This window comes from Ictidomys tridecemlineatus, chromosome 2 (assembly GCF_052094955.1).
Source record: "Ictidomys tridecemlineatus isolate mIctTri1 chromosome 2, mIctTri1.hap1, whole genome shotgun sequence".
Lineage (NCBI taxonomy): Eukaryota > Metazoa > Chordata > Mammalia > Rodentia > Sciuridae > Ictidomys > Ictidomys tridecemlineatus.
This window is the reverse complement of record NC_135478.1, coordinates 11602031-11718308: the sequence shown is the minus strand read 5'-3', so window position 1 is coordinate 11718308 and position 116278 is coordinate 11602031. Positions and strand designations below refer to the sequence as shown.

Here is a 116278-nt window from a genome sequence, read left to right as displayed (position 1 = left end):
TACACACATACTAATTGTCTCAATTAATGGGATTCACTGTGATATTTCCACCCATGAAAACATTGTCCACTGATCATGTCCATCCATTCCTCTACCTGCCCCACCCTTCCCAGGTGCCTAGTAATCCCTCTTCTACTTGCCAGTCATCTTCGTTTTTCTTGTTTCTACCTTTGAAAGGGCAGATGCATTACCTGTGAAAGAACGAACAAGGCTCCTCGATGGAGAAAATGCCCGTTTATTGAGGAACAGTCCTTCATAATTATAGAGCGGGGGTCGTTTGACAGTTATGACAGTTTAATGGTTGAAGGATTTGACAGTTGGCATCGGGTGCTTTCTGAATGGTGGGTAAGGATCATGTGAACCAGCAGGGCTAGTCTGATTGGTGGGTAAGGATCATGTGAGCCAGCAGGGCTAGTCTGATTGGTGGGTAAGGATCATGTGAGCCAGCAGGGCTAGTCTGATTGGTGGGTAAGGATCATGTGAGCCAGCAGGGCTCAACATTGGACAGCTCTTCTTGGGGGATGGGGAAGATTGTATTTGGAGCTGGGGCAACTCCCAACAAAGATGAGCTCATCAGCGTGAGACTCAGAAAACACTTTCAGTCAAAGCAGTGATGAAGTGCCAGGAGGCAGACCTCTAGAAGGCAGGTGGGTCCATGGAGGAGCAATAAAAACTAGGTTCCCTGGGTTATAACTGGGTCTCCTGGGAACAGAGAATCAGCAGGAAGAATATCCTGTCTTTCAAGGCCAGTGTCCCTCGGGGGAATAAGAGGGAAATGAGCTAATGAGCAGATATAGGGAGCTGTGGCTCTCTGCTCTGATGTGGTCCCTCAGTGCACAGCCTTGTGCTGGACAGGTCGTGGAGGTGTCTTTGAGGTCTTCAGTCTGCCCAGGAGCCCAGCACTTGGCTCCTTCCTGCTGTGTTTTCTGGGGACAGAGCTTCAGTCACCATCAAGCCCACCCAAGCAGGACCTTGAACTTCCACAGAGACCTTCCTACCAGAGCTGGTCTCCAGGTGGGTTTGAGAGCTCAGTGGACACTGCAGGAGAGCAGCAGAGGGAACCAAACCCAAGACTCTTTAGCTGAGGTCAGGGAGAGCCAGGCTGAGCTAGCCTAGAGCAGGGATGCTGTGGCTGCTTGCTGTCCTGATGGATGGTTTATTCACAGGCTGCATTGATTCATAACATTCCAGAGAAGTGAATGTTGCACTAACAGGGTTCTCTGCTGACCATTAAGTAGTGCTAATAGAGGTTGAAGAGAAGATGGGAGGGAGGTGTCCAGAGCTTCCAGAGAAAGAACAGAGACCCAAGAATCTTTGCAATGAAGGGGGTAAAGGAATAGGCTTCAACTGTGGAGGGTCAATAAGTTAGATTAGGGATTTTTAAAAATGTGTTTGCTTCCAATAAGAAATATTTGATTATGTTTGTGTATTGTTGGCAAGGATCCATATTAAGGATCTTACAAGCATTATCTTGCAACAGAAGTTCATGGACACACTTCTGATAGTATTGTCTCTCCCTTTGATATTCACATGGAAAAGCATTATGTCACACCTGAACACAGACATGCCTAGGAGCCTTACTTTGCAATATCTGTGAGGCTGCACATTTGTGTGGGTTGGTAGCCAGTTACCTCTGTATTGCAAAATGTCTCCCTGGAGACACAGGTGCATTTTTCCAATTTTCTTAGCATTCTTATAAAGTATTGGAGTGTCCCCACCCCAAACTCCCTGTTTACCTTTTAGTTTATTTGTTTCAGGTGTGTATAGAGATATTTGTGGGGAATGTGTGAAAATTTATGAACTTTGTGTAGTCCAATATGTCAATTGGAGTATGTTCTCACTTTATTTCTGAAAGAGCCCAGCAATTGGTATTCTTGTGAGTTCTTGCTTCACAGTTCTTGTGCATCTCTGGTGCTGGTGGGTCATGTTTTATGAGTATTTCTAACTTGTTTTCACATATCTGTGTTGCTTATTGTGACCTTTAGCTTTTTGTGATCAGGTACATTTCTCAGTGAGGCATTGACTTCAGCCCTACCTGGGAAGGCATTCGAGCTTCCTTCCCATTTGATGAAAGCTCCTCCTATCTATATTGTGTGTATAAAACAAATTCAGACTTTCAACATTGTTACCAGTGTGCATTGTAGAGAATTTTGTTCATATTTTAATATTTATGAGTTTTTGGCAATTTATTCCTAAGTTAGGAACCCGGTTGGATATTATTAAATCATTAATATTTCATAACTTTTCTTTTAGATTTTCACTCAATTTTGTTTCAATCAGTGTGAGCTTTTTGCTCGTATTGGAAAATAACATGAATCCCATTAATATGCACAATGAGTATATACAAATAAAAATGATAAAATCAACAAATTAAATAGTAAAAAATAGAATGTGTGCTCAGTAGAGCAGAGGAAGTGTGGAGGAGAGTCAGGAGGAGGTTGTTGGTGGGCATCAACACACACTTATACAAGAGCCATAAATCCTGATGTTCACAGGATAATGACTGCAGACATCTTATTCTGTATTTTTATAGCCATAATTTTATATTTATTGGCAAAACATAAAATTACTTCAAAACAGTAGACCATCTTTGAATTATATATTCTTATAAAGAATTAGAAGAGAGAAATTAGAAGTTTCCCAACACTGAAAATTGAAAAATATTGAAGGAGAAGGAAATGCTGATTATTCTGCTTTGAACATTTCATTTTGAATACGTATACTGATTTCTCACACTGCACCCTGTTAACATGTACAGGTTTTGTGTATCAATTGGGGCTAAGGTTGTAGTTCAACTGTAGAGAGCTTGCCTAGCATACACAAGGCCTTGTGCTTGAGACCCAGCCCTGCCAAAGAAAACAAAAACCAAAATATAATGAATAAATTGATGTCTGGGTATTAAATAAACTTTTAAGATAGAAATAAAACCCATAATCTCATGCCTTAAAGAAAAAAGCACTATACTTGTACTAATTCAATCTATGCTGCCATTCTCTGTTCTATAAAATCTCAGGCTATTTTAAAGCTTTTCTTTCTATATTATGCATACACACATGCTCTTACACTTTTATGCAAACACATGAGTAGAATCCTATGCACATCATAAATGTTCTCTGCATTGGCGCAGTATTCTTTTCTAGTTTTTCCCTGCTTACTTTCTCACTCCCTAATTCCTGTGGACTTCCTGCAGACAACTAACTCCATGCAGTTTAAGTATTTCAAAGGATGCACAGTATTTCATGATGGTATTGTGCTACTCATACTTTCTAGGCCTTTCATATTTGTTCTCATCAATTCACTATCATATCAATGTTGCGAGAATACGTTGCTATTGTTATGTTCAAACAAGAGCTTCTCAGCCAGTGTTGACTTGATCTATGTTCTATGACCATCACCCTGGCCTATCTGAGTCCCAGTGCCCTGCCTTGAGGTTGGCACACATGCACACTCATCACACTGTCACCCCTGTGGCCTCTGACCTTCACACCACACTGTTAGACTCCTATTGTATACAATGCAAGCTGGCCATATCAAATTATCTTTCTCCTAATGTAGAAATAGCAGCCAGAATGTTCATTTTGTAAGCCTCCCTGGACAAATAAACACAGGGAAAATACTGTTAAATTTTGCTAGATTACACCCTGCATTCAAAGAAACACACATATGGAGAAAGATGTCAATAGACAGGAAAGTAGTGGGATGAAATGGACACGGGGTGGGAGGGGTGAGGTCCCTGAGAGACCAACAGGAGGAAACCGCTCCCTTGGTTCCAGCAGCATTCCAGCCCGATCTGTCTCCTGGGTGCCCAGCAAAATAAGAAAGGAGCAGAAATAAATATATCCAAAGGCAGAAACAGAGATGTTTTTATGGTTTCAAAGTGATATAGAAATGATACAAAGATAAAAGGATAAAGGGGAATAAATTCACAATTCAGAAATTGTTCCATTAAAGTACAACAGAATCTTGTCATGGTTTTATATGGTAGAGGACCTCTTGGTTTTCCTGTGCCTCTTCCAGGTCTCCTTGACCAGTTGGTTTTGACCTGGTGGCTGAGGGGTCCTCTTCCTCATTCTCTCATGTGGCATCTTTTCTTTGTTATTCTTCAGGTTTGGATGTTAATCTTTTTTAACAAAGCCCACAGGTGCCCTCTGGCCCTGGTTCTGGCCTTCAGCCAACCAGCAGAGGTCTCCCCAGCTGTTCTCCACAAACCCATGCACATGTCATGACCCTCCTGTCCCTTTGCTCCCTTCCCATGGCTGGGGGCATTGTGTTAGAACACATTTTTCTCTCTGTTCTCAGTCTATCACCTGATAAACCCAGATACATGTGAGCAGAGACTTCATCTGCTCTGTTCACCTTTGTATTTTCCCAAAGGTAAAGAAGTCTATCTGCAATTAGTAGAGAAAAATATGAGAAAGTGGTAAGTTAGGAAATTCAAATAATGCAAGGAGAATACATCCACGGTCCATAGAATTTCCTCCAAGCAACGGGCTTCAACAAATTGAAAGAGGTCTGGGAGATCCAGAGGCAGACAGACCAGCTAGGACGTCCTCATGATGCTCCTGTGGCCTCCACGTGGAGGTCAATATTTGTCTTCTGCTTTGTATCTCCATGATTAAAAGCTTCCAGGATTCTCAAATATGTCTCTGAGCCTAGCCCTGGTTTTGGGACCAGGGATCCCCCTGTCCTTTATGTCCCACTGAAGAGGCTATGATTTTGTTCATTAGTGAAAGACCTTAGCTGTGTCCCTCAGGATTCAGGTATGAATTTCTAGAACCTCAAGGATGTTTGGGATGTCAGTCTACATCTGGGTCACAGCAGGGCATGGTCATCCCTTACTGGGCATCTTCTTTCCCACAAGCAGGAGATGAACTAGGCAAACCCAGTACGTTATCCCCCTGGGAGCAAAGAGAGGAGCTGTGGAGCCCTGAGAGAGGAGTCTTCCCAGAGACCTGTTTAGGTGAGTTCAGGCAGACCTGGTGAGCACCAGCTCTAGGAGGCAAAAGGGGCGTAAGAGTTGGAAATTGTCAACAGGGGACATTCTCAGTGCCTTGAATGAGAGGGATGTTAGGTTGAGCTCCTTTAGAAAATCAACCTTTTCTTTTTATATTTAATACTTTCCTCTGATTTGACAGAAATATTTGTCCTTCCTCCTCTTCATATTTACTGTTTTTATGCATGTATTTTATCCATACCTCCCCACTGTACATTCTTGCTAATATTTCCCTTCAATGTCAGTCTGAGTCTTCATGGAATCTTTTCTCAGCAAATTGTCTATGATTCTTATCCCTTGTTCTGTGATTACATAACTATGCACATAGTCAAATGACTTCAGTAATTTTTCTTGGCTCTCTGATACATTCTTCCTCTTTGCAATAGTCTTCCTATGTTTGGGATAAGTATTGAAAACATTCACACTAGCCTAGTTATGCTTTTTGGTCATCTTGATCCCAGAGTTTCTTTCTCTGTGCCTTTAATTCTTTTACTCCCTAATTCATTTCAGAACCTTCACTTCAACCCCAAGAATCAATTCCTAGCCAAGATATTTCTGTGGGGATTTTTCCATTGCCATAAAACAGATAAGATTCACAAGGTGTTACTCTTGGATCTCTATAGTAGGACTAGTCTGTGGTTGCCATAGGGTAGAAAAGCTGCCTAAGAGCTGAGAGAGATATTCGTGGCAAAGGGTGCTTTCCCAGGAGGAAGCAGTTTTATTTTTAAGTCAGTGAATGTCATACGTTGGAGAAAACTTTAAATGTAGATTAAGACTTGTGTCTTGGTGCCAGGGTGAAGATGATACTACATGGACTTAGCATTTGAGAGACCCTGGGTTCCATCCCCAGCACTGGAAAGAAACCCTTGAATCCTCAGAGTGTCCTTCAGTAATCATTTTCACAGATTGCATGCAGGTGTTGTTTGTTCAAAACTTAATTTTGCTTAAACAATTCAAAAAACCTCTGATCTAAGAAGCCCCAGGAAAGTAATGAAAAGAGCTCTGGTGGAGAGTGTCCACCTTGTGCCTCTCGAGGGAACTCTGAGTAGATGTAGGACTACTTTCTCCTGAATTCAGCTTCCATGGGGAACACAATCTCTGAGTGTGATAAAGCTTTGTCTTCACGTTTTCCTTAACAGACAGGAGCAACCACAGCCTGGAGAAGATCTCTATGAATATAGTAAGTCAGGGAAACCCTTTAATACTATTGAAACAATATTTCAGGCAATTTCTGCTCGAGAGGCCCCCCATGAATGTCAAGAGAGCAGGAAGTCCTTCTTCCAGAACACTCACCTAATCACACCTGAAAAACTCCGCAGCATGGATAAGACTTATGCATGTGACCAATGTGAAAAGTCCTTCTGCTAGAGCTCTGACCTTCTCAGGCACAAGAAGTTCATACTGCAGAGAAATTCTTCCAGTGCCAAGAATGTGGACAGGCCTTCAAGTATTCGTCGAATCTGCGAAGACACCTGAGAACTCACACTGGAGAGAAGCCCTTTGAATGCAGTCAGTGTGGGAAAACCTTCACCAGGAACTTCAACCTGATTCTCCCAAAAAACCACACAGGAGAGAAGCCCTGTGCATGCAAGGACTGTGGGAAAGCCTTCAACCAGCCCTCATCTCTCTGGAGCCACATATTAACTCACACTGATAAATATTGATTTCTGGTCGGTCATTTACTGAGAGAGGTGTGTTATACTCCCCACCATGGTGATGGAGAACTGAATAATTCCATCAGTTTTTAAGTGTATGTGTATATTTTGAAGCAATGGAATTAAAGAAAGCCTTTCACATTTTGTGCATTTCCAGTGAACCCTTACTTTTATAAACTGGCCATTTTCCCCTAAGGGTGGCCATTCAGTCCTGCACCCTGCGATAGCCACTCGCCCTCAGAGCTTGCTGTTAATAGACTGCAGCCTCTGCCTGAGGCGCTGCAGCTCTTAAGTCTCCTCAGCGATGCCTTGAGGTGGGTCCTGTGTTCACCCCCACCAAACACGGAAGCTGGGGCTCAGCAAGTTGAGGGGAGTACTCGAGGCCACCGGGTAATGGACAGTGAGTGACTTTCTCATGGTGCTCTGACTCAGCATGGTGTCCATTTGTGTGTCCTCTCACTGTGTTCTTTTATGTTTTATAATACTGTTATTTGAGGGATGATTTACACCAAAGTCCATAAGTCTTAGTGTGAACCTTGATGAGTTTCATGTGTGTCTACACTGACTACTACCCCATCAAAACGTAAATACTTCATCACTGCAGAAGTCTCCCTTGCACTGCATAGACACTGCAGTCTGTAAACCCTGTCCCCAGAGGTCACTGCTCTGACTTCTACCACCATAAGTTTTCACTTCCTGTTCATGGAAATTGAACCATACAGAGCCCTCTTCAGTTGTTTTTTCCACTGTATGTATCCTATATTCACGTGGCACCCCTCAATACCATGTCACTGAGGTTGGTCCACGTTGCCTGGTAACAGTGACTGGTGCTGCCATTTAGGGGCTTGAGCTCTTCTGTCAACAGCGCTTCTCCTGGGCCTGTGCAGCTGTGATCTGCCTCAGCGTCTCTGCCTCCACATCGCATCCACCCCATTTGCTGCCCCGACCACTGATGAGACTGTTTCTGCTCCTCTCTGCATGTAGGTGAGTCCATCTTTTGAGGAATGTCTCCCCCAAACTAGCAGCACAAATCTGATTTATGTGAACCCTCCCTAATCTCTCTCTTCCCCCTTCAAGGCTGATGATACCAAGATAAGCATAACTAAAACATTCTCAGGATTTACAGGAGCTCCATGATCATCAGGTGGCCAGCATGGGGCCATTGGAGAGATGTCTAGACGTCTGGTCACCTGTCATTTCCTAACCTAACTCCCCTTCTTTCCCCCTTGCCTGAAGATTGACAGGAGCTCAAGCATCTGCTGAGTTGAGGCAGTCTTTCAGGCTGCTAGCCCACCATCAGCTCAGTTTTGTTAGCAAATAAATGATTTTTCCTCACCCCCCAAACTGCCCTTGATTCATTGGGCCCTTTTCAAGCAGGGGAGTAAACAGACTTGGGTTTGGCAGGAGATGTAAGATTTCCATGTTTTATGTCCTTTTCACTGATTTCTGTAGCAGTATAATTAAAGAGTTCCAAAGAAACAACTCTATCATTGTATTTATGCCTAACCTGCCTGTGTAATTCCTAACCTCTTTCTTACCCAGTGCTTTGTGATGTTGTGGTCAACAGAGGCATGATGATCCTTGAGACAGCATTGGATATTTCCTATTGCAAAAGTGATCTATCCCATTAAAAATGTCAAAAAGAGAACTTCTTTCTAAAACTCATGACCCAGAGATAAACATTCTACATACGGAAAAATGTGTCTGCATTTTATTTAGAAAATAAAACGAAAATATTTAATGGCTTTTATTTAAGGCAAAACTTCTGATTTAAATTACTTTTGGAATGAAAACAAGATTATTACTAATGTAGCACAGAGCATGGGGTTGGGTTCTTTCTCTCATAAATTTAAAGAATAAACTTCTATGGATACAAGGGTGAGAGCAAAGTAACAGGATTTATTATAGTAATAGAAAGCAGAACTCCCCAAGGGGGGGGTCCCAGAGAGGGACACTGAAGTGTGGCTATTGTCTAGGGTTTATATAGATCTAGAGGTTTAAGGAAGTCAACCCCTGCCCACTCCTGGGCATGGCACGCAGTGTCCATGCAGCCTTCAGTCCAGTCAAAATGTCCATCAGGCATTTTTTCTTTTGTGGAGAAGCAAGGACCAGGGTCACATAGGTTCTGACTTAAAATTAGTCTTTTTGTGATTTCTTAGCAAATATCTGCAGGTGCTATTTGTACTCACTGCCCAGGAAGTGACCCAGGCCCATCTCCCTGTCTGCTCAGTCTTATCTCCTCCTCCTGATTTCACTAACACATCTGTCATGACATTATTTGGGGATCTATTTTCTTGGCAATTTGTCCATGACTTCACCGTTATGAAAGGTTTAAGTGGAATACGGCATTCTTGGGAGCCTTCCACATCCTGAAAAGTCCAAATCCCACATAGGGCATGCCATCTTCCTTGCAGACACCACAATATTTCCATATAAACCTTTTATGTTTTCTTTTCTTTTTTATTTTTTGTTAAAAATTTTAACGCACAAAAATCCAAGTCCTTTTAAATATTGCTGATGTGAGCATCCTGGGAGTCTAGTTTTCTTGCTTCTACAATTTGTTCATGTGGAAGAGGCCTCATAGGAAGGGGGCAGTAGAAGAACGTTTAAAAATAAACTGAGGAATTGGGCTGCAGATGGCATCTGGATGTTGAGTTTGCTCAGCACCATGTCGGGCATGGACAGACTTCAGGTTCTGCAGGAGTTGAATGTCAATCATGTCCTCCATGAATCCCTTCATATGGCCAACACCATGGATTTCTTGAAACACACAGCACAGAGTCTTTGTCCTGATGGCTAAAAAGTGACCTAGTGGCGGTTCAGATTGTCCATGGGGAAGGAGGCTGTAGCTCAGATGGTCTTTCTAATCAGTCTGGAATGATAATTATTTAAAAATGACATATAAGATTGTAGAAAAATAACTTACAAGTTACATTTAAAAAAAGGAAAGAAGAAATTTGTTATATAAATAGATTTTAGCTGCTTGGTTTAAAAAAAGGAATATGAGATGGTGGATAAGTTAATTTGCCTTATTACAGTAACCATTTTATTTTCTGTATGTATCCTGTATTCACGTGGAACACCTCAAATATACACAGGAAATTTTTAAATTATATTTTTAAAATCTGTTGTGCCTGGGGGATGACCACTGGCAGATCTTATCCACCATCCTGCTCCCTAGTTTTTGAAATGTTTAGTCAGCAAATAATAATCATATATGTTTATGGGTTTTAATCTCTCTCTCTCTCTCTCTCTCTCTCTCTCTCTCTCTCTCTCTCTCTCTCTCTCTCACACACACACACACACACACACATTTCAAAGGAAGATTTCAATCCCAAAATTGTCTTGCCTGATGGATTTCTTAGGGCTTGACCAACAGGCTACATTGGATTTAATTTTTCTGATTTTGGTCTTTCTCAGAAGTCTCATCTTCCTTATCTCCTAACCCTTAAGTTACAGAAGACAAGAGCAGGTAAATGTGCTGCAAAAACACACAAAAAATGTATCTTTCAAAAGATGGATCTGAACCAGGTATGGTGGTCCCTTCCTGTAATCCCAGCAGCTTAAGAGGCTGAGGCAGGAGGATCATGAGCTCAAAGTCATTCTCAGCAACAGAGAGGTGCTAAGGAACTCAGTGAGACCCTGTCTCTAAATAAAATACAGTGTGGGGTGGGATGTGGGTCAGTGGTGGAATCCCCTGATTTCAATCCCTGGTACCTCTCTTCCAAAAAAAAAAAAAAGATGTATCTGAACTCCACTTCAGGGTATGTGTTTTTCTGAGAACAGGAAGAACATTAAGGAAAGGCTGCCATTGTTATCTATTGCCCATCATGTACTATTAAAGGAAGGAGTGTTGAATTCTCTTTCCATATCTTCCCCGTTCCCAGGGACTTATTTATTCCTGCGTCTGTGGAAGCTCAGCACACTTCTAGTGTTTTCCATGGGCAACCTCTCTCGAGCCTTATGAATGCTGTGCTTCAGAAAATTATTCAGAACTGATTACAAGAGAAATGTTTTGTTTTTATTAAATGAGCCAAGGGAGGGATTCCAAAATGAGAGGAAGATACTCCAACAACTCAAACCCTGGAGATGCCCAGTTTAAGGAGACACTGGAAGATAAAATGACATCAGGGAACCAACACAGCGGTCTAGTGCCCAAGATGGTAGAAACACCTGAATTTCCCCATCTGATGGCTTCCTATTTTCTAGACAAAAAGTCGTGTTTCTTTTCCTCAATGTGTACAGCATTCCTAGGGGCTGTGGTGGAGGGAGGGGGTGGTGAATCCATTCAATCATCTACAACATGAGGCAGAGTTTGACTGCTCCATGAGAGAAACCCAACCTATTGTAATTGATGTGGTAGATAAAATAATGACCCCCAAGATGTCCACACCCTAACCCCATAGCCTGTGAGTGTCACCGTGCCTGGAAAAGGAACTTCTCAAGAAGGAGTATGTTAAAGATTAAAAAATCTAATTTTACATTAAATCTACTTAGATGGCACATATTACGGGTATAATGTGATGTTTTCCTGCCTGTCTACAGTGTGAGTGTTTACATCAGGTTAAACATAACTATCTCCTCCAACATGCATTTGTTATTTGTGGTAAAATCTCAAAATCTTCTGGCTTTTAAGGAGATGTGGTGTTGGGATGGAGCCTGGGGCCTTGCACATGCCAGGCAAGGGCCCTCCCACAGAGCGGCCCCCAGCCCCTCAGAGCTGTTGGAAAGGCACAGCGCACTTTGTGGTCTAGTGGCCCTACTGTGCGCCACACCACAGAGCTTCTTTCTCCTGACTGTAACTTAGTACCCACTGATCAAGCTTTTCCCACCCCCTCCTCCCAGCCTCTGGGAACCACTGTTCTGCTCTTTGTTTCTATGAGATCAATGTTGCATTTCACATATCAGTGGGATCATGCATGTTAAGCATCTTGGGATGAGAAAATCGTCCTGGATTGTCCAGGTGAGCCTAAGGTCATCACCAGGATCTTTAGGAGACTCAGATAAGGGTGGGGACACAGGATAATAAGTGGGAAGGAGGCGAGTGGGAGGGAGAGAGAATAATGTAAGGTCAGCACACAGGCAGGCATTGTGGTGGAGTCCATGAGGCAGGGGAAGCATGGTCTGTGGACAGGAGGAGAGAAATCCTGCCAATACCAGGGAACATGAGCTCTGGGAGGAGGGAGTGACCCTACCGTGCTGGGTCTGGAGGCATCGGACACAGCCTTGCTAGACAGAGTGTAGGACTCAGATTCAGTTGTCCATTTCCTGATCCTCTTGATCCATTTCCTGTACTGCTCCTGGACCTGCAGAGGCAATCCACACTCTGGGTCAGCTCACAGAGAGGGATGTGGGTGGGGAGGCATGGGTGGGAGCTGGGTAGGGGTACCTGTTGGCTGAGGAGGCAGTACACCAGGAAGAGGAAGACGCCCTGCAGGCTGTTGACGATGGTGAAGAGGTAGGCCATGACGGGGGCCAGGGAGCCCACCTGCAGGACACCCAGACACCAGGTGCAGCCCAAGATGAAGAGATGAGCCATTGCTTTAAATGTCAGCACCCTAGGTTGGGGGAGAATGGAGGATTATAATGCACCCACAGCAAAATCAGGGTGTTCTCCTCTCCATCCATGGATGCACCTACTCTTCCCTGTGAGCTATTTATTGGACTGAACTCTGATCTTTACTCTCAGTGATAACCCACAATAGAAATGCCATTTTGGGTCCAGGATAGCTTTTTGACTTGGACCCAGGACAGTGATAATTCATAAGCTTACTTCAAAGAGTTTTACGATGTTCAATGAAGATCCCTAATTTCATTAATCCAGCATTACTGAGGATGCCCCATGCTCGGGCTTGGACATAAAAAATTACAAAGAGAAGCTGGGGGCAGGGGTGCACACCTGTTGCCCCAGCTACTCAGGAGGCTGAGGCAAGAGGATTGGTTGAGCCCAGGAATTGGAGGCCAGCCTGGGAAACATAGTGAGACTGTATCTCAGAAAATAAACACATGGCAAAATTTCTGATTTCACTAATCGTATGCTCTGTTCAAGTATCTAATACAACTAAATGATGATATGCAAAAATTTGAAAGGTTAATCAGAGGAACCCAGAAGAAAGAGTGTCACGACCCCCTTGCCCGCAAGGAAGACGCAACTCAGGAATCTTCTTTCAGCAGTTTATTCAGGCCCTTGATATTCTTCTAATAATTCTTCTAATCCCCAGAATCATAATTGGATGCCCCTCCCAGCCTTAATAAAGCACCTCGAACCCCAATGCGAAGCTGCCACGTGGACCCTTCTCACAGGGTGCTAGAGAACGACACGCCAACTTTCTCTGATAAGGAGTTGACAATACGCCAACTCTCTCTGATATGGAGTTGTCCTTCACAGACCACAGCGGAGCCAGCGCCATCATGTAATGGCGACCACAGTCCACAGGAACGGCTCACCACAAAAGAGCATGAATTTTCCACAAGATGCTGAGTGAAGGAACAACCCCGCCCCTTGGAGGACTGAACTGGAGTAAGCAGCAGAGCCCTGAGTCTGAGATGGCAGCCATAGAAGCACAGCCACATTTGTTAATTGTGGGCCACTCAGAAGCCCCAGAGAAGGGACATGGCTCTGCTCTTGGGCATCATTGTCATCTATGTCCCCTGGTGCATCTCACTTTGTGTTCTGGAGGGTGGACACATCTCTGTTGATGGAGGACAGCTTGCTCTTCACAATACAGAGGGTCATCAGGAAGAAAACCATATTGACCTTCAAGAAACCACAAAGGAAAGACAGCTGCATGAACCTGACATAATTTTCCTGTGTACATATATGACAACATCACCGTGAATCCCACCATCATGTACATTCACGAGAATGGGCTCCTAACTAGATAAGGTATATTCCATGCTTGTGTAATTGTATCAGAATGGATTCTACCATCACGTATAACTAAAAAGAAACCCCCCAAAAGAAACTGCAGAATGTTTATTAATATTTTCTTTTCTATTTTGCAGTTCTGGGGAGGGAACCCAGACCCTAGTGCATGCCAGTCAAGCTCTCTCCCCTTGAGCTACAGCCCCATCCCCCATGGCAAAGTTTTATTGAATAAAAATTTAAATCTGTTGTCTCTCCATTCTAGCCCTTGCAGCATCAATTCTACACCTGAGTGACTTTTAGTGGTTGGCAATAGGGTTAGAATTTGTAGATGTAGAAGTCTTGGAGAACCCAACACAACCCATAACAATCCAGGGATAATCCTGTTCTATCACCATCCTTAATATCCTGCTCTTCTACTGACCCTCATGTGGACAGCAAGGAACTCTGATGACATTACTCACACAAGAGATGGCACAGGCAGGAACAAGGAAGCCCCCCCACAAACCCCTGTTGTGGGTTGAGCCAGCAGCTGAGCAAGAGAGAGAACAACATCACGTTGCTGTGTTCATGTAGGAGTCCACGACCAGAGTCACTCCACACATGCACAACCAGAAGGACGGGAAGCCAGATTCCTGTATGTGTGATATGTCACAGTACACTCTACTGCTTAAGCTCTGAAATACTCAAAATGCTACTTTGGTTCAAGTGATGTCTATGGACATGCTCGAGAGGAGAAGGACAATGGGGTCCGCATTTACCGAGCAGGGGTGCCATACAGGTGAGGTCTGGCTGCTGCAGACACGGCCACGATGGCAGCCGGGACCCCGTAGCCCACAGGGAACATGAGCCTCCTCATGAGCCTGTTTCTGCTGGAGTAACTGAGTACGGTCAGGTTCCGTGCTGTGAGGAAGAGGAACAGCCCCTCCAGCAGCATCCAGGTGAAGGAGGCCAGGTAGAGGTAGTGCAGGGCACCCGTGGTGACTGCACACAGCACCTGGGGAGGAGAGAGACCCCAGGGCAGCAGTCAGGGTCTGGGCGTGGCCCTGGATACCCCCTGTGCCCTGTGGCGGGGGAATCTCTGTGCACCAGGCACTGCACTGTGGTGCTTCAGCCATGGGCTGTGTGTGTGCTCCCATAGATCACAGCAGAGCTGGAGAGGTCCTGCTGCCCAGTGACGTCACAGCCTCCCAGCGCTGCCCTGCGGAGTTCCTCATGCAGTAGTGTTGATGTCACAGCCTCCCAGCGCTGCCCTGGGACATTCCTCATGCAGTAGTGGGGATGTTCTTGTGAACACACCCACTGTGCTGCCGGTTACAGAAAAGCAGGGCCACACAATGACCCACAGGACCTAATATTACAAATGGCAACCAATGATCATGTGACGGCTTGTGCACTTACTACACTATGCTTTTCACATTATTTTAGAAGTGACTGTAGTTCACAGGGTTTAGAATCTTCTCTCCAAATGGTGCTGATTCTGGGAACAGCTGAGGACGCACATTGAATGACAGAATCAGTAGCTGGATATTCACCCATCCCTGGGCTCTTAAGAGACAGAAGCTCATTAAGTAATTCCTTGAAACAAAGCAGAGAAGATAATCAACCCAGAAGGTGGGCAGACCTACAAGCAGCAGGAAAGAGCAAGGGAGCAAACCACACAGCTCACAGCACTCCAACAACTGACTCTGTAGGCACGACAGCAGAGGAAATGTTGGAGAAGAATTTAGAAAGCTCCTAGTTAAAATGTTGAAAGAGCTAAAAGAATATGTAAGGAATGAATTTGGAGAAGATACAGGAAGTGGAAGAACATTTCACTAAAGCCAGATTCTAAAAATGAACCAAATAGAAATTCTGAAAACTATGGACTTGATAAACAAAATTAGAAATTCAGTATAACCTCCTTTTTCTCCTGGTAAAAAAATGTCTAGTGTAAAACGGGGTGCAGCAAGACAACAGCCCAGTGGCCTCCTTCGTGTCTCCTGATTGAATCAGGAGGCCACATCTGGTGATTGACAGATGCCATCTAGAGTTTGGGTCAGTTCTCCCTATCCTGTCCCCTAATGAAGGAACTTCCCCAGCATGCAAGCTCTGTTGCTAAGCAACAAGAGATGTAGATGATGGAGTTATCAAGAGGGTTCGTTTTCTCATTGAATCCGTCAATGTGAAATGGGCATTGACCTCCTAAGGACTTTCCCGGGGTGCAGGCTGTTTGATTAGGAGCTGGGCAGCCTGGCTCCTGAGTTCAGCACCCCTGGGTGGGCGGGGCAGGGACGCCTGTGTACCTTGGGCTGGGTTCTGTCGATGGCTGTGAGGAAGAGCAGGTGGGCCAGCAGGAGGCAGAGCGAGAGCTGCAGGTGCATGGAGGTGCTGGTGTTCTGGATGGCTCTGCACAAGAGGAAGTTGAGGGCCGCCAGGACCAGGCACAGCAGCAACACGCCCAGCCCCACGCAGGTGATGAATTTCAGCACCTCCTGGGACAGAAAGAGAAGCCTTCACAGCCACGTGCCCTGCTCTGGGGTAGAAACTCTCCACTATCTATGACATTTGGTGCAGCAGATTCAGGAATGGAGGCACTGGGTCCCTGTGTGAAGCTGATGGGGGAAGGGCTCCAGGTTTAGAAGGTTGGACTGTAAGGTTTTCTGAATGGAGCAGGTAAGTGGCTAGAAGGGCCCGGTAGAATTCTTACTGAAGGAGGAGACTGGGTTTCCTGACTTTGGGGCACAGTAAGGTGGTATGTTGATATGTGAGTGAGTTTGTGTGAAGCCCATGCTGAGGGTCCCTCTGTCCCTGTCCCACGAGGCCACAGGGCAGAACCTGAACCTCAGTGTCCAGGTGTTAACCTCCCATCCCAGACACACTGGCCTCAGTCCAGCTCTGCCTGTTCCTTACTGGCCACAAGTCCCTGTGTAGTTAGAATTAGATACTTGGTTAAATATTAAAATTAATAACAGTAACTTAAAGTTCACCATTCCCCCACTTCTTTCTGAAAGTCATCTTAAAGCCATAACGACATTTAAAAGCCCACCATCAATTCTATTTCAGTGTAATTGAGGGGAAGAGGGGAGAAGAGGAAAGAGGGAGGGGAAATGTTCAAATGGTAAATAATGAAGGCAAAATTTCAAAGCAGGTGCATCTGGATCAAGTGCACACAGATGTTGTTTGTGTGGATTTTGTCTTTGCAACATATCTGTAAATTTGAAATGGTTTTCCAAGAAAATGTTCAAAAACAAAGTACAAACCCTGCAGGTCAAATTTGTGCATGCTACATTAGAGACCCTGGTGTAAAGACAAAATTGGGAAATTAGGAGGCAGGCAGGGGAGGAGCAGAGGGAAAGAATGACACCTGATAAATGAAACTGAGGCAAAACTTTCAAAATAGATGCCTCTGGGTAAAGAGTAATGGGGTGGTGTGTTCTCTTTTCATTTCCTCATGGTTTTAAGAGGACTTGGAGAAATAGGTGGGAAAGTGTAAATTTTAAATTGCCACCATCATTAATTTTCTTCCTTTAACCAAGTATTTGATCTATTTCTTCTATTTTTTGCTCTTGAAATGTATCAAAACAATTGAAATTGTTTCCTAAGAAAGCACTTAAAAATAAACAGTCCTCCAAGTGATGTTAACATGTGCTGCATTCTGAGAACTTGTGATGTAAAGACAAAATCTAATTTCCATAATATATAAAAAGCTCTTGGCTGAGATCCTTGTCATGCTCATAGTCACAGGTGCTCACAGTGAATGCCCATAAGTGGGCTCACCTGAGAGTCTGAACCTGGGGAAGCAGAAGTGCCCACTCCCCTGGCTAGAGGAGGAGGTAAACAGCCCCCAGTCCAGCCATCCTCCCTGACTCCCCTGACCCCCTCTGGCCTCCACCTTCTCCAGACCTTCCTTTTTTGTAAACCTGAAACCTGACCATGGTTGACTTACAGACCCTGGTGGTAAGCAGAATTCTAACTTGGTCTTTATATGTCCACCCCCTGCTGTTACACTAACCTTCTTCTAATTCTTCAATTCTCTGATAAACTAGGTGCTGCTGTAGAGGGATTTTGCAGGTGAAATTTAGGACTCGATCTGTTGACTTTTAGATTAGGGAGTTTATTTTGCTAATCTGGTGTAATCAAGCAATTTCTTTAAAGATCTGGACTCTTCCTGGGAAAACAGATTCAAAACTTGAGAGGGATTCTATATAAGGGACATTTTCATGCCGGTTTTCAGATAGGAACATTTTGTGAGAAGGCCAACCAAGGGTCATAGGAGAGGAAATGTGGGTGGCTCTTAGGAACTGAGTGTGGTCCCCCCTGACAGCTGCTAAGAGAAGGGAACTGGACTCTGCCTGCAACCAGGGAGCTGGAGGAGGGCTGCAAGACCCAGAAGAGACTGCGGCCCTGGCTGATGTGATCTTGTCAGTCTTTTAGAGCCTGAACAAGGAACTCATCCCCCTGTGCTGGGTTGCTGACCCACAGAAACCGCGAGGGAACAAATTTGTTTTACTTCAGCAGCGACATTTGCATAAGTGTCTTTTGCAGCAATCAGTGCTGAAGGCAGCCTCTCACCTGCACATCATAGTGGACCATGAGGATGGCAAAGCTGCTGAGGTGGGTACAGTGGCAGGTGGTGCTACCACTTCCGGTGCTCACTGTCCTGCAGCCTGCAGTGGTCCAGTGACTCCCATTCTGGCTGTGGTCCCAGAAGACACAGAGCAGCTCATGCCTTGGTGCAGGTGTCACCAGCTGTAGTAACAGGACAGGGGTGTGAGCTGGTCTTCCTGTGCTCAGACATGCTGACCCAGGAAGGGCTGGCTTTCCTGTGTGGGGTGCAACTGTGGGGAGTCCCCCTGAACCTCAAGGTTAAGAGGACAACAAGGGTGTTCCTGGGCCTGGGGCTCTTCCCACACCATGGTCTCCCACCCCCCACTCACAGGATGGGAGAAGGTGAAGGTAACTGGCGAACTGAGGTTCTGGGTGTCGTTGCTGCTCAAAAAGGCTGAGACGACATCTGAGAGCAGGACAGACGAGACTCTTGGCAGCAAGTCCTTGTGTGTCCCATGGGGAGCCACCTGTTTCTCAGGCTCCAGGCCAGGGGAGCCTCGTCCAGCAGCTTGTCCATCCCTGGGGTGGAGACCAAGCCCACCACAGAAGGGCCTGCAGGATGAGCCACGGGTGAGTCTCAGGGTCTCCTCCAGGGCCTCCTCCTTAGATGGCCTCTGCTCCTTTTGAATTGTTGTATTATAATGATACATAACAGTGGGACTTGCTGCTCCACATTCACAGGTGCACACAACAGAATGTGGCCCCATCACTCCCCAGAACCTCCCCTTTGGATGCTCCTCTAATCACCTCTTCCCACCCACATGACCCTTTAGTCTTTAATTCTGTATTTTTTCACATCCTTGTACATCTTTTCCCACCCTGAGGCCTCTTCCAAACAGGATGGTACTGGTGTAAGGTGGACATCCACCTTCTCCCCATCTCAGATGTTACCTGTGTAACAAGACTCCTGTGCCAGATTCCAGTTCAGCTGCATCTTTACCTGATTCAGACTCAAGGTGACATTGCAAAGTCCTTGCTTCTGTACCTCTAGGGACAGTTCTATGAGTCATGAGAAGAAGAAGAGTTATGTTAGGAATATATATGTGTATAGTGGATATTGAATATGTACATGTGTATATCACATATATCAAGGACCTATGTGTAACTTCCAATTCAGTATAACCACACACATGTATATGTGTATATATAGACACACATGTGTACACATACATATATGTATATAATCCTTTGTAATTTCAGATTTTATATGTATGTGTATATATATGTGTTGTTTATACATATGTGTGTATACATACATGTATATGAAATCTGAAGTTGTGAAGAATTTTAACTGTAGGAGCAATTGTGCACCAACATAGTAGGTAACTGAGATGAAATGGACACATTCTGAGGGTCACAGAAACTACCAAAACTGACTCAAGAAGAAGTGGAAAATTTGAAGAGACCTATAATGGGTAAAGAGATTGAATCAATGGTGAAAATCCTCCTACATGAACATGAAAGATCAGATTTTCACCAAATTCATATGGCTGAATTTCACTAACCATACTGGGAAGAATGAACATGAATTCTTTCTAAACTCTGATTACAAAAGGATTATTCTAGGTGAAAGAAGCTAGAGAGACAGGTCACACTTTAAATGATTGCTTTTTGCTAAATGGTGGACTAGGCAGCTCCATTAAGACAGCCAGGGTTGGGGGAGGGTAGGATGAGAGATGAAAGCCGAGGAGGCACTGCGTTTGATTTTGGAGAAAAATGTCTTAGAAATGAAGGTGATGGCTACATCAGTTTGTGAATGTTCTTGATTCCACTGAAATGTAGAACTGGTGGATTTTATTTATATATTTTATTTTTTGGTGAATGATGAATGGTGAACTAAAATGGTGAATTTTATGTAATGTGAATTTTACCACAATGAAACAAAGCATACTTAAAAAAGATTCATTTGTATTCTGCCACATTAGTTTTCTGAATCTGTTTCTATTTTGCTACCTAAATGTGTACTCGTTTTGGTTTTCTGCCTTTTTCACTGTTGTGATTATTTATGTGAGTCACGCTGAGGTACAGTGTGGCCACTCAGCTCTAGTGGGATCAGAAGAGGATGAGGCTAGGAACAGGGGCTGGCGCAGCCCCAGGGACTTACGTGTGCCTGCAGAATAATTGAAGGTTGCTGTCCCCTCAGGCAGACCCCTGCTCAGGTGTCTCAGGGCACTCTCCAGGCCTGTCAGCAGGTGAGTGGCCACACAGTGCTTCTGTGAGGGGGGCAGGGTCTCCAGGTCTCCAGGGGTCTCCAGCAGCTCATCCATCTCCTGCATGATCCCCTGAAGGGATGGGGGCACAGAGCAGGTGGACTGGGGCCAGAATGTCCACATGAAGAGCTTGACCACTCAGCCCCAGAGAGCAGACCCAGACGCTGTCCAGTTGGGGATAGAGAGAGCATGGTTTGGGACACCCTTGGTGGTCCTTGCTCCTCAGAGGTCAGCCCTGGTTCATGACTGTCAAGGATGACAAAACCCAAGGAGCAGGATGAGAGTAAGAGGACAGACAGTGCACATGGGCATCCAACAGTGTGTGTGGCTACCTGTGACCTCTTCCACCTGCCCTGGGAGATGGCCAGCTCAGAGCTGGACCCCACTGTGCTTGGGCCTGTCCCCCTTCCCCCAGACCAACGATGCCCCCCTCCCTCTATGGGAGGTCTCCCCCTGTTTCCCCTGGATCCTGCCCTTACCTGGATGATGTGCTTGGCCACAACTGGCTTGAAATACCTGTGCAGATTGTTGACTTTGTCAAAGAAGTGGGAGAGTCTCTGGGGAGGTGAGATGAGGGGTCACGGGTGGGTGGGAAACTCAGGGCCAAGGGGTGGACGCTGGGCCTGCCATGATTCCCACCTCCGTGTCCTGGCTGAGGAAACTCACCTTGCTGTTGACTTCAGGGGGCAGAGACCTGGTGAAGAAGGCCTCCAAGAGGTCATATGAAAAGAAATGTGGGTGTCTCTTAGGAAGGGAGTGTGGTCCCCTGCTGAAAGCTGCTAAGAGAAGGGAACTGCATTCTGCCTGCAACCAGGGAGCTGGGAGGAGGGCCGTGAGTCCCAGGTGAGACTGCAGCCCTGGGCAATGCAATCATTTCAGCCTTGTAAGACCATGTGAAAGGAACCTATCCCCTGCATGCTAGGTTAATGACCCACAGAAATGTGAGGTAACAAATTTGTTTTACTTGAGCTGTGACATTTGCATAAATCTGTTTTGCAGCAGTCGATGATGATGAAGGCAGCCTCTCACCTGCACGTTGTAGCTGGCCCTAAGGATTGCATGGCTGCTGAGGCGGGTACAGTGGCAGGTGATGCTGCCATCTCTGGTGCCCAATGTCTTGCAGCCTGAAGTGGCCCAGTGACCACATCCATTCTGGCCATGGTCCCAAAAGACACAGAGAACTTCATGCTTTGGCTCAGAGGTCATCAGCTATAGGAACAGAACAGAGGTGTGAGCTGGTCTTTTTGTGCTTGGAGATACTGACCCCTTAGGGCTGGCTTGGGAAGGGTTGAATTTCCTAGATGGGGGGCACCTGTAGGGAGTCCCACCGAACCTCAATTTTAAGACAGAAAACAAGAGTGTGCCTGGACCTGGGGCTCTTCCCACACCATGGTCCCCACCACACCCGCACACTCACAGGAAGGGAGAAGGTGAAGGTAACTGGCCAGTTGAGGTTCTGGGTGTCCTTGTTTCTCAAAGAGACTGAGATGACATCTGAGAGCAGAACAGGTGAGACTCTCGGCAGCAAGGCCTCCTGTGTCCCGTGAGGAGCCACCTGCTTCTCAGGCTCCAGGGCCAGAGGAGCCTCGGCCAGCAGCTTGTCCATCCCTGGGATGGAGACCAAGCCCACCATAGAAGGGCCTGCAGGACGAGGCCATGGGTGAGTCTCAGGGTCTCCTCCAGGGCCTCCTCCTTAGATGGCCTCTCCTCCTTTTGAATTGTTGTATTATAATGATACACAATAGTGGGACTTGCTGCTCCACCTTCACAGGTGCTCACAACAGAATGTGGCCTCATCACTCCCCAGAACCTCCCCTTTGCACGCTCTTCTAGTGACCTCTTCCCACCCACATCACCCTTTAGTCTTTAATTCTGTATTTTTTCCACATCCTTGGACATATTTTCCCACCCTAAGGCCTCTTCCAACAGGATGGTACTGGTGTAAGGTGGACATCCCACCTTTTCCCTATCTCAGATGTTACCTCTGTGAGCAGATTTCTGTGCCAGATTCCAGTTCAGCTGCATCTTTGCCTGATTCATATTCAAGGTGACATTGCCATCTCCTAGCTTCTGCACTTTTACAGACAGTTCTATGAGTTGTAGGAATAAGAAGAGTTATGTTTTGAATATATATGTGTATATGTGAATATTGTATATGTACACATATGTCTCATGATATACATGTATTTGTTGAACTTCCCATTTACTATAATCACACATATATTCAAGTGTATATAAAGACACATATATATGTATATAATATTTTGTAACCTCAGATTTCATATATATGTATATATATATATATATATTGTGTGAGTATATGAGTGCATACACATTTGTATATGAAATCTGAAGTTATGAAGAATTGTAACATTAGGAGCAATTTTGCACCAACAATTAGAAAATTTAGATGAAATGGACAAATTCTTAGGGATGCAGAAACTACTAAAACTGACTCATGAAGAAGTAGAAAATTTGAAGAGACCTATCATGGGTAAAGGGATTGAAGCAATAATGAAAATCTTCCTAAATGAACATCTGAAATCAGATGGTTTTGATTGTGAAATTCACCAACCATATAGGGAAGAATCAACAACTTTTTAAACTCTTTCAAATAACAGAAGAGAGGACACCACCTGGTAATTCCTGGAGGCCAATATTACTCTGATGCCCAAACCAGATAAATACATCACAAGAAAAGAAAATGAGAGACTTTATTGCTTATGAACACAATCTGTAACAAAATATTAGGAATCAATTTAACTAAGAAACTCAGGACTTGTCCTTAGAGAACTATAGAGGGTTTTGAAAGGAGACCCTAAGATGAACACCTCATGTTCATGGATTGGGAAACATTATATTGGTAAGATGGAGACATTCTCCAAAGAGATCTACAGGGGCAATGTCATCCTATCAACGTCCCAACAGCCCATTAACATTATAATTTGCTTAAATGGAAAACTCATTTTAAAACTAACACGGAATTGTAAGAGATCCAAGTAGTTAAAGCATGGTTGAAATGAGCAACAAAGGGGGAGGACTCACACTCCTGATTTCAGAACTGACGGCCAATGAGAGAAGCCCAAAGCAGCGTGGTACTGGCATGAAGACAGAGGGAAAGGTGAGCCCAGGAATAAACCTGCACCTCTGAAATCAATTGGTTTTCAGCCAGGGGACCAAGACTATTCAATGGGCATAAGAACGGTCTCTTCAATGATTGATGGGGGATTACTGGATATCCAAGGAAAAAGAAGGAAGTGGACTCCTATCTCACACCACACACACAGATTAACTCAAAATAGAACAAAGGCCTCCACCTAAGAACTGAAGCCCAAGGAGATTCTTGGATTTGGCAATGGATTGTTAGATATGACACTGAATGTACAGCAATGAAGGAGAAAGTAGATAAAGTAGACTTCCTCAAAATTCAAACATCTGACTTTAAAGTGAAACGATTATCACAGATGTGAAAAGATAATCCATAGGATGGAGAAAGCATTTCCAATTTGCACATCTCATAATGGTCTCCTGTCAAAGTAGTTGAAATGCTCATAGAACTCAAAGGACCAACCCAATCACAAATGCACAAAGGATCTGAACAGACATTTCTCCAAAAAGATACAGAAATGGCCAGAGGCACATGAAAAGATGCTAACCATCACCAGTCAACAGGGAGATGCAACTCAAACCGGCAATGAGACATCTCCTCACATGTACTAGAACGGCTGTCATAAAACCAAATTAATCAGAAATAACACTTTTTTCCAGAGTTTTGCACCCTCTGGTGTAATATACAGTAATACAGCAACTTTGTAAACAGTCTCGTGGTTCCCCCCAAAATTGAACCCAGAATTACCATGGTACCTAGCAAGTTCTTGGTAGATACTCCAAAAACTGCAAATAGTTATTAAAACAAACACTTATATAACAATATCTTCACAGCACTATTTACAACAGCCAAAACTTGGGACCAACCCAAATGTTCATCAGTGGCTGAGTGGGTCAACTCAACACCTATAGGATGGAATAATACTCAACTGTGAAGAGGGATGGAGTGATGCTATGCCATGCTCAACAGCATTATTCTAGGTGGAAGAAGCCAGATGGACAGGTCCTACTTGGCTTTACACTAAATAGTGGAATAGGCAGCTCCTTTAAGACAACAAGCAGGTGAGTGGATGCCAGGTTTCGGGGAGGGGAGGAATGAGGAATGAAAGCCGAGGAGGCACTGTGTTTAATTTTAGAGAAAAATGTCTTAGAAATGACAGTAATGTCTTCATCAGTTTGGGAAGGTTCTTGATTCCACTGAAATGTTGAACTGGTGGATTTTATTTACATATTTATTTTTTGGTGAATGATGAGTGTTAAAATTAAATGGTGAATTTTATGTGATGTGAATTTTACCACAATGAAACAAAGCATACTTAAAAAAAAGGTTCATTTGTATTCTTCCACATTAGTTTTCTGAATCTGTTTCTATTTTGCTACTTAAATGTGTACTCTTTTTGGTTTTCTGCCTTTTTCACTGTTGTGATTATTTATGTGAGTCACGTTGAGGTACAGTGTGGCCACTCAGCTCTAGTGGGATCAGAAGAGGATGAGGCTAGGAACAGGGGGTGGCGCAGAGCCAGGGACTTACGTGTGCCTGCAGAATGATTGAAGGTTGCTGTCCCCTCAGGCAGAGCCCTGCTCAGGTGTCTCAGGGCACTCTCCAGGCCTGTCAGCAGGTGAGTGGCCACGCAGTGCTTCTGTGAGGGGGGCAGGGTCTCCAGGTCCCCAGGGGTCTCCAGCAGCTCATCCACCTCCTGCATGAGCCCCTGGAGGGATGGGGGCACAGAGCAGGTGGACTTGGCCAGAAGGACCACATGAAAGGCTTGATGTCTCAGCCCAGAGAGCAGACCAGACACTGTCCAGTTGGGGATAGAGAGAGCATGGTTTGGGACACCCTGGGTGGCCCTTGCTCCTCAGAGGCCAGTCCTGGTTCATGACTGTCAAGGACGACAAAGACCAGGATGAGAGCAAGAGGACAGACAGTGCACGTGGGTGTCCAACAGTGTGTGTGGCTCCCAGTGTCCTCTTCCACCTGCCCTGGGAGAGTGGCCAGCTCAGAGCAGGACCCCACTGTGCTTGGGCCTATTTCCCCTCCCCCAGACCAAAGCTGCCCCCCTCCCTCTATGGGAGGTCTCCACCTGCTTCCCCTGTTCTGCCCTTACCTGGATGGTGTCCTTGGGCCTGGCTGACTTTAAATGCTTTTGCAGATTGTTGACTTTGTCAATGAAGCGGGAGAGACTCTGGGAGGTGAGATGAGGGATCACAGGTTGGTTGGATGCTCAGGGCCAAATAGTGGAATAGGCAGCTCCTTTCTCTCATGGCCCTCATTTTGTGGACAGGGTGCTGCCCCAGGGATTCCCATCTCCGTGTCCTCGTTGGGGTGGCTCACCTGGCTGTGGACTCCAGGGGGCAGAGGCCAAGTGAAGAAGGGCTTGACTGTGGGGACAGGACAGTTGTGCACTAGGAGGAGCATGTGTGTATGGGCATGTGTGTGCGTGTGCTGGTGTGTGGGGGGTGGAGGAAGTTCTGGGGTTGGGCAGGCTGGGTACCTTTGCAGATGTTGTTGTACATGCCATTGATGCTCCCATGAATTGGCTCCCAGCCTGGGAGGCAGTAGCACCAGTACCACCCACAGGTATTGGTGCAGGTGGTGGAGGCACTTATGCTCTCCGGAGCTGCACTCGTCCACATCTGGGGACATAGAGAGAGGGGTTGGTTCCCACTGAAGCCAGGACCAGTGCTCTTCACCATCCGAGCTCCACCCCCTTTTCCCCCATTAGTGAGCTGCCTGGGCTGCGGTGCTGCCACCTAGCGACCTGCACCCTTGCATGTGTGACGAGGAGTGTGTGAGGCCTGATGCACCCATGCATTCTCTGTACTGATGCAGGTTGTGAGGCTGCAGAAACATGTCACCCCAGTTAGGTTTTTGCTGCTTCCCAGGTCCCTCAGGAGCCTCCTGTCAGAACCTCTAGGGACCTTGTGTCCTCAGAGTCCCCTTGATCCCCAGTTTATCCCTGTGTACCTCTTACATTCATGCACCTTCCCTTTTTCCTCTGTGTACTTGGCACTACCATCTTCTCCGTGGATGGGTCCTGGCTCCTGCCCACCTACTGCTGGATTCCACCTGGCCCCATGGATGCTGGAAGCAGCTTTCTTTGCCTAACCACCTTGCCCTGGAAGGAGGCAAATCCTGCTCATGCGTGGAAGTTACTCCTCCTGGGAATCATGGTGTCAGGCCAGACCATGGCAAGGACCAGAGCAAGTTGTGTGGAACTAGCTTTCTTCTGAGTGGCTGAGACATGGCCCCCAGGAAGACCCAAACTCTCTGGGCAACTCCTTAAATGGGTGCAGATGTGTTCATCTTTTAAACACATAAGATGAGTCCAGCACCCACCATGTGCCAGGCTGTCTTACAGGCACTTGTAACTTTCATAATCCTCCTGGTAGACACAGTAAGTAGGCACTGTTATGATCACCTTCATGGTACAGATGGGTAGACCAAGTTCAAAGAGAGGTAGTGATTTGACTAATAATATGCAGCTAACAGGTGGCACAGGCAGGTTTTGGACCCAGGCAGCCAGTCTCAGAGCTGCCCCTGACATTCATGCTACCCTGCTTCTGTGCTGGGGGACAGGTGCATGCACACCTGCCTGCCTCAGACCAGGGCACACTCCTGTAACCAGGGTTCTGCCGCCTAGATGTCACAGGAAAGGGCCTGGCAACCTCAACCCTGATGGTGGGGAGGTGGGGGAAGGGCCTACCTTGCAGCTGTTCTCCTCTCATTAATAAAGGATTCTTGGCTCCAGAAATGGGCACACAGCCTGGGCTGCACAGGCAGCCATTGTGCCCTGTATGACCTGGCCATCTGCAGATTTTCCACGGGGCACTCTCATGGCCCCCATTTGGTGATGTCCGCAACACGACGGGGTCAGAGGCTCACCTCCCAAAGTTGTGCTTTCTCTCAGGGAAGAGACCCAGGTGCTCAGCCTGACCCTGCTGTGAGACGCAGACAGTCCTAAGACCCCAGGTGGACCTCCTGAGCCGGGCTGCTCTGGAAGTCCCAGGACCACTCTGCTCTCTGGAGCAGAGCCCAAAGACGTGTGGGTTCAGATTCTGTGCCACAGCGGGGCCTGGCAAGGGATCTACATCTCCTCTCCATCCTGCAGTGGCAGAGGGAGGCCCCGCCATTCCCTGGACCCTCCCCTGTGGGAATCCTTGCACCACTGGGGTCCTACAGGTGGTCTACGCTCAGGGAGAAGGTGACAGTGATGGCCACCCTTGATGCCTAAGCAGTGGGGGTGGGAGACCATGGCCAAGGGCTTCCCAGAGTGACACCCATCATTAACACCTGAGGATAAAGCCAGGTGCTCAGAAACAGAGCATAGCTGGGCACATCCCATGACTTGACCTCAGAATCTACTGGGAAGCTACAGTGACAACACAGTGTGGTTCTGTATGGGGACAGACACACAGCCACGGAGCAGGACAGACATCCCAGAAAAACCCACATATTTACAGCTGATTTTTGATGAAGGTGCCAAGAGCTCACAATGGGAAGGACTTTTCAGTAAAAGTTGGGACCCTGGACATGCCAACCAGGAGGACATCACCTCACACCACATAAAAATCACCTCAGATTAAACAGTGAAGGTCAGATTGGACCTGCCCAGTTGCTTAGCGGAGAGCACAGGGGAGAGCTGGCGACGTTGGCCTGTCAGTGATGGTTTGGATGGGACCCAAGGCACAGGCAGCAAAATACAAATGGACCAAGGGGATCGTAGCCAACTAACAGCTTTTGTAAAGCAAAGGAAACAGTGGACAGAGTGAGGGACAACTCAGGGAACGGGGGACACACTCACAAGCCACTCATCTTATTAGGTGTCAATATGCAAAGTATCATGAGGAGCTTGATCAAGCAAATCAGCAGTAAGAAACCCGCTCACCCCATCCCCAAATGGGCAGATGATCTCAAAGGACAATAGGAGAAGGGCCCAGAGGCCCAGGAGAAATCCCCCGCCATCGCCAATCCTCAGGGGACTAGAAATGGACTGTAGTGAAACATCAACTCACACCTGCTGGATGGGCACACGGGTGGCCAGCAGTGAGAGCAAAGGACGCTGTGCACACCATGGCTGGGAACATAAGTGAGCCCCGCTGTGATGGAAGGCAGTGAGGATGGTCCTCAGATATTAAAAATAGAACTGCATGGGATCCAGAAATCCTTCTTCTGGGTTTGCACGCAAAGGAAACCAGATCAGAATATTGATCTGACCTCTATCTATCAGTAGAGAGACGAGCACGCTTCATGTTGCAGCACTATTCACAACAGCCAAGCTCTGGAGTCAACCGAGGTGTCCATCCATCCACAGGAGAGTGTATAAGGAGAACACCCACGCACAGGGGGATAATTTTCAGCTTTAAAAAGGGAGGAAACTCTGTCAATCACAACAGCACAGGTGAACCTGGAGGACATTTGTTAAGTGAAATAAGCCCGACACACAAGGAGAAATACCACACGGTGTCACCTCCACGTGGGACCTGAACAGTCAAACTCCTGGAAGGGGGGGTAGCATGGTGTTTCCCAGGGGTCGGAGTAACAGGAGGGGGTTGGAGAGATGTGCATCCAAGGCACAAAACTTCAGGTAGGAGGAGCTAAGTTCAAGAGATCTATTGTTCACATTTATTTATTTTTTGGTACCAGGGATTGAACACTGCTACTGAGCCACATCGGCAGTCCTTTTATTTTTTACTTTGAGGCAGGGTTTCACCAAATTGCTTAGGGCCTTGCTTGCCTAGTGCCGAGGCTGGCTTTGAACTTAAGATCCTCCTGTGTCAGCTTCCTGAGATGCTGGATCCCAGGTGTGCACCACTGGGTCTGGCAAATGTCCTATATTCTTAAAAATCACTAAGGGATTAGATTTGAAGTGTTCTTACCACAAAAACCAGCACCTGAGGCATTGCATATGCTAATCAGCTCCATTTAGCCATCCCAGTGGGCATGCATGTTTCAAAACATCCTTCTGTACCTGATCAATATGTACAATATTTTTGTTTGTCAATTAAATAAATACAGAAAAAAAACCCAGGAATATATTCCTGCAGAAGGATGACTGAGATGCCTGTGTAACAGGAATGTGCTCAGGGCCACAGAACTAGTATACTGGAATGTGGTTAAAATGATAAGTTTTATGGATGCAGGTTTTATTAAAATTTCTAAAACCCTACCACTGAGCAGCATCAAGAAGAACTAAAGCGAGGTGCTCAAGCAGGTGAGCTGGCACAGGCCTGTAATCCCAGTGACTCAGGAGGCCGGGGATGTGGTTAGTGATAAGGCCCCAGGGTTAGATCCCCAGGACCAAAACAAATTAACAACTAGAAAACCAAAAGCCCCAGGTGCCCAGGCCCCAGCAGGTCCCACCTGCCTTTCCTCACAGCAGCACAAATGCACCCTCCACTGTCCCCAGGAATCCCCAGCTCCTAGTGTGGCACTCAGAACTGTGGGTGGACACTGACAGCCTTTCCAAGGTGCCCAGCTTGTCTCCAGGGAGTCTTGCTGTCCCCACCCCTGGAGGAAGTTCCCCCTTATCAGAGAGGGCCACAACACGAAATGAGGAAGCTTCTGGAAGCAGCTCCCAGCTGAGGTCTGGGGGTGTTTCCTGGTGTCTTATCTCTCCTGGTCTCTAAATGTGGGGGGAACATGCTCAGGAAGCAGGTCCCCTTTGAGTGCCACAGGGACCCACAGGACAGAGGCCTGAGGTGAATGGCCAGCACAGCAGCCTCAGAGAACCCCAGACAGGAGTGAGTGACAGCTCATGGCAGATGGCCCTGGGTGTCCCAGAAAGGGGCCAAAGGTTCCCGGAGCCCAGGGGATTCCTGGGGTCAGGATGAGGCAGGGAGGGCTTCTGGTCTCCTGGACCCATTTTTGCACCTGAGGATGCCCTGCTGGGACCCCTCATCAGGGCTGTGTGGATCAACAGCAGGACGGGCCAGGGCAGGGCTGATGCTCCCTAAGGGCCCCTGTCCAGCCCCCACAGGGTGATCACAGTCTCCTCCCCTGTTCCCAGCTGGTAGCAGTGGCTGCAGAGGTGTGCCATAGGTGGAGGAGACCAGGTGGGTAGTGGTCACGTGGGGACAGCTGGGAATGAGGTGCAGCAGCACCTCCAGGAGACCCTCCACCAACTCCCACATTTCCCCCACATCCTGGGCTCAGCCTCCCCCCCAGCTCCCTGGGTTCCCCAGTAATGAGCCACCAAGAGCCCCCACCTCATGGATCTCTGGGGCTCCAGGCTCCTGGGGGCAGATGCAAGGAGGGCTCCAAGAGAGGAAGTGGTTTTGCTGATCCCATGCTGCTCTCGGGTGGCCAGTCCAGGCTTTGGACCCAGGGAGCTGACCCCTGCCTCTGACTTTGGTCTCCACACCACTCTCCCTCTCTGTGCTGGTGTGACAGTGGCCTGGAGTGGGCACCACCTGTGTCAACCAGGGCCTTGGCCCCTGTGTGCCACAGGATAGCTCTGTCCCAGTCCTCTGGCTGACACCCCTGGATCTGGACCCAGGGGACAATGCTGAGGTGGGTGTGGACTGGAGGCTCCTCATCCCCCCAGACCTAAGGGCAGGTGAGCACAACTCCTGGCCCAGGCCCTGTTCAGCTCAGAAGCCATTGCCAACAGCACTTTCTGGGAGCCAGGACCTGCTCAGTGCCTTTGGATCTCATTTCCCTCCTTATGACTCTCCCCTCTCCCCCTTTCTTCCCCTGGAGCTGGGACTCACCCAGGGACTCACACCTGTTAGACAAGTGCTCTACCACTGAGCTACACCTCAGTCCAGGACTCCCCTTCTGCAGATGGACACACTGAAGCTCAGAGAGGTGAGGTGACTTGACTGAAGTCACACAGTGAACCAAGAGCAAAGCTACCTCTGGTTTGGTTTTGATTTTCTGCAGAGCTGGGGAGGGGGTCCAGGCCCTGCTCATGCCAGGCAAGGGCTATGCCCGGGATCCACACCCCAGCCTCTACCTTTGTTTGTAGCTTTAGGAGATAGGGGCTCCTTCCTGTGGTTTTCTTTTTCTTTTCTCTCTCTTTCTCACTTTTCCCCGCTAGGGATGGGGTGTCTCTGTTTCCCAGGCTGGGTTGGACTTCTGGGCTCTAGTAATCCTCCTGCTCAGCCTCCGAACTAACTGAGATCACAGGCACAGGCCATTGGTGCCTGGACTGGTGCCTGGAATTTTTTTTAAAACAGAAAACAACAATGATGTCATCACATCTCTCATGTCCACAGGGTTTCCTGATAAGCACCCTGGCCATCAGCACAAGCAGAGCTGTCAGGATGGGACCAAGCAGCTGGTCCCAGAGTGCCCTGACCCTCCCATGCCTCTCACGCTGGTGACAGGTGCACGCACAGCTGCCCCATCTCACAATCCAGGCGCTGAGGATATAACTGGGCTTTGTCCCCAGATCAGCTCTGGTGCCCTGAACTGCATGGGACGGGGTGGGCCTTACCTTGATATGTGTTCTCACTCACATTACTGAATGTTTTTGCCCCAGAAAGGAGCTCAAATCCTGGGAAGCACGTGCAGTAGTAGCTCCCCTGCACATTGTGGCAGTCAGCAAAATATCCACAGGACACTTTCCGGGGCAACAAACATTTGTTGATATCTATAACATAATAGGGTCACCTCCCAAAGGTGTGTGGTCTCTTAGGGAAGAGACTCCTGTCCCCTACCTGACCCTCCAGCATGGGGTCTGATGTTGAGTTAGTATCTTTTGGACAGAATCCTGGGATGCACTGCTGAGGCTGTGCTGGGGCAAGCCATTGCTGAAGTCTACACAGTCTGATCTGCTCAACACAGTCCTCTAACACCCCAGTTTAGACAATTGTCCAAAGGGGGCAAATGGACAATTGGACATTGTCCCCAGGGGACAATGCCAAGGTAGTGTGTGGGCTACAGGCTCAGTGTCACCCTCCCAGACCTAAGGGCAGACTGAGACCGACTCCTGGAACCCAGGTCCTCTCTGTGCAGTAAGCCATGCAATTCCCTGGTCTCTCTGCCACCTTACTCTTTCCTTTCTCTTTTCTGTCTTTGATGATGGCCTTGAGGTCAAAGGCTCAGCCCTTGAACTTACCCACGACCCCACTGGCACTGGGCACCCCCAGTCTCTGATGTGCCTTGGTCCCTCCTCTATCCTCTTTACCGTCACAGATCTCCAGGGGGTCAGTGAAGATCTCTGTAGATGAAGAGGCAAACCCCGGATTGCAGCGACAGGCGGTGGCACTGACACATTCTGAGTTGAGAGGGCACCGGGGGTTACAGGCTGTGGGGGCACAGACTGGTCAGAGGCTGGGAGGGGGCAATGGGGTCCCAGAGGAGGTCCCAGGATGTGGGGAGCTGCCCTGAGCCTCCCTGTCCAGGCCTCTCCTCCCTGGGCTGGGGTGCAGGACACGCTGCTCCCCACACTCACCCTGAGAGCCCTGGGCTCCGGCTCTGGAGAGACTCAGCAGGACACACAGCAGCCCTGAGACACAGAGAGGGCGGGTCAGCAGGCCCAGCAGGAAGAGGAGGCCGGAGGTGATGCACTGCAGGGCAGGGGCTGTGGATCCTCCTGGGCTTGGACCTGGTCCACTCCTCAGAGGGAGCCCAGGTGGCGCCTCCCAGAGGGTCTGGGGGTGGGAAGGGGCTGAGCCTGGCAAGCTCTGGGCTCCAGCCATGGCTCTCCTGGCCTGTGGGTGGGGGACTGGAGCCTGGTGGCCCTGGTCAGACCCTGGAGCACAGGTAGGCTGCCTCACTGCCCTGCCTCAGTTTCCCTTTCTGTGGAGTGGGGACAAGATGACACCCACGTCCTAGGTCACGTGGGAACAAACCCCAGTGTGTCAGGGTGTTTACCACCATCCCTGACCTTTAGGTGGGAAGGGAGGGTCAGGGCCAGCTGTTCTCTCAGGTCCCCTGCCTGGTCTCTCAGGTGCTCTGGCCCTGTCCCCTTCCTCAGGGACACACACCACACCAGCCACCTGGCCTGCAGCTTTGGCTGGGGCACCTGAGAGCCACATCTGCCACCACCACTGTCAGCCCCACGGCCTGTCCTGGGACCCCGTGGTGCCCTATTACCCCCCAACAGGAAGGTGCTGTGGGCAGGTGCTGGGCTCAGGCTGGGGGCCTCCTCCTGCTGTTCCTGCCTCTCAGCAGCTGCCCCCTCCCAGGGCACATCCTGGGGACCCTCCTCAATCAATGGGGCCTTAGGTACATGAGCCTCTTGCTGTTCAACAGAGACAGGCGAGGAGTCAAAGAGAGTCTGGTTCTCAATCCCTAAAATAAAGTCTAGGGGTATTGGTGGTTCCTTCTTGGTCAGTTTATCTAATGCGCTGCCTGGACAGCTGGTCAGGCTCTAAACATTGCCGTGAGGCCTGCATCAGAGGAGGCCCCATTGAATGTGAAGATGCAAATAAGCAGAATCCCCTCTCCTGTGGGGCTCATCTAACCCATGGAGGCCCTAAGAGACCAAGACTGGCCCCCGGAGGAGGACGGAGTTCTGGCCCAGACTGTTTCTGGACCTGAGATGGGACATCAGCTCCTCCCTGGTCTCCATCCTGCCCCCTCCTCCCTGGTCTCCATCCTGCACCCTCCTCCCTGGTCTCCATCCTGCCCCCTCCTCCCTGGTCTCCATCCTGCCCCCTCCTCCCTGGTCTCCATCCTGCCCCCTCCTCCCTGGTCTCCATCCTGCCACCTCCTCCCTGGTCTCCATCCTGCCCCCTCCTCCCTGGTCTCCATCCTGCCCCCTCCCCCCTGGTCTCCATCCTGCCCCCTCCTCCCTGGTCTCCATCCTGCACCCTCCTCCCTGGTCTCCATCCTGCCACCTCCTCCCTGGTCTCCATCCTGCCCCCTCCTCCCTGGTCTCCATCCTGCCACCTCCTCCCTGGTCTCCATCCTGCCACCTCCTCCCTGGTCTCCATCCTGCCACCTCCTCCCTGGTCTCCATCCTGCCACCTCCCCCCTGGTCTCCATCCTGCCCCCTCCTCCATGGTCTCCATCCTGCCCCCTCCTCCCTGGTCTCCATCCTGCCCCCTCCTCCCTGGTCTCCATCCTGCCCCCTCCTCCCTAGTCTCCATGCTGCCACCTCCTCCCTGGTCTCCATCATGCCCCCTCCTCCCTGGTCTCCATCCTGCCCCCTCCCCCCTGGTCTCCATCCTGCCCCCTCCTCCCTGGTCTCCATCCTGCCACCTCCTCCCTGGTCTCCATCCTGCCCCCTCCTCCCTGGTCTCCATCCTGCCCCCTCCTCCCTGGTCTCCATCCTGCCCCCTCCTCCCTGGTCTCCATCCTGCCTCCTCCTCCCTGGTCTCCATCCTGTCCCCTCCTCCCTGGTCTCCATCCTGCCCCCTCCTCCCTGGTATCCATCCTGCCACCTCCTCCCTGGTCTCCATCCTGCCCCCTCCTCCCTGGTCTCCATCCTGCCACCTCCTCCCTGGTCTCCATCCTGCCCCCTCCTCCCTGGTCTCCATCCTGCCACCTCCTCCCTGGTCTCCATCCTGCCCCCTCCTCCCTGGTCTCCATCATGTCCCCTCCTCCCTGGTCTCCATCATGTCCCCTCCTCCCTGGTCTCCATCCTGCCCCCTCCTCTCTGGTCTCCATCATGTCCCCTCCTCCCTGGTCTCCATCATGTCCCCTCCTCCCTGGTCTCCATCCTGCCACCTCCTCCCTGGTCTCCATCCTGCCACCTCCTCCCTGGTCTCCATCATGCCACCTCTTCCCTGGTCTCCATCCTTCCCCCTCCTCCCTGGTCTCCATCCTGCCCCCTCCTCTCTGGTCTCCATCCTGCCCCCTCCTCCCTGGTATCCTTCCTGCCACCTCCTCCCTGGTCTCCATCCTGCCCCCTCCTCCCTGGTCTCCATCATGTCCCCTCCTCCCTGGTCTCCATCATGCCCCCTCCTCCCTGGTCTCCATCCTGCCCCCTCCTCCCTGGTCTCCATCCTGCCCCCTCCTCCCTGGTCTCCATCCTGCCACCTCCTCCCTGGTCTCCATCCTGCCCCCTCCTCCCTGGTCTCCATCCTGCCACCTCTTTTCTGGGTCTCCATCATTCGACCCCTTTTCTTCGTCTCCATTTTGCCACCTCTTCCTAGTCTGGATTCTGTACCTCTTTCCTAGTCTCCATTCCTCGACCTCTTCCCTGGTCTCCCTCCTGCCACATACCCAGTATAGTCTGGACTTCTCAGCCTCTACAACTGCATGAGCATATCCTTAAAATAATCATCCTTCCCTCTTTCTGTATAGTACCCTATTGGTCTTATTCATCTGGAGAACCCTGCTGCACATGGGGAATATAATGACAAATCCCTGCTAAGTCCCAAAGTTTTCAGTAAGAGTAACTTTCTAGGAATAAATTTCTCCTTTGAGAACTTAAGTTTTTAAAAAAGAGCTGATACCTTTTAAAAATACCCTCCCTGCTCTCCTTTACAGGGACAGTGAGAAAACTAGTCAAAAATGAAGCAAAGGACTTGCTGGTGGCTCCTAGCACCCTTTCTTGCCTGTCACATGGTCACAATTCCACTTACCGTGGACCAGTCTTACACATCTGCTCCTCATGGTGCGGAGACCAGCCAGCCCAGTGATGGAGGACGTTTGGTTCTGGTTGGAGTTAAGAATGCTTCCTGTTTAAATACGACTCATGACGAAGTTGACCACAGCAAGAAAATCACAGTCCAGATGCTTTCTTCCTCCGATCAGTTCTCTGGTGAATTTCTCAGAACTCAGAGGTTTGTTTCCAAATATTTGGTTAGTTTGGGTAATAATCATGCTGAAGATCTCCTTGGACGTGACTTCCATCTTTCAAGACAGGAAGGTGGGACACTGTGTATTAGAAGCTCAAGCATGAAGGATCATTTTCCTGGTCTTCTTGCCCCATAAGGACCTTGGTTTAGAATGAATAGACTTATCTATTTATCACCTATCCCTAGACTTACTTGTGTAACTTACATGAAAACAAGCTCATGATTAAATATAGAACTCAGGGCTTCAGTAGATGGGGACAGGAGAAGTCAAACAGCCCAACACATGACTCTCCTCCAGGGCAGGGAGAAGGTGAGTCTGTGTAAGTTTGTGTCTTACTGTTTCCTTTCCACCAAAAGCACCGTGTCCCCCACCAGAGACAAAACTTGGCATTCCCAACACTCACACCTGGAAAGTCTGAGAAGGCAGTTCCCACAGAGCCACCTGGTCCCCACACTACTATTGTTCGTTACAAATTTTAGTATTGTGTTTTCTGTATTTATGATTCATAATCACATTGAAAGAAAAATGGGTAATTGCTGTGAAAAATTAAACTATTCTTTAAAATACCTGTAGACATCTTATTCTTTGCATTTTTTATTGTTAAGTGTACTACTATGCCATGGGGAATATAATGACAAATCCGTACACTGAAAGTTTGAATGTCCCCATCCCCAGGTTACACCAAATTCTGTATTGCTTCCTGGCCCAATCTGAGTTTGCAAGGCAGAAGTCTCACCTGTATTTTCTCCCTTATAATCCCTAAGCCAACTCTTGTAACAATGAAATAATATGAATAATTATATATAATATTGAAAAAATATGTTACCAATGGGGGCTGTTATGTTTAAAATCATTGCTCCTAAACTCAGACTCTTTACCTTGCACTTATAAAAAGATACAATATTATACTGTAAGTATTAACTTGATAATACAATATGGATTATATTTCAACTTGCCTTTCCCATTCAATTTCATGTATTGGAGGGTTTTTAAATTAATTTTTTATTTGTTTTAATTAGTTATACATAACAATAGAATGCATTTATGCGCTATGGGGGGCAATAGTGGAGATCTTTTCAATATCTGTATAAGAGCTATATCATGCACAGGTGTATCCTGTTTTTAAAATTTATACCAATATATCCTATTCATTTTGTTATTCTTTATTGATGGTTGCTTGTATGTAGTGAAAATTTTCACTCTTGCAAATATACTGCAGTAAACCTTATAAATAGCTTTCTGTGAACATGAGATTGTTTAATGTGACACAGATTAAAAGAGGTGTGATTGCTGGACCTTAGGTATATCCAGATTAAATTTTCATAACAGGTACCAAATTGCTGAATAAAATGTCTATATAAGTTTTCTCTAGGGCCTACCATATAGGAATATCCATTTCACCCCTGGTCTAACAACTGTTGAATATAATCAATTTGGTAGATTTTTCCTAAACTAATGCTTGAAATTTAGGTCTTTTAAAAAAATTAATTTCAGTTTCCTTGATTGCTATGTATTTATTTGCCATTTATTTTTCTTTTTCATTTAAGAACATATAACTTTCTCTTTGTCTCAGTGGCTCAGGAGGCTGAAGCAGGAAGATTGCAAGTATAAAGCCAGGCTCAGCAACTCAGCACTAAATATGTGCTATGAACATTGGTGCACAAGCATCTATTTGAAACCCAGTTTTCTATTCTTTGGGGTGCACACAGATGGGGTGGAGTTGCTGTGTGAAATGATAATTCTATGTTTAACTTTCTGAGGATCTGCCAAACTGTTTTCCACACTGGCTGGATCATTTTCTATTCCTATCCTCACCAATACTTTTTATTTTCTTTTAAAAAATGATACTTTTTATATTACTTATCGACACCTATTGTCAATAATGTGTTATCATCATTTTAGGTTAATTGACACATGCATCGCTTTAAACATATATCATTTCTTTGTGCTGAGATTATCCAAAAATATTCTAGATTTAAAAAAATTACATTCTGATTAGCTTTAGTGACTCTAGAATGCAACAGAACACCAAAATGCATTCCTCCTAACTGTGACTTTGTGCCTGCTGACAACCTCTACTACCCTTCCTCTTCCCTGTCCAGCCCTGGTAACCATTAGTCTCCTCTCTACTCCCCAGACACCAGCAGTTCTGGGTTCCACCTCAAGGGTATTCTGCAGTCTTTGCCTCTCTATGTTCATTCTGGGGTGTGAAGTGCATCTCACTGTGGTTTCGCATCAAGTTCAAATTTTGGTCTCCATAAGTAAAGTTTTGTTGGGAGACAGCCACACCCGCTCCTTTGGTATCTATGATGGCTGCCACCCTCATGGCAGAGCTGAGTCTCTGGGAGAGACCATGTGTCCTGTGAAGCCCAAGAGATTGACTATCTGCCCCTTCTCAGAAATTTGCTGGGCCCCCCCATTCAAGCAAGTTGGCAAGGTGAGAACCATGTTAGTGAGTGAGTGTGTGTGTGTGTGTGTGTGTGTGTGTGTGTGTGTGTGTCTATTTGTATGAGTTTCTCTAGGTCAGAACTGCTAGGTAAGTGAGGGATGTGATGGACAGAAGGACAGTCCCCCACAGGTGTCCAAGCTCTCATCTTTGCAAACTGTGACTACTTTACCCCACCTTTTATATCCAACTGTGAATATTGTCTTGAAAATCAGAACAAATACCAAAGAAACAAACTGGTAGTTTATTACAATTACCCTCAGCTCTGTTCTCTTTAGTTATTGCAAGGCCTAGCTATTGCTGCAGGAAAAGCAGTCCTCAATGCAAATAGTTTAATAAGTTTTTTTAAAATTACCTAATGGGACTACCTATTGGGGTTTTCTGAGTCTGACTCAGGAAAAGATCATTCATGTTCATAGTAGAGCCTATGGCCAGAAATCACATGAAGGGCAGGAATCAAGCTCCCTTGTGAGCCATCCTTTGATCTTGAGGACTGAAGTCATTCTGAGCCTGAAGACACACATAATGGAGGGTACGGGTATTGCTCATTTACTACCCTTCTCTTGCTGTCGTGAAATTCAGAAAGGGGAAGAAGATTTCACTTAGAACAATGGAAGGATTAATATTTCCAGGCAGCGCTGAACATTTTCAAGCAGAAATGCATCAATGACTCAATATTGCAATGTAGAAAACGCCAACCAACCTCAACGATCAAACCCTTGACACACAAACACCAACCTTCCACACCTTGGTGTTTGTATTTGCCAGATGAAAAGACATATTTTACATAGCAATGCAATGTGTAATGTAGAGGTTTGTCTCATCATATTTAATGTCATCTCTGTTTCTGAGACCAAATTAACCAAACTTTTATTTTAAGTTTTTCTTTCCATCTAGACTTCAAGCGGAGACATGTATTTGAAAATAAACTTTGTCAGTGATTATAGTAGAGACTGTGGACACCAAGCTGGGCAAGAGAAAAGAATCCCAATGGTGAGAAGGAAAGCCAGTGCTCAGCCATGAAGCTCACTGGTCTGTTAGAATCTGCCTCATCAGGAAGAACAGCTGAGATGGGGACACGCAGAGGCATGAGGGACCCACAAGGGCAAAGCCATGCTGTGGGAGTCCCTACAGTATTGGATTATTACACAGGCCATCTTAATTGTCAAATGCATTTCCCCCACAGGAGTACCATGCACGACTGTGTGTTTTACTATCAATAAAAGAAAAATTGCTCCATATGATCCATCATGGGAGAGGAAATGGTTTTCATAAATGCATGTCATCCCATGAGATGAAAGTGAAGTTCCAATATCTCTAACCCAGGATTGAAAATAAGTTTGAAGGGTTGGGGATGTGGTTCAAGAGGTAGCGCACTCGCCTGGCATTCGTGCAGACCTGGGTTCGATTCTCAGCACCACATACAAATAAAGATGTTGTGTCTGCTGAAAACAAAAAAAAAATAAATATTAAAAAATTATCTCTCTTTCTCTTAAAAATAAAGAAAAAAATAAGTTTGAGGAAGTATGCAAGTGGTTAAGAGGAACACTGTTCATATCTCAGAGGGAACAGAAAGCTTATCAGGGTGTGCTTTATAACTTTTGTAGAGAAGTTGAGATCAAAGGAAGAGAAACTCAAGAAAATGAACAGAAGGAAAAAGTTGTACTTCTAAAATCAGATGAAAAAATTGTAATATTTTTCCCTGAGGCTTTGAGCTCTGTGATCTAAAAAAAATCTTTCAGACCCAGCAATATGGGCTCTTTTATAGTTTTATCTTGAACTTTTTTTCCAGAGCTCTCTTGATGTGTCTCTTCCTCAGACTGTAGATGAAGGGGTTCAGCATGGGGGTGACCACTGTGTAAATTACCGAGGCTGTGGCAGTAGAGCATTAATTTTGGGTCACAGCAGAACTAAAGTCCACCCCAAGGAGGGTACTATAAAATAAGGAGTGAGAAGAGGTGAGACGCACATGTGGAGAATACTTTGTATTTTGCCTGAGCTGATAAGATAGCACTCATGGAAGACACTATTCTGGAGTGATAGTAATGGATACCCATGAGGGGGCCTCCATCCAGTAGCAAAGTGCAAAATACATCACTGTGTCATTAAGAAAAGTGTCAGAGCAGGCAAGTAGGACCAGTTGATTCAGTTCACAAAGTGTGGGATTTCCAGGTCTGTGCAGAAGGACAGCCACAATGCCATTAAAGTTTCTAGTAAGGAATTCAGGACATTTGTGACCCAGCATGCCAGCACCAGCACTCCACAGACCCTGTGGTTCACGATGACAATGCAGTGCAGGGGGTGGCAGATGGCCACATACCCGTCATAGGCCATCATGCCCAGGAGGAAGTTGTCCAACCCTACAAATAATACAAAAATGTAAATCTGTATGAAGCAGTCTTCATGTGTTATGGCCTTGCTCTGTGTCTGAATGTTCAGCAGCATCTTTGGCACAGTGGTGGAGGTGAAGCAGATGTCCACAAAGGACAGGTTGGAGAGGAAGAAGTACATTGAAATAAAACAAAACTAAAATAAAACTTCCATCAAAAGAACTAATGTAGACCTCAGTTGTGAATCCATCTGATCCTGGGCTTTTCTTGGTTGGTAGGCTTCTCATGGTGTCTTCTAGTTCATTGCTTAAAAGTGATCAGTCTAACTTGTGTATATCATCCTGATTGAGTTTGGGCAAATCCTATGACTCTAGAAATTTGTTGATGCCTTCAACATTTTCTATTTTATTGGAATTCAAATTTTCAAAATAATTTCTAATTATCTTCTGTATTTCTTTAGTGTCCATCATGATATTTCCTTTTTCATCATGGATGTTACTAGTTTGACTTTTCTCTCTCCTTCTCTTCATTAGCATGGTTTATCAATTTTATTTATTTTTTCAAAGAAACAACTTTTTGTTTTGGCAATTTTTTCATTTTTTCTTTTGTTTCAATTTCATTGATTTCAGCTCTGATTTTAGTTATTTCCTGTCTTCTACTGCTTTTGGTGTTGATTTGCTCTATTTCTAGAACTTTGAGATGTAATGTTAGATCACATATTTGTTGACTTTTTCTTTTAAGGAATGAACTCCTTAAAAAGTAGCAGGAAATAAAATCAACACCCATAAATCAAAGGCATTTCTGTACATCAGTGACAAATTTTCTGAAAGAGAAATGAGAAAATGACCCCATTTACAATAGCCTCAAAAAAAAAACTCTTAGGAGTCAACTTAATGAAAGAGGTGAAAGACCTTTACAATTAAAACTACAAAATGCTTCAGAAAGGAATTAAAGTAGATCTTAGAAGTTGGAAAGATCTACCTATCTCTTGGTTAGGCAGAAATAATATTGTCAAAATGACCATTTTTACAAAAGCCCTAAACAGATTTCATGCAATTCCAATCAAAATACCATTGGAATTCCTCATAGAAACAGAAAAAGCAGTCATGAAATTCATTTGGAAAAATAAGAGACCCAGAATTGCTGAAGCAATCCTTAGCAGGAAAAGTGATGCAGGTGGCATCACTATACCAGACTCGAAACTATACTGTAGAGCAATAGTAACAAAAATGGCATGGTATTGACACCAAAATAAACTTGTAGACCAATAGACTTGTATACTTGTACAGAATAGAGGACACAGAGACAACCCCTCATAAATAGAGTCATCCCATATTAGACAAAGGTGCCAAAACATATGTTGGGGAAAAGATAGCCTCTTCAACAAATGGTGCTGGGAAAACTGGAAATCAATATGCAGCAAAATGAATTTAAGGCCCTATCTCTTACCATGCACAAAATTCAAAGTGGAGCAAGGACCTAGGAATTAAACCAGAGACTCTGTACCTAATAGAAGAAAAACTAGGTCCAAATCTTCATGATGTTGGATTAGGGCTAGGGCCTGACTTCCTTAATAAGACTCCAATAGCACAAGAATTAAATTCAAGAATCAATAAATGGGATTGATTATAACTAAAAAGTTCTTCTCATCAAAAGAAACAATCAATAAGTGGATAGAGAGCCTATAGAATGGTGAAAATTTTTACCACACACATATCAGAGCACTAATCTCTAGGATATATAAAGAACTCAAAAATCTTAACAACAAAAAAACCCACAAATAGCCCAATCAATAAATGGGCCAAGGAACTGAATTGACACTTCTCAGAAGATGATATACAATCAATCACCAAATATACAAATATATGAAAAATGTTCAACATCTTTAGCAATTAGAGAAATGCAAATCAAAACTACTCAAAGATTTCATCTCACTCCAGTCTGAATGGCAGCTATTAAGAATACATACAACAATAAGTGTTGGTGAGGATGTGGGGAAAAAGGCACACTCACACATTGATGGTGGACTGCAAATTTGTGCATCCAATATGGAAACTTGGAATGGAACTACCATTTGATCCAGCTATCTCATTCCTTGGTCTATACCCGACGGACTCAAAAACAGCATACTACAGGAACACAGCCACATCAATGTTTACAGCAGCACAATTCACAATAGCTAAACTGTGGGGCCAACCTAGATGCCCTTCAGTAGAGGAATGAATAAAGAAACTGTGGTATATTTACACAATGGGACATTACTCTTCATTAAAAGAGAATAAAATCATGGCATTTGCAGGTAAATGGATGGAGTTGGAAAATATAATGCTAAGTGAAGCTAGCTAATCACAAAAAAAACCCAAAAACAAATACTAAATGTTTTCTTTGATATGTGGATGCTGACTCATAATAGTGATGGGGCAGTGAGCATGGGAGGAATGGAGAAACCCTAGATAGGGCAAAGGGGAGTGAAAGGAAGGGAGGGGGATGAGGTTAGGAAAGATGGTGGAACGAGATGGGCATCATTGCCCTAAGTACTGCATGAAGACATGAATGTGTACAATCAGAGATAAGAAAAATTTTGCGCTATATGTGTATTATGGATTGAAATGCATTCTGCTGTCATGTATAACTAATAAGAATAAGTAAATTTAAAAAATAACTAAAATAACCATCATCATGAGTCTCTAGTTCAAGACTGACAAATATGTATAAATAAAATGATAAAAAATAATTTTTTAGGAGCAGTGAAAGAAGTGGTATTCCAACTTCTAATTTCAGCCTGTAAAAACATAAGTGGATCCAAATGTGATTAGGACACTGGACATAGCAATAGGAGTGATGGAGTGAGTCACAACCAAGGTTAGAGCATCACCACCGCTCCCTTCATGAGTTCCCACCACACACGTGGGCCAGGAGTACTACCTGCATCTTCCTACCTATTCCCAGAAGTAAACCTGTGAGCCCAGGTGCCTATTCCAACTGTGCAGAGTGGCTATCTCTGTAGACATAATGAAACTCCTGTGTATAAAACTTGGGCTTCTGAGAAAGACACAGCTGATTTTCACTTGAATATAACAGAATATGTTCCGCAAGAGGGGAAAGGGTGTTGCTACTCATAAAAATAGAACCACCCCAAGGAATAAGGGAATAATAAGGAAAAACAGATAAGAAAATAGAAGAAAATGTTAAAAAAGGAACTTGATTGTTACAGATCATGCAGAGGAAGATTAAATATAAAAAGCAGTGTTGGGGTGGATCAGCAACGTGACCAACTCTTAGATTTGGCTACATGAAATTCATAAACTCACATGTTCCCTTTCTAAATTTCAAGACATATATAAAGAGCTCAATGGCAAGCAGCAATCTTAGTGAAAATTACTTCCAATTCTTTCTTTGGATGCAGAATATAAAGATGCCCAGTTCCCACAAAAGCAAAGTATTTCCAATTGCAAATCGAAACAAAAAGGCTAACAAGCTAAACAATGTATTTACCCCGGGCAGTAAGGAAAGAACTTCAAAATAAAGCCCTTTAATTTTCTCTTTTGACCCATCAAATAAAAACTATTTTACTCAAGTGACCACCTATCACGAGAGAGGATGCTGTGAGATGTGTGTCACCTGAAGGAGGGTGGCAAGGCAGTATTCCTAAGCAGCGCATTAGTCTCACGTTTGTAATGAAATGGATGTGGCTTGAATACACTCTAGGTTGAAATTAAAGAAAGAAATGCCCTCAGCTCACTGCACAACCCACCACCCCGAGACTCATTTGGCCCAACCTACTACTGGTGAGCTCCCTGGATATGTTCTCATTTTATGGAAAATACTTGATACAATTTCCCAGTCTTGTCCGATTGGACTCTGTTCCCATTATACAGTGTCAGCAATGATCTAATCATTGCAGATCTGAGAGTCGCTTCTCTTTTTAACTTGTTAAACCAGTGTCAGATGAGTGAGTCAGCACTCAGCTCTCTCAGCTCTGGGCTGGGTGGGTGGATGTTGTCAGCTTCTGTTCTTGCTGAACACTTCCTGCAGGACCTACCAGGTCTGAGACTCACATGGATGCAGTTGCTGAGAAGATCTTCCTTTGGAAGTCTGGAGTCTGCCAACTTGATGGTGGAGTGGAGACTGAAGCTTTGTACCCTGACAAGACAGCAGGAGAGGGAAGCCCTGGCCCCTGAGCCAGACTTAGGACTCCAGAAAAAGCCACCACATCCTGCTCAGCCTGTGATTTGCCTGCTCTGAGGGACAAGATCAGGGCATCTACACGTAGCTCCCTGTCTCTGCTCATTAGGTTCAGTCCTCTCCTAACTCCTTCCCCTGAGCACTTGATTTCCCTGGGGCATATTGTGGTGAGCAGCAAGGAAAATGTTCCTGCTCCTTCTATGTTCGCAAGAGGCTTTGCTTTTCTTTGTCCAGAAAATCCTCCACGTTCCAGAAGTCCAAACTTCTTAGCATTTGTTCCCAACCCTTAAAACATCTGAGCTACTTGGCTTTGCTAGATTATGTGGATCTCCCAAGCACAAGCACATTTCCCATTATCTTTAGGAAATTGCTATTCCCTCTTCATCAAGGAAGAGAACTGTCTTCATCTGTTAAAGTCATGGGAATTTGCCAAAACCCTTGGATTCATGATGGTTTTTACAAGGCACTTGTAAAAACCACTTGTTTCATGCTTGGATATCAAGTTAAAAATGGTCATTTATGCCTTTATTTATAAAACGTTAGGTAATTATTAGAGATATATTTAGAGATATTCTTGAGTGTGTGCAGCATGGACTGAAGTTAAAATCTTACAAGGATTGCTTCATTTCATTTTTACAGATGTACGAGGATTAATTTTTTTACATCTGTATAAATGAGGCCCAGAGGCTAACAGATCTGCCTCTAATTATGAACTGAGTAAGAAGGAGCTTTCCTCCTGGCGTTCCAGTTCTCTTGCTCCAGGGCACTGGTCTTCCACCAGGCATGATGATGGAGATGGGTGGCAATGGTTGAGGAAGTTTGGGGTTGTTACAACTTGGGATTTTTACTGTGCTTAGCAGGTTGAGGCCAAGGATGCTCCTCAGTGTCCAGCAAAGCACAGAACCCCACACACCAAGATGTTGTTTAGCACAAATGTCAATGGTGGGGAATTTGAGAACCACTTTTTTGACCAGAATCTTTTCAACTTCAGTGTGAATATGAATCACTTGGGGATCTGGTTGAAATGCAGGTTGTGATTTGGCACATTATTGAGGTGAGATTGTGTTTGTCTAAGAGCTCCCAGTTGGCATTGATGCTGCCAGTTGGTGGTGAATAACTCTTATTAAATACACAGGAAAATTGTGTTTATAGCCTACAGTAGAACATTTTCAAGAACACATGCATTGTGCAGTGACTGAATCCAGCTAATTTTCAGGTGCATCACTTCACATAATTGTTATATTTTGTGGTGAGACACTCAGTATCCACTCAGTATTAAAGATTCTGTAGCTAACTAAAGTCACCAGTTGTAGAACTCTGAACTCTTCCTCCTGTCTAGCTGAACCTCAGATCCTTTGACCAACATCTCTCCCCACAACCCTACAAACCACATCAGTCCCTGGTGACCACCATTTCACTCTTTTTATTTCCATGAAATCAGTGTTTTTAGATTCCACATGTGAGGTTCCATATGTGGCATTTGTCTTTTTGTCTCCCTAATTTCACTTATTTAGGGACTTCCATTTCCATCTGTGCTGCCACAATTGACAGGATTTCTTACATTTTTATGGTTTAACCATACTCCCCTGAGTATACATAAGGTGTTTTCTTATCCATCCATCCATGGATAGACACCTAAGTGGATTCCATATCTGCCTACTCTGGTCAATGCTGCAGTGATATGGAAGTGCAGAAGTCTCTGAGATGCCACCTTCATTTTCTTGGATGTCCATTTCCAGTGGTGGGACTGCAGGGTCACATGGTGGTTCCATTAATTAGCACTGAGGCTGTGGTCCAGTATAGAGCCAAGTGCAGGCATTCCAAGGCCTTCTCCACCATGAAGGCCTCCATTGCCTCAGTTCAGATTTTAGGTGGTCAGGGGCTGGACTCTCTCGCTTGGCTTCTGTCTAAGTAAGTTGACACCAGCCTCTTGAAAGCTTCCCTTGTGACAGGAAATCAAACTTACAAACATAGCCTCCTTATAGACATACTTGGTAGATTCCCCCTTCTTTAGTTTCTGTGTGCACTAAGGTTAAAGCTCACAGGAAATGACCTGCATAGAGCAGATGCTCCACAGACAGCTGCCATTGTGACCATTACCTTGCTCCTCATTGGCTCAGGTCCTGTGACATCACTAGAGTTTCCTGGCACAGAAAGTGAGTCCAGCATTGAGTGGCTCCTGGGAGACAGTGATGGTGGTGCTGAAGGGGACGTCCTCCCAGGACCCAGGCAGGCAGCTCAGAGCCGAGTCCACCTCCCTGTGCTGTGATGGATTCACGGACACCATCTCTGTCCCACTCAAGATGGCTCCAACTAGGCACAGTAAGAATTTTCTGTCTCTTTTCAGTTGTTTTACTATGTTTCACTCTTGGGAAAATCTATAAAACTGATATTTCTTGGTGCATCAAATTACTTTGCTTCTCACCTTCCTGGTGCAATTTCATAGAATATAATTTAGAAACTTTTTGGTGCCACTGGAAAAATAAACCATTTTCTTCTCTGATTCTGCCTCATGGAGACCTTGTTTTATATTTTACAGTTAGTCATCACTTTCACATTTTCTGCAGAAGGACTTTCCAGCCCTACCCACCACTTTGGGTCTTGACTGTGGACTGAAGCCAGGGATGTCACTCATCCTTTCCCAGTGCACAGGAGGCCACACCACAGGGTTCCCTCGCATAGAGGTCAACATGGGGAGTTGAGAAACATCCTTTCTAGACCAGAAGTTTTCCAAAGTCAATGCAAATATGAATCACTTGGGGATTTTTTGAATGTAGATTATGACCAGGGAGGTCAGGGTGGCCCAGAGATTGTGCATTTGAAACTAATGCCCAGGGATCTTGAGGCTCCCAGACTTGATTGGTGGACTACCTTTTTAAATTGACAGATAAAGTTGCATTCATTTATAGCATAAACCATAATGTTCTGAGTATATATGTACATTTCAAATATGTATGTCTATATGCGCATGTTCCTATGTACATACCATATATAGGTACATATGAATGACTAAATATTGCTCATCATCATATATATTATGGATTTATCATTTGTGGTGTAGAATGACAATCTTAATATCTACTTAATAAGCTTAATATCTATTCTTAATATCTACTCTTGGTACTTTTGAATATTCAACATATTATTAACTGTATTGACAATGTTGTACAGTAGAGCTCATGGACTTATTCTTCTTTATCTGATGGAAATATGTACTTTTTGGCCAACATTTCCCCACCTTTCTCTCCCCCAAACCAACTCATCCCTCATATTTGAGTCTTAAGTTTGATGAAATTAAAAATTTATATTTCACACAGGAGTGAGGTCATGTGGCACTTGTCTTTCTGTGTCTGCTAATTTCTCTTAACATAATGACCTTTAGTTCCATCCATTTTGTTAGGACAGGACTTCCATCTATTTTATGGATGTTCCAATGTGTATATGTGCTGCATTTTCTTTATCCATTCATCTGTTGATGAGTACTTAGGTGGATTCCAGGTCTTGGGTATTTTGAATAATGTTGTACCAAATGTAGAAGTGGAGATGTTTGAGATACTTAATTCTTTTGAATGAATACTGACTGCTATGGTTTAGATATGAGATGTTTCCCAAAAGCTCAGGTGTTAAACAGTACAAGAAAGTTCAGAGGTGAAATAACCTAATCAGTGCACTCATCCACTTATAGAGAATTACTGGATCGTAACTGTAGGCAGGTAGGATGTAGTTGGAACATTAGGTCAGTGGGGTTGTTCCTTTAGGGTTTATATTTTGTCCATGGTGAGTAGAGCTCTCTCTGATTCCTTATTATTTTCCATCTCCAAACCCTTCTGTGATAATGTTCTGCCTCTTCTCAGATTCAGAGCAATGGAGTCAGCCATCTATGTACTGAGACCTCTGAAATCAAGAGCCCTAAATCAACTTTCCCCCCTCTGTGTTGCTCTTGTGGGGCCTTTTCCTCACAGCAATGACAAGGCTGACTAACAAACAGCAGTGGTGGGATTGTGGGTCACATGGTGGTTCCATCATTTAGCACTGAGGCTGTGGTCTAGAGTTAGATTCAAGTGCAGGCATTCCAAGGCCTTCTCCACCATGAAGGCCTCCACCAACTCAGTTCTGGTTTTAGGTGGTCAGATGTGAGACTTCGTAGCTCAGTTTCTGCCTAAACAATTTGGCATTTGCCTCTTGAATGTTTCCTCATGACAAGGTATCGAACTTGCAGACCTTGGCACATTATGTATAAATGGGGTAGATTCTCCCTTCTTCATGGAGGATCTGTGAAAACAAAGCCACAGGATAAAGCTCACAAGAAATGACCTGCCCAGGTTCACCAAATAGTGCTAATTTAAGTTCATTTTTTACTCTATATATCCTTTTAATTTCTTTCATCTAATTGCTCTATCCAGTGTTTCAAGGATTAAGTTAAATGGAAGTGGTGAAAGAGGGTATCCCTGTCATGTTCCAGTTTTTCCATTTAGAATGATGTTGGCCTGGGGCTTAGTATAGAGAGCCTTTACAATGTTGAGATATATTCCTGTTACCCCTAGTTTTTCTAGTGTTTTGAACAGGACAGCATGCTGTATTTTGTCAAATGCTTTTTCTGCATCTGTTGAGGTGATCATATGATTGTTATCTTTGAGTCTATTGATGTGATGAAATACATTTATTGATTTCCTTATGTTGAACCAACCTTGCATCCCTGGGATGAATCCCACGTGATCATGGTGCATGATCTTTTTGATATGTTTTTGTATTCGATTTGTCAGAATTTTATTGAGAATTTTTGTGTCTATGTTCATTAGGATATTGGTTTATTTAAAGTTTTCTTTCTTTGGTGTGTCTTTGCCTGGTTTTGGAATCAGGTTGATATTGGCCTCATAGAATGAGTTTGTAAGTGCTGCTTCTTTTTCTATTTACTAAAATAAATTGAAGACTATTGGTATTAGTTCTTCTTTAAAGGTTTTGTAGAACTCGGCTATGTAACCGTCTGGTCCTGGGCTTTTCTTGGTTGGTAGTTTTCTGATGGTGTGTTCTATTTCATCACTTGATATTGGTCTGTTTAAATTGTGTATAACTTTCTGATTCAGTCTGGGCAAGTCATATGACTTCAGAAATTTGTCAATGCCTTCACTATCTTCTATTTTATTGGAGTATAAGTTTTCAAAATAATTTCTAATTACCTTCTATATTTCTATGGTGTTTGTTGTGATATTTCCTTTTTCATCATATATGCTGGTAACTTGAGTTCTCTCTCTCCTTCTCTTCATTAGCATAGATAAGGGTCTGTCAATTTTATTTATTTTTTCAAAGAACCAACTTTTTGTTTTGTCAATTTTTTCAATTGTTTCTTTTGTTTTAAATTCATTGATTTCAGCCCTAGTTTTGATTATTTCTTACCTTCTACTGCTTTTGAAGATGACTTGTTCTTCTTTTTCTAGGTCTTTGAAATGTAAAGTGAGGTCATTTATTTGTTGACTTTTTTTTCTTTCAAGTAATGAACTCTAGCAATGAACTTTCCTCTTAGAACTGCTTTCATATATTTTGATATGTTGTGTCTATCTTCTTGTTTAACTCTAAGAATTTTTAATCATTTATTTGATGTCTTCTGCAACCCATTGTTCATTCAGTAGCATAGTGTTTAGTCTCCAGGTGTTGGAGTAATTTTTATTTTGTCATTGATTTCCAATTTCATTCCATTATGATCTGATAAAATACAGACTAGTATCTCTACTCTTTTGTATTTGCTAAGAGCTACTTTGTGGCATAATATATGGTCTATTTTAGAGAAGGATCCACGTGCTGCTGAGAAGAAAGTGTTTTCACTTGATGCAGGTCGAAATATTCTATATATGTCAGTTAAGTCTAAGTTATTGATTGTATTATTGAGTCCTAGAGTTTCTTTATTCAGCTTTTGTTTCAAAGATATATCCAATGTTGAGAGAAGTGTGTTAAAGTCACCCAAGATTATTGTGTTGTGATCAAGTTGACTCTTGAACTTGAGAAGAGATTGTTTGATGAACATAGCTGCACCATTGTTTGGGGCATATATATTTATTATTGTTATGTATTGTTGGTGTATGGTTTTCTTGGGCAGTATGTAATGTCCATCTTTATCCTTTTTGATTAACCTTGGCTTGAAGTCTACTCTATTTGATATGAGGATGGAAACCCCTGCTTGCTTCCGCAGTCCTTTAGACTGGTATACTTTGTCCCAACCTTTCACCTTCAGTTTGTGCATATCGTTTCCTATCAGATGAGTCTCCTGAAGGCATCATATTGTTGGGTCTTTTTTAAAATTCAATCTATTAGTCTATGTCTTTTGACTGGTGAGTTAAGCCATTAACATTCAGGGTTACTATTGAGACATTGTTTGTATTTCCAGTCATACTTCTTTATTTTTGTTATTTAACTTTACTTGATTTTATTCTTTTATTTGTTTTTCCTTTAGGGTACTACCTCCCTCTGCTGATTTTCCTTGTTTTTTTGTTTCATCTTCATGGAATATTTTTCCAATGATGTTTTGTAGTGTCGGTTTTCTAGTTATAAATTCTTTTAACCTTTGTTTATCACAGAATGTTTTTATTTCAACTTCAAATCTAAAGCTTAATTTTTCTGGGTACAAGATTCTTGGTTGGCACCCATTTTCTTTCAGAGCTTGATATATGTTGTTCCAGGATCTTCTAGCTTTTGGGGTCTGTGTTGAAAAATCTGCCGTCATCCTAATTGTTTTTTCCCCTATATGTAATCTGATTCCTTTCTCTTATGGCTTTTAAAATTCTCTCCTTATTCTATATGTTGGGCATTTTCATTATAATGTGTCTTGCTGTGGATCTGTTGGGATTTTGTATACTTGGCATCCTATAGGCTTCTTGAATTTGGATTTCCAATTCATTCTTCATGTTCTGAAAATTTTCTGATATTGTTTCATTGAATAGATTGTTCATTCCTTTAGTTTGGACTTCTCTGCCTTCCTCTATCCCAATAACTGTTAAATTTATTCTTTTTATACTAACCCATAATTCTTGAATGTTGTGCTCATGGTTTCTTACCATTATCACTGTGTGCTCTATATTCTTTGAATATATATTTTGTCTTCATTGTCTGATGACCTATCTTCTAAGTGGTCTACTCTGTTGGTGGTGCTTTCATTTGAGCTTTTAATTTGGTTTATTGTTTTTTTCATTCCAAGGATTTCTGTTTGTTTTTTAGCACAAGGATTTCTGTTTGTTTTTTATCTCCCTATTGAGGTGATCTTTTGCTTCCTGTATTTGTTTATGTAGCTCCTGGTCGAAGTGACCTTTTACTTCCTGGAATTTCTTTCTTATACCTTCCTTGGGTTCAAAGAACACTGTAACCATGTACATCCCAAACTCCTTCTCTGTCATTTCTTCTGCTATGGCTGCCAATGATTCTAATGATGTGGTTTCTTGATTTGTTTGTGGCACTTTCTTCCCTTGTCTTTTCATGTTGCTCGTGTCTTCCTTTCCAGCTCTGTGGGTCTAGATTGTTATTGTTTTTACCCTATAGGTTTGTAGGGCTCTTGTAGGGCACCAAGACCTCTCCTTTGTGGGGAAGGACAATGTTAACAGACCCCGATATCAACAATATACCACCTAAGAAACAATTTCTTGTTATTAAAAAGTTTACAGTTTTGTCTCGATGTACAGAAATGTTGGATTCAATTATTATCTAAAATATAATCAGTAATTTTGTAAAAAGGTTTACAGATTCTAACACTGGACAATAAACTGGGGGTGTGGATTAGGATGATGTGCTGAGGAGGTAGGATGTGAGGATATAGAGTTAATATGTCTTAGGAAGTGTGCAGGAGAAATCTAGTGAAGAAGGTTAGTAGCAAGAGGATTAGGAGGGTACATGGAATGACAGTAGAGTACATGAAGCAAACACACAGGTATTTAGAAAAATACAGATGTTAACACAGTAAAAATTGGAGGGGGGAAAGAAAAATGAAAGAATAAAAAGGAAGAGAAAAAAGGGCCATATACAACACCTCTATATTATATTATTCAGATGACTCAGTACTCAAAGTCTTATTTCATGCAAAGTTCTTGGTTTCACAGATATTGGGGACATGAGGGCCGGAGGATGGAGGGGTAGAATAGAAAAAATCAACCAACCAGCCAACCAATCAACCAAGCCACCAACTAACCAACCAAAACCTCAAAGGAAGAAGCCAGGGTCTAGCTTTAGAGATCCGTATCTGTCCTGATTCTCTTCTCATCCAGTAGGTGTCGTACTCTGTTGTAAGCTGGTGCCTCTGTCCTCCGGATAGTGGAGGTAACCAGGGTGGGAAGACTGGTCCTGGAGCAGGGTGCCTGGATGCGAGGAGTGGCACCACCAGTCTCTGCAAAAAGACTGCACCTCACGGGTCTCTTTTTGGGACTGATTGCTCATATGACATGAGTGCCTGTTACCATCTCCCTCTCTTGCCTGGAAATTTCCCAGTTCCTGGTCTTTCCCTCTCCCCTAGAAGTTCCAATTGAGGAAACTCTCAATTGATCTGTGGGCAGCTCCCTGGTCTGGCCTCACTGCACACCTGTTTGGGCAACTACTGTGTTGGGTTACCGCCGTTGGGGATGGGGGGAAGGTTGGGAATCTGGTACCTGGCCACTAGAGATCCTATCTGGGAACTGCCCCCAGATAATATGGCGAGAATGTTGAGCCAAGATGGTGGCAGCCTGCTTTCAGCACCTGGGTGTCTGATGAGGTGGAGGGAGCCTGGTGGGGTGGGGAGAGCTGGATGATGGCCTTGGGCTGTAGGTAGGTAGCAGGTGAAGTGACCTGTGTGGGAGCTGAGTGACATCTTGGCGATCTGAGGATATGTTCATAGGTGATTCTGCTAAGGCCCTCCCCCAGGCTTTGGGTCCTGCTCCAATGCTGGATGACCTCCTGGAACCCTGAGGCCTGATCCCTGCATGGGGTCACAGCTCTGGTGATTTCTGCAGAGAGCAGCTGGATAGGGGTGCTCTAACACCTCAGAGATGCAGTATTCTGACTTGGTGAGATCTGCAGGTCTGGCAGCACGGGGCCCTGGTGGCTCACTCCCTCCCCACCACCATGTTTTCCCCTCCCAAATGCCTATTGAGCACCTGTTCAAGGCAGGTCGTTCCTGGACTGGGACAATTCTATTCTGTTGTTGACTTAATATTTCTGCCTCTTCCAAAATTTGTATGTTGAGAATCTGACTCCCAATGGGCCCAATGGACACATCACTTAACCCTTCCAAGCCTCATGGGTAAGATAGGTTCTTCCTGTCAGACTCGGAAGAGAACTTCAGCTTGGGGTGTCTTGAGGTTAAATCTCTGGAAGGAAGAAGAGATGAAGTAATAGGATGAATTCTGCTGACTTTAATTGTGTTTCTTGGGAATAGAGAATCTGCTTGAAAAAGAAACATTCTTGTGTACAGAGCACTGTCCAGCAGGGGAATTGGTTGTGTGCCCAGTGTTGCCATAATGAGGAACACGCCTAATGAGCAGTCTGAGGAGCTGTATATGTCTCCTCTGCTGCCGTTCTTCAGAATGCTCCACCTTGGACTGACAGGACATGGCTGTTCTCTTCCTCTCATGGCCAGAGAGCAGCAACCTGAGGGAGGCCATTGCCCTGCTGTACTGGGGACAGTGTGGAGAGCATTTGTTGTTCTTGGTGAACTTCCTTTCATGGGTTGTTGGCTTGCAATATTCAGTTTGTCTATTTGAATGTTGATGTGATGTTTCTGGACACTGAAAAGATGCCCTTTCTTTATTAAAGATCCCTTATAGTTTTGCTGGCCACCGAGGCAATCATGGGAGGGAAATGCCACCAGAATCAAGGCAGCTTCTCCTTCCTTGCAGCATCCTAGGGACCCCTGCCTCCTTAGACGGTTCCCCTCTCAGGTCCCTTTTGCATCCCCTTCTCTTTATTGAGCATATTTCCTGTTTCTTTAAATGCAGAGCAGATAATGACCATACAGAAATGGATCTCCAAGGTACCTGTGATGGGAGACCGCGAACCTCGAGTTTCTGAGCACCATTGCTTCATTCTTTAGGGGAAAGTGAAACTGAGTTTGACAACTTGCCTTGTACCCATTCCTGTTGGATAGTGTGACTGGGGTGAGAAGAGCATGATGTGAACACGTTGGGCTGTTGTGTGTATGTGTGTGTGTGCGAGTGTGTGTGTCGGTTTCAGAGCAAGTGGACCTGAGAATAGTATGCAGACAGTCCCCAAATTATGAGGCTCAAAATAATAATGATTTTTTAAACTTTATGATCATCTAAAAATGATGTGCATTATAAAAAAAACTACTTTGAATTTTCAATTTTGATCTTTTCCAGGCTGGTGATATGTAATACAATACCCTTTAATGATGCTGGACTCTGGTAGCACAGAGCTGGACTCCTGGTCAGCCAGACTATCCCCTGGGTAAGCACCTGAGACTCCACAGCTGCCGCGCTGCTCAGCTGGGATGCTGTTGGGTTGGGGATGTTAGTGCATTTTTTACTTATGGTGTTACAATTCTTCTGGTGGCTTTATCAGGACATAACCCCATCATAAGTCCACCAGTTTCCACATTCCTAATGGGGATTCCTGATACAGATCCCAGGACTCAAGACGACAGGTAGAAATCAAATGTCAGTGCACTACAATTCAAAGGAAAAATTTTGTAGCAAATTTAATAGTGCAAAAGCAAAGAGTTGGGCGGAGTCATTTGTCTTGATGTTTTAGTGGCACAAAATTACTTGATTCTTCAACATGCTAAATACGATTTTTAAAATATTTTAATGGACACCTAACATTCCTATATTTATTAGGTACATAGAATAATTTGGAAGATGCATTGTATGTGAAATGAACCAATCAGGGTGGTTAGCATTTCCTTCTCCTCAAGCATTAATCACTTCTACATATTGAGGAACTTCAGACTCTTCTAGTTACTTTGAAATGTTGGAAAGTTTCTATGGCTACCGTTCCCCTCTACTGCTACAGACCACTAGAGCTGTTCCTCCTGCCTATCAGTGTGTGGGAGCTTAGCATCTCCCCTGCCTTGTCTTCCCTCCCTCCTAAACTTCCCCGTCTCCAGCGACCAGGATTCCACTCTTTCAGGATTTGTAGCTTCCACACATGAATGACAGCGGGAGAGATCTGTCTTACTGTCTGGGCTTATCTCACTTATAATAATGAGCTCCATTTCCATCCATGTTGCTACATGGCAGGATTTCATTGTTTCTTAGGCTGAATAAGATTCTGTTGTGTTTTGTATCCATCCTCCTACCAGTGGACATTTTCTTTCACTATTCATCCCCTGATGGATGCCCTGACAGATTCCACATCTTGGGTGTTGTTCACAGTGCTGCAATAATCAGAGCTGTGCATAGATCTCAGCACAGATTCATTTATTTTGCATCTATATTCAACATTGTTCAGCATCTCTGTCCACATCCCTCTCCACTACCCACCTTCTGTAAATTAAGTTAAAATTACCTACACATCACCTCATTTGCTTCTCACAAGGTCCTTATGTATTGGGTACCATTATCATCACATTTAGAGTTAAAGAAATGGAGTTTCCGAGTGCTTTACTATGTTCATGCAATCGTAACAAATACAATTACTGGGCTGACATTTTTGAACTCAGCAAGTTGCTTTAAACTCTGAGATCCAAAGAGCTACACATGGATCTTCGCTTAATAAGCATAATCACATCTTGGGATAGATACCACCAAAGAAAGTATCTTACAGAAGAAATTATAAGGAGAACCTTCTTTTTAAATTTATTTACATGTTCAGTTCACACAAAATTAATTGCATATATTTATGGTGGACTGTGTGATACTTTGCTACCTGTGTAAATGTTTAATGACCAAATTGGGGTAGTTATCATACCCATTGTCCTTGAACATTTATCATTACTATCGACAGGATATCTCAAACTCCTGTTTTCTAACTACTTTGAAATAAACAAAAAATATGGGTAGCCCAAGGCCCACTTCTGTGTTGTGTAACACTAGAATTTAATTCTCCTATCTATGTTTTTATACCCATCAATTAACCCATGTATGTCCTCCCTTCCTTGCTCACCTTCCCATCCTCGGGTAACCACTGTTGTGCTCTCAGCCTCTGAGCCGCCCCTCTCCCTCTTGGTCTTTCCTCTTGCCACCCTAGTTCTTGTTAGCCCTGGATATCTGAAATGGGCAGCTTCCTCGGGGCCTTTGCACAGTCTATACCTCCTGCCAGACAATCTTCCCTGACGACTTGCTCTTTGTGGCACTTGCTCTTTCTTCCTTCAGTTTTTGTTCAAATCTGATTTGTCACTTTTTTTGCTGATCTTGCCAAAAGTCTGATTTTTTAAAAAGCATCTTTATCATCCACTGTCTTGTTTCTTACCTTCTTTCCTCTTCTTCCAAGCATCTGTCTTACCTGGCATGTTGTATAATTTTGCAAGTTTGCTTTTAATTTTTCTCCATCTTTATGTTGTAGGGACATTTGTTTTTCTGCATGGTTCCTATATTTTCTAGATTATTCCTAGAACATAGTAAATACTCAACTTTTGTTCTTCAAATGCATTAGGAGTCTCTCACTATAATTGTAGAGTACTGAACTCTAGGAAATGCTGAGAAATGTGGGAAGAATTTTGTTAAAAAAGTGTAGGATGATGTTTTGAAAGGAGACCAGATTCAGATAAAATATAAAGATGATGTCTTTACTATAAATAGAAATGAAAGCAAAATAGAAATTAAATAGTAATGCATCTCTCTCTCTCTCTCTCTCTCTCTCTCTCTCTCTCTCTCTCTCTCTCTCTCTCTCTCTCTCTCTCTCTCTCTCTCCTAATTGTCACAGCCACCACATGAAATCAAGGAATAGCACACAGATTTCAGAATTCATTCTTCTAGGATTTTCAGAGGACCCAGAACTGCAGCCCCTCATCTTTGGCCTTTTCCTGTCCATGTACCTGGTCACTGTGCTGGGGAACCTGCTCATCATCATGGCCACCCTCTCAGACTCCCGCCTGCACACTCCCATGTACTTCTTCCTCTCCAACCTGTCCTTTGTGGACATCTGCTTCACCTCCACCACCATCCCCAAGATGCTGGTGAACATCCAGACACAGAGCAAGGCCATTACCTATGCAGGTTGCATCACCCAGATGTACTTTTTCATACACTTTGCAGGGCTGGACATCTTTCTTCTGACTGTGATGGCCTATGACCGGTATGTGGCCATCTGTCACCCCCTGCACTACACAGTCATCATGAACCATGGGCTCTGTGTGTTGCTGGTTCTGATGTGCTGGATCTTGTGTTTCCCAAATGCTCTGTTACAAAGCTTAATGGTGTTGCGACTGTCCTTCTGCACAAATGTGGAAATCCCCCACTTCTTTTGTGAACTTAACCAGGTGGTCCACTGTGCTTGTTCTGACACTTTTCTCAATGACATAGTGATATATTTTTCATCTTTACTTCTGGCTTTCTGTACCTTCACTGGCATCCTTTACTCTTACTGTAAGATCGTGTCCTCCATCCGTGCAATCTCTTCAGCTCAGGGCAGGTACAAAGCCTTCTCCACGTGTGCATCTCACCTCTCTGTGGTCTCCTTATTTTATGGCACAAGCCTGGGTGTGTACCTCAGCTCTGCTGTGACCCCAAACTCACACTCTACTGCAACAGCCTCTGTGATGTACACTGTAGTCACCCCCATGCTGAACCCCTTTATCTACAGTCTGAGGAACAAGGACATTAAGAGTGCTCTGAGAAGACACTTGGGAGGGCAACTATAGACAGTAATTTTCCTTCTTTGCCTGGTGAGTCCACTTAACATGGTGTGCTCCAATTCCACCCAAGTTGTGCTGAATGACAGGACTTCATTCTTTTTTTTTTGACTGAATAATAGTTGACCATGAGCTTGAACTACATGTATTTTTCTGCTCTTCAGCCAATGGACACCTTGGTTGATTTCTCATGTTGACTATTGAAAATAGGACAGTCAACATGTATATGCAGTTGATCATAGTTTTCTTACTCTAACACTTTTTATTTTGTTAGTGGAATTTATACAACAAAGAAGAAATATTATAATGTTCTCTCTGTGTCTCAACACATAGTTGTCTCCATGTTTCACTGTGCAATTCGAAGGGTTTCTTGGTTCTAGAACCTTGAAGTGCCTTGAAGTGCTGCAGCCTTGATGGGGTTCACCATCATCACTCCCTAAAGGAGCCTCCTCACCCACAACCTGTGGAATAAATACATAAAGCTGGCCCAAAAATATTCTTTGGAAAGAAAGCCTTTTTCAGGATGAAAAAGTGATTCTGATGGCTAAGCCCCAAGCTTCAAAGTCAGAAATGGTGATTCTGTCCGGTGGTGGGAGGAGAGCCTATCTTTCCCTTTATATCCCACAGTTTCCTTCTCTATCTTCATTAATATTCTGCTTTCTCTGATTCTCACACGTTTCTTCCTCTGGCTACCCTCCTGCTTTCCTGCAGTTATTTCTTGTGTTGCATCAGAAAATATATGAAAATTCCTGTTTTGTTTAATACGATATTTTGTGCACCATTATTACATCCTGTCTATGACAAAGCAATGGGAGTGTGTAAGGCAGCCAGTTCTCATGGAGTGACAGGGAATGTGACCATGAGAGGTCACCATGGAACTGAGCTTATGAGTTACAAATATATTTCCTGATTAGCCAAGATGGCCCTGGGAGGAGACGCAGCAGAGCAGCATCCAAAGGAATAAACTCCCATGATGGGCTGATGGGTGGGTGGATGGGTGGATGGGTGGATGGATGGGGGAGGAGTGAGTAGAGGGGAAGACATGTAAGAAAGCAAAAGTATCAGAAAGTTTCTTGCATATGTGTGGTGAGTTAGTGGGATTAAGCTCTAGGCACAATTCGGTCACCTCAGTGTACCTCTGAAAATTTTAATAATAAACTGTTGGAAAAGATCACCTGTTGTCTTGGTTGGGAGCAGATCCTGGAGAATGTATGTTTGGAGATGTCTCTGGATAATCAGGTGCTACCACCCACACACACTTAAGTGACAAACTTGACCAATAGCTGTGGACAGTGTTGACCACTGTGGGAATGAGGACGTCCAGAGCCCAACCTGGAGGTGAGGTATGCACACCTTGGTGGGCTCTGTGTCTAAGCACTGCAAGCTTCTCACTGTTGGTGGGTAGATCAGGGATGGGAAGTTCCTTGCTGTCACAGAAGCAGAGTGTGGCATAGAGACCCCGATTTGCTGACAGGGAAGGGGGAAGGAGACAGAGGGATGTTGGAAAATGTTATTATATAATCTTTTTATTCATGTTTGTTAATTATACAGAATGGTGGGCTTCATTGTGCATTGGTATATCCATTAAAATAGACTTTATCACTGCTGTATGTGACATTTTTTCCATTTTTTTTTTGGTGGTGGTGGGGGGTGGGGTTGATCTCTTTTTTGACAAGTCTAATGGATGTGCTTCATACCTGTCTCTAGACTTCTTTCAAAATGCAAAGACCTCCCTGGAGCATATTCTATAAGAACCTGTGCAGACCATGATGATGGTGTACTTTTAGGATGGCATTTTTCATAAGATTTATCCCTGAAGACAGCAACCATACACACATTTATCTCGTTGTTTTCTCTATTCACCAGAATGATATCCACATGTCATCCACACAGATATCCAGGGACTTCACCTGCTATGTAGGTCCTTACATTCTCATGGTATTGTGTAAATATATGTGCACTATGTATAGAAAATATAGCAAAGAAGCTTAGGGAACAAAATGATGGCAAGAAAATAAAGCCAATTTAATACAGTGCTTTTGACATTCATTGGCAGATGAATAAATACAATGTAGTATATATTACACAATGAAATACCACAAGCTCTCATTGTTTCATTTACAACAACACGAGTGACGTTGGAACATGCCACACTAAGAGAAGTATGACAGGTACATTCTGTCAGATGCCCATGAAATAAGAAAAACATTATCTTAAATCATTTGCCTTAGGGATAGATAATTATGCAGCAGTGGGTTACTGATACAGTGATTGATACAAACAGATCAGAGGTCATTCAGAATAATCTGTTGTTTCTTATTTTTGGTGTCTGTTCTAATATTTGATGGCATTATTCCTAATGACCTGGATATTCATGTTCATTTCAGATTATTGTAATAAAAAGAAGAATATGATTTATATTAACTTTAAGCATTTGGGAGTGATTGAAACCATATTTTAAAATTTTCATTTATTTTTTATTATTGGATTACAATTGTAAATAAAAGAGAGGTTCTTTATGCCATATCTGTGCATTCACATAACATTTTTTTTAAAAATCGAGAGAAAGAGAGAGATAATTTTTAAATATTTTTTTTTTTTAGTTTTTAGTGGACAAACATCTTTATTTTTTTATTTTTATGTTGTGCTGAGGATCGAACCCAGCGCCCCGTGCATGCCAGGGGAGCGCTTTACTGCTTGAGCCAACTCCCAGCCCCATAACACAATTTGATTAATCTTATTCCCCAATACCTTCCTTTCCCTCCAGAGCAGGTTTTCCCCCCCTAGAAGTACCCTGTAGGCCCAAAGCAGTAGTCTCCATCCCCAGAGCCATAACTGGGCCTCTTAGTCAATGTCTTGCATGAGTCATCCTTTGACCATGAGGTTTCAAGAGAATTGAGGAGATTAAAGAGGAACTGATGACAGTGATGCTCCTGTCACTCACTTACACACTAATGAGTGTGGCAAAGCGTGTAAAGGGGGAGATAGTTTGTTAATGACAATGGAGGGAGTCATATTAGTTGGCAGCACTGGAGAGTTTTAAGCAGAAACATGAGATGAAATAATACAGAAAATTCACCAGGTCCTTCTGCCAAGTGGAACCCCATGGTGTGGACAACAAGTGTCCATACTTTGGTGACTAGATGTGTGCATGGACCCAGCGTGACACAGCTGCAGCTATCTGGAATCTTAGCCACCACAATTGCCACAGAGTAACCCACGGTGGTGTTTCCTGCAGAGTTTCCAGCAAACCCTAGCAGACCAAGCCATCAGCCTGGTGTGTGCAGCTGCACAGCTGGACTGGCTCCAGGGACGCCCCTGATTTGATATAAGCCTAAGGTAAACCAGGCACATTCTGGCTCAGATGAAGTCATTGTCCTAACCCACATATATATGCTCTTCCTTCTGACCCAAAACTGCAGGGATCCGCAGTAGAATTAAGGTATACACCAAAGCTCATGAAATAAAATAAGGAGACCACAGAGAGGTGAGATGCACAGGAGGAGAGGGCTTTGTACTTGCCCTGAGCTGATGGTCCAGGACCAGGCTTTCTGTCAGTAAGTCCTCAGTATTTCTATCTGCCTCATTTTCTTAAGCCCCCCCCCCAGTAGGTTGGGGCTGGTTCTCATATACCAGGCCCAGTTGCTCCAGAACCATGTACATCACCAAACGAAATCTTCCAGAGTAATTCAAGTATGGTTGAACATTTTAGTCCACAGGATTCTATGTCATATCTGACTCTAAGTCAACCAAGACATTAAAATTGTACTCTCAGTGTCCATTATAGTTCTAACGTGTATTAGATTCATAATTTTGGCCTTACTACACTATGCAGGGTAAACAGGATGCACTGAGGACCATGCTGGAGAGAAACAAGACCATCATGGGGAGAATACATGTGACAACTGAGAAACATACTTGTATTTTAAGGTCTGTGTTACTAGAGAGAGCAGTTAAGGAGAGATGGAGCAAGGAATCAGGAATGCGGGTATCAAAAAAATTTACTTTCAGATTGTCTCCTGCTATAAAGTTATACAAACCACCTCAGCTGCCTAATGTAGTTCATACTGCATTAGTGCAAATAATAATCACATTGGACAGTGGGAAACTCAAAATGTTTTCAAAAATTGGTAAAAATTTTGATAAAGTAGAAAAATGACAAAAAGGGGAAACATTGAATACCAGAAAGAGCAGAAATATTGATAAGGGCTTATTTAAATTATATAAAGTTATTGAAGTCAAACAAGATGAAACTCAAAGAAAAATCAAATTGTACTTCCATGAGATTCCTAGCCCTGCAGTCAGGGAGAGTTCTGGAAAACCACCATTACAGTTTCCCTCGAGGGTATCTTCTCAGAGCACTCTTGATGTCCTTATTCCTCAGACTGTAGATGTAGGGGTTCAGCATGGGGGTGATGACAGTGTACATCACTGAGGCTGTTGCACTTGAGTGTGAATTATGGGTTGCAACAGCACTGAAGTACACTCCTAGGATCGTAAAATAGAACAAGGAGACCACAGAGAGGTGAGATGCACAGGTGGAAAAGGCTTTGTACTTCCCCTGAGCTGATGAGATTGCCTGGATGGGGGACACGATCTTGTAGTAAGAGTAAAGGATGCCAGCCAGAGGGCCACCTCCCAGCAGCACAGACGTAAAGTACATCACCATGTCATTAGGAGAGGTGTCAGAACAGGCAAGTTGGACCACCTGATTCAGTTCACAGAAAAAGTGGAGGATTTCCAAGTCTGTACAGAAGGACAGTTGCAACACCATTAATCTTTGTAACAGGGCATGCAGGACACTCAGGATCCAGGACATGGTAACCAACAACATGCAGAGCCGGGGGTTCATGATGACTGTGTAGTGGGTGCAGCGGGTGACTGATAGCCACAAAGCGGTCATAGGCCATCACGGCCAGGAGGAAGTTTTCCAGACTGGCAAAGACTATGAAAAAGTGCATCTGCATGATGCAGCCTTCAAAGCTTATGGCCTTGCTCTGTGTCTGCATGTTCACCAGCATCTTTGGGACAGTGGTGGAGGTGATACAGATGTCAGAAAAAGACAGATTGCTGAGGAAGAAGTATATGGGTGTGTGCAGATGGGAGACCTTGAGATGATGACCAGGATAATGAGCAGGTTCCCACACATCGTGATCAGGTACATGGAGAGGAAAAGCCCAAAGGGGAAGGGTTGCCAACAACAACAATAATCAGACATGCATGACTAATCTTTCAGAAATGGTCTCATTTATGTTACAGCCAAGAAACTATTTTTATGTTTCCTATGTGAATCTTCTCCCCTTTAGGAAACACCCCAACATTTAAGATTTCCCATTCTCAGCTTTTCCCAAGAGATCATGTATTCTACAATAACAAATTTCTTTATGCCTTTACAGAACCAAATTCAGCATAAACCCAGTTCCTGGGGCTGTCTAGACAATGTGGAAGCAATGCAGAAAAAAGACAAGCATCCCTAATATCTTTTTTGTTTGTTTGTTTCAACACCTTTATTTCTCTGCAGGAGGTGACATTCTATTTCTGTTTTTTTAAGTGCCATTTTTTCATCCTTCCTTTGGTTGGAGTGGTATATATTTAGTTTGGTTTTGAATCCAGTGAAGACTATGATTAAAATAAAAATAAAAAACAATGTCATGCTTTCAGATTCTGTTTATAAAATCTTGTACATTTAGAAGTTTTTCACTTTCTAGAGTTTTCTGTGGCATTCAGTGTTTAGAATTTTAGTTTCTGGTGACATTTGAATAGCATGCAGTATACCTTAAAATCTTATGATGTAGAAATATTTAAGAAAAAACTTAAATCGCATAATACTTTAGATAATAGAAGATGCTCTGGGGTCTGGATGATGAATCCCTGTTAGGAATACAAAAGATCTTCCATAATTTTTTATTCCACAATTTATATTATGGCCTAATTAACCTAGAACAAGTGGAAAATACTGTAAACTGAAAATGCCTTGACTGCCTGTGACCTCATGAACATCCCAGCTGGGCAACACAGTACCTGTAGCCTCAGTGCAGCTCTGAGCCCCTGCAAGGCCTTGCAATGTTGAACTGACAGGGCACATGCTGTCTGTTCTCAGACTCATGAGGGTATCATACAGCCTAACGCCAGCCTGGAAAAGAACCTAAGTTCGAAATTCAATGTACAGTTTCTTCAGAATGCACATTGCTTTACACAATTTTAAAGTTGAGGAATAACAGGTAGAACCATGAAACCTTGGGGAGAGTCTGTATACTGTGCCCAGGTACCCCTCCTCTGAAACCTGCTCTCCTCCCTAAAGGTAAACACACCCACTCAACAAACACCGCCCTGTACACACAGCACAATGTGATAACACAAGGCTCTTCTCACTCCCAGCCACACCATAAGAAAGAAATGGATTCAAGCTACTGATGTCAAATTAACTTGCCTGAAAGAATGTAGAATTGGTCATCAGAGACTCAGGCTGTCAATTTTTCATCACAGGTTACATCGTAGTTCCCTTTTTCTATGGCCTTTATCTGCCCTGTGTTAAAAGAAACAATAAAAAATACGCTGAATAAACAGAGAGTGGTGGTATGTGGACCTGGAAGAGACAGAGCTAATAAACTCAGGAGGTCCCAAGGAGACTGTAAGGAAGGAAAAGTTTCCATTTGTCTGGTGGCATTCCAAGTCCCATTCTACCGCCTTGATGCCCAGCAAAACAAGAGATCAAAACCACATTAACCAAGAGAACAGAGAAAGGACAACATCAGAGTGTTGAAAAGCACATACATCAAATGCTAAAGAGAAGAAACTGTTACCTAGAGAGTAAATCAACCACTCACCAAAGGAAATACACCAAGAACCACAAATGCTCTTTACCCTGTTTTGTGAGACAGAATTGCCTTTCATGTGCTCACCCTCATTGATTTCCCCACTGGTCTTCACAGGACTGGATGGCAGGTGAGGAGGCCTCCGTCTTTCCTCAGACAGCTCTTTTCTTGGGTCTCAGTCTTTGTTTTTAATTGTTCTAAAGTTTACCACTGATGCATCACGATTGTTCATACTTGGGGTACAATTTTGTGACATGACAATATACATCCACACTGTGTACCCATCAGGTCAGGGTCGTGTGTGTGCATACAGCACCTTGAACTTCCATGGTTTCTTCATGTGGGAACAGTCACAAAGCCTCTCCACCAGCTGCTCTGAAACCCACAAGTGTTGTCCACCACAGTTACCACGACATGGGAAGTTACTGCTCCAGGCTGTACCCATGGGCCCTCTTCTCTCTCCACCATGTCCTCACAGCCTCTGGTAACCACTGTTCAAATCTCTGACACACCAGATGGGCTCACCCTGGTCCTGTTCTGGACTTAGTCCAACATTTGAGGGCCCCCTCCCCATACTCTACAAAAATTGTGCTCCTGTGATAAGTACAACCTTTCACACACAGGACACTCTCCATATGGTACATCCCTAAGGACACAATGGCACACACATTTATTTAGCTATACTCTGTGCCATTGTAATACAAGGGACAAATGAGCAGGAACTTTCATCTTCTATTTTCATCTTTATGTTTTCACCTTTATGTTTATTATATGTGGATACATGTGCCTCATTTAGAAAAGTTTATAGAATTGGAGAAGTTTTTTAATGTTTTTGATAGTATATTATAGTTATACATCATAATAGGGTACATTTTGAAGGAAGAAGTTTTGAAATAAAAATAATTTCAAGGCGATAGAGCCAGTTTGAATACTTTAGTGTTAAAATAACTGTAACAAACAAAATGAAAGAAGTATTAAACAAAGTAAAAAATATAAAATAGTAATAATTTAATTAAATTGGTACATCCTTAAGTATGTGTATCTGTGTGTGTATATACATATATATTCATACACATACATATACCTATATAATATTCTAGAATAATATATTCCTAGAATTATTTGTTGAACCAATCAGTGATTATGTTTCAGCATATATGCAAATTTATTAAATGAGAAGATTATATTTGAATGAAGTTGGAAGAGCCTGAAAAAGTAAATAAAAGCTGGTGTAAGTGGCTATGTTTTATTCAGTTTTTTTCAATGATCAAAGGAACTTAGGAGAAAAAATTTAAGGAGGATATGTTTATTTGGTGACTTATGGTTTCATAGGTTTCACCCCAAAGATGGTTAACTCCAATATTTGGGACTTGTGAGGCAGAATGTTGTGGCAAAAGAGTATGGTGGAGGAAAGCAGGCTAGGACATGAGGATCAGGAAGCAGAGAGTGCTCCACTCAACAAGGACAAAATATGAACCCTAAAGGCAAGCCCCCAGGGACCCACCTCCTGCAGCCACACCCCACCTGCCTACAGTCACCACTCAGTTAATCCCTATCAGCGGATGAATTCACTGATTGGATTGAGGATCTCAAAACACCAATCATTTCACCTCTATACTTTCTTGCATTGTTCCACAAATGAACTTTGGAGTTATCTAAACCATAACACTGTGTACCTGGAGGAAAATTAAGATGGCCCCCTAGCTCCATAACTTACCAAAAAATAAGAGGAATTAAAGAACTTGGTGTAAATGTAACCAATACATTTTAGATGAACATCCAGGAAGAATATATATACAAAATCTATGTTTATGTTTATGGAATGTTTACTGTAAAGACTAGTCTAGAATCAAAATAGACTGAAATGGTGATTGGACATATATTTACTGAAAACCAGTAATGCTGGAAGGACACCACTGTAAATCTCAAGCACACCCATTTACATGGGAAAAACATGAAGAGCTATCAAATTGATGTGGTTAGAAGTTTTAAACGGGTGGGAAAAGGGATGCTTTAATTTTTATGGAAATGGGAAGGATTATGGTACCTGGAAAATATCTAAATGCAGCTTTCAATACCCAAAGTGCAGGTGATCCCAACCCAGATTTCTGAGTCAAGGGACCATTGACTTCCCAGCCTCATTGCTATGCTGTCCTCTGCCTGGTGGGATGTTAGCAAGTCACCCTTCCTGGTATCTCAGTCAAGGCCATTTCCAGCCATTTCCCAGTGTCCCCCAGAGTACCAAAATAAACCTAGTCCAGAAATACAGGTTTAAATAACCAACCCCCAAATACCTTTGTAAAAATCATTGTGGATTCATTATATTATAGTGGTTTAATGAAGAATGATATCATAGATCATCAGACGTGTAAATGTTAAGTCATACCATAAAATATTTTGCAGTCAGTTAAATAATTAGACTTTGTACTTACTTGATAGGACAGACTCTCTAGAATGCTGTTGATTGTGAGGTAATGGGGGAAACAGGACAGAACCAGATGAGGTATTTGATAAAACCAAATTTTTCCATGTTCATACCTTCACACATATCTTGCTTCAGTTCATGTTAATGTTCTGTCAAATTTTGTTTACTATCATTCTTTTAAATTTTTTATTAATTTTTAATTGAATCAATTATGTGTATTTGTGGGGCACAATGTGAAATTTTTATGCATATACATGATACAAAATCTCAATCTAGTTAATTAACAATTTCATTACTTCTCCAATGCATCATTTTATGTGATGAGAACATGAAATATCTATTTTATTATTATCATACACACATACTAATTGTCTAAATTAATGGGATTCACTGTGATATTTCCACCCAAGCAAACATTGTCTACTGATCATGTCTATCCATTCCTCTACCTGCTCCCACCCTTCCCAGGTGCCTAGCGATCCCTCTTCTACTTTCAGGTCATCTTCGTTTTTCTTGTTTCTATCTATGAAAAGGCAGATGCATTACCTGTGAAAGACCGAACAAGGCTTGTCGTCGGAGAAAATGCCCGTTTATTGAGGAACAGCTCTGATATTTATAGAGCCGTGGTGATTTGACAGTTATGACAGTTTAATGGTTAAAGGTTTTGACAGTTAGCATGGGGTGCTTTCTGATTGGTGTGTAAGGATCATGTGAGCCAGCAGGACTAGTCTGATTGGTGTGTAAGGATCATGTGAGCCAGCAGGGCTAGTCTGATTGGTGTGTAAGGATCATGTGAGCCAGCAGGGCTAGTCTGATTGGTGGGTAAGGATCATGTGAGCCAGCAGGGCTCATCATTCAAAGGCTCTTTTCAGGGGATGGGGAAGTTAGTTTTTGGAGCCGGGGTGACTCCCAACAACCTGTCTTTCTGTTTCTGACTTTTCTCCAGTTCTATTCATTCTGCTGCAAATGGCAGGATTTCCTTCTTTATGTGTCAAAAACACTCCTTTGTGTGGATATGCCATATTCTCTTTATGCATCCATTTATTGATGGGCACAAAACTCACCCCATGTTACAAGCCTATTTCAGGAATTTTAACATATGCAATATTTTTTTATAAACTGCAGTCACCCTGCAGAGCAGTAGGTCACTAAAACTTATTCCTCCAGTCTGACTGAAACTTTGTGTTTTTTGTTCAACATCTGCTTCTCCCATCTTCTAATTTTAAAGAATTGCTCTACTGGGTGGCAATGGTAGGCAGGTGGGGCAGAGCTGGAATAAGTGGGTCTCTGGGGGTGTGTCCTTAGGGATTATGTATTGTGCCCCTGTCAACTACCATCCTCTCTCTCTACGTCCTGTCTACAATGAGGAGAGAGGCTTCCTCTACCAATACCTCCTGCCATTCATCATTGAAGGGCACCTAGGTTGGTTCCAGAGCTTGGTTCTATAGCTTGCCTATTGTGAATTTAGCTATAATGTGCTGATTTTAAGTCATTTGGGTATATGCTGAGGAGTGGGATAACTGGGTCAAATGGTGGTTCCATTCCAAGTTCACTAAGGAATCTCCATATTGCTTTCCAGAGTGAGTGTACCCATTTGTAGTCCCACCAGCATTTATGAGTGAACTTTTCCTCTACATCCTCACAAAACATTTATTGTTAATTGTGTTCTTGATAATTGCCATTCTAACTGGAGTGAAATGTAATCTAAGTGTAGTTTTAATTTGCATTTCTCTAATTGCTAGAGATAGATCCACAATATTCTTAAGGCTCAGGATAATGAGGGGTTTTGTGGCTCCCCTCCAAAGAGTGCTTTCAGAGCATTCTTGATGTCCTTATTCCTCAGACTATAGATGAAGGGGTTCAGCATAGGGGTGACCACAGTGTACATCACCAAGGCTGCTGCAATAGAGTGTGAGTTTGGGGTCACAGCAGTGCTGAGGTACACACCTAGGCTTGTGCCATAAAATAAGGAGACCACAGAGAGGTGAGATGCACAGGTGGAGAATGCTCTGTACTTGCCCTGGGCTGAAGAGATTGCACAGATGGAGTACACTGAAAGAACGAACAAGACTTGTCATCAGAGCAAATGCCCATTTATTGAGGAACAGCTCTGCATATTTATAGAGCCAGGGGTGGTTTGACAGTTGGCATGGGGTGCTTTTTGATTGGAGGGTAAGGATCAGGTGAGCCAGCAGGGCTAGTCTGATTGGTGGCTAGGATCAGATGAGCCAGCAGGGCTCTGATTGGTGGGTAAGGATCATGTGAGCCAGCAGGCTCTAATTGGTGGGTAAGGATCATGTGATCCAGCAGGGCTCTAATTGGTGGGTAAAGAACATGTGAGCCAAGAGGGCTCACAATTGGACAGCTCTTCTTGGGGGATGGGGAAGTTAGTCTTTGGAGCCAGGGTGACTCCCAACAGACATGATCTTGGAGTAGGAGTAAAGCATGCCAATGATGGGGCCAAAAACCAGCAGCAGAGCTGTGATGTATACCACCAGGTCATTAAGAAAGGTGTCAGAGCAGGCAAGGTGGACCACCTGATTAAGCTCACAGAAAAAGTGGGGGATTACCAGATCTGTGCAGAAGGACAGTCACAACACCATTAAGCTTTGTAATAAGGAATTCACGTCACTCATGATCCAGGATGCCAGCACCATCAATCCACAGAGCCTGGGGTTCATGATGACCATGTAGTGCAGGGGGTGACAGATGGCCACATACTGGTCATTGGCCATCACAGTCAGAAGGAAGTTGTCCATCACTACAAATAATGTAAAAAAATAAATCTATGTGATGCAGCCTGCATAGGTAATGGCCTTGCTCTGTGTCTGGATGTTCACCAGCATCTTGGGGATGGTGGTGGAGATGAAGCAGATGTCCACAAAGGAGAGGTTGGAGAGGAAGAAGTACATGGGCGTGTGCAGGTGGGAGTCTGAGATGATGGCCAGGATGATGAGTAGGTTCCCCAGCACAGTGACCAGGTACATGGACAGGAAAAAGCCAAAGATGAGGGGCTGCAGTTCTGGGTCCTCTGAAAATCATCCCAGAAGAAGAAACTTTGTAATTTGTGTGTCATTTTCTGAAATTTGCCTGTCATATTGTGGTTTCAGGTGCTGTAAAGAGAAAACAAACAATACTAATATTTGTATCAGCTCCCCTTTTAGATGTTCCTGGTGTCAACTGGTGATTAGGAATTGGAGACCCTCTATATCTTTTCCTCAATATGTTGTTTATGCCACAGTTTTAATGATTAATTTTTCATGCCCTTGAGGAGTGCAAATTGAGTTCCTAACATGTTCCTGGCACTGTCCAGGCAATGAACACAGAGTCCTGAAAGAGCAAAATACCTAAAATCAGAACAGAATCACACAAGCCAATTTGAAAAATAGACCTAGACTAGGATTTTGGATGTTTTCACCATAAATGAATTACACATGCTTGAGAAGATAGACTTGAACATTATAAATGTATTTACAAATTAAAACATCATGTGGCAATCCATAAATACATTTGTGTGTGTGTGTGTGTGTATAATTTCTATGTATCAGTTAAAAATAAAAAAAAAATGACCCAGAGTATTCACATGGTACAATTGCTATGAATAAAACATACAGGTAATAAGTGAGGGAGAAATGGAGGTGCTATTCCTATGGGGGTCCAGGTAAGAGAGGTACAGGTGATGTTTAAGCAGAGACCTCCAGGAGAGGAGGGTTCCCTGAGATGGTCTGTAGAGACCTGGGCCTGGTAGGAGGAGCAAGATGGGCAGGGGTCCAGGGGAAGAGCTGGCTGCACACATCCACGTTCCAAGGGAAGCCATGGTGGCAGCCAGCGTGAGCCAGGGGGTGGAGGAGAGGCCTCGTCTTCGAATGCTGAGGAAGGAGTAGCTTCCTGGCTGCTATGGAGATGCTAAGCTTCTCAGGATGCAGAGGGTCCTTAGTTCCCATGTTGTCAAAAATATCAGCTTTAGGTAGGTGTATAGTTGATAGATGATGAACAGCACATATGCAATCAGTGCAATCAGATGAATTCAGATATTTGTAAACCCTGGCAATCCCATCACCACATTTATGTGCTAGACATATTCATCAGCTCTCAGACTCTTCTTGCTCCTCTTATTTTTAATTTTATTTGTGTTTTTTTCTTCTTAACACAAGGTGTATATTCTAATAGCTAAATTTCACATACACAATATCATAATGTTAGTGCTAGGTACTGAATTGTACAGCAGGTATCTAGAAGTTAGTCATCTTACATAACTGTGACTTTATAGACCTGAACACACAGCCCACATCTCCCCTTAACCATTCCTGACACTGCCATTCTACTCTAGGTATCTATGTGCTTGACGGCTTTAGATAGTGCTCTATGTGGAATCATGCAGTATTTTCATTTCAAAAGTATCCTGTGGATCAAAGTGGATCCCTCCTTATTTCTCTGTTTCTTATGTTTCAGGGGTGAATATCATAAAGGTCACAATTTGGCCAGACAAGCACACTACCAAAAAATTAAATTACAGGCCAGTGTACTTGATGAACAGTAGTGGGAAACATCCCCCAATAAAATACTGGCAAAACGATAGCACCCGCACGTTAAAGGGTCATTCCCTTTGTGAAATGTAGGAGCTCAGAAACTGGTTCCAGGGCTGCTCACTCTCTATCAATATCTGTGCATAGTGCACCTCTCCTGAAGACCTGCCCTCTGCTCCTGGGATTCACCCCAGAGATCGTGATCACATCGATGGGTGATGTCATCATTGTCTACCTTTGCCATTGTAACATAAGAACCAGTGAAGCAGAGATCTTACCTGCTTTGTTATCTTCATGTTTTCACAAAGGCAGGCATGTATTGGACTCAAATGTGCTCCTGACACTGGACCCAATGGACAGGATAATGGAATTGAGTAGTGATCATGATTCAAGTATTCCGGTAGATGCTTTTAGGAGTCTCACCATGCAGGTGAGCTAGACACATGTTACATGCATTATCTCATTCATTCTCCAAGGGAAACATGGGATGCTGATTATTGATACCAATTGTACAGATAGGCAGTCTCCATAAACATAGTGAAACTCCTGTGTGTAAACACATCTACTTGTTAGAAAGATGTGGGTCGCCCGTAGTTGAATGCAAAAGAATCAGCCCCACAAGGTGGTGGAAAAGGAAAGACAGTTGTAAAACTGAAACCAATACCAAAAGGCAAAAAAGGTACTGGTGAGAAAAAACCTATGTGAAATAGATTGACAAAAGGAATTTTTAAAAAATTTCCTTACAGCAGACCATGCAGAATAACTTTCTAATTTAAAAAGTGACTGAGGGGATTGGCCCGAAGTATGACTGATGGACTCCCCCACATGAGATCTAGGAACTCCCACTTACCCCCTCACCACGTGGAAGACCCATGTAAAAGATCTCCATGGCAAACAGCAAAATTAGTGCAAAGTCTCCATTTTTCCACTTTGAAAGAAGGAAACTAAAAGATAAAAGTACTCAGTCCCCACAAAATACGTTCACAAGGATTTTGGAATTGTAAAGGGAAAGGAAAAGGCTCACAGAATATGTCCTACGTCCGCAGTGACAAAGGCATTGCCATGTAAGGCCATTTGGTTTTCCTCCTGCTTATCAAATAAAACGGTGTCTTCCCCATGTGAACACCAAGCACGAAAGAAGGCCTTGTAAAACTACTTCTCAGGAACTGTTTCATGGTAGGTTTAGTAAGTGATCCGTTATCAGGTCCTGTGATGAGTACAGGGCCAGGCTCAGATATATTTCATGTTAAAAATTTAAGAAAAATTATTCTCACTTCACGGCACAGATGTCCACACCTTATAATCAAATTTCCCATTCCCAAACTGCAAAACTCTTTAGATAGACTATACTTTATGAGAAATGCATTACACCATTTCTTTAGTCTCATCCAGACAGAATTCTATTCCCATCTCATAATTGTCAATGAGGATTTATGCATTCAAAAGCTAAAAGACACCTCTTTATAAAATGCTAATGAGGTTGAAATGAGTCAGTTAGGATCACAAACCAAGACAGTGGTCTCAGCTCGAGGCTGGGATGGCTTGGTTCTCGGGTACCTCAGGTCAATTTTATCACCTTCTATTCTTGCTGAACCTTTCCTGTATACCTTCTGGGATCTCAGACTCACCTGGACGGGGTGTCTGAGAAGAAGGTCTCTGTATGACATTCTGGATTCCCCCTGGTTGGTTGAGGATGAAGACCACAGCTCTATCCCAGTCAAGAAAACAGGAAGGAGTGAAGTACTGGTCCCCTAACCACCCCTAGGTCTCCACAAAAAACCATCATGTCCTGTCCAGATTTATAATTGCGCAGAGGGAGAGCATCAGAGGATCTATTTATAGCTCCCTTTCTCTGCTCATTAGGTACATCTCCTCTTGTTTCTGCAATCCCTGTGCACCTGATGTCCCTCTGGGACCTTGGTCAGAGCAGAAAAGATAATTGTCCTGCTTGTTCTCTGTTCCCAAGAGAGAAGGTTAGAAATCAGGGGGATCCAGTCATTATTGCTCCTTCTTCATGAAGCCTCCTGCCCCCACAGAAGTCTAACCTCCACAGCGCTTTTGCCCAATCCTTAACAATTTACCCCAAAGTCCAAGACACCTGACTTTGCTACATTACTTGGAACTCCAAAGTCCTGGCTTGTGAGGGGACACAACTCCTGATGTTGTCAGAATTTTTTCCCTTTCATCAAGCAAGAAAAATGTGTTTACTTATTATAAAACCACGAGAAGTTTCTACAACTCTTAGCTTCATTTCTATGAAGTAATTTGGAGGTTCTTGCTGAGATCACAAATTAAGAATTGTCATTTTCTCTTTCCTTTATGAAACACTTGGTAGGTCTAATAGGTACATTTAGATGTTTTATGGCACCATGGACTGAATCTATTATAGTTTCATTTACATTTTACAGGTGTCCAGTATAACTCATTTCTATTAGGGATTCATTTTACCTTTGGAAATGTGGCTCAAAATGCTAGTCCATCTGCCCCGAGTTGAGCTTTGGTGGGAACTCCTTCAAGACGTTCTCAGTTCTGCTCCAGGTCAGTGAGCTCCACCAGGAGTGATTATGCCTTCAGGAGACTCTTGCCAACGTCTGGAGAAACTTTGGATTATAAAAGCTTGGGAGTTGGTACTGAACCTAGCAGGCTGAAGCCTGGAATGTTGTTTGACATCCTATAAGAGACAGGACACCACACCACAAGGTATAGCACAAATGTCCACAGGGGAGGGTTTGAGGACAGCAGACCAAAACTTCTCCAGCTTCAATGTGAATGTGAATTGCTCCAGAGTCTTGCTCAAAGTCAGACTGTGGTTTGTGATTTGGCAGGTCTAGGGTCACCCAGAGACTCTGCATTTGTTAATAGCCCTCAATGTTGATGCTGCCTGTCCTGGTCTGTACATCATGCTTGGAGCATGGAGGGTATGATGTGAAATAAGAGTCAGGTTTAGGCATTTTGAGGACTTATCCACTGAGAATTACCTCCACAATCTTAGTTCTGATTTTAGGTGGTCCAATGTGGACTTAGCAGCTCAGCTTCTGCCTAAAAACGTTTCCTCAATATTCCCTTCACAACAGGAAATCAAATTTACTGACTTTGTCTCCTTATATATAAACTTGGTAGATTCCCCCTTTTTTTCATATAGTTTTGGTGTGAACTGGTTCATAAGTTGAAGCTCACAGGAAATTACCTGCCCAGGGTAGGTGCCCCACAGATAGCAGCTATTGTGACCATCACCTTTCTCCTCATTGGCTCAGGTCACTGTGATGTCACAAGGGTTTCCTGGTACAGGACGTGAGTCCAGCATTGAGATGCTCCTGGGAGACAGGGAGGGGTGGTGCAAGGGAAAGCGTCCTAGGACCCAGGCAGGCAGCTCAAGTGAGGTCTGAGTCCACCACTTTATTCTGTGTTAGATTCACAGGCGCCATCTCTGACTCACTCATGGTGGCTCCAAGTAGGCCCAGGAAGGATTGTTAGATTCTTTTCTACTATTTTACACTTTTAGTAAATCAATGCAGCTGATGGTTCTTGATGCATTAAGTAATTTCTCCCTCTTTTCTCATCCTCCTTGTTGCAAATCCAAAACACACAATTAGTAAACATTTGATGCTTGAAGGAGTGTGAAATGCCTCACCTGTTTTCCATTTCACAGTTGGTTGTCACTCTTGTGTTGTCTACAGGAAGACTGCACCACCCCACCCACTACCTGGGTCTAGACACTGCCTCACATGGTAGGATCACGTGTCCCTTCTTTGTGCTTTTTGAGTTGGACAACATGATGATGGACTTGGGATATGAAATTTATTGCCTGGAGGGATTCCTGAAAAACTGGTAGACCATCACTTCTGACTGTGACTGGGAGGGTGTTTCCAGAGAAGAGCTATGTGGGGGTCAGTGAGTGGGTGAGGACCACCCACCCTGAATGTGTGTAGTGAGGGAAACCTCCATTGTCAAGGGGGGGAATGTGACAGGGAGAACAAGGGGAAACTCGCTGGGTTTCCCTTATTGAGCAGGGCACGGTCTCTCCTGCTGCTACCCTTGGATGTCAGACCCTAATTTTTAGTCTTTGGACTGTGGGACCTGCACCATCAGCCCTTGGGGGGCTTGTAGCCTTTATTTGGACCAGGGGCTGCACCCTTGACCTCCATGGCTCTGTAGCTTTCACCTTCTAGAGTCACAAGATTGGCTTTTCTGGCCCCCAATTATAGAGAGTTTTCATTATGAAAATACTCAGCCTTTGTGATTGTGTGAGTCGATCTTCTATTTCTATCTGTATCTCTGTCATCCTATGAATCTCTTTATTTACCTTCTGTTTGTTCTTTTTCTTTGGACAACGCTGACTAATAAAACAAATGACCTGCTTTATTTGATAGGACATGTGCCAATATAATGTGCTTTGGATTCAGAAGAAGTTGCAAGAGGCTTATGAGATTCTACTGCTTCTCCTTTCTTCCCTTGTTAGGAGAATGGGCACCTCTCACATAAGGTCTGTTCCTGTGGCCACATTCCCACACTGATGCCACCTGTGGAGCACAGGCTACAGGTCAGAGCAATGTTCCTTGAAGCCTACATGCAATGTCACTGGGACACATCTTTCTTCATATGAAAGCATGGGAGTTTGAGGCACTGTTTGTTATGAAACCAAACATGAACAAAACCACCATTTTATTGTGTTGAAAAATATTGAATTGTTAACTGCTAGCCAGATGGACACTGCAGTTACAAGCTTGTTTAAGTCTGCATCCCTGGGAGGCATGCAAATAGGAATTAAACACTGACTGGCAGATGGGTAGAGGAGGTGCCAAAATAGAAAGAAATAAGTTCAAGTTTCCTACAGCACCGTCTGGTGTCTATGGTCCTAGATAACCTATCATATAGTTTATGAACAACTAGAATAGAGCAGCATGGAGGCCCAAATGCATGTTAACTACCCTGATTTGATCAGTACATAATAAATGCATGTATTGAAATAAATATCATTATACCTAATAAATATGCTCAACTTTAATATTTTAATCAAAAAATTAAAAAATTGAAGGATATTAAAATGTTAAATGCCCTGAATTGATGGGTATGTATTACATATATGTACTAAATTTCACACTATCACATAAATTTGTACAATTAAAAATCATAATTTATAAAAAATTTAAAGCTTGAGTCTTACATTTTTAATGCTATTCATGGTCATAGTCTTCTGTTCCCCAATGATTGATATAAAACCCCATAAAATCATAATCATACTAATTATTTGTGTTACCAATCAGTTGAGAGATTTTTTGCTCAATTTGCATAGAAATCACAGATATGCAAAGTAGAGCTCCCTTGGTGTTAACAGCTCTGAGGTTTGACTACCCGCAGCTCTCAGGCACTAGTATGAGCAACTCCCCTCACTGCCCCCTAGTGGACAAAGGTAGCAGCTCCTGGCAGTTCTGTGAAGCTCTACATCACTCACTGGCTACTACTCACTGCTCTCAGTGTTACTAGCTCCAGCTGCTGGCTACCTGGAGTTCCAGCAAGCTTTAGTGTTGCTTGATCTTAGAGAAACCTGTTTTTCTTACTCTACTTCAGACAGATAAAATTATTAGGAAAAACAAAACCATCTGAAAGAAGCTCTATTAGAACCCATGCTGCAGCATAAGGGAAGGAACACATGGACTGACCCCAAAACGCTAGAGAAAGGTCAGTTTTATAGATAAAATGGTCAGGCTCATGCATAGGCACAGTGTCCAGCTGGCTCAACCCAGATTTTCTGCTCATGGGTAGGGAAGGCAGTTCTCATGGATTGGAGTGGGGAGATGTGAAGCAGCTGCAGCGGGGAGGAGTCATCCAGAGAGGCTGTAGAGAGAGACATCTGAGAGGGTCAGTGGTGGGACATGCCCTAGTCTGTTGGGGTGTTGTGGGATGTCACATGTAGCCACAGGGTGTCACGAAGACAGTCTGAACAGAAGTGGCAGTTCAGCTGGGCTCTAGGGTCAGTTGCACCAGAGCAACCAGGTGTGTGTGTGTGTGTGTGTGTGTGTGTGTGTGTGTGTGTGTGTGTGTAGGGTCTGGCATATTATCAGCAAAGCAATAATGTATATGTAAAATGCAAGATCACAGAAAGAGCAGAAATACACCTTCTCAGGGAAGGTTGGTGATTTCTCTTCTGGCTCATATATACAGCTGCTCCTCCCATTAACCATCATAAATTGCAAATGTCATAGGTGTTATGGTTTGGATGTGAGGTGTCTCCCGAAAGCTCACCTGTGAGACAGTGCAAGAAGAGTCAGAGGAGAAATGATTGGGTTGTAAGAGAAGAAATGTTTGGATTGTAACCCAATCAGTGATTTAATCCCTTGATAGGGATTAACTGAGTGGTAACTGAAGTGATGGGGTGTGGATGGAGGAGGTGGAATTTGGGGGCATGGCTTTGGGTATATATTTGTATCTGAGGAGTGGAGCTCTGCCTCCTGATCACCATGTGAGCTCCTTCCCTCTGCTACATGCTCCATGATGAAGTTTAGCCTCACCTCCAGGGACAAGGTATGGAGCTGGCCTTCTATGACCAAGACCTCTGAAATTGTGAGCCCTCAAGTGAACTTTTCCTCCTCTACCATTATCCTGGTTGGGTCCTTTAGTCAGAGCAGTAAAATAACTGACTAAATAAGTCACACATGGATTTACACACCCAATCCACCAGACATCATGGCTGAGTATGCTGTAGGGGATCTGTGTTGATTGTGATGACCGTGTATCTGACTGGGTGCTACTTGGCCCTGGGCCACATAGTGCTGGCCTGGGAAAAGGTAAAAATTCAAAATTCAATGAAACATTTCTACTCAATGCCGTCACATTCCCATCATCCTTCAGTGAAAAGAAAGTCAAGGAACCATCTCTATTACTTTCTGAGCTCAAATGGATCTGGTGATCCAAATTACTGATCCATAGGAAGAAAGATCATTTTACAAAGGGAAAAATTGGACTTCATCAAAATTGTATAAATTTTCCCATCAAAAGGCCCTGCAAATAAAATGGAAAGGTGGCCCTCTTATAAAAAGATAGATAAACATATCTGATAAAGAAATTACATCCTTTTACAAATTAAAAAGAAGAAAAGATAGAAAAAGGCAAAAGACTTAAAGACCACCTTCAAAACTATTTACAGATGTCCACAGCAAAGCAAAGCATCTGCAAGGATGATCAGCCAGAAACCTCCAAAATCCAAGGCATGAAGTGCTCTATTTCATCGTCCTTGGTCACACTTGCCCAGGCACAGTGTCAGTATTTCCATCTGCAGGACAACAAGTTGTACAGAAGTGCTCTGAGGACCCTCTTCATGTCCCTGTCCCTCAGGCTGCAGGTGAAGGGATTCACCCTAGGTGATCACCATGTTGTCCTGTGCACCATGACCAGGGTGTACAGGGTGGAGGCAGGCACCCCCATCCAGGAGGTGTGTGTCCATGTGGAGCTCAGGTAGACCCCCAGGCAGAGTCTTAGAATAGGGGAACAAGAGATGAGAATCACAGGGGCCGTAGATGCTTTATACTTCCTTCCTTCTTATGAGAAACATAGCACAGAAGCCATAATTTGAAAGTAAGTGAAAAGGATTCAGAAAGTGGGGGGCATGCCCCTACATGCATTACACTATATGACAGGAAGTTATTGTTGAAGGTGTCAGAGCAGGTGAGCATGAGGATGTCAGGGAGTTGACAGAAATAATGCAGGATTTCCATGACGGAGAAGAAAGAGAGCCACAGTACACTTCAGCTCCCAGGAAGAGCTCCCAGCACACTGACAACCAGCTAGGAGAAGTAGCTGGGCTTATGAGGGTGCTGTGTTGCAGGGGGTGCCAGATACCTCGGAAGCGACCACAGGCCATCAGAGTAAGAAGAAAATTGTCCAGCAGTCCAAACACTGTGAAACAGCACATCTGGGTGATGCAGCCTACGTAGGTAATGGCCTTGCTCCGGGTCTGGATGTTCACCAGCATCTTTGAGATTGTGGTGGAAGTGAAGCAGAGGTCAGAAGAGAACAGTTTGGAGAGGAAGAAGTACCTGGGCATGTGCAGGTGGGAGTCTGAGATGGTGGCTAGGATGATGAGCAGGTTCCTAAAGACAATCACCAGGTACAACGACAGGAACAGTCTAGAAAGAATGGACTGAATCTCTCACTTCTCAGAAAGTCCCTGGAGGAGAAATACTGGAGTCCCTGTGTGGTTTTCTGGTTCCATATAAAGTAAATATCTCCAGGAGAGAGGTAGCAGTCGGGGAAGTGAGCAGTTCACAACCATCTCCAGAACCTGGCTGCCTGGGGCTTGGGCAGAGTGCTCTAGGAAGCATAGGCTTGGTTCCTCCTCTACTGTTGATCAAATTGGGGCTTCTTAATGCCACCAAATTCCCATATTATAACCACTATCTGGAAAACCCAGACACAAATCTAAATTTGTATCCACAGCTGACTTCATCTATTCAACTGCCCTGACACCTGCTCAGCCAGCCTCGGTCATCTCAGATGAGCTTGAATTGATACCCTAATAGTACTAACAATTTTAATAAAAAATGTTTAAAGTCATGAATCTATAATTTCCATAATGGCTGATAATATCAGATTTTAAATAATGGTTAGTTTTTAGTTAAAAGTATAATGCAAGGAGTAATCAAGGAAGAAAACACATACCAACAAAATATATCTTTCATGAAAGACACCACATTAGTAATTTTTAAATCTCACCTATTTGCAGTTTGTAAAAAAATATCTGAGAATATATGAAAACAGTTGTCCAATGGAGTTTGTGAATCTATTTTAACATTGAGGCCAAAAATATAGCAGCATAAGAATAAACACCCATTGATTTAATTAATTAGTGCAAATGGGAAAAACATGAACCAATTAGCTCTAAAACATAGTCATGAATTTGTCAAGCAGACTATATATGATGACCAGGTAGCTTGCAACCCAAGAAAGCAATGCTCATTTGTCACAAGCCGATGAAGGGTTGTGTGTGGGTCACCACACATAGAAGCCTAGTGGATAGAAATATCTGGGGTCTGGGAATGACCAGTGGACATTTTCTCTGGTCAGTTGCCCAGGGACAGTGTGAATTTCTATCCTCCTCTGCTGTGTCCCACATAGCACCTGAGATGGACGTGATCTGCCAAGATGCCAATCGACCTGCAGTCAGCAAAACTCTGCCCTTAAAACCTTATCCCTGCCTTTGATATATCCCCTGAAATAAACCACCAGAGCCGTGTTTCCTTTGCCTAGTTCCAACCTCATGTGGACTCGATCTATCAGGGGCTCTGCTTTTTGTAAACACGTCTCTGTCTATTTGTGTTTTGTTCTTCACTAATTATTTTAGATTTTAACTTTCCAGGTGGCTTACACCCTCCTCGGCAGGAAGAAGGACCCCCCAGTAAGACGTTGGCTGTCACCCTATTACACATTTTATAATGATAATTCAATTATTATGTTATCATAAATAAGTGGAAACAGTACCTAGATATAATAAGGTCATCTTAATAGATGGAAAAGATACTTCATGAAAATAGTAGGGAGAAAACTGTAAATAGGGATGGGGCTGTGGCTTAGTGGGAGAGCGCTTGCCTCACATGTGTGACGCACTGGGTTCGATCCTTAGCACCACATAAAAATAAATAAATAAAATAAAGGTATTGTGTCCATCTACAACTAAAACAGTTTTTAAATTGTAAATAGGCACATATTTCTTAAACATTAAAAAATATATTCCTTAACTATCAGCCAGTATCTGCCCTGACATGAAATTACTTGGAGAATCTTCATGAAACTCACTGAAGTCAATGTACCTGCCACTGGCTCTACCAACACTGTTCTGAAACTTTAAGTCAATGTGACCAAGGAAGCAAGAGCTATCACAGATTGATGTGGTGAGAAGAAGTGAATTGATCACATTTTCAGATGATAGAATTGACAATCTAAATAGTAATCTAAAAAAAAAAAAACAACAACCCAGGGTCAGTGGCACCCACCTACTGAAATACCAGCTACTCAGAAGACAGAGGAAGATTGTTAATTTGAGGTCAGCCTGGGCAACTTGGAGAGACTATATCTCGAAATAGAAAGGACTGGGTATGTAGCTTGGGGGTAGAGAATTTGCCTAGCATGCATGAGGCCAGAATCATGCAAAAAAAAAATCCATATTATTGTATTATTTTCTTCCCTATATCCACCAATAGACATATCATAGGAAAAACAACTTATTCAATACAGTTTAGAAATGAAACATACAATGACCAGGATTGGGCTTATAGAGGAAATTATATGAATGTTAAGTCATATTCACAAACTCTTCCAAGCTGCAGGAACGGTGCCAATCCTTTCTTCTGAATAACCTCATTTCATCTCCAGGAAACACTTGGGAGAGCTGTCATTCATGCATACTGCAGAAACAACTGTCAGCTTGAATGCTAGTAGAAATGTTCAAGTAAATGTGTTGAGGTATGTTCCTTCTATCTTTCATTTATCTGGTGTTTTAAACATGATTGAATGCTGGATTTCCCCAAAGGCTTTTTCTGCGTCTATTGAGGTGGTCATATGATTTTTGTCCTTTAAATATACCAAATGCCTACTGAGCACCTATGTTCAAGTGTGTAGTTGCTGCACCTATGGTGATTCCATCCTGTTATGAGATGAATCTTTCTCTGTCCTCTAAAATTCTTATATTGAGATCCTAAGACTCCATGGACCCAGTTGGGCACATCCATTTAGCCGGTCTGAATCTCATTTGTATGAATGTAGAATGAGGCTCATAACAGTAGAGAACACCAAGAATGGGCTTTTATCATACCCATGTCTATAGCAGCATAATAGCCAAACTATGGACCAGCCTAGGTGTCCATCAATGGATGAATGGATAAAGAAGTATGTTATACATGCACAATGGAATTTTATTCAGCCATAAAAAATGAAATTATGGCACTTGCAGGAAATTGGATGGAGCTGGAGATCATCATGTTAAGTGAAATAAATCAAACTCAGAAGGTCAAATTGTGTTTGCTCTCATATATGCATAAGTTAGGAAAAAGGAAAAGCAAGGTGAAATGGAACTCCTAAAAATCAAAGAGAGATCAGTAGAAAGGGGTGGGAGGAGGGGAGTGTGGGGGGAAGTGCTGGGAGTGATATTGGTCAAATGATATTGTTATGTTGTGTGTGTATGTGCAAATATGTATCCCATCATCATGCACAACTATAATGCACCAATACAATGTGGAAAAAAGAAAGGACTTTTATAAAAACAAAACAAGAAAAAATTTAAAAGTCACTAATCTCAGGAAATGTGCACAAAAAGATCTAAATGTATCTCTTTGAATTATTGAAAGGTGAGTGGTTTATAAATGCAAGACTCAATACCACTTCTTAACTTCTGTTGTAAATATAGCATGGACCCACGGGTTGTAGTGCTCATGGTTTCATATCAAGAGACCACAGCCTCCTCATTAAGGAGAGGAGTAGTCAATTTTCTGGAGATGTTAGGGGTTTATCCCTAGCACAAGTCAAAGCTTTTGCGACCCAGGGGAACTGCTCAAGACAGGATCATGCATTTTAGATCTTGGACAAGACTTTCTGTCAGGCTTGGGACTCGTGTTAATAGGTTAGATCTCTAAAAGAAAAAAAATTATAAAGGGAAAATAAACACTTATTCCCCTGATATTAAACTTGTACCTTGGGCACAGAGACTCATCAAGAACAAATTCCCTTTGGTGCAGAGCAAGGTCTCAGTGGGAAACCATGTCTCAGGCTTAGAATAACAAGAGGGAGAGGGCCCAGTGAGCCGACACACACAGCTGGAGCTACTCCCTGCTGGCCTCTTCTGTGTGACCTGTGTTGATGTGGATGGGCCTTGGCTGTTTGCTTTGAGTCCTGCATCTGGCTGGGGCATGATCCTGGACCCCTTCCTGCTGTCTCGCCTGGCAACACAGTCTCAGGCTGCATCATCAAAGAGAGGATTTGGATTCCACATTGAGACCTTCCACTCAGAAGACCCATCCAGGTGAGTCTGAGGGGGTGGGTGGTGGATGCTGCAGGGAAGCTTCTCAGAGGACAGAAGCCAAGGACATTTCCCTAAGGTCATCTGAGAGCCACTGCAGCCCCACACAGAGATGAGAGGTGGCTGTGGTTTTTTTGTTGGTTTGCTTGGGGGAACCCTGACTCAACCGTGCCTGAGTCATCCTAACCATAGAATGAGGTCCTGGAAGCTCAGCTAGAATTGGGATGAGAGGCTTGAAGCAGTTTCCAAATAAGACCATGTGTCCAAGGACTTTTTTTGTAATTAATTTGGTGGCAATCAGAATGAGAGCCTTATCTGTGGAGGGATGAATAGGAGGAGAGGACATTTCTTGTTTCCAAGGTGGAGCATCAATTTGATTGGCTTATTATATTCATAAACCTATTTTTCTATTGTTATCAATATTTCAGTGGATTTTTTCCAGTTCATTGTTTCTCTACTGACCTTTTGGAGTGGTAAGTTTTAACCATTAAATGTTTCAAATTTTAGTTAAGTATGGTGGCACATGCCTGTAACCCCTGCTGCTCAGGAGGCTGAGGCAGGAGGACGAAAAGTTCGATGCCAGTGTCGGCAACTTGGTGAAACCCTGACTCAAAATAAAAAAATAAAAATAAAATGACTGGGACTGTATTTCAGTAGTAAAGAGAGACTGCGTTCAATCTCCTGTAATCCCCCCCAAAATTCTCTTATTTTTTTTAGTGAAGTACATCTATCTTATTACTTCTGAATGTCTTGCCTTATTGAACATTTCTTTTCACCTGTGAACTTTATATGTGATTTTCCTGATCTCCTCTAAAATGTGTTTATTACTTTCATACTGTGATCTTCACTTCCTCTGAACTAGGAGACCAACTTCATTTTCCTAAAGATAGCTAACACCAGTTTTATTTAAAAACTCAAACTTTTCCAAAAAAATTAAATTATAACCTTGTCATCGTTTCTGGACTGAGGCAGAATTTCTGATCCATTCCACCCATGAGCATCTCTCGGTGCCACAACTTTCAAGGACCATTCTGAATTATGCTCAGGTTTGTGCCAACTTATATATTAATGCATCAGGACAGCATTAAATCTTGGTATTGTATATCTTCTCTTATTTAGTGCTTGATGCTGCCTTCACTTTTGTTTATTGCATTTAATTTGAGGTCACTCAGCTTGACCTGGTTCCAGTCCCCCACTATTCCTTTTCACATCACTTCTCTTTTCTTCAATTTTGTTCTATGTAATGGACACACGTTCACACACTGCTATGAAACAGAGAGGTGAATCAAGCAGGCAGAGTCTGCCCTCTTGGATCCTGTCCCATGATGCTGAGGACAGTCAGCACATTGTAATGGCTGTGTGATGAGCTGTGATGTGTTGGGGATGAGTCATGCGAGAGATTTTATTCAGTGTAAAAGGATAAACATCATGGCCTGGGCAGGATTTTATAGAAAAGGGTCTTTGCACCTTTGAGGAAGACCATAATCAGGACTGGAGTGTTCCCTTTGGATTTGTTCAAGGAGTTCAAAACAGAAAGCCCGGGAATAACACAGAAGGCAAACCTCACAAGAAAATGAGGAGAGCATCTGCCTCTGCTGCTGTCCACACAGGAACCAGTTGATATTAATCTTTCTGTGTCCTGCTTATTGCGTAGAATGAGAGATATCAGTTAGTTTTTACTGTGGAATCTAAAAAGTCGATTTCAGAGAAGTAGGAAATAGACAGTAGTTACTCAGAAATAATATGGGGAAAGTCCTATTAACAGGCACAACATGTCAGTTACACAGGAGGAGAAAAGTTTGGTATTCTATTGCAGAGCAGGGTGACTAGAGTTAATAATGCACATTTCAAAGTAAATAGAAGGGAGGATTTTGATTATTCTCACCAAAACAAAATAATAAATATTACCCCAATTTGATAATTACACAATAAATAAATGCAGAGAGACTTCATGTCATACTCCATAAGTGTGTGCAATCATTATGTGTCAATCAAAAATGCAATGCCACATTAAAAAAGCAATCATTGAAATCAATATTGAATGTCACAGAAACAAATCTTCTAATATTTTATATAAAAATACTCATTTTTTTTTTGTTCTTTGTATACTTTCCTTTTTGAATTTCTGTAGTATTATTCCCTTCACACATTTTTTTCCCACATGAATATTTCATCTGAGCTGGGTATGGTGGCTCACACCTGTAATCCCAGTGACTCAGGAGGCTGAGGCAGGAGGATCTCAAGTTCAAAGCCAGCCTCAGCATAAAGTGAGGCACTAAGCAACTCAATGAGACCCTGTCTCTAAATAAAATACAAAATAGGACTGGGGATGTGGCTCAGTGGTCAAGTGCCCATGAGTTCAATACCACTTCCCCCCAAAAATTCCATCTCTAAGTGTCTTTGACCAAATAATCATTATTATCACCTTTGACTTTGAAAAAATTTGCCTTGCTATTTCGTTCATTTTTTTCCTAGTCCACAATGGATATAACCACAGTTGAACGCTGCCAGAAATAGGGGCCATTTTCTTCCATACAGTCTCTTGGGGACTGAGCTCAACAGTGTTTTCCCCTTCAAGGTCTTTTAATTTCTCTCCATGTTGAGCAGATTTCTTATATTCCTTTAACCACGGGGTAGGAAATGGCAATGCCAAAAGGACCCTCCAGGTCTCGTGTCTATGGGAGATTTTCAAACTGGGATTTTGGGGTACCACTTTTTTCTTGTCGTTATTTCCTTTTCTAAATGTTTTTATGGGTGCATTGTAGTTAGGCATAATATCTGGCTCATTTTGTAGGAGCCACACATGCATGGGATAGAATTTGCTCCATGTTGGTCCCTGGTCCTTTATCTTTCCCTTCCCCATGCCCCCTTTTCACTGTACGCGTTCTCCTTCTGTTTACTTATTGTCCTTTTAATTGGTGCTTTGTAGATACACATAAAGGTGGAGCCGGGCACCATCGTCTACCTCGCTTTGCAGAATGAGGCATTGATACAGACAGCTCGCCTGGTGTCCATTCCCTCTGAATAGTGGTGTGAGAAGCAGATGGCATTCACACAGGGCTGGGAGCTCAGGGCTGGTGGTGTGCTTTTGTGGAGTGTGTGTTTTGTGTGTGTCTGCCTATGAAGGGGAGAGCAGGTTTCAGAAAAGAGGGACCTGGATTTAATATATTCCCAAAGTCACTTTATACTCCAGAGGTCAGAACATTAGGCACCAGATGGAAATAAACCAGGATTACATTTCAATCCACACAGGCACCTTGTCAATCAGCTTAATCAAAGGCCAAGGCAGGAACACCTGGACAGAAGCTCCTGGCATCTTAAACCTGCAGTAAATGGGAAGCTGCTTTGTTCTTCATTCTTCTCTGTTACCAGCTCATGTCACCCTCTCTCCTTGCTCTTGGGGACCTTGAATATTTGTATCAGGCATCTTCCTCAGGACATTTGCACTGGCCATACCTCCAGCCAGGTACACACTTCTGCAGATGGCGGCTCCCATCCTGTCTTCCTGGAGGTCTCTTTTCAAATGCCACTTTTTGGCCTGTCTTGACTGGACACCTGTATAAAATTAGACTCCCTCTCAATCTTCTCATTTATAGATGCTTTTTTTCTCTTAATACTAACTGTCACCATTTGGCTTGCCACATGATTATTTCTTACCCTCCTTATATGTGCTTGCATTATTTCTTCATCATTAGAGATTAGGAATACCTGCTTGCTTAGCCCTGATCACTGCCTAGATTTTTCCTGGAACATGATCATCACTGAATTAAATTCCTTAAATGCATAAAGTAAATTAAAATGATTGAATACATAATCTATTGGGAAAGGGTGAGGGTGGGACTGGGATTCCAAATCAAAGACAGGAAAGGGATCCCCAAAGGGGAGCAGATTCATACACAAAACTTAGGAACTGTGTCTTGAGTGTGAAATGGAAATGGTAGTATGTGTGTCAAGTTACATGTTCTTTTTACTCTCTCTTTTTTAGTTACAACAACCGCATGGGGACAGAGAATGAGACACGGATTTCAGAATTTCTACTTCTGGGAATTTCAGAGGAATCCAGATGGCAACCCTTCCTCTTTGGGCTTTTTCTGTCCATGTACCTGGTCACTGTGTTGGGGAACCTGCTCATCATCCTGGCCACCATCTCAGACTCCCACCTGCACACACCCATGTACTTCTTCCTCTCCAACCTGTCTTTTGTGGACATCTGCTTCACCTCCACCACTGTCCCCAAGATGCTGGTGAACATCCAGACAGAGAGCAAGGCCATAACATATGAGGGATGCATCGTGCAGATATATTTTTTCATACTCTTTGGAGTTTTGGATAATTTCCTTCTAACTGTGATGGCTTATGACCGCTTTGTAGCTATCTGCCACCCTCTGCACTACACGGTCATCATGAACCGCTGACTCTGTGTGTCCCTGGTGCTGGCATCCTGGATCACAAGTGCCCTGAATTCCCTGCTGCAAAGCTTAATGGTGTTGCGACTGTCCTTCTGCACAGACTTGGAAATCCCCCACTTCTTCTGTGAACTGAATCAGGTGGTTCTGCTTGCCTGTTCTGACACTTTCCCTAATGACATGGTGATGTATTTTGCAGCAGGACTGCTGTTCTGTGGCCCTCTTGCTGGCATCCTGTACTCCTACTCAAAGATAGTCTCCTCCATCCGTGCAATCTCATCAGCTCAGGGCAAGTACAAAGCCTTCTCCACCTGTGCATCTCACCTCTCCGTGGTCTCCTTATTCTATTGCACATGCCTAGGAGTCTACTTTAGCTCATCTGCTACACACAACTCACACTCCAGTGCAACAGCCTCAGTGATGTACAGTGTGGTCACCCCCATGCTGAACCCCTTCATCTATAGTCTGAGGAATAAGGACATCACGGGAGCTCTGAGGAGACTCTTTGTTGGCAAGCTGTAGAGGCGATGTTTTTTTTTTTTTCAGGAAGTGCCTGGTGTCCTACTGCTCTCACCTGCAGAGCCAGAAATCACAGTCCTTTAATCAGATCCTAATGTAGAATGTGCTCTTTACATTCATTTCCTGTAGTTTTTATTTCTTTCACTTCAACTTCTTTGTTGAATGTAGGCAACCTCATTAATGAGTTTTCTACTCTGTTAGCCAATGTTCTTCTCTTTCTCCTTTTCCCAGTGTTCTTCTAGGTCTCAGATCAGGTGCAGTTTAGAGATTCCCATCAGTCCCACAGAGAAAAGGTGCACTAATCCTGGAATGAACTGCACTTGCAGCTGGGTCAAGTGCCATTTTATTATAGAAAACAAGCACTGAGACCACAATTCTTCAATGTTCTGTTTTTTCTTGCTATCTACAAAGCTGCCTTACTTGTTCTATGTTATAATATAAACTTCAACATACCAGTGATTTTATAGTTCATCGTGGGAGATTATATTCACAGGTATATGATGTTCTTATTCAGCACGGTTCAAAACATGGTATATTTCATGGTAAAGAGTAATAATAAAAAACTGCAATTGAATACACATTAAACATGTGTGATGGTACATGTTTATGTTAAACACACCAAGAAGGACAAATCACACACATCAATGACTTAGTGTGATCTTAAGAGTCAGAGGAACTTATGTTTTCAAGTTTCAATCAGACATTGAATTTTCAGCCATACCTCTCTGATAGGTCAATTTTTGATAATGTACGTCTACTCATTGAAATGTGAAATCTTGATGTCTATGCACAAAGGAATTTATTCGGTGCCTGAAGGATTCAGCATCAAGTTCTTACTATTCAGGACATAATCTTGCTCTTCTTGTTTAAAAATTCCTGGTGCTGACGAAAATCATGACTCCTTCCCTTGACATTAACAAAATACCTCACCAGTTACATTTTTTTTGTAGACATTAATGAGCAGGTGAGTGAATTGTGTGAACATTTACTCTAATTTTATTTTCATTTCATCTTTTATGTTCTAAACTTTCTTCAGTGCTTATGAGCAATGGATGACTTCAGTAAGAACTTGAATCCTGCCTGTAGAGCCACAACCAGGGTGGTCAAACTCACAATTCTGGTGAGGAGTGATGGGGGATTAGAAAATAAAGACTCACACGGATTGTGAAGATAGTTGGGATAAGGTGGAGTGCTGCTCTCGGATGGAGAAGGAGATCTAAAGAGTTATGCCAGCAGTCTTTATTATATGTGTATCATTACCAGGTTAAAGACTATGAAAACATTATTCTTTGTACTGAGAAAGTTACAGAACTAGAAACATCTATGCAGCTTTTCCATAGTTGCAATCCACAGTTCAATGTAAGAAGCTTTGTGTAGCACTCAAGGAGGTCCACTGTTTAAAGTTACTGTTAAGCGAGCAAGCTCAGGACCAGCAGAGCTGGGGACATATTGTAGTTGTCTAGCATGAGAATTCCTCTGTCCCCTGGAGCTATGCTCTTGAGATCAAGGTCGAAGTCATATGACGACTCTTCCTCAGAGTCTCCTCATGCAAGGTTTTACCAGAGCAGCTAGGCATCCTGTGCCCTTGCACAGAAATATTCCCAGGCACCAGGCACACTGTGGCCATGAGGTCATCAGAAACCCCAATCTCAGTCATTGCTCTCCCATACCCTGTCACTGCTCTCCATACTGTATTGCCTTGGCAAGGAGGTTGTGCACGGAGCACAATGGATTCCCCTACAAACATGCATGTTCTTCCCATCTCCCCTGCTTACCTGGAATGGGAACTCAACAATGATCACTTTCTAATATAAACAATGAATCATATATATTTGGTGATTATATAATATTTATTCTGTAATTAAGATAATTATATAATACTAATAACACTAGAAGAGAGATTATCAGAGTAGAACAACAGATCAAGGGAAGGAAGAGGGGAGGGAAAAGGAAGGTACTAGGAATGAGATTGAATGAATCTTGTTACCTGCATATCTGAACGTGGAATAATACATCTCACTATCATGTATAAATTTAATGCCCAACAAACAAATAAGAGGCATAGATACACAGTAGAATATTACACAGCTTTGAGAAAGAAGAAATAGCCATCATGTATAACAATGTGAAAGGAACTTGAGGACACTGTGCAGAGATATAAGGCAGGCTCAGAAAAATAAACACTGTATGATGTCACTTATGTGTAGAATCTGAACAAGTCAACCTTGTAGAAAAAGAGCAGAAGGGTGGTTACCAAGGGTGGGAAGGGGGTGTTGGAAGAAAGAGTATGTGTCCAAAGATGCAGAGCTTCAGTTACACTGGAGGAATGTGCTTTAGGGATCTATCACACTGCCTGGTGACCTCAGGTGATGATAATGTATTGCATAGTTTTAAATTACTAGGCAGATTTTTAAATATAGAATTACCTGTGCACCTGGCAACCAGTGAATCAAGAGAAATTCCAAGGGATTATCAGACATAAAGAAGACTGAAATCCTGTCACTGACAGCAAAATGGCTGAGCTAGAGGACGTCAAGGTGATCCAAATGAGACAGAAACAGCCGGGCAGATATCACTACCTCCCTCTCCTGAACAGAAACCCAAACAGAGAGGGACTGGAGTGGAGGGGGCTGCCAGGGACTGTGCTGGGTGCTGTGGGAGGCAGGAGAGAGAGTAGAGTGGAGGGGCAGCTGTGACCAGTGCCCCATGCAGGCCTGAGTGTGTGTAAGGCACTGTGAATCCCATTAATCTGCACCAGAGATGTGGGCCAATAACAGTGAAAATAATATACAAATAATACAGCGAAACAGAGCTGAGCAACATCTCTGGGCTCCCCCTAATGGCAGGGAGGAGGACAATTTTCTGAAGGTATCTGAGAAGTCAACCCAAAGTCCACGCTTTGGAGTTGCAAGGACTTGTTAAACACAGCTTCCTAAATTTCATGAGACAAGCCTTGCTACGGTGCCTGGGCAGGCCCAGAACTCCTGAGCTCAAGTGATTATCTCACTCCAGCCTCCTAAAACCTGGGATTACAGGTGTATGACACGTTACCCAAACAGAAGGGACATCTGTAAAAAACAAAAAAGACTATTTATAAGGTAATAATCTCAGAGCAGTGTGCATAAAAGGATCTAAATATTATCACTTATAATTACCCATGGTCTGATGGTGTGCTTGCTTGCTTAATTATTAATTTATTTACTTAAGATGCTAAAAGAGATGTGGCAATTTAACCACTTTTTGTCAAAAAGAGATCAATCCTAGAAGTGGAGGAGCTGTGGCTACCAGAGCTGGGGAGGGTGTGGGAAGGAACTGAGAAGAGGGCAGGGAACACAGGGTGACGCTCACAGGAGAGATGACTCCAAGCGCTCTCTGGCTCGGTGGGGTAGCTGTGGGCCACAGCTGCTGGTTGTAGATTTTGAAATAGCTGGTAGAGAAGATTCCAGTTGTTCCCACCACAGAGAAGTGATGAATGTTGAGGGTGATGGATATGTTAATTCACTAATCATCACACACTGCGCACATGCATTGAATGATCACTCTGTACCCATATATACACACAATTAATTGTTGATCAATTTTTAACAATAAAAGTGTTGGGAAAATATCACCTGGTTGTTTGTGGAATGATATATTCTTTGTCCTGGTTGGGATCAGCTTCTGTGGAAAATGTGTGTTGGGAGATGTCTCTCTACAGTCAGGTTCTAGACACACACACACACACACACACACACACACACACACACGAGGACTTTAACAAATAGCTGTGGACAGTGTTATCACTGTGACAATGAGGACATCCAGAGCCCAACTTGGAGACGAGGTGTGCACGTCTTCATGGTCTGTATGTCTAAGATCTGCAAGCTTCTCACTGTTAGTGGAAGGGATGGGTAGATCATTGCTATCACAGAAGCAGAATGTGGCATAGAGATCCTGATTAGCTGACTGGAAAGAAGGAGGTGGAATAATGGGTCAAACAGGAGAAAATCCTAGTTCTGTATAGCAAGCAAGGTGATGATACTTTATAATCATTCACTATGTGTTTTCTAAAACACTAGAAGAGAGAAGTTGAAACAGTCTCAACACAAAGAAATGGTAAATGTATAAGGAACTCAAATCGCCACTTATTCCAAGTAGGTTAGTACACATTTTATACATGTATTGAATTATCACATTGTCCAATCATTACATAACAATTCAAATATCAAAAGAAAGGAAGCTTTGGTAAATATACCAGATGTTATCCTCAAAGATGCCAAAATTCTATGCAACACATTTACCAGAGCCTTACCCAATTTGGGGGAAGAAAAATCAGAAATAGCCAGCTTCTTTTCTCACCTAGCATGAATAGAACCGAGAATACTTGCAAAGAACCTAGTCCAGATAACAAGAAGACATGAACAAATTCTTTAAGAGATGCCATTTACCCAAACTCACAGAATGAGAACTAGCTCACTTAAATGGTCCTGTATCTATTAAAGAAATGAATCAATATTTACTCACCATCTACACCAGAAAGCATTATATGGTTTTACAGGTGAATTCTACCACATATTTATAGAGAAAATATCTCATTCTCTACAATATTCTACAGAAAGCAGAAACAGAGACCCCATTTTCTAATTCATTTTGTGAAGTCAGAATTACTCTGATACCAAAACCACACAATGACCTGGGAGAAAACAAAAACAACAATTTGGAATAAAGACAACCTATGGAACAGTACTTACAATGAGTATACATGCAAATACATACAAAAATAATAACTAATCACATCCAACAGTGTATAAAAATAATTTCATTCTATGACTAAGTGGGATTAATTACAGAATATCGATTCAACATTCAAAACCACTTTGCTATAAATACAACAAAATATTTAAAGATTGTATTTGAGAGAAACAGCAAAACTCTATTGAAAGATCAAAATCTCTGATGGAAAACTATCCTATGTATGGAATGGAACACTCAATATTGTCAAGCTGTAACTCCTTACCAAATTGTTCTGTGGATTCCTCCCAATCCCATTCAAAATCCCACATTGCACTTTATGTATATTGATGAGCTGGTTCTGTGGTTTATTTGGAAAGGCAAAAGACTCAGAATATATTTTTCAAAGATCAAAGAAGTTGGGAGTTGCCCAGGCTAACCATCTCATCTCCTCACCATCTAAAGGATTTTCTCACTTACAAGGAGCTACAGTCACTTCCTCCTTCCAGGATTCTATCCCTCCTTGTCTCTCCTTGAAAATCCCTCCCTCTCTTTTCAGCCTGCTCTTCATTAAACCCTGCCTTCCTCCTCCCATCTGCTCCCTCACAAGATCCCATCCACAAATGCCTGGAGGTATTAGAGAGGATTTTACCCTGCAATTTCTGAGGGACCCCTGCCCTCTTTGGACTTTGTCTGGTTCTCAGATGGTAGCTCCTTTATACACAAAGGGGTTAAAGTGATGGGGTATGATGTCATTTCCCGCTCATCCATCTTAGAGGCAAAACCTCTCCCACCCAATACCACCAACCAACAAGCTGAACTCATAGCTGCCACAAGGGCATGCGAGCTAGTGGAGGAAAACCCCTCTCCCTATATACAGATTCTAAATACATCTTCCAACTCCTGATCCCCCAAACAGCCATTTGGAAAGAAAGGGGGCTATTTACCACCAGAGGGATGCCAGTCATTAATTCCACACTTATTTCTGGCCTACTACGAGCCTCCAGGCTGCCTTCTAAACTGGGAATAATCCATTGCAAGGCCCATCAAACTGAATCCTCCCATACTACTATGGGGAATTCCAAGGCCAATCAAGTGGCTTAATCAGCCACCCTACAGAGCTTTACCTCCACTCCACTACTCTTTGTTACCACTGGGGATCAGCCCAAAGATCTCCAACAACTCTTCCAGATTCTTCACTCTCTATTCCATTCTAGTCCACAGAGTCTCACTACTTTCCTTCACTCCCTTTTCACCCCTTCCCCACACGATAAGACCCTCCTACAACAGATCACTTCCGCTTGTCAGATCTGCCAGAGAACCAATACCAATACTCCATTAAAACCTAAACCTTTCCCTTCTTATCAGGCCTGCAGTCATACCCCAGCTGCAGACTGGCAGATTGATTTCACCAACAAGCCCCAAGTAAAAAACAAGCCTTTCCCACTTCTAACAAATGGGCCTCTATGGTAGTTGACTCACATAATCCCCCATTTCGGTATGCCCACTTCTATCCAATCAGACAACAGCCCAGAATTCACCTCACAGATAACTCAGGGACTGGCTCACACGCTATCACTCCCTTGGCATTTCCATTGCCCTTACCACCCCCAGGCTTCCAGAAAAGTTGAAAGGACCAATCGGTCCCTTAAAGAGACCCTCACCAAGCTCACCATGGAATTAAGCCTGGACTGGGTCAAGGTGCTCCCCTTGGCTTTATTGCCCATTAGAGCCTTGCCAAAGAAGCCTTCTAATCTCTCACCTTTCGAAGTCATGTATGGCCATCCCCTCGTTCCTCCCGGACTGCCTACAGAAACCCTACCCATCTCCCAAACCTATGCCCTGCCCCTCCTCTTCCATCTATGCTCTGAACTCTGGCACTCTCAAGACTGGCTCCTTCCTGACCCCAGTCTTTTTCATAATCCTATCTCCTTAACACCTGGTCAACTTGTTTACTATTGCCCACCAGGGGAAAAGCCCCCTCTAAAACCAAAATGGGAGGGTCCTGCTCAGGTGACTATGTGCTGTCACTTGGTGGCCAAACTCAAACTACCTAATAACCCACTTACCCCATGGATTCATATTTTCAGGGTTAAGTCCGGCACTCCTACACCTTCATCAGAAGAGCCAACTATGGTCACCTGTCATTAAGTACTCTTGTCAATGCTGGCCCCTCTTGGGTCCTCTCTTTGCCCCATGTCTGAAGATTCAAGGCAAGTGACCCTAAGGGCCCTCTCCAGCCAGACCCCCCTACTTGCTTAGATCTGGCCAGTAGTGGTACCATTGTGTGTTGTCCTTCTGACAAACCACTTAGGTGTCCAGAGCATGGTGACCCCTGAATAAGTGTGAACTACTTTTATCATAAGAGAGCACTTTAACACTTGCCTTCTGGGCCTAAGGAGGAACATGTGTGTTTTGTTTACCCTCCCAGTTTTGTATCAGTATTTAAGGTTGAGGTGTTTCACATAAAACATGGAGAGATCTGACTGCTCTCAAAGGGAAATCTGGTAACAATGGGCCATCGTCCTCCCTTGGCCACCTTTGTTCAGAGCATGGGAGAAGCTGCCTTCTTTACAAAGCCTGTGCTTTCTTGGTGGGAAGAGAGACAAGACTAGGGAAAGTTGGGAACAGTGATATTTCAGGATCCAAGGGCCAGAGAAAGGTAAAGAGAGAAGCAAGCTGGTTTCAGAGACACCCAGGTAGGAGGGAGCTAGATTGGACTAGGAATGAAGAGTGGAATTGAGGGTGTTAGGTGCAGGACAGGCTGGTCTGCAGGTCATGCCAAACAAAGTTAGCTGCAGGATGACCTGGCTTCTCAAACCCTCTGTCTGGTTCTTTATCACCTGTTTGCTTCAAGCCCAAACGCCCAAGCCCCTGCTCAAGGCTGAGCACTTAACCCCCTTTGTGCCAACAAGGCAGCTTGCAGACCTAGAGACCCCATTAGATTTGGGCTATGAAAACTCCCTGTGCCTGTTCCTTCCCTTTATCATAAAGTTCATTCAGACTCAGGTGGGTCAAAAATTTCTAATCAAGCTTTTAACCAGCTTCTCCTCAAGAATGATCAACTCCTGGCTACTGATGATACCTCCAGTCGAGATCTATGTTGAATGAACTGACATCATCATGGATCTGTGGTGGCAAGGAACCTTCGTTGATCTGGTTCCTGAAGTTATACTGGTCCTCTCTGCCCTCCTGTGGGGGCTCCTTACTTCCCTCCTCTCTGATTCTCCCACACTGACACATCTCAGCATGAAGCAGCCAGAATGAGTTGATGGCCACTCTCATTTAATAACAAAGAGGAGGGAATGTTGGGAGTCACCCTGGCTCCAGGCTCCAAAGACTAACTTCCCCATCCCCCAAGAAGAGCCGTCCAATGATGAGCCCTTCTGGCTCATATGATCCTGCCATCCAATGGTGAGCCCTGCTGGCTCACATGATCTTTACCCACCAATCAGACTAGCCCTGCTGGCTCACCTGATCCTTACCCACCAATCAAAAAGCACCCCATGCCAACTGTCAGACTACCCCTGGCTCTATAAATATGCAGAGCTGTTCCTCAATAAACGGACTGATCCTATGTGGTCTCTTGTAGTAAATGGACAGTAATCACAACAGTATGAAATCCACAGAAAACAAGACAAATAACTAATGGGACAGAATCTCCAGCCAGAAAAGGACCCACACAAATGCCATTACCTGATTTGACAGAGGAGGTGAGGCAATTCAATGGAGATAGGATGGTCTTCCAAGAAGTGGTTCTAGAGAAACTGGATATCAAATACATGAATAATCTAGAACCCGGAACTTATCCCCAAAGGACAAATAAACTCAAAATGGATACAAGCCTTGAGGTCAAATGCAAAACTGTAGAAATCTCAAAAGATAACAGAGAACAATCTAGATGACATTGGATTTGGCAATAGCCTTTTAGATAAAATGCAAAAAGCCCAATATACTAAAGGAAGAATTGATAGATCAGTAAAATGAAAAACTTTTCTGAGAAATGAATTGTTAGTAAAAAGAAATTCAGGTCATAGATGGGATACAGTCTCTGCAAAACAAATATCTGATAAAATACTGCTGTTCAAAATATATAGATAACGCTTAAAAGTCACTAATAAGGAGTCAGATGACCCAATTGGAAAAACTGACGTAAGTTCTGAGTGGAGACATCACCTAGGAAGACATACAGATGGCAAATAAGCACACGAGGACATCCCTAGTGTCATCTGTCCTTAGAGAGCTGCCAAATAAAATAATGAGATTCCATGACACACCTATTGAAATAATTAAGATTCAAATGAATGGAAACAGTAAGTGTTGACAATGGTTTGGAGCAAGAGGAAACTCTGTTCATTGCTGATAGGAATGCAAAACATGAGGACCAATTCAGAATACTGTTTAGTAATTTCTTATAAAACTAAACATACTGTACCTATTAATTAAGCAGTTGAACTCCTTAGTTGTTACCCAAATCAGTTGAAAACTCATGTCCACGCAGGCAAAAACAACAATAAAATATCCACTTGCACATAAACATTGATAGTGATTGTATTTTTATTTGGCAGAACTTGGAAGCAACCAACATGTCCTTTAATAGGTAAACCTAATTGGGGTACATCCACACAATGGAAAATTCATTACTGAGCCATAGAAAAGAGAGAGCTTTCAGGTCTTAAAAAGTCATTGAGGAACCTTAAATGTTCACCACTAAGTGAAAAAGCCAACCTCATTGGGCTCCATGCTGACCCAATGTTATGCTTGTCACTTGGTGGTACAGCTTAGCACTTAGGAGACCCTGGGTTTAACCTCCAAGACTATGAAAACAAACTGGAGCAAAAAACCCAAACTGTATGACATTGAAGACAAGAGAGTACTGTGAAGATGGCAAAAACAAAACACAAAGCAGTAGTTGGCCATTATGGGGTTGGATGCATGGAGATAAGAATAGGTGGAATAGAGAAGATTTTTAGGAGAGTCACATGATTTTGTAAGAGACTGTGGATGAGTGTCATTATACATTTGTCAGAATTCATAGAATGTACAACTGAGAGAGTGGACTCTAATGCAAAGAATGCTCTTGAAATAATAATTATAATAGCAACAAGGAATCCAGGGTGGTGATGGGGATGAGCAGGAGGGTGACAGAGAAGATGAAGATGGTGACAGAGAAGGCTGGAGAACCAGGCTGCCCTGTTGGTGGTAAGGACCTGAGGAGTCCCTCAGGCCAGGTGTTGTTGCATGTACATTCCACTAAATTGGACACAAAGGTGCCCTGTGGAATGAAATGTGGACCTCTATAACTCCATTTATCTTGAATTCTGTTCTGTGTAGTGTTAAGTCACCTTTTGGTGTATAATTAAGCCCAACCGTACAACCCACATACAACATAGCTTCCTGGGGACATGTTGGTACCATGCTATTCTCATTTTGGTACTTTCTAATGATAGAAAAGAAATGGATACAAGGAAAGCTGTCAATATCAGACTGTCGTTCCCTTAGTAAGTGTATGAATTTTTTTTAAAAAAGAATGTATTTATGGAACCCAGAATTTCTAGTTCACCAATCTCTTATTCATGTGGAAGCTTGGGGCTCCATTTGCTGTGGCCATTTTCTTTCCTGATTGCTAGAGAAAACATTTAAAAAATGGTCATCAATAAACAGTGAGAGTGGAATTAATTGGACCTGATTGAAATAGGAAGGTCTAATAAGCTCAGTGATTCCCCAAGAGAGTATAAGAGCAAAAGCTCCCTTGTTTCTGGAAGCATTCCAACTACAGCACAGCCCCTTGGTGGCCAGCCAAAGTCATAAAATAATGAAAACAAACCCATGCAAAAGATGGATTTGAAATAATGATATGTTTTTTAATAATGTCAGGACATTTGCAGATAGAAAATTACAGGATAAAGTAATAAACAAAGGAAATAAGTAAGAAATTAGGAACAATTTAATAATAAAAACAACACAAATTGGTCATTTGGTATATAAGAAAATATAAGATTGGTATTTCTTTTGCTTATTATGTATTTATTTGAATGACTGGCTTTTATACACTCCAATAAAAGACAAGCATGTCTGTGTCTCACATTTTTTTGAGTTTCACATAATTTTCATGTCATCATATTATCTTTTTGATTCATGCATGTAATTATACAGGATGATGGGTTTTGTTGTGTATTTGTATATACATTAAAATATAATTTTTCATTGCTGTTTGTGGCAATTTTTTTTCCTCTTTTTTTTTTTTGCAGGGGATGGGTGAGTTGGGGTTGACCTCCGTTTTGAGAAATCTAACGGGTATGCTTAATTTCTGTCTCTTGTCTTTTCCCAACATGCAGATATCTCTCCAGACCATATTCTGTAAGGTTCTTTGCCGACCATGATGATTGTATCCTTTCACATTGGATGACATTTTTCATAAGATTTATCCCTGAAGACAGCAGCCCTAACACATTTATCTGGTCGTTTTCTCTATTCACCAGAATGATATCCACATGTCATCCACACCGATATCCTCAGGAGCAGGGACTTCACCTGCTTTGTTGGTCCTCACAGTCTCATGGTATTGTGTAAATGTATGTGCACTATGTAGATAAAATATAGGGAAAAAAACAGCAATTAAAAGGATGTCAAGGAAATAAAACCAATTTAATATAGTGCTTTTGAAGTTCATTGGTAGATAAATAAATACAATGTAGTATATATTATACAATGGAATACCATGCAGCTGTCATTCTTTCACTTATAACAATATGAATTATATTAGAGCATGCCATGCTAAGAGAAGTATGACAGGCCCATTCTGTTAGATGCCTATGAGGTAAGAAAAACATCATCTTAAATCATTTGCCTTGGGGATAGATTGTTATGCAGCAATGGCTTATTGATACAGTGATCAATGCAAACAGAACTGAGATTATTGGGAATAATCAGTTGTGTCTTCAAATTCTGGCATTTGTTCTGATATTTGAAGGCAGTGTTCCTAATGACTAGGATTTTCATGTTCATTTCAGATAATGGTATTAAAAAACAGAATACTATTGATTTTCCCTTTTAAGCATTTGGGAGTGATTAAAACAATATTTTTAAAAATTCATTTATTATTATTAGTACATTAAAATTGTACATAAAGAGAGGTTTTTGTGTCATTCCCCCAAACGTTCCCTTCCCTACCAGAGCAGGTTTTTATTTTTCCCGTAAGTACCCTGTAGGCAAAAGCAGAAGTCTCTATCCCTAGAGCCATAACTGGGCCTCTTATTAATGTCTTGCATGAGTCGTCCTTTGACCATGAGGATTTAAGAGAATTTAGAACATTAAAGATAAACTGATGATAGCGATGCTCCTGTCACTCACTTGCACACTAATGTGGGTGGCAAAGTGTGTAAAGGGGGAGATATTTTATTAATGGCAATGGAGGGAGTCATATTAATTGGCAGCACCAAAGATTTTTAAGCAGAAACATGAGATGAAATAATATAGGAAATTGTTTGAGGACTTTCTTTCGAGTGGAACCCCATGATGTGGACACCAAGTGTCTATACATTGTGACTAGATGTGTGCATGGACCCAGCGTGACACAGCTGCAGCCATCTGGAATCTTACCACCACAATTGCCCCAGAGTAACCCATGGTGGTGTTTCCTGCAGAGTTTCCAGCAAACTCTAGCAGACCAAGCCATCAGCCTGGTGTGTGCAGCTGCACAGCTGGACTGGCTCCAGGGACATCCCTGACTTGATATAAGCTTAAGGTAAACCAGGTACATTCTGGCTCAGATGAAGCCATTGTCCTAACCCACATTATGCTCCTCCTCTGACCCAAACTGCAGGGATCCACTAGGTCTCGCTGTGGTCCAGGACCAGGCTTCTGTCATTCAGTCCCCAGTAAACAGTACTCTGTACTCGGGGTCCATCTGCCTCGCTTTCTTAAGCCCCCCAGTAGGTTGGGGCTGGTTCTCATACACCAGGCCCAGTTGCTCCAGAACCATGTACATCGCCAAAAAGAAATCTTCCAGAGTAATTCAAGTATGGTTGAACATTTTACTTCACATTCTTTTAGGTCATATCTGACTTTAAGTCAACCAAGACACTGCAATGTGTCTCTCTGTGTGTGTTACACTTCCAATATGTATTGGATTCATAATTTTGGCCTTACTACACTATGCAGAGTGAACAGGACGCACGGAGGACCATGCTGGAGAGGAACAAGACCATCATGAGGAAGAACAAACACCCGTGACAGCTGGGAAACATACGAGTATGTTAAGGTCTGTGTTACTGGAGAGAGCAGTTAAGGAGAGATGAGCAAGGAATCTGGAACGCAGGTGTCAAAAACTATACTTTCAGATTGTCTCCTGCTATAAAGTTATACAAACGACCTCAGCTGCCTAATGTAGTTCATAATGCATTAGTGCAAATAATAATCACATTGGACAGTGGGAAACTCAAAATATTTTCAAAACTTGGTAAAAAATTTGATAAAGTAGAAAAATGACAAAAAGGGAGAAAACATTGAATATCAGAAAGAGCAGAAATATTGATAAGGGCTTATTTAAATTATATAAAGTTATTGAAGTCAAACAAGATGAAACTCAAAGAAAAATCAAATTGTACTTCCATGACCTGACCATGGAACTGCGATCCCTAGCTCTGAGGAGGACAGGCCTGCAGTCAGGGAGAGTTCTGGAAAACCACCATTACAGTTTCCCTCGAGGGTATCTTCTCAGAGCGCTCTTGATGTCCTTATTCCTCAGACTGTAGATGTAGGGGTTCAGCATGGGGGTGACCACGCTGTACATCACCGAGGCTGTTGCACTTGAGTGTGAATTATGGGTTGCAGCAGCACTGAAGTACACTCCTAGGATTGTAAAATAGAACAAGGAGACCACAGAGAGGTGAGATGCACAGGTGGAAAAGGCTTTGTACTTGCCCTGAGCTGATGAGATTGCCCGGATGGAAGACACGATTTTGTAGTAAGAGTAAAGGATGCCAGCGAGGGGGCCACCTCCCAGCAACACAGATGTAAAGTACATCACCATGTCATTAGGGAAAGTGTCAGAACAGGCAAGTTGGACCACCTGATTAAGTTCACAGAAAAAGTGGGGGATTTCCAAGTCTGTGCAGAAGGACAGTGGCAACACCATTAAGCTTTGTAACAGGGCATGCAGGACACTCAGGATCCAGGACACCACAACCATCAACATGCAGAGCCGGGGGTTCATGATGACTGTGTAGTGCAGGGGGTGACAGATGGCCACAAAGCGATCATAGGCCATCACGGCCAGGAGGAAGTTTTCCAGACTGGCAAAGACTATGAAAAAGTGCATCTGCATGATGCAGCCTTCAAAGCTTATGGCCTTGCTCTGTGTCTGCATGTTCACCAGCATCTTGGGGACAGTGGTGGAGGTGATACAGATGTCAGAAAATGACAGGTTGCTGAGGAAGAAGTACATGGGTGTGTGCAGGTGGGAGTCCAAGGTGATGGCCAGGATGATGAGCAGGTTTCCACACACAATGATCAGGTACATGGAGAGGAACAGCCCAAAGAGGAAGGGTTGCCATCCAGGTTGCTCTGAAAATCCCAGAAGAAGGAATTCTGAAATGTGTGTACCATTCCCTTGTTCTACGTGGTCCATCTGATGAGAGAGAGAGAGAGAGAGAGAGAGAGAGAGAGAGAGAGAGAGAGAGAGAGAGAGAGAGAGAGAGAGAGAACACAGACAGGGAGAGACAACAACAGCAACAATCAGACATGGTGACTAACCTTTCAGAAATGGTCTCATTTATGTTACAGCCAAGAAATGATTTTTATGTTTCATATATGAATCTGATCCTCTTTTAGGAATCACCCCAGCATTTACAATTAAGAATTCCTTTCCCATTCTCATTCTATCCCAAGAGATTATGTAATCTACTAAACTCAGTTTTTTTTGTACTTAAAAAATAAAAGTTAATATAAACCTTGTCCCTGGGGTTTCTAGACAATGTGTCAACAATGCAGAAGAAAACAAGCATCCCTAAAATCTTACGATGTACAAAGAATAAAAGAAAAAAATTTAAATTGCATAACACTTCAAATGATAACTGATGCTTAAAACAAAAGAGTGGATGAAGGTGGTTTCTTTTAAAAACCAAAAGTCAATTCCAAAAAAACATGAAGACATCTGAAAAAAGATCTCACAGAATTTAGAAAGGATAATCGTATAAGATGATGGAAATGATAGCTACTGTGATTTGGACAACACAAAATATTCATGTTTCAAAATATCATACAGTATATCTCACACATATAGAAAATTATTATGTGCTGGTTAAAAAATATTAAAGGTACAGAAGTTTCTCATTGTAATTCCACCTGTACCATAATTGTTTCTTTTGTAGTTTATAAGATGTAACTGTGTATTTAAGAAAGAGCCAGTAAGTGTAACTATGATTACAGAGCTGAGAGTAACCCTCTGGGCCCCCCAAATTCCAACAAACTAATCAGTTTTGTGTTTCTATACACAGTAATAGATAAATGTTCTGAGTCTCAATTTTTTAAGTTGAATATGGTGATCATATTAACCAGTTTGTAAAGCTCTTGTAAGAATTAAATGAGATAATATATGACAAAATCTTAATTTATTTGGTAGGAGGAGGGAGACTGTTAAGAGTCATTTTCCAAAGTGTTGAAGGTTGCTAGGTACATATTCACAGGAAGCAATATTGGAGAGTGAACAGATCTCTGCATCCCACTTTTATTGTGGAACTGTTCATAATCGTTAAGATACAGAATCAGGCCAGGTGCCCATTCATGGATGAATGAAGAGAATGTGTACATAAGTACACAAGGGATATTATTCAGCCTTAAAAAGAATGAAATCTTGTCACTTCCAGGATCATGGAAGAACTGGTGGACATTAAGTAAGTGAAATATGCCAGGCCCAGAAAGACACACACTGCCTGTCCTCACCCATGTGTGGAAGCTAAAGATAAGGGATCTCATGGAAGACAAGGGTGGACTAATGGCCAACGGAGCTGGGAAGAGTAGGGCACAGGAGAGAGAAAGATTAGCTTACAGTACCTAAACACAGTTAGAAAAGACAAATGTGTTCTGCTCTTTTATAACATAGTAGTGTAATTATACACTAACCAACCTGTCTTTCAAAAAAGCTAAAAAAGAAGGCTCCAAAGTTTCCCAAATAAACAGTAATGACAAACACTCACAGAGGTGGAAGTGACAGTCCCCATCAGTTCATCCCGACACATTGGACACATGTCAAGTTATCCTACTGAGTCCTGAAATATGTGCCAATATTATGTTTCCATTGAAAGAATATAAAAAGTATAGAAGAAGGGGTCTCCTGCTGCCACCGAACCATCAGGACCAAAGGACTGCCTTGGCCCATTTTTTTGCATTTGCATTTCTTTAAGTTGTCTGAACAACTTTCCTTGAATTGAAGTGGATTCTCTTTTTACTTCAATCTATTGTCTTGAGTTCTGGGCTCTGGATGATGAATCCCCATTAGGAATACAAAATATCTTCCCTAATTTATTATTTTTATAACTTATATTATGGCCTAATTAACCTAGAACAAGTGGAAAATACTGAAAACTGAAAATGCCTTGACTGCCTGTAACCTCATGAACACCCCAGCTGGGCAACACAGTACCTGTAGCCTCAGTGCAGTTCTGAGCCCTTGCAAGCCCTTGCAATATTGAAATGACAGGGCACATGCTCTCTGTTCTCAGCCTCATGAGGGTATCATACAGCCTAACACCAGCCTGGAAAAGAACCTAAGTTCGAAATTCAATGTACAGTTGCTTCAGAATGCACATTGCTTTACACCATTTTAAAGTCAAGGAATAACAGGTAGAACCATCAAACCTTGGGGAGAGTCTGTATACTGTGCCCAGGTACCCCTCCTCTGAAACCTGCTCTCCTCCCTAAAGGTACACACAGCCACCCAACACACACAGCCCTGTATACACAGCACAATGTGATAACACAAGGCTCTTCTCACTCCCAGCCACACCCTAAGAAAGAAATGGATTCGAGCTACTGATATCAGATTAACTTGCCTGCATGAATGTAGAATTGCTCGTCAGAAATGCTAGGCTGTCAGTTTTCAGTCACAGGTTACATAGGGGTTCCCTTTTGCGATAGCCATTGTCTGACCTGTGTTAAAATAAACAATCAAAAACTATTCTCAATAAACAGAGGGGGTTGGCAAATGGACCTGGAGGAAGAAGTTCTAATAAGCACAAGGAGGTCCCCAGGAGACGTTAAGGAAGGAACAGTTTCCGTTTGTCTGGTGGCATTCCAAGTCCCATTCTATCTCCTTGATGTCCTTGAGGTCAAAACCACATTAGCCAAGAGAAGAGAGTAAGGATAACATCAGAGGGTTGAAAAGCACATACGTCAAACGTCTAAATAGAAGAAACTGTTACCTAGAGAGTAGATCAACAGCTCACCAAAGGAAATACACCCAGAACCACAAATGCTCTTTGTCCTGTTTTGTGAGACAGAATGGCCCTTCCTGTGCTCACCCCCATTGATTTCCCACTGGTCTTCACAGGACTGGATGGCAGGTGAGGAGGCCTCCGTCTCATTTTCCTCAGACAGCTCTTTTCTTGGGTCTCAGTCTTTGTTTTTAATTGTTCTAAAGTTTACCACTGATGCATCACGATTGTTCATACTTGGGGTACAATGTGACATGACAATATACATCCACACTGTGTACCCATCAGGACAGGGTCGTGTGTGTGCATACAGCACCTTGAACTTCCATGGTTTCTTCATGTGGGAACAGTCACAAAGCCTCTCCACCAGCTGCTTTGAAACCCACAAGTGTTGTCCACCACAGTTACCACGACATGGGAAGTTACTGCTCCAGGCTGTGCCCATGGGCCCTCCTCTCTCTCCACTACGTTCTCCCAGCCTCTGGCCACCACTGTTCAGCTCTCTGATGCACCAGATGGGCTCACCCTGGTCCTGTTCTGGACTCAATCCAACATTTGAGGGCCCCCTCCCCATACTCTACAAAATTGTGCTCCTGTGATGAGTACAACCTTTCACACACAGGACACTCTCCATATGGTACATCCCTGAGGACAAAATGGCACACACATTTATTTAGCTATACTCTGTGTCATTGTAATGCAAGAGACAAATGAGCAGGGACTTTCATCTTCTATTTTCACCTTTATGTTTTCACAATGATATGTGGACACGTGCATTATTTAGAAAGTTTACAGCATGGGAGAAGTTTTTGTAATGTTTTTGTTAGTGTATTATAGTTATACATCATAATAGGGTTCATTTTGAAGAAGTTCTGAAATAAAAATAATTGCAAGGCAATAGAACCAGGTTGAATATCTTGGTTTCAAAATGACCATAACAAACAACATTTTAAAAAGAATTAAACATAAAGGAAGAACGAAATTTTAGCAATTTAATTATATCAACATGGGTTCATAATTAAATTGGTACATAATTTGATATGTGTGTATACACACACACACACGTATACACACATACCTATATAGTTTTCCTATAATTATTTGTTGAATTAGGAATTATGTCTCAGCATATATGGAAATTTATTAAATGGCAAAATTATACTTGGTAAAGCTTAAAAAGTTAAATAAGAGCTGGTGTAAATGGCTGTGTGCTTTAGTCAGCTTTTTCACTGCTGAGATCAAAGGACCCAAGAAGAATAATTTTAAGGAGGAAATGTTGATTTGGTGACTCACAGCTTCAGAGGTCTCAGTCCATTAGATGGCTGACTCCCCTCCTTGGAGCTCAGGGTGAGGGAGAACACTGTGGTGGAGGAAAGCAGGTCAGGGCATGACAATCAGGAAGCACGGAGCTCCACTCAATATAATATAAATACAATATAAACCCAAAAGGCATGCCCCCAGGGACCCACCTCCTCCAGCCATACCCCACCTGCCTAGAGTCACTCCTCAGTTAATCCCTATCAGGGGATTAATTCACGGACTGGCTTGAGGATCTCATAACCCTAATCATTTCGCTTCTAAACTTTCTTGCATTTTCTCACAAACGAGCTTTTGGAAAACAAATATCTAAGCCATAACACTGTGTATCTGGAGTAAAATAAAGATGGCCCCCTAGCTCACCTATCACATGATACCAAAAGGTCAGAGGAGTTAAAGAATTTGGTGTAAACGTAATTAACACTTTTCAGATAAACATCCAGGAAGACTATATACAAAATCTATGAGTGGGAAATTTATCTTAAGACAAGAAAATCAGAAGTAAGAAGAGAGACACATATTTAACTAAATAAAATATTAAAGTTTTTACTGCCAAAATGTAGGAAAACCAGTTAAGAAACAATAATCTGTAATGCTCATTTGAAATGTTAACTGTAGATAATGAACTATAATAAAAATAGATTGAAATGGTGATTGGACATATAAATATTTGCTGAAAATTTTACATGCGAAAAACATGGATAGCTATTAAATCAATGGGGTTGGACATTTTAAACAGGTGGGAAAAGGGATGCTCTGGTTTTTCTGGAAATGGGAAGAGTCATGAGCCTGGGAGAAAGATCTAAATGCAGCTGTCAATACTAAAAGTGCAGGTGATCCTAACTCGGCTTTCTCAGCCAGGGGACATTGACTTCCCAGGCCTCCTTGCTGTGCTATGCTCTGCCTGGTGCGATGTTAGCAGGTCACCCCTCCTGGTGTCTCAGTCAAGGCCATCTCCAGCCATTTCCCAGTGTCCCCAATGGGTCCTAAATAAACCTTGTCTACAACCATGGTTTTAAATAACCAATGCCCCAATACTTCTGTAGACATTATGGTAGATAGATTGTATTATATTGGTTTAATGAAGAACAATATCATAGACAGTCGGAAGTGTAAATGTTAAGCCATACCATAACATATTTTTTGGTCAGTTAAATAATTAGTGTTTGCACTACTTGATAGGAGAGACTTTCTAAGATGCTGTTGAATAAGAGGTAATAAAAGAAACAGGATGTAACCAGATGATGTATTGGGTGAAACCAAATTAGTCGATTTTCACACTTTCCACCAAATACATTTAGAATAATAAATGAACAAGACAGCAAACATTAAAATTGGTTTTAAAAAAGTCCAATTCTTAATTTTGAAAGCATGTGTACCTCTGGACAAGGGTGAAGCATTGGTGCACAGCCTGAAGGTACAGAACACATATCAATTTCATGTTTAGGCTTGTGCCCATTCCCAAGGTCACTCATTATGCATGTGCAGATATTCCAAAATCAGAAAAAAAAATCCCAAAGCTGCAACACTTTTGGTTTCACATATTTAGGATAAGGGTTACTCAGCTTCTACCATTTCCCCAACTAAATTAAAACACAACATCATCAACTATTAAATTTCTAGACATATCGAGACTTCTGATTCATTCAACAAATAATTGTATCTGGCAAGTTTCCAACATTCTAGAAAAATCCTGTATTATATTTTTTAATCAGTCGCTGTCAATTTAATTACTAACTTGTAAATTATTGATGTTTTGTATCTTGTTTCAGTTAATTTTAATGTTCTGTCAAATTTTGTTTACTATCATTTTTTAAAAAAATTTAAATTTAATTTTTAATTGAAAAAATTATGTGTTTAGGGGTTACAACACGACATCTCGATCTATGTATACATTTTACAAAGACTCAATCTAGTTAATGATTCTATTACCTCCTCAGTGTATCATTTTATGTGGTGAGAACATGAAATGTCTATTTTATTTTATTAAGTATTATTATGAACATGTATTGATGGTATAATTTAATGGGATTCACTGTGATATTTCCACCCATGCACACATTGTACATTGATCATGTCCATCCATTCTTCCACCCCCTCCCACCCTCCCCCAGCCCTCTTCCCATGTGCCTGGAAATTCCTCTTCTACTTATAGGTCATCTTCATTTTTTCTAGTTTCCACACATGAAAGGGCAGATGCATTACCTTTCTGTTTCTGACAATTCTCCAATTCTATTCATTCTGCTGCAAATGGTAGGATTTCCTTCATGTCTCAAAAATACTCCCTAGTGTAGATACACCATATTCTCTTTATCCACTCATCTGTTGATGGGCACTGAGACTGACCTCATGTTACAAGCTTATTTCAGGAATTTTGAAATATGAAACAAGTTGTTATAAACTGTGGTCACCCTGCAGGGCAGTAGGTCACTAAAACTTATTCCTCCACTCTGATTGAAACTTTGTGCTTTTCCATCTCTCTCCCAATACCTTCCTACCCTCTGGTAAGCAAGAGTTCATCGTGACTCTGTTCCTGTTATGGGTTTGATTTTGAAATGTTCCCCAAAAGTTCCAGTATTAATGTTCAGAGGTGAAATGATTAGAGTGGGATCTGTAACCTATTCAATGGATTGATCCATTTTTGTGGATTAATAATTTTAAAGAATCGCTGTCTGGGTGGCAACTGCAGGCAGATGTGGCAAGGCTGGAGGAAGTGTGTGTCCTGGGGTGTGCCCTTGGGGATTAGGCATTGTGCCCCTCGATCGATCCTCCCATCCTCTCTCTGCTTCCTGGCTACCATGAGGTGAGCAGCTTCCTCCACCAATACTTCCTGCTATGATGTTCTATGTCACCTTGGGGCTAGAATAATGGAGTTGGATAACTGTGGGCTGAACCTCAGAAACCATGGTGCTAAATGAACTTTCTTTTTCTCTAAGGTGTTCTTGTCTCTTCTTTTGGTCACAGCAGAGAAAAGCTGACTAATATAGAAACTTGTACCAAGAAGTTGGGTCATTACTGTGACTAATCTTACCACATGGTTCAGAAGACATTGGAAATTATTTGCAGGAGAAATTCGAACAAGTTTGGAAACACAAATAGAGAAGTCTTAGAAGGTTATAAGTGGAGCTTAAAGGATTATCTGGTGGGAGCTCAGAGACCAGAATGCAGATAAGAATACAGATAGTAAGAACGGTGCTCCAGAGTTTTCAAAGGGGAATGAGGACTCTATTGGCAATTGGACTAGAAGCCACTTACATTACGTTCTGGCAAAGGATTTGTCAACATTTTCCCCATGTTCAGAGACTTTGTGGGAGGCTAAATGTAAAAGTTATGGACTAATTAATCTGGCAGAGAAAATTTTAAGGCAGCACAGCATTCAGGTAATGGCAGGGTATTGTTGGTCGCCTTTAGCCACATTTACTGTGAGATTCAGAAGTAAAAATCAGAGAGGCAAGATCTGGAAAACTTGAAGTTTAGCCAGAAATGTCTGTGTGATGTTGGGGACAAGGAAGATGTGGTTGTTGAAGAGGTTACTGTCACTAAAGTGAAGCTAAGTATTTTGCACAGAGACATTAGGAAAAATACCTTGAAAGCATCTCAGAAATCAACAAGACCCCATCCACTTCAGGATCAAGGGTATAAAATGAAAATTCTAGTGAAAAATCAAAACTATACCAACATTGCATCTCATTCCAGTGAGAATGCCAATTATCAAAAATTCAAGCAACAATAAATGTTGTTGAGGATGTGGAGGAAAAGATACATGCATATCTGGTGTAAAAAAGACACTATGAAATGTGTAGCTCAAAAATCACTGCTGCAAGGTTGCCAGCATTCCTTGTCTGGATCATTCTCATTAACAAGAAAACTAACCCATAGAGCAATGGCACAATATGGCCATAAGTGGGTTTGAGACATAAGAGTATGACATTGTGATCCAACATTGTGGCTGGGCCTCAGAATCACAATGCAGAGACTCTCAGCTGATTAGGCTCAGGAGGCCAGGAGGGCTCAGGATGCCTTTCCATCTCCTCACAGTGGCATTGGAGGTAATTCTCTGGTTTCAGAATGGATGGATGTGCAGCAGTAGCCCCTGGGAGGATATACAGCATAGAACACAACACGTCAGTTATAATATTCTGCATTTCTTCGGATGTTTAAAAACAGTATTCATAATTGCTCCAATTTCCAAATTCACTTTGGGGAATTGTAAAAAGCGGCTAGACTGAAGTTCCCTTCATGGCAACCAGAGGAGGTTGAAAGGAGGTGGAGATGAGTGGAGGAGGACCTAGGACCCTGAATCATGGGACCAGGCAGGAATTGGGCACAACTGCAAGTCATTCTGTGATTGGGAAGACGAAGTCCAAGCATAAGAAAGACCTGTGATAGCTGACATTGATACTCTCCATTCCCTGCTCCTTTAATAGCTGTGACAAAATTTGGAAAAGAAGAGTATTTAATTTAGCACAATGGGAGGAGTCATATTTGTAGGCAACACTGGAAATTTTCAAGCAGAAACACTATGCTTGAAATAATTCAATAATTAAACATGAAAGATGTCACCGGTCCTTAACTCCAACGAATAACCGCCTTCCTCATGAACACCAAACGTGCATACATTAAATGAGTTAATATACAGCATGAAAACAAAATATTTTACATGATAATACCATGCATGATTTGAAGTTCACTTCATCATATTTCAGGTTTTCTCCAACTGGAAATACACAGGCAGCTTTCGGATTTTGAACTGGCGAATATACTAGATGTGTAGAAAAGCATGGCACACACTCCGATCTCAGTCACACCACGTGGGATGCTGTGTTTGTAGGTGCAGGACCCAGAAGCCGCCAACCTGCTTGTGATTGGATGACTTTGTTCTCTGCTTTTTCAGTTTTGCTGTTTCTTGTAATGCACACACTAATGCTTAAAAAATAAAGACTATTTTAAAGACCTGAAAAAAAAATTCTCTTTCGACATAGACTCCAGGTGCAGACATATCTTTGATAATTACTTTTTACGAGTGATGATCGCACTGTGGAAAATAAGCTGAAAAAGGAACACAGGCCTCATGAGAATAAAACCTGAGACATTTACAAAGTGTGCTGGGATACCAAAGTCTATGTATCTGATAGAGTGGAAAACTAGAGAAATTCAAAAAAGTTCACCACATTTACTACAGGATTGCCTAGACATCCTAAGTTACCCAAAGCAGTATTCTCCATAGGAGTAATACAACTCATAACTAAAATAACAACCACCAAAGACTTACTTGGTATGATATATATATCATTGGTGAAAATATTATTTTTAGAAATATGGGTTGATCTGTTTTAGTTTTAGCAATAAAACTCATATCTAAAATTACAACAACCACCAAAGAATTACTTGGTATGATATATATGTCATGGGTGAAAATATTATTTTTAGAAATATGGGTTGATCTGTTTTAGTCAGTGACTAAAAGATCTCACAAGAAAATTTTAGAGGAGGAAAAGCTTATTTGGTGCTCACTGTTTCAGAGAGTTCATCCTACAGAGAGCTGACTCCATTCCTCAAGTCTCATCATGGCAGAAGGGTGTGTCAGAGGAAAGCAGCTCAGGACATTGGCACCAGGAAGGAGAGAGAGAGAGAGAGGGAGAGAGAGAGAGAGAGAGAGAGAGAGAGAGAGAGAGAGAGAGAGAGAGAGAGAGAGAGAGAGAGAGAGACTGCAGACATGGGAAATATATATATATATATATATATATACCAAAGAGACACCCCTGTGGACCGGCCTACTCCAGCCACACCCTACTTGCCTACAGCTATCATCCATTAACCCATTCAGGTGAGTTAATGCACTGACTGGGTAAAGAATCTTATAGCTCAATTATCTGACTTCTAAACTTCCTTGCATGGTCTCACACCTGAGCGTTTGGGGGACACCTACTACCTAAACCATAACAACCTTTGCATAAAATGAAATTTCCAAATACATATGATTCCAAGTATGAAAACTTGAGAAGAAGAAAAATGATGAGAAAAATATATAACGGGTTATCAGTGAGAGCCCAAAGCTTGGTGAAGAATATTTCTTAAATGGTATACAGAAGTTGTAGTCAAAGAAATAACAATTTAAAGAAATAAACAAAAGGAGCAAGTTCAACTCCAGCAATCTGATCAAAGTAGTCACAGTTCCTGAGTCTGAGTCTTTGAGTTCTGAAATCATGGGAATTGATTCAATGACCCTTTTATAGTTTCCCTCCAAAAGAAGATTTTTAGAGCACTCTTGATGTCCTTATTCCTCAGACTGTAGATGTAGGGGTTCAGCATGGGGGTGACCACACTGTACATCACTGAAGCTATAGTACTTGAGTGTGAGTTTTGGGTCATAGCAGAACTGAGGTACACACCTAGGCTTGTGCAGTAAAATAAGGAGACCACAGAGAGGTGAGATGCACAGGTGGAGAGGGCTTTGTACTTGCCCTGAGCTGATGAGATTGCATGGATGGAGGACACGATCTTGGAGTAGGAGTAAAGGATGCCAGTGAGGGGACCAACAGCCAGCAGCACAGCTGAAAAATACATCACCATGTCATTAAGAAAAGTGTCAGAGCAGGCATGGTGGACCACCTGGTTAAGTTCACAGAAAAAGTGGGGGATGTCCAGGTCTGTGCAGAAGGTCAGCCACAGCATCATCAAGCTGAGTAACAAGGAATGCAGGCCACTGATGATCCAGGATACCAGAGCCATCAGCATGCAGAACCTGGGGTTCATGATGACTGTGTAGTGCAGGGGGTGACAGATGGCCACATACCGGTCATAGGCCATTATGGTCAGCAGAATGATGTCCAGCCCTGCAAAGAGTAGGAAAAAATACATTTGGGTGATGCAACCCATGTAGGTAATGGCCTTGCTCTGTGTCTGGATGTTCACCAGCATCTTGGGGGTGGTGATGAAGGTTAAGCAGATGTCCACAAAGGACAGGTTGGAGAGGAAGAAGTACATGGGCGTGTGCAGGTGGGAGTCTGAGATGGTGGCCAGGATGATGAGCAGGTTCCCCAGCACAGTGACCAGGTACATGGACAGGAAAAGACCAAAGATGAGGGGCAACAGATTTGGGTCCTCTGAAAATCCCAGAAGGAGGAATTCTGAAATTTGTGGGTCATTCCTCAGTTCCATGTGGTTAATGTGACTATCACAGGGATGTGGGAGAGAGAGAGAGAGAGAGAGAGAGAGAGAGAGAGAGAGAGAGAGAGAGAGAGAGAGAGAGAGAGAGAGAGAGAGAGAGAGAGAGAGAGAGAGAGAGGCATTACTAATCTTTTTAGGATTTCTATCATTTCTATTTCACTGTTCAGAAATTACCTTTATATTTCATTTATGAATCTGATCACCTTTAATGCATCACCCTGCATCTCTGATTAGAAATTCCTTTCCAGTTCTCCACCTTTCTTCAAGGAGTCATGTATTCCAAATTGTATGAAGAAATTCTTTAAACAATGATGAAATCATGTCATTTGTTATCCAACGGGTGCATCTGGAGAGCATGACGCTAAGTGAAATAGGCAGGCTCAGATGTCCAGGGCCGGATGTTGTCTCTCATATGAAAGCTAGAGAGAGAGAGGAATGTTTTAAATGGGGGTGAACCCAGGAAAATAGAGGGTAGAGCAGTGGCAAAAAGGAAGGGCATCAGATCAGGGAGAGGAAAATCAATAAAGGGAGAAACTGATGAAAATTTTTGACCCAAATATGCTATGTATGACTATGTCACAATGATTTCCACTTTCATCACTATAATAGCCAATTAAAAATTAATAAAAGAAAATCAATAGAGGGTGAGGGGAAGGAAGGATAAAAGGGAGGAGGTAGTACCAGGGATTATGATGGAGCAATTTATGTTGTAGGCATCTGTAACTATGTCCATATGAACCCGACAAGTAAGTAAAGGCCTCTACAAAATTCTGCACACCCCAAGACAGTCATGTCTTTTCACATTGAATAACACTCTGCATAACACGTTCCTAGGGACATTGTGTCACAACCAAATGTATTTGATTTTGATCTGTTTGCCATTACATTGCAGGTTACAAATGAGCAGTAGATTTCACGTTATTTATTCAGCATTGTATTCTCAGAGAAGTATATGAACCAGATTGCATTGTGTAAAAATACATTTAAAGGAATTGAAAGTATTAAAACAAGAAGAATGGCAAGGAACAGAACCAGGTTAAATAGAACGGTTTTAAAAAAAACTCTATTAAGCAAAAATTGAATGAAGCATTGACCATGAACTGAAATAGATATA

At 43.1% G+C, this 116278-nt stretch overlaps 4 protein-coding genes and 3 pseudogenes across 4 annotated transcripts; 2 read left to right on the top strand and 5 right to left on the bottom strand.

The window, feature by feature from the left end:
• Positions 1–4835: 4835 nt before the first annotated feature.
• Positions 4836–40898, bottom strand: LOC144368038 (adhesion G protein-coupled receptor E2-like; annotated as a pseudogene).
• Positions 40899–57917: 17019 nt separating this feature from the next.
• LOC101966982 (olfactory receptor 7A10) lies at positions 57918–58847 on the top strand. Its single transcript, XM_005342315.4, has one exon. The coding sequence runs from the start codon at positions 57918–57920 to the stop codon at positions 58845–58847; it is 930 nt and encodes a 309-aa protein (XP_005342372.4).
• A 4297-nt stretch (positions 58848–63144) lies between these two features.
• On the bottom strand, positions 63145–64027 carry LOC101967551 (olfactory receptor 1571-like; annotated as a pseudogene).
• A 5819-nt stretch (positions 64028–69846) lies between these two features.
• Positions 69847–80573, bottom strand: LOC101966695 (olfactory receptor 7A10-like; annotated as a pseudogene).
• Positions 80574–88606: 8033 nt separating this feature from the next.
• On the top strand, positions 88607–89536 carry LOC101965812 (olfactory receptor 7A40). Its single transcript, XM_013366190.2, is given in 1 exon segment — positions 88607–89536. A coding segment is annotated over 1 exon segment (930 nt).
• A 13399-nt stretch (positions 89537–102935) lies between these two features.
• Positions 102936–103874, bottom strand: LOC106145503 (olfactory receptor 7A5). The gene has a single exon (XM_021721381.3). The coding sequence runs from the start codon at positions 103872–103874 to the stop codon at positions 102936–102938; it is 939 nt and encodes a 312-aa protein (XP_021577056.2).
• Positions 103875–114198: 10324 nt separating this feature from the next.
• Positions 114199–115155, bottom strand: LOC144368035 (olfactory receptor 7A17-like). Its single transcript, XM_078026185.1, has one exon. The coding sequence runs from the start codon at positions 115153–115155 to the stop codon at positions 114199–114201; it is 957 nt and encodes a 318-aa protein (XP_077882311.1).
• Between the last annotated feature and the right edge of the window lie 1123 nt (positions 115156–116278).

Excerpts from the sequence above, each read along its gene's own strand:
- LOC101966982 (XM_005342315.4), top strand. The coding sequence starts at position 57,918 with ATGAAATCAAGGAATAGCACACAGATTTCAGAATTCATTCTTCTAGGA.
- LOC106145503 (XM_021721381.3), bottom strand. The coding sequence starts at position 103,874 with ATGGACCACGTAGAACAAGGGAATGGTACACACATTTCAGAATTCCTT.
- LOC144368035 (XM_078026185.1), bottom strand. The coding sequence starts at position 115,155 with ATGGAACTGAGGAATGACCCACAAATTTCAGAATTCCTCCTTCTGGGA.